Below are 144,179 nucleotides of genomic sequence, written 5' to 3'. Positions count from 1 at the left end.
AAACACTTACGGGTCATGGTTAACCTGCCACTGGTTAACGAAAATGCAGGTATCCTTAGGAATGAAGAAACCATTGAGGGCGGTGTCTTTAGTGGTGCTGGAATGGAACAGAGACTTTGTCAGCTTATGTCATTTATGCCACGATTTAAAACAGGGGGTCGAAGCAAACCATTTTCAAACATTGTGCAACATCTTTGAAACACGGGCTGTTCTACAAAAACAATAAATGTGTGGAATGATCTGCCTTTAGCGTTCAGAGGATGGTGGAGAAACAAACTATTAAATAAACTATTTATGAATGAAGATGAAGAAGTTCCTTATCTGTGGCAACACGATTGCTTGAGCCCAACATGTTTGTGTTTCAATACATCAGCCCAGAGCAGGCCGGAGAGGGGTCTCGGTGGGGCCTAGCAGGTGCCCAGACATCGAATACACTCACCTGTGAGGGATGGTGAAGGGCAAAAAAGAGGAGTGACGAAAGATCTCCAGAATAAAGGCTTCCAGGTAAGGTAGGTTGGGTTTGTCAGATATCCTGGGACCAAGTTCCATGTCCACATTCTCATCTGGAGAGCAGGAAAGAATAGTGACCACAGGTTATTGTTCAATCAAAAGGCATAGGTGGAACAGGTGATAGTTTATATGCTTTCAATGAAATGGCTAAAAACAAAACCGCTCTGTCTTACCAAGTTCATTTTGGATCTTTTTCTGGATGTCAGGATGGACAACCAAGTACACAAGAGACCAGGAGAGGGCAGTGCTAATGGTGTCAAAGCCTGGGAGAAGAAGCAATAGACACAGCTTTGTTAAATCAGGGAAGTCCAAACAGCAGGTCTCACCATGACATTCCGATATACCAGTTCAATCACCATCTTGAGTTTCCATCTACTTTGTATGATTATGTAGCCTATGTATTACAGATAAGACACATGAATGCTGTAAGTATTTTACCAGAAAAAATAACATTTCAAAAACATTTGAAAGAATGAGCAAGGGTTGAATACCCCTGGACTGGATTGCTTATCCACGTACATTCCCTTCAATTAAATAATTCTACCAATAACTCACCAGCACCAAAGAGGTCGTTCACAATCCCAACAATTTTCTCATCAGAGACTTGAACATTGGCGTTCTCATCCACTTTTTTGTCCTGGCAGTGGTCAATCAGCGAGTCGGTGATGTCACGAATGTTGCTCTGGAAAATGGGGACAATTCTGAATAAGTTCTAGAGCATTTGGTTTAATCTCACCTCACTTGAGATGTCTCGGCACTTTACTGAAAATCCTTGTTAATTTGTAAAGTGGCATCAGAACAAGAGCAAAAAGATAACCACTTAATTGTTGTTATGTGAACAAAACAATATTTATTCTTGTTAAGACCCACGAACCAAGATGTGTGGTTTTTACTTACAAATTGCATCTCTGCACTCATCAACATTTCTGTTGTGCAACAATTACTGATTTTATTCAAGTGTCCTTAAAGTAAGCCCCCTCACCTTGTCGAAGGTGTTGTAATGCTCGTTGACAATCTTCTGCACGAAGGCGTTGAATCGGCTATTGATGTCTAGGAAGACACGCATTGTCCGGTTGGGCAGGAAGCGAAGGAAGGGGATGAAATCGGCCGGGTTGCCGCTGCCGACCACCCGCCCGAACTCGTCGCTCAGGTTGACCAGTTGCAGCAGCTCCTGGTGGTCATGGCTGTAACGGCGGCCGAAGCACATGCCGCAGATGACGTTGGCCACGGACACCACGACGTAGCGGAAGGGGTCGAAGCTGCCGCTGGTCTCCATCACCTTGCCAAGCTGCTGTACCAGGTAATCACCCTCTTTGCAGATGTGCTCCTCCAGGACACACGAGTAATTGGTGCTGCTGCTCTCGATCATGGAGAAGGAGCGCAGGGCGTTCATGGCCAGCTTGCGCCGGGCGCGCCACACCCCGGCCTGGTCTGTGCTGAAGGCCAGGCTCTTGCCGTCATTGATGAATTTGAAGCTGTAGAGGTCGGGCCTGCCGGAGAAGTCATCGCCTTGCTTGATGAGCGCCTGGCGCACTGTCTCCTGGCCACTCAATACCACTACCGGGCGCATCCCGATTTGGATCTGCATTACATCGCCATAGCTCTCGCTCATCTTCGTCAAGGTCAGATGGGGGTTTTCTAGCAGCTCCATCACATTGCCAATGATGGGGAGCGGTTTGGGGCCGGGGGGGCGGCGCAGCCCTGCGGGGATCTCTTTGCGCAGGAGGCGGAGGAACAGGTAGACCACGCAGAGCGTCACCATGGCGATCAGGCTCTCACTGACTGTGATCGGCCCCAACATGGGCAGACTGAGGAGGGCCATGCTGACTTCTTGGCAAACTGAACAATTACTTCTCTGGAATTACCTGGGAGAAGTAAAAATGAAAGTGGGTTTGAAATGTGCCTCAGCGGATGGGATCATGACAAATGCAAGGGTATTGGAAAATTGTTCCTGTCCTCTCAAACTTATTTTAACAGTCTAGTCCAGTGATTCCAGCTGTCCTGCTGGTTTTCGTTCCAGCCGAGATCTTAATTGCTTAATTGAATCCTTAACAGTGCAATATAAAGAACTCCACTATATCATTTGAAGCTTGACTGTAACAAAAAACAGCAGGACAGGGGGTACTCCAGGATCAGTTTGGGAATACCAGGTATAGTCTATAGCCTATTTGCGCTCCTTGTGTTTTCATTTTGGGATATTTGTATGTAGAGCTAACTAACCTCTATCCAAATAGTTTCATAAGCTCTCCGGGATAAGCTATGGAGGTTCAAAGCTAAGGGTATGAATTTTCTACTAGACACCTATTAATTGTAGACGTTATATTCAATAGAGACCCAACGTATTAGTACTTCTTTTTGCAGCTATAGCTCAGTTCCTTGCAGTGTACAATAGGCTATAGTGCTCTTTTATACGTCACTTACAGATACATTCTTGTTTCAGCATGAATGAAAAGAACATTAGAAATAATTCACTAATTTATATTTATGGAATATTGCCAACGATTGCAAAATAAATCCTGCAGGTAAGATTAGCTGGGAACAATGTAAAGAAAAAATAAAGTTACACAATACGGAATTATGGTGAGTGAAAATGCGGGCACTTTTTAAAAAAAGGTTAGAACTTCATGGAAATTGATTTTCAGAGCCTATTATTTCTTCATAGAGTTAAAAAGATTCTTTGCTGCGGTTTCTAAAAAAGTATTCAGGGAGCTTTCATCCTTCTGCAAGTCATTCCATACAATAATTTAATTAGGCCCACGGATTACACAGCAAAGTGGATAATTGACACAGGTAGATTATATTTTCCCATGCAAAACATATAATCCAAGAAACCGCTATAATACAAACAAATACAAACGCCAGTCACTTGTTCTATTGAGGAAAGTCAGGCCCGGGACGAGTAGGCTATATTCTGGTGTTAATGCCAAATAATCTCTACCCGGGGTTCATGGGGCAGAGACCCTTGACCTGTACCCGCCTCACTAACACACTTTACCCCAAAGCACCGACCAAAGACCGATCACCACTGGATCTGGACACCTGTCACTCACTTGCTGGCTCAATCTCGAGTAGTATGCAAAAACAAAAGTAGCGTACTCCCTTTATTGTGCCTCAGAAGTAGTTCACTCCCTCTGGCATTTGTAGCAATAGATATTTATTTTTGCAAGCGAGCTCTGCATCAGGTAATGCGATACGGTGGCGGAACCTTTACAAACAACTTCACAAGCCAGTGTGCACGATGCCCAAATGTGTGCCCATACCAAATCAAATATTTGACCAAATTTACCAACCGCAAATCACGATTCCCAATACTCGTCAGTAACTTATTTCCCTGACATACACGTTTATTCTGCTTAGTGTAAATCTGTCATCAGATAATGTCCGTAATTAGCGCTTGGCACGTGTTTCGTGGCAGTTCTGATTCATTATTCTTATTATTTTTTATTTCTTGGCATATACCTTGCCACATTAAAATGAGCACCGCCAAATTACTATAAACATTATACATATCTATATCCCTCCGTCGTTGCTAATCCAATCCTGATACATTTTGTATGAATTGAATTGATTCGTTTTATCAAGTTTTAATCGTGATGTTTTTAGACCAATGCAAAAAAAAAAAAAAAAATTAAGACTAGTAGGAAGACTAGTGTTAATTAAATATGCAGAGCCTATTTGCGTTACAGGTACAGTTGCGGGGACACTACTGCTTCTCAATCTGACTCGTCAAGAGCGAAAATGCATGCAAGTGCTGTGCTAACCGGTGCTCTGATTTACTGTTGAATACCTTAAGTGCAGCGCAGTTTTACGATTTGCCCTATGCGTATACAGTGCTGTGCTACATAACTATGCTATGTTTTCTGTCAAGTTGCTTGAACTTGCATGTTTCACTTTTCTCAAACTATTATTCAGATACTCTTTATTAAGCTTGTACGATCCTTAACATTCAGTCACACGCAGATCATACTAGCCCTAAATGGTCTGGGAATAAAACGAGTTCAATGGAAGAAGCCCAGGAAGCCAGCCTCAGTGCGCGCAGTTATCCGCTGTCTGGGTGACCTGTATGCTACATGCATGGACGTCTCAGTTTCATATGAACGTGTTTTTTTTTTCTTTCTTTCTGTCTTTTAACTAAAGCACCATCGCTCCCCTATTCTTTGTATGTCAAAAGTGCGTTGTATCGTTATAACAGTTTTTGAATAGGCTAAATGTGAAGTATTTTCTAAATTAGGTTGTGTTTTGCATGCCTGTACAACAGCATATTTCTGCAGCATTCAGGGGCTACACTACATCCATCTGTACTGAAGATGTAAACATAATGAATGATTTAAGTTTCACGATTCTGAAGATAAATGTTTCATAAAAATGCATTGCATTGCATCTAAGCTCTTAACTGGTACAAGTGTCAAATCATAATTACCTTGGCTATTGCCCCGCTGGCGTCTCAACTCTCTGGTGCAAAGCGGTATTAAAGTCGGAAGGTCTGCAGTCAATAGAGCGGTCTACAAAGGGATCTGTTGGAAAGCTTTGTATGTTTTTATTGTTTCTTCTCTCCTCTATTTGGTTGTGAAAATTTAGACGAGGATCAAGTCTTTTATAGAGCTCTGCTCATCCGGATTGGCTAGTCGGCTCATGACGTCACAGGCTGGCGTCTGCTGGAGCTTCAGTTTTCCAACTCCCTGCGGCACAGTTTTTGACTTGATGAACAGACTCATTAAAGGGCATCAAAGAGGAGATCAGTGCGAGAAAGACCGTCCTGATCGGGAGACAGCAGTGCTAATGTGCTATACATGATTACAATACGTCTTGCTCTACAGGAGCTTGGCTTTGACATGTTTCTCTTTGATTAGGTGCTGCTGGCATTGCTTCAAATCAACAATTAAAAGGAACTGCAAAAGCGAAATATTTTGGCTGTAGTTCATATGTAATGTTACCATAGTAAGAGATGTAGATAGGCTAATTTCAGAAAGGTGACGCGCTCCAATATGAGGCAAAACAATGCATGAAATATATATATATATTCTAGTTTCATCACATAACATGAAAAGTACTAGTTTAAAATAAAATGCATACGAATATGTCAAAGAGTTATACAAACGGAAGCAGTATTGATACATGCGCATTTTTATTTCGTTATATGAAAGTAATGTGAACTTCTTCCACTACACTATTTATTGTGCCATCGGATGAACAGGCTTATGAGCGCAGTTTCTGTGGGAGACATTCAGAATAAATCTAACACTTTCATCCACCCAGGTGAAGCTAATCTGTTGAGAACTTTTACTAGCTTGCTATGTATGAGACCTTCAGAACACTCCGTCTTATTTATTTATTTTCATATTGCTTTAAATGAATTACTTGAAATTCTTGTGAAATGTTCACCCACAATCCTAGGTTATTTATTTCCTCTTGGGAATAAAAATTGGATACGGATCCACTTCGAAGGAGTTATTATTGTTTGATGCGTTTATTAACCCAATACAAGTTGTACATATTTATACAGCGTTTATAAAACATTGCAAGGGTGTGATTCGGGTTAACAACAAGATGTTAATTTAAATTAACGAATATGATGCATATTCCTAAACTACCCAAGTTAAATATAACATTGTTTAACAAAACATATATATTACCATTATATTTAAAAAATCGCCTGTTTTTGTTTAAATAATTCAGACGTCGTTTCGATAACAGCATTTTTTACATTACATTACATTATTTGTCATTTAGCAGACGCTCTTATCCAGGGCGACTTACATTATATTAGATTACGCCTCACAAAACGTTCTTTTCATTCCTTTGTGCGTTTATGAACGAGTTATGGACGAAAAATGTAACTACAAATATGGAAAAAAAAAGTCTATTAAAGATGAAGATTGCATATGAACAAAATAAAATTCAGATTAAGACTAGAAAAGCGACTTAAATATGGTGTTTATCGTTAAAAGGGAGATACAAAGTTTTATTCCATTGAATAAAAGGAAATGTAACCAGTACATTATTTGAATGCAATATCTTAAGATAGTATAACCTACATACTGTGGTATTATTATTATTATTATTATTATTATTATTATTATTATTATTATTATTATTAATAATAATAATAATAATAATAATAATAATAATAATAATCGTAAGAGTTATATTTTCTAGATTATTACGTTTTTAAAGAAAAGGCAGGTTATTTTGTTATATTTCGTTTTCTTAATAATGTGTGTAATATAGTTTTATACATTTAACAATATTCGGTTTATAAAGGGCGATTGTAACATTTAATTTAAGTATGTGCGTTGTTCTGTCTTCAAATAAGTTACATTAGCGTTGTGTTTTTAACAAAAATGTGACTCTTATTAATACATTAATTTGAAGACTAATCTTTATTTAGTAGCAATTGACAAGCTTAATTTAAAATGTGAAATACCTAAAAAATAAATAAAGTTGTCTCCTATATTTTAACTACAAAAATAACGTATCAATGATTAGCAATTATCAATGATGTTGCGCCCTGTGTGGCTGAAGGTACTATACGCCTCAGTTATGAATCCCAATGTACCCAATGGGATACCCAGCCATTCCTGCTAATATCGCTTGTAAAATGTTAGTTTTAAAATAATCTTGTAGAAATTTGTATCCTTTACATGAGGCGGGAATCAGAAGGAAATAGTTCCACAAAGGGGCACAAAAATATAGACAAAACAGCTATGCAGACAAAATAGATCTAGGACGAAAAGGAAAAAATACAACGCTTGCTTGAGAACATCTCAGAAAGTTTTAAAGATACATCTTGGAGAAGGAGACATGATGAGGAGAGCTGCAATTCACAGACATCTGGTGAGAAATTGTCAGAGTTGCGCTGCGCCTATGCAGTGAAATACGAAGCTTGGAGTTGTTTTGCAGGAGCATGACCAGGAGATAACATAAGAAATGTGTATGTAAAATGTATATATAACGCAACAATATCATTACCATCATGCTAACCCCCCAGAGCAGTAATTTGTGCGAGGATGGTTTTCAACATGATAGCCTAATGATGATAGCCTAACGGTCAGACTGAACATCAGCAAAGATGAGCAGCTTTCCAACTGAACGTGCTGGCCTCCCCAGTTCCCTGACCCTAACCCTGTACAAATGCTATGGGATGAGCTAGATTAGACACTCAAAAAATAGACTCGATTCATGAAGTGTTAGGACTATGGGAACAATAGGTGGCGATATTCATTGTGAGGACAATGACATCAACACCGGTGCTTTTAATTAAGAAAACTTTTGTGATTGTTGTTGATTTTAATATAAAAGTGGCAGTGTCCCTGTAGATGTGCTTCTGCCGGAGTTCGTTGGCCAATCATTTGTCATTGTTTGTTTTGTAACAGGGTCTTATCAGACAAAAACAAACAATTTTCTAACATATTGATAGGCGACGCAATTTAAGCACCAGTTCTCAGGCCCGTTAAATAGGCTTGATATTTCTAAAGCAAGGGCACAACACTGGTAAAAATAACATGTTAAGAATACGCTTTAATTGAGGATTCACTAATTTGGACAATGACTGAAAAAGAAAGGCTCTGCTGGAGTTGAAACCCCCAGTGAGTGACAGATGACATTATTCTGATTGTACATATATTGTGTTTGTTCTCCAGAGGTTGCTTACATATAGTCGGCCTTTTCCCTTTTATTTGTATATTTACTTTCTATTAGTTTTTTTTTTTTAGCTGGCGTAGAATATATTACTTGAGTAACAAGCACCGTTTACAAAGGCTAAGATAACATTGTAAACAGAACCCAGATATATATTGATAAAAGTTGTATCCCCTTTAATATATTTCGAGGATGTCAGACATGTCTGTTAACTTAATTGATCTACTCTTGTGAGACGCCCTGGTTAAACATAAAACACATAGCGTGCAAAGGTATGTTCCGGAGGGAGGATTTAAGCCCCCAAGTGCTTTTGATCAAGGGATTCGCTTTTGACAGGTTGATAAATTTCTGTGACAAACAAATAAGATAAATCAGAGTTATCCGTTCTACGATAGAGCAAAAGTATGAATCGACTATTTGAAAATGATAAATGTCTAAAGTTTAAAGCCATCCACCCAGAGAGCTATCAATCTGACGCTTTATATGAAATATCCAAGCACACTGGAGGAAAGCAACTTCAAATTGTAGCACAGATGCACTTTGACAAACAATTTAACTAATTTGAAATAAAACCTTAGAAAAATTTGCTCTTTGATACAATCGTTGCAAAAGAAGCTCTACTTTCCGATTTCGGGAAAAGCAGGGGTAAAATTAAGTGTCAAACTAATACAGTGATAATGTATTTCTTTGTTTTTATTAGGACGCAAAATATTCACCTAAATTCACCAGGCTTTTTCCATTTTGCTAACAACATCGTGTTTTGAGATATACATATATATATATATATATATATATATATATATATATATATATATATATATATATATAAACTACACAATGCGATCGAGGATTTATATTGCAGAATAATTGCTTTGTTGGTCCTCAATTTGATAGCCTAAGTGAGTACCAAGCAAGGACGTCGAATATACATACACACAGAAATGCAAGTGCGTGTGGGATTTGAGTTTTAATTCATATTGTCATAGGCAGGATCAGCCAAGATCACCGCAGAACTCCGCTTCCCATCCCTGGGTAGACGCCCGCACTCATTGCGCAGCCGCTCTGCCTGGATGCGCCGCCCGCCGCGCCCGGTTCGCTCGGTCTGATTGTGCGCACCTGTCCGCCGCCGGGTTAAAGGTCGCCCGGCTTGCGTGAGAGCGCCGGCCGAGCCCCTCAGGATGGCGCGGAGGGGTGAGAGGCTAGACGAGTTCACTGCGTTATTTCCTTGCGTGAGAGAATCGTGGATTGCGTGAGAAGCAAAGAGACAGAGAGACAGCACATACAAATGTCACAGAAGAAATAATGTTTTATGAATCAAATAGCATTGCTGAGGAAGAGAAAAGTATAGTTTTGAAAATACTTCACTCCAGCAACTTTAATCAAATTAACTGTAGAATAGTATTCAATTGCTTAATTTAATTTCAATAATATATATATATATATATATATATATATATATATATATATATATATATATATATATATATTATTGCAAAACAGAAATGGTATGATGTTCTCGTTGAGATTGATGAAATTACAGATTGACAGCACTTCGGAAATGTCAGTTTGAGGTCAGCCTTGCACACGCACTGCGCTGTACTGCACTGCCAAAACAAACAAACATTAAACCTACATTAACTGTGATTTTTCTTCCATGTATCCATTTTCATTGTTAGAGTATTTTGCTGATATTCCTTATTCCTCCTTCCTTAGGAATAAAGATTCGTGAGTCTCAACGTCTGTTATCTTGATGGATCATTTAAATCGATGTCAACACAGTTCTGTGGAAAGTGGCAAAGTAGTTTGAAGTGTATATGCGAACCTGTATTGTTTACACACTGGAAACAATATATATATATATATATATATATATATATATATATATATATATATATATATATATATATATAGGCTTTAAAATTATACTCCAAGTTGAGTGCTGTTTAAATTAGAACATAGGAAGCAGGTTAGTACTTGAATCTGTTATTTATTCTACAAGAATATCAATAATATCGATACATTTTGGGTAACCTAGTGGACAGGATAGTCTCTCCTAAATATTTCCAAGCAGTTCTCGTATTTGTCCTTATAGTTCTCTGACACTTGCATGTGATAAAACGAGCATCAATGCGTTGTGCTTCTATTTAACTCAGCAGTGCATGAAAACGACATATTATCAGTTGTTTTCAACACATTTGTTCCAATCCTGAATTTGTGATTCCCGGGCGGATTTACAAATACTGTAGTTTTGAATTAGCCCGCATCCTATTGGTGTCGTTGACTGAACCACGTATATCTATGTCTGGATTTATGTGAAACGTTACAGTTTGTGTTCTCGAAACCGATCTTACATCAATATGAATGTGTGGTAAATGTTAACCATCGGAAATGTATCCTCAGCAAGGTACGCCTGCCTGCCTGTATGCAATGTATTTTTGGTCTATTATAATGATGATGATGACGAACTCCAGTTTACCAGCTATCCGAACAACAATCTATACAGTTCTGAACTCCAACATTTAGACTAATTTAAACCCAAAGCACCGATCCAACCCGCCGAGACCCACAGCTCAGAGGGGACCCCTTATTTGACCAATATGATTTTTCCAAAGCAGTTTTCCAAGCCTGTTTGATGTAACTTTATCACTTTGAATTGCATTTATAAAGAGGGAGAGCGTTAAATTACACGTTATATGGCATCCCTTAGCAATTAGATTATACGGCTAAATGACCCGAATACAGTTTTCGAATTGACTTTACAACCGAGGTCTTATCCGCAGACCGTTTCAGTGTGAACGCAAGAGTGAAAGTGTCCCGGCGCTGCGCTGCGCTGCGCTGCGCTGCGCTGCGCTGCCGTCTCTGGTCCTGCAGTTGCGTGAGAAAGCGGCGCTCTGCTCCAGAGGGGGGGCGGCTCCCTGTCCGGGACAATCCTGCATCTGCACAGCCAGTCACGCAAACACTAGCCGAGAGAGACCGGGTCTTAAGCCTGGAGAACAAAGCCTGGCTGGGCACGGAGGTGCAAAAAGTTACGTGATGGATGCGGGGATTGAGGGCTTTGCAGTCATGCGATCTGTCATTGCAACAGAAACAATCGTGGAGTGGTATGAGTGCTAAAGCAGGGGGTTTAATCCACAGTTGGTGCACGTCTGGTTATGCCAGCGATTGCAGGTATCTTGTGAGGGCATTGCAGATGAAAATAGATGCTTGTCTCCCTAAGGATGCCTAAGGATAACCTGTTTTGCCTATGCTGTTTATACTGAATACAACTATACAGGCTGTGCTTCACTATAGGTCCCATCACTTTAAATGCAAGTTTACAGTCGGATTATATTAAAAGTGTCAATCACCCGCCCCTTACTGGCAGGGTGCCACTGGGTTAAAGGCAGAAGCGAAATAACGGTCAAGTATTTGATTTAATTCAAGATTTAAAGTATAATTGAATGAATTATTGTAAGACAAGATAAAGAGATTGAATTCGATGCTGCAACGGCGAGAGAGTACAACAGGGTATATTTATTATTTATTAGTATGGGCATTAGCTTTCAGTTTTAAACAATCCCTGTCAGATAATGCATGGGAGATTACACTTGATGGGTCCCAAATCACCCTAAAAGTCTCACATCAGAAATATATATATATATATATATATATATATATATATATATATATATATATATATAGTGTTCATCTCACAAAACATCTCTTTTTTGTTTTTCTAAAAGACCTGTTACTTATTAACCATTGCATGCTTCATAGAGGCATACTCATTACTGGAGTATTACAGCTCTACAGGAAAGACCCACATCTGTGTTGAACTTCGAATTACCAGATAAACAATAATGATTAATAGATAACAGAAATATTAACTTTTGTCACTTTTTATAGATGCCATGCATGACAGAAAATGTGGAACAGTGTACCACTGAAATTCACAAAGTTGCGCCGAAGAGAGTTGATACAAATTACAATAAAATGGCAATATTCAGAAATCCACCTTTCACCGTGGAGTGCTTTTAAAATTACAAATTCAATTTCAATTTGTTCGTGCTATGTGGAGTCTGTTATATGTGTGCTGAGTGTACAATTGTGTTTTTCAAAGCTGGTACTGCAAAAGATAGCTGCTGGCACGCTTCCAAAACACGCACACAGCTTTTTATTATCTTGATTAACAAAATAAACCAGTAGCCTTCATCAAATAAATAAATCCATACACAAATAAAAGCAAGATAAAAAAAAATGTGCTGGCATTTTTGTTTTGTTTTTTTACTTTGGGGAGGTGAGGTGCCAGTGTACAGTGAAATAATCTAACATAGTGAACTGTTGAGACACTATGGGAAATTACAGAGCTAACCACTAACCGATGTGACATGGTTTGAGGTGGCAAATGTGTTTGGTTCATTATTATACCCTGCTAGAACAACAGAAGAAAAATCAGCTGTTTTCACCTTCCTTTAAGTACAATAATGTATACTATACCATTCTAACCATCAGCTATTTCACATAAAATACATCAGGTCCTTAAGGTATTAAAGCAGCCATGTCATAATATATAGTTATAATTTCTGATACCTGCATGCTAAATAAATGGGGATGTGAGGAGTCTTCACAATGTTTCCATGTTTATATATTATATTTCTATACATGCAAATACTAGACCAGATTGGCTTAAGTTTTCATTTTATAGGAAGCTGAAAGGGGTTAAGAAGAAATCCCAACGTTATTGCTTCTTTAATTGAAATGCTTCTTCAGCAAAGCTAAGTAAATAGGCTCCTCTGTCTTTTTGTAGATTTTTGAGAGGAGAAACAAGCTGATGAGGGGTTAGTGACAGCCTATACTTGAACATGTACAGCCCTGAACAGTGTGTGTGCTCACTCTACTACTACTACTACTACTACTACTACTACAAAGACATATGAGTTGGCTTCTTTGTTGTGTTTCATTAAACACCCACTGGACCACAAAAGTCTAGTACAGCTAGCTAATATCTTTCCTTCATTCATGGTTTCATCTGATAGCATTTCTACTCATGATTTAGTTATTGTGATGGGTGTCTGCAGTTGTACAGGTGTCTTTGTTGAATGGAGTGATGAGGGCATTTTTATTAAACAAGTTCAGACATTACCTTGAGAGAAAAACCTAAATGGAACAACAGAAATGCATAAACTCACTCTTGTTCAAGCTAACTGTACCTTCATGTCCTTATTTGCCAATTAAAGTTGATCTTACTAACTCTACTGATTACACTAAACACTCTGACTTCAAAGTGAATGTGTATCCTTTAATGAGAGACATTCACATGTGCCTCTGAAGAAAGAAAAACTCAGTAATAGACATGGAAATGAAGCCATGAATTGCTCCTGCAAAAAAGTCTCCGCGAATAAGAGAGAGTAGCATCTGAGCTGGGGAAAGAAAAGGGCAGATTGGAAAAAAAAAAAAGCTACTTTAAAGGAATTCTCATTTGCCCTTAGCACTGATCCAGAAAGGAATCCCCCTTGTCTCTTGTGAAAGATGAATGGAAGTCAAACGGCTGTGAAAATGAGCGGGGCCTCAGCACGCAATGGGGCAGCATCTGTCACACTCACCTGTGTGCTGAAGGGGGTGGGGGCAGTCTAGGGTTCGCATGCAGGATTCGAATTCCCCTTGCTATAGGGAGGGACCAAACATTCACTCGCCAATAAGAAAAAAACAAGCAAACACAGAACAGTGTGCTTCACTGACAACTAGCAAACTACCCTAAACATTTTTGTCTCTTTCTCTTCCTTTTAAACGGTCACTGAATAGAGGTCAGCCAGCATAACTGATGAATGAGTCTAATTAAACAGACCAACCACAAAGGATATCCAATCGACAATACTATGTGGCCTTCTAAATCAGCACTATCAGTCAAAAGTATCCTGAATGCAAAAGTTGGCAACAGTGATGATTGAGTATCAGTGGGGAGTGGGGTACATGAGAAATTGTATTTCATATTGTTTGTCTAGTTGAACAATACTCCCTTATTTTTTTGGATTACTTTCAGACTGATGAGCTTACTGAAAATATAAATGGCCTTAGCTGCCGATAAGCAGTACTACTGAGATTGACAGTGACAGGGAATGGAGATCATATTTAGCCAGAAGGAAGTTTTGATTGAATTTGAAGTGGATGTGTATGAAACCTATTGTTTATAGCATTACAATCAGAGGAGAGGTATAAGGCTGTATATAATATATTGTCAATGTTTGTGATGTCTACAAAATGTGTAGACTAGAAAAGGCAGACCAGATTGATTGATCCTCTGGACAAACAGGGTGAAACCAAATGTCGGGAACTTCCGATTTCTGCTCATAAACCAGGAATTTCAAATCCAGGGAAATGTTCTGGACTACATCTGAATATCAAGGAAGTACCTAGAACTATCTGTGCCAAATCAATGCCAGTCCGAGCCACAATATTAAAACTGACAGACAACACACAGAGGACAAATATATTTTTTGATAATGGAAAAGTCATATTCTCCATACTTGGGATATTTGTCCAATGTGTTCAGCCAGTCATAGCATCTTTTGCCCCAGTGTTTGATGGTTCTATTTCTACTACACAGTGTCATGTGGTATTTTATTTAGCCACCTGTATCACTTTCATGGGTGTGTGCAGGCTACTGTAAGTGACTGTGTCTTTCCTTTCAGCCCACAGAGGGAATGGCAATGATAATAACTGTAAGGACAGCAACAGTTTGTTTACCATTAGCTGGACTTTGGTACAGTTAAAAAGCAGTGGACCGAGATGAGACCCAGCTTGGTGAACCTGAGATGCTAATCCGAGACACTGGACTCATATTCCTTGGCCCTGAGTGGTTAACCTTTTGAGCCTTTGGCTGATGGTTCACTTTCTTTTTGGGCAGCCTAGTTCTCATGTGAATAACACTTAATTAACTCATGACTAGGTTTGCCTGGTGGGCCTTAAACCCCCTGAGATTTATTTTCTCATTTATTTTTGTTTTTCTCTCCTGCATGCCTAATATTTCACATCTATTGTACTTAATGTACATACTGACTTTTACATCAGGTCTCAATTGTCTTTCCAACACACTCTGGCAATTCCTTTGCAAAGGGCACTATATTAAATAAAGATTGATTGATTAAAAAAAATGTTTATTCAGAAATTGGGTAAAAGAAGTAACAACATAATATATATATAAAAAAAACATGGTCTCACACTTTAGCACTATGCTGTTTTGTTAGATTATTTTAAGGTCTTTGATTTCTTCATCACAGAGGTATCACAATTGCTTATCCACTCCTCACCACGTTTATTAAGGAAAACATCATCATCTCTCCACTCGTTCTGATGTTCTAGGTTCTAGGAGACAGAAATATACACGTATTCTACATCCACCATGAAGAGGCCAAAGAACAGGACAGAAAATCAGACTGCTAGTAAAAGTAAAGAATTAACTAGAACAGATGCACACCTTACAGTCACATTCTGCACCGATGATTCACCCAGTATCTAGGATGGTCTCCAATCTCTTTACAGCACTGGTGAGGAACCCCGGTCTTGGAGGGCAACAATACCCTGAGTTTTTTTTTTTCACCTCAACAATCAATTGCTTAATAAATCCACTTATTTGCTAATGTGAAGCAATTTAGCATTATTTCCAAGTTAGGAGCAGGTGGGGAAGTAGATAGATGTACAAAACATTCCCATGCAGCAGCATTATTCCCCACCACTGCTGTACAGACCCATTTAGCAATTCCGGTTACTCTCCATAGTTTAAGTCCTTGCTGAAAGGTGAAGTTCAACCCAGAGGCTTGTGGATAGTGCTGATCATATAATTTCATATCTATGGTACTTTATAAAGCAAGTTTATGATGAGATTTATCAACTGTTTTTTTCTTTTTCGATTTTCCTTACTATAAAAGGCTATACTTTTAAAATGATATTATTATATTATTAAGATGGCAGTTACTGAAGAGAGATTTATGTGGATGTGTCACATGTAATGAAATACAGTATTTGCCAGCATTAGTGGGTTATAGTACAGTATTTAAACTTGTTTTATAAATGACTCTCATAAAAATGCAAACAAACAGTTATTTGACTTCCTTTATTCAGCCAGCACACTAGCTCACAATGCTGTCATTTTTCCTGGTAACTTATTTGAACAATCAAAAACCACCCACCTCCCTTTCATACTGTAAAGGATAGGCTATTTTTAGTTTGGAAAACCAAACTGTAAATACCCAGTCACATTTCATTGACTGAACTTAAAAAGGAGGCTTAACAAGCTGTGTCTGATTTACAGAAACAATTATGAGTCAGGTAATTGTAGGATTTAACTGCAAAATCTGTTGTGAAACAAGAAAAAAATTGTATAACATCTGCACACTACTTATCCAGAAACATACAACAATATTGATACTCCTTTTAGCTAACACATAGTTTTAATCTGACAAAGAAGTAAACTGCAATTTAACCTTTCATTTTCTTGGTCATTTAACAAGAACACTAGAGATCCAACCATAAAACATACAAACAAAACAAAACAAAGGTCTAACAAGATGTACTGACCAACTGAGTCGGACCTTCATATTGTTTGCAAATTCCTTATTTTACACAGTAGGTGTAGGGGGTAAAACATTTTGTATTTTACAGTGTCGCCATATGTATAAGTAGCTGACAGCCAGGAGTTTTTATGTATGCATGTCATTATTCTTTCTTTATTTCGGTATTTGTTTAGTTCTCACTCACTTCAGTATAAAGTAAAGGACTCTGGTGTACCCTTCTACACTGACAGTAACTGGAACCTATTTCCTCAGGAGGAATTGGGGGGTGATTATAGCACCCCAATATTGCTCTCCCAGATCAAGAGGGCTGTATTATACAGGCTATGGCCTTTGCGTGTGCGCTCCTCTCAGGCCTGACTTAATATGATTAAGTGGGGCTCAAGGCTGAGCCAGAGACCAAAGCCCTCCAACAACGACCACACACAAACTCTTGAGGGAACCGAAATCCCTTGCACTGAGACACACACAGCCCAGGGGGGGAGAGAAACAAAAGACAGGGAGAGAGAAGCACAGATTGACTGGGACACATACAATAGACGATGGGGGCTTTACACAATGCACAGGTATCACTGCTTACTTTAACATTACTGCACACACAGTTGGTATATATAGATTTGTGGCGGGGGTAAGAGAGAAAAGCAGCCATAATTATATCCCAGAGACTGGGCGTAAGAGCAGGGACAAGGAAAGCATAGGAAACTGAGCATGCTCTGAAGAAACGGAGGTGGAAAGAACGACAGAATAGGCAAGCACAACACACCGCTGACTTTCTACTGATTTACGCCTGCGAGTAGCATTTAAAACCATGGGCCGAGATTGAAATTACAGAGTTATATACCAAACATGTAAAAGACACAGATTAGATGAACTATCCTATCAATAGTACATGCATAGCGCTTGTTATACTGCAACGTGCGTCCTGCACACATGCAAACAAACATCCTCACATAAAGTAAGTTGGCACACAAGCCGAAAAATGCCATTCGACTGGAGACAGGCTGATATAACACTGCCTGTAGTGCAATGGCTGCGGACCGGGCTGGCACTGCGGCTCTGCGCATTATGACGTGCCCCTTTCTGTTCCCTGCGAGCCTTTTTTTACCCGCTCTGTGTAAACAATGGTTGCGTGCGGACACGTCTATCTCAGCCATTCATCTTTCTGACACCTCCTGCTTTCGGACAAGAAGGAGCCAAACCTACTTTCTTTGACTGCAGTAACAAAAGTTTGAGAAAGAGTACGACGTGAAAGGGAGTCGCAAATCCACCTCTGACACGCTATACAAACACGCAGCGCTTTCTCTCTCGCCTGCGGACTGCCTCTCTCCGAGCAAACAAACAGTGAGCGCGTCCTTGAGGCTGGAGCTGCAGCGAGTTAATGATTTGCGCCGCAGTCCCAGCGTTGCGTGCAGACAGTGTTTGCTTGCTGTGTGCCAAGGGTCGGGAGGTTGTGTGTGAGGGAGAGGGGGCATTGGCCGGCACAGGAGGGTCGAAGGGTCGTGCATAAAGGAAAGGGGGCACTGGTCACCCCCTTATCAGACCAGCACGGCTGCGTTTTTAAGCACGCTACTGTGTAAATAGGGCAGCTGGCAAATCTGATACATTCAGCACAATATTCAACAATGTAATGGAGATCACGGCGTGTCAAACATGTCCCCCTCATAGAAAGGCGCTCTGTAAACTGTATTTATTTAGGGGAGCAAACAAACAACACCAAACTAAATACACTATACCAAAATGACCTCATTTTACACACAATGAAACGGAAATTCGAATGCATGCAAGGTTTATAATAATAATAATAATAATAATAATAATAATAATAATAATAATAATAATAATAATTGAATACTAAAGAGGTGTAAAAGTGGAATCAACTACATTCATATTTGTGTGGATATTGTTGAAATGTCTTTCTTGCACATTATTTAAAAAAATCAACACATTCCGTTTTTATGCAAATGTAAAATTGAGTCTTATGCTAACATACTTGGGTCATGTTTATAGTATTGAACGTAATCTCTTATCCATTTTTTTATGCATTATAATTTAAAGACTGCAGATAATGTGTCAGGTCCTCTGTAGCTCGCTTGCAATGCAAGGCGTATTAGGGAATGCATTTTCAGATTGGTTCTATTATGATTGGTTAAATCTGTACAATGATGATTAAAAATAAGAGTTTATGAACAAAAAGGTAAAATGATCAAAGATTTATGCCCGGCCCCCACCTCTGTCAGAAACACGCGCATGCCTGGAGGTGATGCCAGCAGCCAGCATAGTGGATCTACAGATAACAGGCTAGGATTGTATAATAACTACAATAATAATAACTATAGAAAACTACAAAACATTGTCGGCTTTATGTTATGTAAGACTCTCTCTTCTTCTCATAAATGTGACTGCAAGTACAAGTTTGTAGTTGTTAGCAGGTGGGTCAAAGTTTTAATTTAATGCAGCCCCAAGTCGGAGGAAGCAATACTACTATCATCTCAATGTATTTATTTTGGAACCCAATGCAGATTATACAACATGTAGCTTTTGAACACATTTTGGGGGCAGCCGTTAAAATCCATGTAGTTAATTGTGGAAGAAGGTTGCGAAACATGAGTTACACAGTGCCTAGGGTAAGCATAATGAATATATGACAGGTATGAGGCAAAGAAAAACACTTCATAATTGAATGAGTTCTTAAAAACAAAACAACTATTTAGATTAATCTTTTAAATGTATACTATACGATCTTTTTTATATATTATTAAGCAAATAGACGGTCAATAATTTCAATATAAATCCATTCTTAGGAGTTTTTTTACTTGTAAAAGCTTACAGTTGGCATTCCACCAAAGCAGAATAGACCAAATACATCATGTGACTGATTTGCTGGGGTAGCGCTATGTTTCCCCAAAGTCCAATGATTTACCTTTGCTTTAAATACACTCTCCATAACCCGCAAACCAACGCAATGTCACAGCAGGTAAACTCCATACCATTTTTCATACAGTGGACTAATACATTCAATAGCAGGCTAATTGTCTTACGCAACGCAGCACGTTCTAAACTGTGTATGTTATTGAATAGCACCATTGTTAGACTTTCTAGCCAGCTCTAATGTTTGCTGCCAGCTTGTTACATTGTAAAATCTTGCAATGTGTTTAAGCTGTAGGGTACAAAGTGTTTATTTAGGTCTACCAGTCACGCTAAATGACTTCTCTCGATTCACTGAAAAGTAAATGGAAGGAAAAACTGTGTAATATAGACTGTTCTGCTTCAATTACACAACACACAAGTTATATTGTCGTTTATTTTCAATAGTATTTCGATACCTATAATATCAGTAAGTATAATTTTTATACTAGTGTTCTCACTTGTTGTTCTCACAAATTGTTTTCCTATGAAGATAGGCTGTGAATTTAGGATTCTTGAAATCTACAGCATTACACAATGACTTGGCTTGTAGTAGTAGTAAGAAAAATATGAATAATCAAACCAGCCTTTACAAAGTTAAAATGTGTAATTACTGACAGACGAGTTAATTCATTAGAATGGGTTCCACAATAAGTACATAAATAATGCTTGTGGAGTTTTTGCTGATGTGAAGCTATATAAAAGTGAAAGACTTGGCAAGTGATTCTCTCCTTCATGTCAGTCTCATGGGTAACCCAATTTCCCCTGAGGTTCCTAGCCATTTTGTAATCCCAGGTGACGTTGCTGTGGTGAGAAAAGGTCTGAGCCTGTTTATAAGGCCGATTTGAAACTGCCTAAAAGACTTAAAACAAAATCAGCGCTTGTTTGTTCTTTTTATGTACAGCCAGTTTACACATCAAGTTGCGACTTGAACCAACCTCAGTCTTGTAAGAAGGGTTGGCCTTCTGTGAACTATGAGTCTCATTGGCCTTCTGCTTCACGTTCCAGCTGGCTCAAATGACAGAATAAAACTCTTGCTGAACTGGACCACTGTAAAATTACCCTGTTTCCAAGCAGGGTGATATCTTAGAAAGGGTTAAAACTAAAACCTGGTGGACTACAGCTCTTGAAAACTGGAGCCGGTCACCACTGTTGTAACCAACCCAACTGTAAAAGCATTGTTTTGTTTATTCTTTTCTCCCAGAGGAGGAACAGATGTCCCAACTCAGTCCAGTGTCTGCTTTCCCAGACTTTACATTCAGACTCTGCCAGTGTACACATTGCCGCAGCACTGTCTCGCAAGGGGATTGTTCATTGCGTGACAATGAGTAGGGAAGCGGTTATACAAATACAGTAGCCTGGCATGGAAGAAGTGTAGCACAACATAGCTGTTCTCCAGCGGAAGACCCGAACACTAATTTTGCCAGCATGGTCTCATCGTTGGACAGTGTGACAGGACTCTGGGCTCTCTGCCTGGCAGTAGAGAACGTATTGTTAGGGAATGGCCTTTCACTGCTACTCTGAGTGTTTTTCTTGGACATAACAAAGGGCTTATCTCCAGGGTCTTGTTAAGTAATTTGCTGAACCTGGTTCAAACAAAACAAGCCTCTTCCTTCACCCGGATCAGACAGACAGGACGTCCCATGTGGTTGGCTTCTGCATTCACATTTGACACAGTAAAATCTATAAGTCAGTTCTGCCGTATTGCACACACTTTCCCAAACCCACGCGGTATTGTGTATTCAGCCTGCTTTACAATTTGCATCCCATGGGTTTTCCTTGCTCCAGCATTGCCCACACATTCAGTATTAGTTTCTGCTAAAGTGTCACATGGAAACAGATATTCAGATGTATTCTCACAAACATGCAACCATACATTATAACACAAACCCGCATATACATGTATTTGTAGTTTTAAAGAACATTCTGGGCTGTTGACTTTCTGTGGCCTCTTCCAGTGTCCCCCGCCATGCCGTAAGTCATAGGATTGATTTTTCTTGTTATTTTGCAGAATGTGTATCCCAGTACTTGGTGAGTACTTATGTTTTTGAGATTTTCACCAAGGTTCATCCAGCGTCTTAAAACAGTAATAGCTGGACCAGACTTCTTTATGTACGTTCCTGCTCAGCAGAGCTTACATCAAATTTGATTTGAAAAGTATCCATTTCAGTTTACAGAATCATGAAGTATCAGCTCTACCCTTTTTAATGACATGCTAATTTTCTTGTTCATGCTTTCATTTGCTTGCTCCTCAATATTTTTAATTTAAATTAAAAATAATCTTGATGATTTTTTTTCTATCTTATCAGCACTCTAATGTTTAGTTTTATTGTGCATATAATTATCTGCAAGAAAAGATGTGTAGATATTGGCTTTTATAGAAGACACAAAAAGCAGCTATAAGAACATAAACCTGACTATAAAAATCAGCCATTAGTTTCACATTCATTTAAGTTCTTATTATCTAAAGGACCATCTTTATTTATCTGTGCATAACCATAAAGGTTAATGATAAACACTACAGTTAATTATCTCTGGAGTTCAAAGAAGCGACTACAACCAAGTAGTTCTTCTGGCATTCATGTTTGGCTGATTGAGCAACCAATGAGGGAATGCAATTACTCACATTGTCATGCTGCTCAATCAACCAATGAGATCAATACAACAAACACAATATGTATAAATATAGATAGATGGATAGAGGAATATGAATAAATAAATAATAAAAAATGCCATTCAAGCAATGCCACATGGAAATTAATTTAAAAATGAATGCTTTTAATATGTTCAGTTGCAATTGTTTACATGCAATAAGTAATAACCCCCAAATGAAATGCAGACACAAATAACACCAATAATAACACCATCTATCCCTAACCTTGTCATTTGGAATTTTTTAATATGCTATGTTACAACTATTGGTTTTATAGATTGAGGGATTTGATCATTTAGTTTCATGTTAAAAATGTCACCTTGGGCAAATGTTTGGACACTCTTAATTGATAGAAACATGTTGCCGACAATATACTGACTCCCACCAACTACTAGCAAAATGCCAATAAGATTAATGCTTATGCAGTCTGGAAATAAGAGAAACGAATTGTAGACTACTTATGCACTAAAATATACATGGCCAATATGCTGAACTGGTATATATTAGTTATATTAACTAGCTGTTAGTCTTTCATGCCCAAAGGGATGTGTGCACACATGTTGTGTGCTGGTGGAAAAAAATAATAAAAGAAAACTAGATCCTTTACTAAACTCATCTGATTGGTCGGGGGGCAATCTATTCGATTAGGTGTGCTGTCTAAGATAACAAAAACTATCAATACTGGAGGGAAAGCAAGCCTTCCTCAAACAAGGAGCCCATAAAAAGGGCAGAAGAGATATGATAAAAAAAACACTTTCCACTGCTGAGATGCAGGTGTATGAGTGGGCAACATGCCATGGTCCACAGGCAGGAATCTGTGCTCTTAGTGAGCCACACAGCACTTTCAGCTGCTTTCGCATGAAACAGGGCGTTACCTGTCCTAGATAAGTTGCTGTCCCACTGAACAGGAATGCGTTCCCTCCTTCCACTCTGCCCTGTTCTGCACAGACACCTCAAGCAAACACATAAAGCAACGCCAAGTTTATTTTACGGTTCTATGAGAGCCTTGTTCTTGGCCTTTTCTCCTGCCCTACTACTATCCCTGGTCCTTAATTCTGCTCCACTGCAGTCCCTCACCTGAACTCACAAAGAGACCAAGGGCAGGATGAAATAAAAAACATTGACCTACCCACAAATTGCACAGTACATATCTGTCCCCTATCACGGTTTCATGTATTGTTAGAAGCCACTTTATATTATTTATAAATTGAAACACGATAGGGTACAATTTCTTAATTCACGGGTTTGGAAATGTGAACAAAGGAAAACATACATCCTCATTTGCTTTTCCTATCTGGTCTTAGCTGTTTTCCCACACACAAGTGTGGAGATTGTTTTGTGTAGGTTTATATAGGAAATAGGGGGAAATAATCAGTGTGTTTAATTTTGCTTTGTTTATGAATCCTTACTTTAAAAAAAACAAAAAAACAGTGGGATTCAATTACGTTTTATACAGTGCTATATACGTGAGCTATGTGGACAGTATTGCATTGTAGATAGCATCAAGCAGGGGGACATTCTCTGACATGCATCAATGAAAAGTCTCCATGCATTGCAATAGGATTGTTGATAGTACCTTAGATAGATACTGACAAAAATAAGATTTGCCCTGACATGGGATTGTTCCCCTAAGGTTTCCTGAACTTGCATGAACTGTACACTGTGCCAAGCAAATGGCAATTTACTATTAATAGCAAATAAAACAACAACAAAAATGCTGCTTTGTCTGCTGTGGCAATTGTTATAAAGAGGATGATACTGTGGGTTTTCTTTTCTTCTTATTTTGTAAAGCATGTAGAGCAAATCATATCTGTAATTTTATTCCCCTGAGATTTCTGGGCTCTACCCCTCACATGCCGGGAAATGCTCTCAGACACGTAGTTCTGTTAACTCCACCATGACAGCAGAGATCGTAGGTAAGATACTGGTACTTAACGCAAGACTAGCACGTACTCCTATCCCTGGTAGCTAAGGGATGCCAAGGCTCTTGACTTTGGGGTGGGACAGTTGATTGGCATAGTGAGGTAGTGAAACATTCTTGACACCACCGTTCAATGAGGCACCTAGACAGGGGGAGCTTCTACTTGGAAAGGATGTTGCATCTGTGAAGAACTGAGGTCCTCAGTGTGAGATTTCAGTTTCTGCTGACATAATTTCTGGCCAGAATACAATTTTTGCTGGTTCGAGCCAGTTCTGTCAGAATATATGCTTGGATTATTATGCAGTCAAGAGGGTTGCGTGAGGTTATATTATTAGCCAAAACAATATAGATGCATTTTATGAGGCGCCACTGTAAATGGTTGATTATGAGTCTTCTGGGGTCTAAGAATTCTAATTACATTGAGAGAGTTATTTCAAAGGTTACAAGGTTTTGTTGTAACAGGAGTTTCAAACTTGCACAAAACACATACGAAGAATGCCTTCAAATGGACACTTCAGGACACTCATGCATTCACTTTATAAAGGACATCTTCCTGCATTCAGTTCAATAAATGAATGATATTTTCTTTCAATAAATGTCTGTTAACAGTAGAATATCAGCATGTTTCAGTTTCCAGTTGAATTTTGTAGGTGGCATAAGTCAGTTTAGGATTTATGGATTGACATAATTAGTAAATGTTCCTTAGAGCATCAGAAAAGAGAGTGCAGAGGAAGAGACAAACACATTTACAGCAGTAGTGGGAAAGCCAATATTGTATACAATGCTTCTGCAACAAAAACACAATTCAATACAAAGGATTTTCTAAGCCAGTTCAGGAGTAAATGGTTTTAAATCCCTATGTTCTGTGGAAAATAGTCCCTGTACTTGATTCCTACTTATCTCCCCTCAGCTTATTGGGCTCACTCAGTTGTGATGTAGTTACTTTAGTGTACCATCTTAATCCTACCCCTGAACTGAAGATAATCTCTGAAGTATATCAGGAAAGGTGAAATACAGTTCTGTTCTTTCCATGTGTTTGTGTTACATTCTCAGTCTCAGATTACTTGAATATTTAGAGACATACATCACTGGGGGACAAACAAACGGATCAGAGATTGTTGACAGGTTTATGATGGTAGGAAGTGGTGTAGGGCACAGTGTTAAAATGGAAGTGGAAATGGATAAAGCAAATGCTCAGACCTTTCAGGGAGGGAGTCAACAGGTAACTTTCCTCTTGAAGAACGGTCAGATGAAGTGCAAGGAGTAGTTTTAATGTTCCAGCACAGCACTCCTGCAGGACATGCCAGTTGGATCTGTTGCACAATTGGAGGTAGACGTCAGGAAATTATCTTGAGAATCCTGAAAAAGTTTTGAGATTTTGCAAGACATATCAGGACAGTCCTTTACCTATCTGGAGAAACAGTCTTTACTGTACTCTTCATGAATACTGCTCACATCCACCCATGCTTCCCTTCGGCAAGGTTATCTGCTGCAATCCCAGCAGGGCTGTTGATAAGGAATGTATCTTCTGAGGATGTTCTGCTGACAATGTGCAAGCGAGTACAATTTTGTACCTTTACTGAAAGATATGCAAGGGCCCAGGTATTTCATTGCTTAAGACTCTAGATGTTTTGTTAAGGCCCCTCTCATTCTTGTGAATGTGTCAGCAAGTTAAAGGAAGTCAATGTCTGCATAGCTCCCTTTGATTTACACATCACATTTATCATGATATACAACTTGAAGATGAAATCCAAGTCAAGCGTGGTAATAATATACATCTACCAAGCCAACGTGAGGAGGTTAAGACACATATTGGAGAACTCTAAAGTGATCACAGAGTGCTAGAGTACTCTTATTTCTCCAGTAGTCATTATCTGAAAAAGGATGGGTTAATCAGATTGTCTGTGGACTATTACCTTCCTAATGCTGAATCTGGAAAAGACGTTGACCTCGTACCACTGTCTGGATGTTCTTGCTAGTGCTTCCCCATGTTTGATCTTGTAAGTGCATATAGGCATATTACTAGATAGATTTGCTCAGTACAAATGGAGTGGTCAAAGACATATTGGACTGGTGCAAAATATTTAAATGATGCTTTGTTGGAAAAGCCTAATGATACCAAAATGAAATGCCCATGCGGAACCTGTTGACATCCTAATGTCCAGAGACCCTGCCTGCTGCTGATGTTAATCTGTGTGCTCTCATCACAGACTGGCGATACCCACTTGGGTTCCAAGGAGCCTGGACAACGGCCGAGATCTTCATTGGCACGTGGTTCTGTAAGTCCAGAGCTCCAGGGACTTACTCCAACTTATTTTGCTAGTGAGTCAATTTCAATCGTTCTATCAGTGGTATGCAATCTGTACAAGTCACACCTCTCCTTGCACTCCCCAAGGTAATGTGCAATGTGAAAGACTCAGCTTGAACTTAGTTGATCTCCTTTGCCCTCTCTCTCTGAAAAGAAAGCAGAGAATGGTAGCCATGATGGCACCCATAATTAGGATATCTGATTTAAATTCATATTACACATCTTTTCATGGTAACATGCTTGAATTTAAACAGTGGATTTATGTTTTATTTTTATGGAATAGCAACTATCCGCAATTGATTATGTCCAAATGCAATCTACATTTCTATTGACATTTGAAAGATCATAGTTGGGTTGTAGATATAAATAGTTTTTGTCTCAGAACAATTTGTAATCAGCTAAGAAATGGAACATTTTGTTATGGATCTTTTACATTTTTTTAACAACTAATTATTTCGCTTTGTGTTCTACATTCCTAGTATCCAAGGTGATAACTATCTACCCTGTTAACAAAGAAGATAGAACCTCAAACACTTTTTGCTTCAGTAATGTAGACCTGAATATATGTGTGTATTTACATCTGGTTGTGCAATGGTTACTAGGGAAATGTCCTGATAAACATTCTCTTGATGGTGTCTGGAAGGCAAGCCACTGTTGTTACTGCAAAAAGACAATGTCCCTTGCTGATCATAAACTGCAGAAAACACGATCAGAATTATGAATGGCATAAATGGGCGGCGAACTTTTAAAAGCATCCTCATAAGAAGTCAGTCTCGTTCTTATTTATGTCAATTGTCTATTTGTGAATGTACATTGTGCTGAGTAAATTGTCAGACATGCCAAGCAGTGTGTAAATTCCTGGTGCGTGAATAATGTATAAAACAGGTTAAAGTAATCAGGTTAAACACTGCTTTGTACATTTGCAAAAAATGCTTAGCCGAAACCTAACCTGGGGCCAGAAAAAGAAAAAAAAAGAAAGAGGGATTGAAACACAATAAAAAGCAAAAACAACAGTTGCACCATGAAGGTAATATATATCCTTCTGATTGGTATATCATATTTAGGTGCATACTAGACTCCTAGAATTACTCTACAAAAGGGATAATTTAATGTTTTCTGGCTCTGTCACTACTTTTCAAAATATTACTTTTGGGAACTCTGGTTAAAACTGACAAAATATTACAGTCTGAATACTGCCAATAATACAGAGTGTAATCATAGAAAAAAATAATACAAATGGCAATACAAGTGCCTTTATTCACAGAATGTGCTTAATGTGTCGACCATTGTTCCTGATACCCAGTTAGCCAGCACATGGTGAATGATGACAGGAATAATGGTGTTAAATATGACAATTATTTCCCCCTATGATTCCAGAGTTATGGGACACCCTGAACATCTGCAGAGAAAGGCACAGTAATTTACTAAATTATTGCATTTCCACCAATGGGTATAAAATTCTTAGGACATTTTGTGAGATTCCAGTCTGAGAGCAGCTCCTCAATTGCTGCTTTGAAGACAATGTTCTACAGAAATGGCCTGAAGATGGATGAAAAGTGTTTTTAGAAACCTAACAGGAATTTCAGATTTGGACACCATAATCCCCTGATCTTAATTTGTATGCTATCCATTTAGGAAATTGAAAGAAAATGTATTACTTGTTTGACTAGATATCTGCACTGAATCAAATTCTTAGCTCTGAATCAACTAGTAACATTTAAGGAATCTTTATACCATCTTCTGTGCTAGAGCAAACAGTGGCCACAGTGCATATTATCCACATATCTTTATAAAGAGGCCTGTAAGGATGTCAGTGCAGGGCTTTGCATTTATAACACACAGCAAGAAGTAGCAGCATGGAGGCAGGTGGGTTCAATACTCACTTCCACCACACAGAATATTTTCAACACACGTTTGCTTGCCACAATCAAGACCCATGTCTGATGCATGTCATGTCATCCTCACATCTCACCGCATGCTGAATATTATTCCAGTACAAACAGCCTCGTGTGATCTCTCTCTAAAGCAGTCTGTGTGAAAGAACACAAAGCCTGTCAAATTTAAATGCTAGAAGAGCAATTTCAGAGACAGACGGGGCTGATTACACAGTTCCCTGCTGAGAAATTGGGTGTCCTCACCTCTTCCTAAGTATGCTTCAGATGACATGATCTTCTTTTGGCTGAAGGAATGCTTGCTTAGTGAGCTGCAGGAGGACAAGGGGCTAAAGGGCAAGTGTTTCCGCCACACAGACATAACGTTATCCAGTTATCCAGAAACACAACTGTTTTACCAACAAGAGGATCAGCAATTTAGTATTAAAACAAAGAGCCATGGTACTTATAGCCCTTATTAAATCAGGAAATGCATAGAAAGTTTGAGGTTAATTCACAGCTACAGACTCCTAATGCCAACATTCCCAGAATATGACCAAGCATACAAACTCTGAATTTACTTTCCTCTTAGCACACAAAATTAACATTTGTTTTATCTAAATGGAAAACTTTACAAAGTACTGTAAAAACATAAATAAATAAATCATATTAAAATATGACTGCTCTGTGCAGGAATCAAGGGAAAAAAACATTTTTCAGAAAGCTTAACTAAAAACCTGATATGTGGATAAAATTGAACTCATCTTAAAGTAATTCATCTTCACAAATGTGTCTTTTTTGGATACACACAGCACCAAAGAGCTTTATGTAGCACAATACATCCGGGCACTTGAAAGAAATGATGGTACTTGTTTGTGTTTCTGTTGTTGTTTCTTAATGGTGGTATATTATTGCACTCCTTCCACATCCTGTCTTCCCCCTCTTTCCTCCCTCAAGTGAGGACGTTGGGTGCTGGCCTGCGTTAGGCCACAGCGTCAGTGGTTGGAATGTCAGATTGTGTTCGTGGTGCTACAGAACCTGCCCAGGGCTGTGTTATCTATGCCTTTATCTATGGCAGATTGCATGCGAAGAGGAGATGAGTTTCTCCACGGCACCTGAAGGCTCCAGTAAACTAGCCCCACCCAGCTCTTCTCCTGCGCAGAGCCACACGAAAGGAAGTGGCAGTCGTGAAAAAGTTTCTCTCTCTGTGTAAACAGCTTCTCACGCCACCACTCAGCACATCAATCACGGCAGACAGTGTGTGTGCCAGGGTGCGTGTAAGAGCACTCCGAGATAAACTTGCGGCTCGCCTTTTAAGTTACACTGTAACTTGAGACAACCACCTTTATTCAGGACACTGCAGGCTGCCTGTAGCTGGAATTCATTTTGTAAAACATACCTCAGACAAAATTTAGTTTTGCACACACATCAATGCTATTAAACAGCTTCCAATGGAAAGTACTTTTTGGTCTGCAAGTAGCTGTAAAGAAAGAGGGGTGACTGGAGTCTCTTGATAACCCCATTAAGTCCTCACAATACTGTCATTTTTTGGCTGTTTTAGTAATGAGGAGTCATCATGTATAGAATCCAGTACTGTCATTCATATTTTTTTGAAGAAATGCACAATGAGAGAAAGACTTAATCTCTTGAGTAACCCAATGAAAATCCTATGCATGAGTATGATTCACTGCCTATTATATAATTGTACTGTATGTACACAATAGGAAGTTTAACCTATGTATGGAATGCATAGGGAATGTGGAATTAAAACAATTAAAGTAAACTCTGCCTAAACCAGAACAGAATGAAATGAAAATAGCAATGGCAGAGAGTGATTTTTTCTTTGAAGCAGTTTTTCAAAAACATTGTTTATTAATCCAACTGAGAGTTTCCCTTTGGATGATTAAATCTGTATCATAGAATGTAAGATGTGGGTCTCTGGGTATGTTGAAATGGGTAACCTGCAATGGCTGATCTCCAAATGCTTGTTTCAGTTTTGTGTCACCACCGCTAAGAGATACTCAGCTTGGTAACTGTGATATCTCCCGTCTTACGTAGGCATTTGGTTTCACCGTGGAAATTCCCTTAAGACAGGAACATCAGCAATAAGAATTCCTGTAAAAGTCTGACAGTCATGGGAAGCTGATCAATTTGCCAATTACGAAAAAAGGCAGCACTCTCCCAGCTGTGTCTAAGGTTCTGGATAGTGTGATAGGTTAGTGGCACGCAGAACATTTGGGGCCTAGTAGATTCCTACATCTGTTTTTTATTCCCAAAGTATTCCACCCTAACCACAGAGGTAAAAATAAATACTATAAATTGTATGGTACAGCCACCACTGCGCCTTTACTGGTCCCATCTTCGTAAATGGCTTTTAGAACACATTGGGATCTGTTCAGATAGCAGTGCCTGTGGAGTCTCAAGGAGGGAAGGAAAGTCAACGGGCTGGACTGCACACTCACAGGTGTCCTTTAGAAAAAAAAAGACTTTGCATTGATAAAGGTATTCCAGTCAGGCATCTGTCCAAATCTGTAAGATGAATTCCGTGTGTATTTTCTAGAAGGACAGGATAGCTTTGTCCCGGTATAAGTAGACATGCAATCTGTGCCTTTTTGTTAGTGAACCACAGAAAAAAAAAAAAAAAAACATACAGAAGTACAACACAGATGAGAGGCATCTATTAATTTTTGGGCAAGAGAAAATGTTTCTGTTATTAGAACATTTTAACAGGTATCACAGGAATATTTCAAAAATTAATGGTACATCATGAAATTGTGTTTGTAATGGATAATTTCCACGACCTTTTTAATGGTAACTGCTGAGCTGCTGTTTTGAAGTTGGATATGATCACTGTATCTCTGAGATGCACACAATACCTCTATAACTACTACCAGCACTATTGCTCGGCTCTAGCTACGTGCTTTCATCTGCATATCATTAAACCATCCAGTTGTGACTTAACAAATCGTGTTTTCTGTACTCTACTAGCCTCTGTTCCAGTATACCAGGAGGCCATATCAGAGCACAGGTCAGACAAGTGTGTTATGACAGCTTTGCAGGAGAATGTTTTAGCTTTGTTGGCCCTTACAGTCACTTAAAGCATTGTTTTTCTACTCTAATGTGTCTCCTGGGGGTGCAATTGTGAATGAATTATGCAAATGTCAACTAACATTGTTACTGAGAGATGTCAGTAAAACACTCCAGATTGATTCTCTTCCGGCCTGCTTTGCAAATATAAATTGTGTGCCATTCAGGAAGTTTCACTCTGGCACTCACTCAGGGAATTAAAACTACTGCAGTAATGACACTGTATGTTTTAACGATGCAGAGAATTTGACATGCAAAGGAATGATATTTTCACTTTGACTCGGTGTCATCTGCAAATTATTACAAAGAATAGATGTTCTAGTTTCATTAAGGGCGAGAGAAGCAAAAAAGCTTTTAAAAGGAAATGGCACATGAATGTCACCAGCTTTGAAATAAACTTCCACGATAAGTTATAATGAATGTTGCCAGCTTTAAACAAAATAGATAACCTTTCATGTGATGCGACTAATTCGGTTTTCCGCACTGTGATCCTTCTGGTTTCTACTGGACAGTCAGTGCTCAAACCCTTCAGCAGCACTGTGTTTATTAAGCAGGTCAGCTGCCTGTATTTAGTGTTTTATGGCAACTAGGTGATTAGACAACATGTTCTCAAGTGGTATACGCTCTGGCATCTAGATACATACAAACTACATAAAGGACTGAGTAATGCAAGAGTGTATTGTGTATTATATAAGAATGCATAATAATAGAAATGGTTTACCTCAGTCACTCCCATACAAATATTTTCTCTTAGAAGAGTAAATTCTGAGTCACCATGGTTCAAAATAAGAAGTTCAAATGTCATCATCTTATATCTTCATAAGAAAAGTATTTGATTTAGAGACCACTAGCAACTGATACAGATTGCTGGTAGCTATGCAAAACAATCATGGCCAGAGAATGTCTCTCAGCACATGTTCTGAAGGGGAGGGTTGATGTTTACTGTTTACTGTCAAAATGTAATTCTGCCGATACACAAATTGCAGATATAGTAACTGCACAATATTCAACATTAGGTATCTCCAGCTTAACCCCACTGAATAGAGTAATATTCTGATGAGAAATACCACATCAAACAACAACCATCTTTCATTTTCAATCTAGTAATTGAATGTTTAGTTGAAATACATTATTCGTATTTGTCTTCTTTATTTGACATTACTACTCCACATTTTGTCATTGAAATAGAAGAATGAAAAGAAAAGTAGACTTGTACCTGTTAGCTTCAGGACCCTGAAGAATTGTTATAGTTGTTTATTCATGCATATGTGGTATTTGACACTTCGATTGCAATACACACTTAATTTGAAGTTCTGCCACCTTACAGTGCTGTTTATACAAAGTGACATGGTAGATGCCTGCGGCTCAGCAGTCAGTAATAATTCGATTATGTTGTGCTGGCAGTGAGGCAGGGGTTATGCTGTAACTGCTCAGCAATGCAGACACAGCGGCAGGGGGGATGCCAAACAGTTCACCTCTAATACGCACTGTTACACTGTGGGTGAGCTTTTGCAGGCCCCAGTCATGACCCTCACACCAGGTAGGGTGGAGGCCATCTCATACATGAAGCTGCCAGCTCTCAGTGCACAACCCAAGATACAGGAGCGTGAGAGACAACTGAAGGAAATTAAGGGCAGATCATCAGGATAGAACTGGGACGAGAAGCCACAGGGGGAGAGGGGGGATCAAAAAGCAGGGCAGCATGTATACTTAAGTGACAGCTGGATAGGGAAACGCACACATTGATACCTTGGAGGAGCAGTCAGAGAGGCAGCAAGGGATCTAGATGAGAACAGAGACTGAAACTGTCCAGCAAAAACTAAAGGAGGGGAGAATGGAGCCATCCAGGATATCAGTCAAGGAGAATTTAGATTAACAAAGACTGATGGAGCACCACCAGACAGCAATTTAAAAACTTGATATCCACCTCTATTTTTTTAACAAATAATGTGTCATTTATTCTCCACTACAAGATTCAATTATTTATTAACACAATTTCAGAAGTACGTATTTGGGAAGAATGGGTATCCAATGCTTCCCTGTGATTAATCACTGTAAGCCTCAGTGTACATGTATTCCGTGTCTTTCAGAATGATTTCATACCCAGTGTATAATCACTTGACACTTTTTCGGGTGGTTCATGGCTCATGGCTCACAACTCATCAGAGGTGTGCCCACACTGACACGCACACTTCCCTAATATAGTGCTTAATTATGACATTGTTAATAGGAAGGAAACATAAGACCAATCGTGAGAAGAAACTTTTTTTTTTAGTAATGGATTACAAAACAGTTGCAACAGAGTTGTGAAACTACTCACACCTGGAGAGCTATAATGTACTTTCTGTCTTCATGTCTTTAAAAAAAAAAATCTAATTAATATCTCAGTAACTACGTGTGGATAAATCAAGTGTCTGTTTGCGTGACTTGGGTGAAATTGCTTCACCAGCTATTCAGATGTTCCTGTTTTACCTTGTTTAAATGGAAAGCCCGGGGGATTTCCAAGTGGATCTTGCTCCAAGCACATCTTTGCCTATGAGCTCGTACCCACGTGCGTAAGCCCAATTCTGATTAAACATTCCTTTTAACAGTTGCCGTTTTCATTTCTCTGACTGCAAATTGAACATTTCTGACATTCTACTCCTGATTGAGGGACAATCAAATGTTCAGCTTCAACAAGGCTGGTCTTGATTTGATCTTCTCTGATTATTCATTTTCACACACCAGACCTTAAGCATGTGATATTGTTTTCTATATGCCATGGAACTAAGAGTCGGTCCTATTTCTTGAGGATCAGTACCAGGACAATGTGAGGAACTGTAGTGTTTATATATATGGCCAAGGTACGGTTTACAAAAACAATACACATTCCGAGCTGTACAGTAAGAACCTCCTTTACGTAAATGTATACCATAGGATGGCTGTGTTCATAAGACCTTTGTAAAAGCATAAACAAAAACAAGTGTCCATCAATCTTCTAGAGAGACCCCTCAATCATTAAAAAAGTTCAAGTGGCTCCATAAGCCACAAAGAAATGCTTGAAAAAATGACTGTTTCCTAGATTTGAGATAACACCAGAGATCTGGTTCAGAGGAAAATATAAGGTTGCACTCGGGTCACTGTCTTTCTCCGGGTTGTGCATCTAATCACGCCCTCTCTAAGTGTGTTCCTCTCTAACCTTGAAGTCAAAGGAAACCATTCCAATTAATCCTAATGCAGCTTGTGTAAGATCAGCCAGACTTGCTTATATTGTGGTGTGGGACTTCCTGCCATAGTCTTGTTTTGAGGGTCACGAAGGGGTCCGGCAGGGCTCAGCAGTGATGCACCAGTAGGGGATTAGAGATGCTTGATTGGCAACCCCCCGACGCTGTGTCTGCATTGTTGAGCAGTTACAGCACTGGCCTCCCTCGACTGTTTTACTCAGCACTGCTGGCGTTTCATGGGAGCTGTTTCATAACCTTCGCCTGTGTGTGATTGCCTGTGCAGTTTAATTGAATTATCAAAGAGTGCTGGGCTGTGGCCATTCACAAGTGTCCTGTTTATCAAATACTACTATGTGGCATTGTTACAAGGCCCAGCATGCTCCGTGGACATGCAGACTGGAGCCTTCATCCCACTGAAGTGTTTAGTATTTTATCTTCAAGTATTAATGTGCAGTTCTGCAAGCAATATGAATCTCCTTTGACCTACAGTACTTTAGGCGATATTAGAATACTCTTTGACCACCACTACTTTGTACATAACAATTTCAGACAAGGTGGCGCACTTAGAAGTAGAAGTAAGTCAAAATGGACGTAAAACTTCAGAATACATTTTCAAGACAAAAACGTTTTTGTTCACATGAGTGAAGATATGCTGATTTTCTAAATGCTCTTATCTTGATGGTGGGGGGTGAAAACAATCTTTTGGATTATGTGGTGAAACTGTGAATCCACGGCTTGATATTGAAATCTATCTAATAGATCTAGATTAGCAGCAGAGGTGGAATAGGGAGGTGGAGGTGACTGGAAATACCACAAGCTGTCATGAGAGAGGTGAGTTAAAGCATCACTTCCTTGCTATTAATTGAGGGTTTGTTTGTTTTTGTTTTTATGAATGGTTACATTATGTGGAGTTATATATAGTAAACTAGCCTAATGTGCTCTGAATATGCCTGATTGTTCTTTTTTTAGTATTTGGTGGGTTTCAAGTTATTTCTCAACCTACACCATTGCATTGCTTGATTACCTCTCACTGAAAGAAGATTATGCCCACAATGGAAACTATTTAGCAGCTATAGTGCAACAATTACAGGCTGTGGAAAGAAGACATAATGGAATAGATTAGAATTTGTTTTCCACATCCCTGATAGGAAGACATGAGGAAGTTAAATCAGAGCTGGCTATAGATATCCTGATGGCCTGAGAAAAAATGTATTTCTGGCACAGAAATTCTGAAAAAGACTCCCCCACCCTTCATCCTCTTATATGGCATGCTAATCCATCTCACTGGAAAGTGTGTTCATCCAAATCTTTTTTTGGTGGCGTCGCTATAATTTAGAAGACCACTCTATCATTTATACAGGATCTGAATCCCTATTCTTGTTTTCTGTACAATCATTGGATTTTCTATGGGGTAGCTCACAAGGAAAGCATGTGTCTTTGATCACGGATTTCAAAATTATTTGCCTGGACAATTTTTGTATGATTTAAGTTCAGATTCACTGCGGAAAACAAACACATTGCAACATGCATTCTGGTCGCATGCATTTCTGCACCGCTTGAAGTGATTGCTGTTTATTTATCTCCAGCTGCCCACCCTGTCGTGAGAAGAGCGCCCCCTCCGGGACAGCTGCAGAAGAGATGAACAGATTGCCGGGCCCGCACGCAAGCCTCGCAGGAGCGGCGCTGGAGGCTGTGCGCTGGGCCTGAGCTGACAGCTCCCCCGACCCGTCCGTCCGGTTCCGGGCTTGTTCTGTGCATGCGAGCCACTTGTAAATGATGGAGGAAGCCTAGGTGCAGACACAATGCGCCCTGGGCCAGGGGAGTTTACATAAGCGACGAGTATTAATCCGCCTGTCGGATTTTTTTTATCCTTCCTCACACAACAGAAAAGCGCAACTATTCAAGTGACAAACATTCAGTTTTGGCAGCGCTCCTCTGTTTTGAACCTGAGAAAGGCGAGTTTTACGTGTAACAAAGAAGATTCCCATCACATCTTGTTCGGCTGTATTTCTATCCGCAGTATGGAGGCACATCAGTGATTATTGTAGGGGGGTAGGACCTATACATGTGTGTGAGTGCATGTGAGTTCATGTGTGTGTTTGCGTTTTTGTTTTGTTTTAACAGTTGTTTTTAACTATAAACGTGTTTATATAATATTAGAACTGTATCATTGTTTAATCAGGTACAGTTATATCATAAGCTGTGCCAACACAAATAAGTAGTTGTATAGTGACACAGCTGCTGTGTCAAAATATCTAGGTGGTTATTTACCGAGTTATGTTCTGTGTCAAACATATCCAGATGCTAATACAGCTCCTGCTGACATGGAAATGGCAATTCGGTAGCCTTCTTAGTGCTTTTCAATCGACACTGGTCTTTGCACCCTAATGGTAATGCATTGGATTTCACCTGGTGCAGAAATACAGTAACAAACCCTCAATCTGTATACGTTATACATGGCTGACTGGCGTTACATTCCTGAACCGAGATATTTGTGCTTCATGGCTGTGATAACATGCTGTAATTTATATAAACAGCTCAGGGATAGCAGTAAGACTCCCATTACATTCAGTTGATTCGATTTCTACATTGTTTCCTGCACAATGTAAAGCAGACAAGCAACATGTTACAAAGCTGTCTATATGGTATATGAAGTGTTTCTACCCGGGACCAAATGGGAGAGTTCAACCTCCAAACCCACCCCAACCTTAGCAGTGTCCCATTAATAACAACACTGCCGCTACACCACAGGGACTGACAAATCCAGCTTCCAACCATCGATATCTGGAATAGAGGTCCCAGCCTGCTCTCCAAGTGGAGGTGTTTATGAGATGAGCTACTTGGGAGCCCTTTGCACAGCTGGTTTACATCATGTAGAATGTTATATTAGAGTAAAATTGCAGACTCAATCTAAACATTAATAAATTAATGGTTGGTTTTCCATATTTCAAATTAAAATACTGTACACTTAGCATTCTTATTGAATTCCACATTAAGAAACAGGAAATATCAAGCTGAAAGGGATTGTTGTCCTCTGGTGAACATTTATAAGAGAAAATGGTTTCTCAACTCCAACAACAAAGTTCTGATGCTCATGGAAGGGTGGAGCAAGCAAGTCCAAGGAAGAAGCTGGAGGTTAACCCTAAATAAACAAACACAAAGGAAATAAGCACTGGCCTTTAAAGACATCACACATTTAAACAATATAAAGCACAAGAGCTCACAATAAAAACAAACTGCTAACCAACAGCTCTCTATTGAGTTCAACACCACACTAGGAGAAGAGAAAAAAAAGGCCATACCTCAGCTTTTTGTGTGACTGAAGGCATCTTCCTGGCTGTCTGATTGGCTGATGGACCGTGCAATGAGAATGCGCGGCACAACTGCATTCTACTGCTGGTCAATCAGTCAAACGGATACCTGCAATCCAGCCCATCAACTAGTAAAGGGCAGGGCAGCTATCTGCCCTGCAACAGTGCTGCCGTGAAGGATGAACACCAGGGCATTGTTCTTTGTCATCGTGCTGTGCGTGATAAAGTTCAAAACAATAAACATAACCTTCTTTTGAATCATTCCGTAGAGACCAAGCTTGAGCACCATGCTTCTCTGCATTGTTTTACAGATGTTTAAGGAACATTATTCCCCCCCTCTAGAAAACACCCAGACAACATTTGTGTTGTTAAACGGGTAAACTCTGTCTTTGGTATATGATTTATTTATTATTTCCCAAATCCCTGTAATTAATAATGACACAGCTGTAACAAGCCAAGTTGGAACATAAAGACTGTATTAAAAAAACAAAAAATCTTCTGGAAGAAGTTAAAAGGCACTCCAGAGAGGCAAACCACACCTCGCCCAATGCATGAAAACACAATTCATGAGAAAAGACATCTTGTCATGGAGTGAGACAGAATTCGACCTCTTCATGTCCGACTTAAAGTTGCCAGAAAGCAAACATACATTCATGAGCTATTTAGTTTTTTTACCATCCTGCAGCTTGCTATCTGAAACAAATCCAAATGAGGCTCATTCATCAGTTTTTCAACCACCCATTGATATTTCCAACATGCCTGGAGGCAAATTGCTCGGCATTGGTTAAACACATTTAGGGTTTTATCAACTAAAACACATTTTAATATGCAAGCTTGCATATATGACAGTGAGGCATGGGGACTTGACTTCCATACCTCCACGGGGGTCAGGTCTTTCTCAAGTCTTCTGGCCAGAGCTCTGCACGTGCACAGGACAGCTGCACAGAGCGGTGCTGGGGGAGGGGCACTGGAAAGGGCTGGTCCAACAAGCCAATTATCTTCAAAGAGGCTGTGGATGAAGATGAGAGGGGGAGGAGCCGGTGCTGGAATTTAAGAATGAGTTGGCGTGTCAAGCTGTACTAGCTGAAGACCCACCCTGTCAGGTGTTTTGTGGCATGTATGTGCCGTGCATGGTCAAAAATTTGCCTGCCGAAGAGCTCACGCCTGCTCTCTCACTAACACAATCACTCATCTCCCAGCATGCAGCGCATAGCCTGCACTGATAGAAACTCAGATTAGGTTGAGCCCTGTATCTTGAGCCTAACCTTGGTTACCTCTAAATATTTATGCTGTGGTGGCACGCAGGACTTCGGTGTTCATTCTCAGCAACACCTGTGCACAGTCCTGTTATGTAAACAAAGCAGGAAAGAAGATCTCAGGCTCTAATGTAAACTTCTAAAGCTTTGGCAGGCGAACTGGCTGCACCGTGCTAGGAAGACATTGAAATTCCATTCATCTTTAAAGCTTCTTGAAATGTTTCTCTTGTTTGGAAATGTTTTCTTTACTCTTTAAACTGATAGGTGGTCCTGTTTAGAGAAGGTCTGCTATGCGCTACAGGAAGTGCTAGAGCAGAGGTATCCAGTTGTTTTATGAACATGTTTTTCTCTTCTCCTCATATATTTAGTCATGACAACTGAGGGTCAAATACTTATAATCAAACTGGCACCTTAATAGAGAACATTTAAATCACACGCCCCGGACTCCACCTTCTCTTTATATGTTAGATTTTTTAAACAGTTCACTTTGAGAATTTTAGAAATAGCCCAAGGGCCGAATGTTCACATAGCTGCATTCATACCTACAAAGACAACTCATCTGACAGAATTCAACATTTAAAGAAGCCAGTTATTATATTCAACCTCTCTTCCCACCACCTCACCGCCTCCCCATGCACGTAGCAAAATGGGACAAGAGTTCACACAAGAGAGGGTTGTGCAATGATATTGGACTGTGCCTCCTGCTCCAAGTACGGCAGGTTAAGCATCAATCAGAGGACAGAGCAAGATTTCAAACTCTCTCTCACTGCCCAGTCCTAAAAGGCCACTATTGGGCTCACTGTTGCTTATTTAGCATCACCTCCGCTCCTGTGCTCCATCCCTCTCTTCTGACGGAGAATTTAGCTCTGCTACTGGGGACTGCTGACTAAATGGGGCAGATTTCCACCTTTCTTGAACTCCTGCAGCAACTAGTTTGTAGATGGTGCCATATTCCTGCAGCACTGCCACCTACAGAACACAAAGAGCATGACATGCCGCCTGCAGGCAAGGGAACAGGTAAGTGGAGATGGGGGAACAGTTGAACTAAGTTCATCTCTCTCTTTCTCTCGCTCGCTCACTCTCTTGTTTTGGCACACTCCTTAATTATTTCTTTGAACTTTAAGGCTTTTCCTGGTTGCTCGTTTCCAAGCAACCACTCAACACTAGAAACTAGCTGCACGAAAAGCTGCTTCTCAGGCGAAACAGGAAGCGCCTGTCAAAATTCACAAAGCCCAACAGTGTTATTACAAGGCAAAAAAAAAAAAGCAAAACACCTGTTCACATAACAACAAGACCAAAATCAAATGACACTATGAAACTAACAAATACCCACATCATTTTAATATTTTCACTATCAGCATGTATGTATGTGATCAACTTGTAAAAAAAAAATACATTTTAGAACATGATTGTGGCATTAGAGAGGCACCCTCACTGCCTATGTTAAAGCAAAAAAAATCCATATTTTTACACAATGACTGGTTTTGAACACTGCTGCTGATTTTACCTTTTTATATTTTATTGTACTCTGTATTTTACTATTTGTATGCATTTTATTCTCAATACATTTAAAAATATTTTAAATATTCCATTAATTTTATTTTCTTGTACAGCACTTTAAGCTACTTTTAGTATGAACAGCACTATATACACACAGTTTTATTATTATGAACCGTCTTGAGGAAAAGCTTTCATGCTTTTGGCCAAATATTTATTTTTATTTTTGCTTGATAATGTGAATTGTGATCAAAACCAGTCACCTTCTAAACAAACAATCCAAAAATCGAACATCCTGCTGCATAATTTCATTTCTAGCTCTGGTACCTTGCATATCAGCTAGCATTGCAGACATTCTGTACCTTATTTATCATGAACATTTATTATTTATTAGTATGGGCATTAGCTTTCAGTTTTAAACAATCCCTGTCAGAGAATGCATGGGAGATTACACTTGATGGGTCCCAAATCACCCTAAAAGTCTCACATCAGAAATATATATATATATATATATATATATATATATATATATATATAAGTGTGTGTGTTTTAAAGTGTTTAAACATGGATTTTCTCCCCCTTTCCAGAGTTACTGCCACCCCAGCATGTTGCAGTGTGGTGAACAGCACCTTCCAAAGGACCAGTCGTGTACTGCCGTGTAAAGCTTTTCAGATCTGGTTGTAATTGGTCTCCTCTGACCTCCCTTTGGAAAGTCAGGTGGAAAGAGAGGAGGACAGCTTCAAGATCCTGAGCATTTACAGGGAGAACACAGGCTGAACTGCCATGGGCCCAAAGAACAAAAACTGAACTACAAAACCAGGCGAAACAGCTGGTCTTCAACTGACTGTTTATCTAGGGTATTTTACATTCCTGACATTTATTCATTTATTAGCGACCCATTATTGCTGATTAGCAGGTGCATTGCGGTCCAGGAACATCTTGGATCTGTTAAGAGTAAAACATGAAGGGGAAAATAAAAAAATATTCTAGAAATAATGCAAATCTATACAATGCCTGTGGAAAATAAATGGAAGACATCAAACCAAATAAGACATCCCATACACCTGTACTTTACGTAAGGCCATAATGTTATTAAACAAATGCATCTTGTTAATAATGGGAATTATAGCAATATAACATACAGTACTTGAGATGGTGGTTGAAAAAAGGTTCCATTGATCCTGATTAGGGGAAATGAAACTAGGCAACTGAAATCAAGATTAGCCCTTGAATTTCGCCAATGGATATTTCTTAGTTTGGCAACTTTCATTTAGATTGCAATTCCATGAGGAGACAAGATTTGAGATCAACAACTTTGTTAGCAGTTTACTGTTGATAAATGCATCCATTTCACCAGTAAAATGCCAAAGTGAGATTTGACCAATTTTAAAAAGTATGAAAAATGTATAATTAGCAGCTGGAAAACAAACCACATATTCAGCACATTGTGTCTCAGAAAGATTATATTGTTCCCCCTTATATTCTTAATCACCCATTTTGTTTTCCTCAAAAATTACTTCAATTTGGAGTTAAATGCAATATTATATTAACACAGCACACATTTGTCCTCAACCCCCATCTTCCACGCCAGCTGCTGTGTGAAGAAACAAGGGCCACTGGTGGGAAATCTCATACAATGACTGCTCTTTGATTCCTGGCCAAAGCTGAACATGAAATGTATTGTCTGAGAATAATTAAGATGATTTTTTAAAACAGACTCCTATGTGTCTGGTTAGTTGTGCGCTTTAGACGGATGAGAATAGCAATGTTTAAAAGCATTCCTGGACATTGAGTCCTGATCGTTTTTTTAACAGCGAAAAAAGTACTTTAGACGCTCCATCTGGCAGAGTATCTTGAGGTGGGTCTGGTGGGACAAGTGGTTCAGCTCAACACTGAGTCTTAGGTGCCGAGGAAAAACAAACGAACGCATCTTTTGGCAAAGGAAGTCCTATTCAGAAAATAAGACAAACACTGTACTTCAGTAAATCAGTCTTTCATTCTGCTCGTATGTGGAGTTTGCATTAATCTGAGTTTAGTCTGTGGTGTTATATGTTAGAAGCAAATCTCCTTACTGCAACATCCTTAAGTGACCGCTGTTTGCCATAAAAACCACACAGGAGAGATTAAGAAGGCAATATGGTTGAGTTAATGAAACTGGTTTTGCTGTGAGTCTCTCTGGCAGGATTTGTCTAGGGAGCACTGCCTTGATAGTCTAGCACTCAGGTGTTGAGTGACAACATATCTAGACCTGATCCCCACTCGCTGAACTCCTCTTCATTGTAGGAAGGAGGTGCTGACTCCAGTGTGATGCCCCTCTTCTTCCCAAACACCCTCTGCTGCAGCTCGATGATGTCATTGCGGATGTCCGCCATCATCAGTAGGAGGAAATCAAAGGAGCCTGGAGGACCCTGGAAGACCATGATGTGGAAAAATGAAATCAGCACGATGGTGGAGAAGTCAGAAGTGTTTTGATGAACACTAAATTAGTGATATTTATACAGTATGTCATTTGTACTATAGGACAAAAGTCATTTCTGAAGGTCTGACTTTGACAACATTGAACACTTTGTCTGTTGATGGAATTTCAGTGTTTAATTATTGCTATTATTATTTATTTAATACTTTGATTCTTCTATACAAATGGTATATATACAAATAATAGATCTAGCACCCATGTTAACTCAGGCAAGATCAAACTGTCATGCTAGATTACAGTAAATGTTTACATGTTTAAATGTGTTCATGACTGTGAGAGGGTGCTCGGTTCAGTCCTTCAATCTTCAGCAGGAAAACAGGGTGAGGAGTTGGGGGTGGGCAGTGACAATTAATGAAAAATCATAATAATGAACATCTAAGACTCACTGCAGGGCCTCTTGGTCCAGGTAAGCCCCTTTCACCCTGCAACCCACAAACAAACAGGACCCATTAGGACACATGGCAAAGAGTCTCACTGAACCTCTGTAAGTCAATTGAAATAATCACCAGGGTACCATGTAGCTCTCAACGTAGCAAAACTGGTGGCATGTCCTTGCAGGTGGATGATGGACTCCAAAGAGACATAGGATTAAATTGCTGCATCACCCTGATCACACCCTGGCATATTTGAATTCAGTTAAGGGTGCCTTTCCATCGTTTCCACTCTTTAGCTCAAGGCTAAATTGCTTTCAACCAATAACAAACGTACAGATTGTCCAAGCAGTTTGGTATATTGAAAGTGTCAAATATGTTCAATACCGCATGCACACTGAAAAAATATTTTAAACATCCTTTAGCAGTGTGTATACTAGACTCTAGGTTGGTAACAAGATCAGAGGACACCACAATGCCTTCCTCATCACCGGAAATAAAGGACATGGTGATTTTACCTTCTGGCCATGTCTTCCAGGTGCTCCTGGTGGACCCTTAGGAGAGAGGAAGACATATTTCAATAGCTCTTACAAGCAGGAGGTAAAATATTTGTTTCAGCATTCCCCCTTCTGGTCTTTTCCCATTTTCCACCTGACAGCAACTGAACTGCTAGTGCAATGTCAGGTGAGCAGGGTGCCTGCCAGATTGTGTGCTCACAAACTGCTTCCAGGAAAGTGAAGAACAGACTCTACTTGAACTCCAGATTCTTCAAATGAGCAGATAGTAACTCAGCCTAAAAAACATAGTTGGGTAGCAAGCTGGGTGGCAAGAGTGCTCTACAACAGCCAAAACTATCTGCCTGGAACTGCGACTTTTTGAGGTAGGCTCTCTGCATGTCCCTTTTTAAGTCTGCAACAATTATTTGCGATTACTTTTATAGTTTACCTGCCAAAATAATTATGTATGCTGCTTTACCTAATTGTCCAATACACATATTTCAGAAAATATCATTATTATGTTGAATGAAAAGCCCTTTACTCACACATCCCCTTTCTGAAGGTATTGCATAATGCTGAAGGACAATGAGTTTGTTACCTCATTTAAGTACTTAGTTATTATTTTTAATTTCCTGAATTGTGTGTTAAGAAGGAATTGGTTGAAATACTCTCTCAAAACATGAATTCCTTCTGCAGTGAGTGGTCTGTGAGAATGTGGAGTTGACGGACTCTCACCATGGGTCCCCTTCGCCCCCTCTTGATGTGGTCCAGGTCAGGGGCAGGTCCCATGGGGCCCATGTCCCCACGAGGCCCCTGAGGGCCAGGCAGCCCCCTGGCTCCAGCCTCCCCTTTATGCCCTGGATCTCCTTGGACTCCTGGCACCGAGAAAGAGAGGGCAGAAGGGAAAAGGTAGATGAGACTGAATCAGCTGCCCGGAATAAACAGGTGAACGCCACAATCTCCTTTGTAAAGCGATATTGGACTTTGTTTCTCTTCTGCCTGACAGCTGGGGCAAATGCTTCCTCATGACATACCTGGGATGCCTGGGGAGCCAGGAGGACCAGGAGGGCCAGGCAGGGCTGGGATATCAGGCCCTTTCCCACCCCACACATTGGAGGGCTTGTCACTGTCATTGGCCAGACTGAGGGACAGCATCTGTACAAGACAAACAGCACTGACAGTCAAGGTAAAGTAATCCCCAATTCCTGTTTACCGTAGTATCATTCCATTTCAATTAGAAGTGACCAGCCACTAGTAATTAAATAAAAGTATTACAGGTACTGGTGGAAGTTATTTGCAATGACAATTTTGAATGAAACAGGCCTATCCCTCAGCAATACCCGTCATACCTGTCCCGAACTGTGAATACTGCTCACCCTCTGCTTCAGCTGCAGAAGGCTCTGCTTCATGCTGCTGAAGTCCTGGCAGGTGAGGGAACAGGTGCCCGCACTCATCAGGGTGTCCGACTTGCCAGTGGAGCTGACTGAACCCCAGAGACAGACACGAGGAGAAAAGAGGGGAAATCAGTACGTGCTTTGTAGGGTTGGCTTTTGCTGGTATTCCTCAATAGTGTCGGGATATTACTGGGGTTCCATCGCAGGTAAAGAACCATCTGCGTAATGCTGAATCAGAATTGACCAATTTATATCATTCTTTTGTCTCTCGGATTGTTCATTGTTAATAAACTCTGCACTACCTAGGTGAAAAAGAGATGTAACACACATAGTGGAGCTTAGCGTGTTTCTGCTTTCCATGAAGTTATGACACAAGCTGAAACCCTGAAAGAGCACACAACAGTCTTTTGACATCTGCTATTATTTGGCGAGTATTACATTTACCCCTACACCTTACTTATTCATTACTAGCAACACATACAGATGCATAAAACCATAATTTTAAGAACTGTGCTAGTTCCCCTTTAAGTGTGTCAGAAGACTGTACTCAGCAATACTCAGCCAACAACATTCTGTCCTGTCCTGAAGGTGTTCTCCCAATATATATCCTGAACTGGGAACTAACAAGCTTGGATTTGGACTCATCCTGCACTTGGCAGAAACTTTAACTGGATGAAAACAATGAAGAACTAATCCTCTTCTGACCTCTTAACACAGTCATGATAAACGACACTTGAATATGCAACTTGAAATGGATTATACAGCACTATGCGCTTGCATTCCCTGCCCGTTTTTGGAATAATATCTTACTTATGTCAGTGTGGCTATTAAAATACATTTCATATGCTCTGGGCCTTTGGACTGCAGGAAAGACACCTATAATAATTTAAAATGGATGGACTGAATGAGGAGGGGCATGTGCCGGTCAACTTACGGTTGTGTAGAGGGGAGCAGGATCTCCGGTCGGTGTTAAGGATGTGTCCGCTGCGGCAGTGACACAGGTAGCTGCCCACGGTGTTCTCACAGTCCTGCTCACAGACTGTGCCATTGGAGTCCGCACACTCGTCCACGTCTGCCACGCAAGCGCGGAACAGGCAAGAAGAGAATCGTACAAAGATACAAAAAAGATGGATTTGGGGAAAGAAACTGATTTTTAGGAATTGCACTGGATGTGGAATAGATAGATGACAAATAAACAAATTACAGATGTGCCCCTGTTTATGGGTTCTGTTCATCAACATACAACACTGACTGTGAATGAGTGTGAATGAAATATTAAAGCCATTTGAAATACACAGATAAGTATTTACATTATTCAAGTTTCACATTCATGCACAATAAATTAAAACATACAATTGGTATACCAATCTGCACTGTAATTTATATATGGAGAAACTGAAGAAAATTGTCTAAAAGCAGGATTTTAGGTAGCTTTGACCTTTAACAATGTATTCCTGTATTTGTGTTAACAAATTGCAGTGTCAAACTATCAGGCTGCACACCCCTGGCCCCCTGGCAGCAGAGACTGACCGATGCAGTATGGGTGCTGGTGGTTACGATGACGTTCCCTGTCGAAACGATATCCCGGGTAACAGGTACATACCACCCTGCCAAAGTTATCAGTGCACTGCTGTTCACACGGAGAGCCAGCACACACGTCCACACCTACGGGACAGACACACAGATCAGAGCAGGCCTGCCACACAACACAACTGTGAATCAACACTTTACAAGACAAGAAAGTAGAGAATTGAAAGGGTTAAAAAAGCAAGGTTTCCAAAAATAAGGCATTATATCACCCATACAAATATACCATGGTGTACAATGCTCAGATTGTTGCCAGTTACTTAGCGAGTCTTTAGTACACAACTGCATGGGGATCTTTCAATGCAGGCCTCATTTTCACGTTGTTGTTCCACATGCATACCTACATACCACTCATGTGAAGCCCTGATTATAACATGTACATAGGTGGACTATGGACACCTATGATGCAATGACATGGGAACACAAATGGTACATACTATAATATTAAATTGTATACAAAGTGGATACATTTGAGATTCTATTAAATAAAAGAAAAGGGTTTTTTGGTTAACAATGTTAATATGAATGAACATGACAAGTATAGTATATTCTACATTTGTTAATAGGATTTCCTCAACAAACACTTCATTACCATACCATACAGGCTGGAATAAGCTGGGCTGTATTGAAGGTAATGAACACATAAAATAAAGAAAACTCTGGTAATCTCTGTGCCACCCATTGTAGTATTGTTTGTTTATCGTTGTTAACTTAATTAACATAGTGAATGTAAAGGCAAAGAAAAATAAATGCAAATCAAACTTTAGAAATTCCACTGTACAGCAAGTACACTTCATTAAGTGCTGCAAAAAGGCCTCGTACATTGTACAATTAAGGTGGCTTATGGCATAACATAATGATCACGCAGTATGTTGGGGCCCTCTAGTGGCAACTGTGTGTTTCCTAATTGTTAGGTCATACACTAAAACTTTCTTCAGTGTCTTGTTAGACTTGATTTGATTGGTATGACGAAAAGGTAATTATTACCAGGTCATGTGAATTACCTACTTTCTGGAATGCACTGGCCCATCACAAACCTGTACCCTTCACAGCATCTCCTCCTGCCAAAGACAGACAACACAGACTGTCAGGTGGCTCGCTTGCCAATTGCCAAGAAGCAGCCCAAACATCAACTGTTAACCAAAATGATAGAACCGTAGTGCAAGGGTCATGACAGCTTATTTCTTTTTATTAGTAAAGCCAAAGGATTTAATGGCCAGGGTAAATATATATTACAATGAAATAAGGATCAGAATACACACAAAAACATGTAATGCTAAAAACATTTCATATGACAGTGGAGTATGACAAATGAGTGAGACTTTGAACCAGATCCCATGCCTATTTTTCTATTCACTGCTAATGAATAAGTCCTGTGATATCATGTTTGATTACTTCTCTTGTGGTTCCAGTTTGATTGATTTGGTAACGACTGCTGAAGTGGTCAGATGAAGTAAAGGATTTTCTTATCTATGTCACTGATACCACAATTGTCCCTTGCTCTCATGATTAATCTTGGATTTGGAAATCACCCCCTATCTTTGCTCTTGTTACCCTGGGGGAGGCTCACCGACAAGACAGTCATACACAGTTTGGTATGTGTGGTTTCCAAGTAGCCCAGCAAAAGGAAAATGCTTCCAGCACACATCCGGTCTTTATGGTAAGCCTTAGCTATCTCCTGATGTGTTCTGATGCAAAACAGCTGCAGGATTTCCATAAGGAAATTCAAAACATAAAACACTGGTCATCCAGACAGAACGTGAGCATTGGAGCAGGGCGCCAGCAGGTGGCAGAGTTTTCCCTGAGAAATCATTTAGACTGCGTACTGGCGCAGTGCTGCTGATGTCACAGAGCGAAATCCCTAAGGAATCACCAGCAGTGATGGACTGGCCCATCAGGAGTTCTGGAATTTTCCTGATGGGCCAGTGGGCCAGTGGGCCAGTGAGTTGGAGTGCGGGGCCCCGCTGACGGTACAACGTAAGGCCACTGCCTACTTCCCCCAAACTGGCAAAAGGGGAAACAAAATATTTTATTAACATGGGAATGAGTTGGATGGGGGCAGGGCGTGTGCTCCTGCTTCAAATCCTTGCCCTGGACTAGTTTTCTGAGCCAGTTCGTTACTGATCAGCAGTGTCTCCAGCAGTCTCCTTTTACTTTATGGCACCCCTGGTGCAGGAGAGTCCCAATGCAGAATGTTTTATAGCTCACTGTAAATCATCAATTTATAAAGGACTGAACTGTGATCAGTTAAGCTACTGTCTTGGTAAACTCAGTACTTAAACAAACACCTGAGTGTCTGTCTTTCAATCCTCAAGGGCCACAGTTCCCAGTCTTTTGAAACTGGTGGATTAAGGCGACTTCTAAAACAAACTGAATTGAATTTCGGCATCATGTCTGGAAATCACAGCTTTATGTATCTGATGCCATCCTCATTGACATATTTCTGAATTAGTGTAAGAATTAGCAAGAGAACCGAACTGGAATCACAGCACACTCCGAAGAACATGTGCATGTGTGCAACAGGGTAAACAGGGCTTAACTTCTCTGAAACATTTTATTGCATTTAGCTTTGTGTAGTCATCTAAGCATTATTTTCCTTTTAGTGGAACAGTTTATTAGGCTGAAATCAAAGCAAAAATGCCAAAACAAGGAATCATGTTGCAAAAGACATTACTAATAGGAAAGTGGGGAAGATAGGAGCTTTTGCTTCATCTTAGTCAGGACTGTAATTACAGCTTTTTCTAGTACAATACATATTTGTGTTGCAATTTAACCCTTTGTGGCTGGCATGTGGTTTGACCATAGTAAATGTTGTCTTTTGCACATCCTGTGGTGTCCCTAATTCCAACAATAATCACCAAATGGATATACTGGCTCTAGCAGGAAGAGGGAACCAGTATGTATGGCTTGGGGAATATATATATACAGCTATGGAAGAAATAAAGAGACCACTGCAAAATTATCAGTTTCTCTGGTTTTACTATTTATAAGTATGTGTTTGGGTAAAATGAACATTTGTGTTTTATTCTATAAACTACTGACAACATTTCTCCCAAATTCCAAATAACAATATGAATGGAATGGCTGCCATAAATGTAGAGATGCTGATTTAAGAAAAATCTGCAGTGGTCTTATTTTGTTTCCAGAGCTGTATATAATATATATACACCGATCAGCCATAACATTATGACCACTGACAGGTGAAGTGAATAACACTGATAATCTCGTTATCATGGCACCTGTCAGTGGGTGGGATATATTAGGCAGCAAGTGAACAATGTGTCCTCAAAGTTGATGTGTTAGAAGCAGGAAAAATGGGCAAGCGTAAGGATCTGAGCGACTTTGACAAGGGCCAAATTGTGATGGCTAGACGACTGGGTCAGAGCATCTCCAAAACTGCAGCTCTTGTGGGGTGTTCCCGGTCTGCAGTGGTCAGTACCACGACAGGGTCATGGGCGGCCAAGGCTCATTGATGCACATGGGAAGCGAAGGCTGGCCCGTGTGGTCCGATCCAACAGACGAGCTACTGTAGCTCAAATTGCTGAAAAAGTGAATGCTGGTTCTGATTGAAAGGTGTCAGAACACACAGTGCATTGCAGTTTGTTGCATATGGGGCATATATATTGTAACGGGTTGGGGGGCCCGTCACAAGAAAGGGCTGTATGTAGGGTCTGGTCTTGAAACACACAGGAGGGAGGCAGGCAGAGGGTACAAAACAGGCTTGCTGTTGTTTTATTGCTTCCCTTAATAGCAGGCACAGTGTCAAAAAGCAAAACAAAACCTAGCTCTGTCCGAGCACTAACTAAACGTAAACAATCCCTAACTACAAAACAAACACTAAAAATAACAGTAAATGCCCGGGTCGGTAGAGCCGAACACCGGGCAGACAGAAGCACAAAGGGATAAGGCAGATTCGTAGTCACAGTCCGTAATCAAAGTTCGTTACCGGTGGGAGGTTGTCTGACAAGAGGGAGAATGGTCCAGGTCCAGAAAAAGGGTCATAAGCCAGTGAATCCGTCAACTGTGAGCTTTACCCTTCTTTCTCCTGCTCTTCCACGCTCTCGCTCTCACTCTCACTCTATATATATATTAACTGTACGGTTCACACACTGATTAAAACAGTCCCAAATCACAAATGCAACTCCACATTTTAATTCCAGGGTGTATTCCAGAGAAACATGCGTAGTGTATGAAAAAAAATAACTAAATTGGACTTGAGAGAGTCCAACAAACCTAATCAGTAAAAATGAAGACGCAAGTTACAAAAGAGGTGGTGGTGGTGGTGGAGGGGAGGGGGGGTTCACCCAAGTTATCTTGACAAAGCATGAGCATTAGCTGTTTGCATTTTGTAGATGATGAGCCACAGTGAGAAAACCACATTCCCAGTATCCTCAGATGGATTAGAGGTCCCTTAGACAGAGATCTTATACACCAGCAAATACTAGAAATTAAGCTTTGCAAAGCTTTGTCTGGGAACATAACATATTTGAGTTTCAGGAAACCACACAGCGTGTAAGAGGGTTTTGAAAAGTAACCACAGAGAGAAAATTATGGGAAAAGCACCCATAATGATGAGAAATGTACAGGAAAAAAACAGCAAGGACCTCAGAAGCTTTTTGAAATATCTTTGGAAAACTTATCTATTTTACCAAGCTTTTACTACTATGACTTGTTTTATTTTTCTTAAGCAATATTTGAAGTATTTTGCAATAACTCCCAAAGACTTGGAAGAAGGATTCCTATAACTTTTTATTTTGAAAAATATTTTCTTCTAAATCTCGGCTTTGGCATCCCCACAACCCTCACCAGGATAAGCGGTTTTGAAGATGGATGGATGGATGGATGGATTTTCTTCTAAAACACTGACAGCTACTTAATACTCACTACCAGATCCAGTATTGTCATCTCGACATACAATCTTATGTGAAGGTGCTGGGTCAACTTCAGTGAAAACTCAGATCACTAGTCTATATAGAGAGTAAACAGACTCCAGATCTCAGCACTTGATGCTCACTGGCTCAGTGTTTCAGTGAGAGCTAAAGGATCTATCACAATCAAACAGGCCCCTTTCTTGCCATCACATGGCCTGCAGTACTACAGTTCAATAGAGGCCGTATTTGTCCTTTGGCACACATTTAAGTTCGTGCTTTCTTTCCTGATTACAGTGGGAAAAAAGGTGCCTGGCCAAGCTTGCTAATTAACTGTGTGCCAGGTCAGATAGCAAACTCCAGCTATTGGGAGTAAATATTTCCAAAATAAGTATTCTTAAATATATGGCACAACATCTTTGGTTAGCTTCTCACACCTTCAGAAAGTCACAAATACATGACCCAGTTTAAATGTACTCTTGTTTTCAATTTTAAGAAATCTAGTATGCTATAGCTTATTGTTACATGTGTCTGAATATGCATGACCACCTGACAAATATTTTGCCATACTGCCCAAGTGTAGCTACATTTGTGTTGGTGCCTGTAATTGTGGAAGAAACTGCATTAGAGTTATAGCTTACATATTTAAAACTTCACGATATGTTAACAGGGAAAATCTAAATGACAGACACACTGCTTTTACAGGTAAAGCAATCCATGGTGATATATTCTGAATCTCTATGTATCAAAGCAATATATAGTCTTTACCTCAGAGGTAAGAGTATGTTTATAATTTATTTTACTTCTTTTAATGCCAAGCACTGCACATCAATAAAAGAGCAATCAGTAACTCTAATAACTGATAGCAGACAGAAACTCCACAGCTTTTCTCCCTGTGGATAAAACCTTTGATCTTTTAAGGGTCTGTATAATTCAGGGAATTCTTTGCCAGATTACCGAATTATGCTCCATTCCAACAGCATATAGGGAGTAGAGCAGCAAGATTTAACATGAACTGAAGACCTCTGGAGTCTGATGTTCAATTGAGGATACAACCCCTATTTAATAACAGCTTGTTAATGTCACCGAACAAGTTCTGAATCATTAGTGGCATAGTGATCCATGAAATCTGAAAGCTAGTAAACCTGCCTTTCATGGCACGATAAAGCACTGGGGGAGGCCCCAAGAGAGTGGATAATCGGGAAAGGCTGACCAGCATCTCTTGCACAGCCACTGCTCCGCACTGTGCAAAGCAATGAATTATCCTACTGAGGTGCACTTTCTTTTGGAGTAGTTGTCTAATATTTAACCTATTCATTGTGATTAAAGGAGCAAAGACCCTATATGAGAGAAGCTCACGATCCATTTTGTGCTCTTTATGAAACATAAAATGGAAGAACTCTGAATATATATGTTTAAGTATAATTCAGTCAAGACAGCTCTATTTTCTCTCTAGTGTTGAATCACCAGCATCAGAAAAATCAACTATGAAAAATTTGGATTGATGGATGTCACCCACCATCCAGAACCTCTACTGAACTCATATTGAGCTCAGAAGGACCACATCATACATCTGTGGAAACCTAATCTCTATGGTTCATTGTGGCCTGGAGTTGTGAACCAACACCCAGCAGTTCTGCCATCCCAACCTGCTAAAAGTCCATGGATACTCGGCCAAGACCAACATTTTTGTCTAGACCAAGACACAAACCAGAGACTCTCCAGTCTTATGACTCATCTCACAATATCTATGGTACATATGCACAAGCTACTCCCTGGGGACCTATGTAAGTTTAGCTTTACTTTAATCACCCAAGCATGATTAATATGTACATTGCAGAAAAGGAATACATTAACAATGTCTTTAATTAAAATCTCATTGAACCTTTAATGGTGTACAAACCCAACACCAACAGGAGATCTTGGAAGTATAAAGGTGCTTTATGGAAACAAATGCAAAGAATCTGTGAGGTTCTAAAACAGATTCATAAAACAGGTGTATTCCCACTTGGTGCTGCAAATGTGAATGTAACTTGCCGGTAATAGGTCTCTTATCCTGGAAAGTTAAAAACACTAGAAAGAATTGCTTAAAATGGTGGTTCAAATTCAATGGATTTGTGCCTAATTTTGCTATAGTTCATGTCCCCTAATCAGTACCCAAAATCCACACAAACCACACTGAAGAAGACCAATCAAAATCTCTCTAGAAATCTAGTTTTGCCCTATTTATTTCACAACTGACCGGGGATATGAAAGTATGCATTGTATTAGATGTTGTGATTTCTGTCTTGACTCCAAGCACGCTAAACACGAAGTCTTAACAAGGTTAAAATAAACATTCAGTTAGGTATCAAAGAAAGGCAAACCTTTATGAGAAATTAAGGCTGAAATTACACTACTGTGCAAATATCCTGGATAAATAGAAGGCAGCAGACCAGGCCAGTGTGGAGTCATCAGCCCACAATAAGAGATTGTAATAGTCTGATGTTGGTCTGTAGAAAAAAGTCAGTTGCAGATTTTGGTTTAACTCTATTTTGGTTAAAATTCTATCTGGTGCCTTCTCTCTCTGTCACTCTCTTTCGCTCCCTCTCTCTCTGTCTCTCTCCCCCTTTCACTTTCTCTCTAGTGACCCTTGTTTTGTGAACTCGGCTGTGCAGTAAGAGCCAGGGGAAGTAGACCGCAGAGAAGGTCAATGACCTCCAGCACTCACAGTCAAGGGACAGACGATATCTTCCCACTGATACATGGGTGAATGTCTATGTGTACACAACCTTAAAATGAAACACACAATTGATACCTTCACTAACCCCCCCAATAAAGATTAATAGGGGCTACTGGGAGGATGGAATAAATGACAGGCCAATTTTGAAATTAAAAATGGGTCCAGTTTAGTTGAAAATGGCTTCAACAGATACAAAATTTGAACTTTCTGTATAAAATGAATTCTGTTTTTTATTCAGGAATGTTAATCCCACCAAGATATATTCATTATGCTGTTTGTACCCATTTCATCTGTGTATCTTTATAAAAAATGTAAACCTGCAAGCCATGCTAGAAAGGAGACAGGTGTGGGGTGTGGCATCGGGGAAAATATCAATTGACTGATTGAACTTCTGTCTACTTGAGGGTTTAAAAGACTAGATACTGATCTCTATGTCTGGACCAGATTAAGTGGAATTGTTGTTAGATTTTCATCTGAGGTAGAAAAGGATGACGTCATCCAAATCTATAATTTAACAACAAACCTTATAAATCTAGAAGAGGCTAGATGTTAACAATATTTTTTCCCCCAGTTCCTGTTTAGAAAATAAATATTCTACCTGCCATTGATTCTTTCTGTTATCTATGGCAATAAAAAAAAGGACAACATCATCTATCTTCAGTTGTGGAAAGTGTGCACACATTAGCAGAACTTAAAAAAGTGCAAATCCCACTTCACAGACCTCTTAATTAATCCTGTTAACTATCAAAAAATAAGCAAACTGGCAACTCAGGAGTTAACTGCATGTTGAATGCAAAGCATTTAGTAGCTGTGTCAGTTTTCTTTTGTGTCCAAGTGGAGACATTATCTGAGTTACAAGCAAACCTTGGCACCTCATGTTTATTTACATTGTTATATGACTTCCAACACAGAGATCCCCTGGGAAGATATCAGGGCAATGTATGTTATTTCTCTAAGAGAGATCACTTTCAAAGAACACCAATCCAGACGAAAAATGAAGTAGCAGCTCGAAAGGAAAAGCACTTAAAACTGTCCTGAAGTATAGTAAACAAAGGGAGCAAGGCCTGGCTTGAGACCTGGGGTAATATACTTAGCTTATACAGGCAACCGTATGCGTATAATAAACACCATGTCTCCTTTCTTCACCATAAACCAATGTTCAGCTAATATATTCTTTGTTGCGTCAATGAAAGTCAGTCCCAGTTTTGAAAGACATGCTGTTGATCATCGTGAACTAAATCTGATTTCTCATTTACTGATGACAACACCACTTCAAAGAACATAACTGCAAACAACAGGAGCAACAAATCTGGAATGAAGTAGGGGGCATTTCTAGGAAACCATTCAAATTTGGAAGTTTTGGGAAATCTGAAAATCTACACAAAATATTCATTACTTCCAGTTTGCTTATTCAGGACTTTAAACATTATGCAATCCAAAGAAAACTAACAGGATCTAGCTCCACCAGTAGCTCAACTGCAGTCTACAAGAGACGTATGAAGTGCAGTCTGGCTCATCCCTAACTATTCCACAGTAAAGAGGAAGAAATGTAAACAGTGCTTCCAAGTTTGAATAAGGCTCTGCAAAAACAACACTACAGTTTATGCATTCTTGGGTCCAAATCTGAATTGCAGATATCAATTATTACATTTTACAAACAAGCTATGTAGCAGATCACTGTTAGAGTTCCAACTGAGGCCATCAAATTGAAAACATTTTTTTACAATGTGCGGTACGGTGCACGAAGTTCAGATTCATTTTCCTTCCAAAACATAGTCCAAATCTCATCAGTACCATTTACACTTCAAAACACACAGTGGTGTGTGTTATGAGTAACATAAACTGAACAGTATAGAGCTAGTCAGCATTTTTCAGCTTTGGCTAGCCTTGCCTGGGTGTACTAAATTCTCCTGGAACAGACTGAAGCCCACAAGCCAGATGAATCTCTGTTAGTGCTCCGTTCTTTTCTCAAACAATCCAGCCTAACTGCACCCCAGACAGATACTATATAACAAAACAGAATCAGATACATATGGGCCAGATAACCAGCAATCCACAAAACTAAATCAAAGTATTGTTTCCCATTATTATTTTCTGGCTTCCTGTACTTATATGTTTATATGTTTTATATGTTTTTAGCCTCCACTTGTATTCCAGTGGAAATATTTAATGCATACATGAGACTATTTTTATATCGTTTTTGCTTTCTTCCCTCAAAACACCAAATACCCTAGTAAGCTAAAGGGCGGAATTAAAAAGGAGTCAATAAGGGCACTGGAGCTGCTAAGGGCAGGAAGAGAGTTCAGTCACCATTTGCCCTTGTTATGTGCTGGTAACAAAAAAAATCCTGAGGCATTGAATGCAAATGCTGGTGTCAGATGGGTTGGTTATTATTATATTTGTTATATTTATAACCAGCACGGAAATACTTCTCTCTCAGCAGGAAAAAACAGTGGTGGCTTAGTATGATGCTAAAAGTTTTCTGAATATGGGCAAAAAATAACACATTTTTGGTTCAGATATTTAAAATCCCATTTTTGGTATGAAACCTGCATGTTTTGTAATATGCTGCATCTTGTCTCTCGTTACCTCCTTTATTTTTAATTCCTAAACCTGGCTAGAGGAGAGCATTCCTCACAGGTTCCTCAGCCTTATGTATCCACAGAGCTGCTGTCGGGGCCAGAATTTCAAGAAAGTCTGAATCGCAGCAGCCAGCCAGCCAGCCTTCAATCTGTCTGCCAGACAACACAGAGGGTAGCTTGAAGGACAAACTACTTGTATTACACGTGCTATTGGCATATAATACAAACTAGAGAATAAAATTAAGGAACTTGAACTTTAAGCTATTGTTCCAGTTTTACCTGTGCAGATGGCCGTAACAAACTGTGAATCAAGATTAACATATAAAGGTCGACATCTAAATATACAGAACAGATGTTTCCATTCCTACTCAGAATAACCTACTCAACCAAATCATCATTTCAACCAGCTCCCTCTGTCTTAAGAGTTCACTGCGAGCGCCCAGTCAGAGTCCTAGTGAAAAGCTGGTGAAAACAAGGCCGAGGAGAAACCCAGCATTTGTAAACCGCAGCTTGTAAACCCACTTCACTCCTTAACTCCCTTCCACTCTTTATTTGGTGCATGTCACTACCCAGTTTACAGCCTTGCTCTGTGCCAGGAACTGCCGACATAGGGGGTGGGTTGCGGGGCTGTTTTTTCCAGAGAAGCCAAATTCAAAAACAGAGAAAGGGGGCTCCCAACGCACTCCATACACAGCTCTGTCTCGGCTCCTCCAGAACAACCCTGTTTCCCATTAACAACATTGGGGAGCTTCCTCAAGCCCCCCCCGCCGGCTCACCACGGACAGCTGCAATGCATAAACAACGCACACCGTCTGTCGAGGCTTGGAAACAAGCGCTCTGGGTCATATTTTCGCAGCCTTTTTCTTCTCTTTTTGGAGCAACATTTCTGTATCAGTAACACCAATAAATGGCCCAAACAAAATAAACAGACATTAGAATCGCAATAATTGGAAGATTGGTTTTATTAGGGTGCCTAATAGGGATGAGGATTGTTTAACAGCTGTGAGTCTACACAGTACAAAGTGCCTCAGGGGGACCACATAAGAAACTTGCTAAGATATGCTACATCATGCTGGGTGGAGTGACCCCCGAAGCACATATTTACAGCAAAGCAGAGGGAGCTCGAAGCAGTGTGGTCAAATGATCAATGCTGAGGGACTGAGACAGAGTCTGTGTGGTCTTCTTATTAGCAGTGACAGACTTGGAAGCCATGTGTTTTAGTGCTACGGGCTGAGGGATGGGACACAGTATGACCTAATGAGTTTTCCTGCTGGAATGGAAGATGAGGTAGTCATAATGGGGCAAGATTGCAGGACCTAGGAAGCAGTTGGAAAAGGGGTTATTGGCTCAAAAATAGCTCATACATTTAAATATTTCCTTTCCTTTGTTCCACCTGAGAAGAAAGGGTGAGAGAATCCCACTGTTCCTACTATTTCCTCGTTACGAAGGAACACAAAACCATTGAGTGTGATGTAGGCAGCCGCCGGGGATGGCTGGATTTCAAGTTGTGTTTATTAGTATACAGTACTGTGCTGTAAAAGACTGTGTTGATGTGATGGGTTATAGATCAGGGCTTCCAAACCTTTTAGTCATCGTGATCCCCTTTAAATATTGGCAGATTGTCCTCTCACCCCGACATGAGTGACATGTTTTTCCTCATAAATATTGCATTACAAGGCACATTAATGCTGTTTTTATACTATCAATTGAAGGCATTTCAAAATAAAATCACCCTGAATTTGTAACCCCAATTGTTTATGGGGGGACTCCAGGGCTAGGATCCACTGCTCTCGCAGTTTAGGACCAGCTTACACCCTTTAACCCAAGTCCTTTATCCCAAAAAATAAAACAATGCGTCCCTATAATTGAGAAGAAATAGATGTGTCAATACCAGCTAGGCTCCAGAAACCAAGAAATAGTTCCTTCTATTGCAACAACTGTGTCTTGTAACTCCAACAACAAGTCAGCAAGTTGTTTTTAAACAGTTCTCATTTGGCTTAAAAAACAAACACAAAAAAACACATAGCCAACTTATTACAATCCTCCAAAGAGGTTTCTTTTCATTTCCACAAAGCAAAAACACTGCAGATGACTCTGAACACAGCTGAAACTACTTACTCAATAAAACCAGAAGACTGGTAAACAATGTCCATTTTCTTCCCTCGTTTTTCTGGATGTCAGGCATTGGCGTCGCACATCAAAACAGAATAAAAACACAGTAAACTCCAAGAGGCATATGGTCAGTTTGGCATTTGTACATAAAAAACTATTTTCTGTCATAGGATAACCCCCAACGGTTAGAGCCCTAGCCAGAAACTGTTTATCATTTTGGTTAAAAAACCACAGTCGATTTCCTGCTACTTAAAAATAGCCGCAATGTAATTTCTTCCTCACCAACCAACGGTAGAAGAAACTGTGCGTTGAGCAATTAGTTGTGTTTTGGTAAAATGTACTGTAATAACTGTATGGTCAACTTCCAGTAATGTATGCTAGTGTGTGAGTCTCTCTCTGTATATATGTTTTTAGAAAGTAAATCTTGGACTTCGCCCAGCCACGCAAACAAGCAGGATTCAGAAGAGGTTATAACACGATACATCATATTCAAGATGTCCGAGAAGTATTAGAAAGAAGAAGAGAATGCGAGCTTCCCCTGTGCCTGGGCTTCATCGGACTATGAAAAAGCATTTGATTCTATCTATACCAGTTCAGTCATCAGTGCTCTAGAAATCAACACAAACCTTATTAGTTCGACAACAATCCCCCATCAACAAGACAGAGACAGAATCGCTCCAAAACAACACTCGACAACAACACTCAAAGAAGTGTTCAAGACTCTGGACTTGGAAGAAAAAGGAATCAATCAATCTGAACAACATAAATTGGGAACAAGAAATCAGAAGCTTTGCTGGTGTGAAGTGGAAATATCTTGAGGAGGCCTAACCCAGCAGTGGATTGAAAAAGGCTGATTATGATATATACACACACGCAAACACATACATATACATATACAGTGGTCTCCAAATTGCATACTCTTGATTTACACATGTATACCCTTGATTAACTGCCACAAAAAGACAATTCAACAGAAGCAAGCATTCAGTTATTCATTGTGACCTATGAAACCAAACTTAGAAATGGTATTGGGAAGTGATTTTCTATGGCTAAAAGTGTCTATTCATATTACTAAAATTATAAATGTAGTTTGGTTACTAACTGTGCAGCTCGTGTTCTCACTATCTACTGCACTCTTTTCTTTACAACCTTGCTACACATGTGCGGCCTACGTAACACACAGCCCTCTTCACTATTATGAGTACAGCTTTCTTTCTGATACACTTATCTACTTATGAACACTTAGGTTTCTTGAATATCTGAAACATATTGGGTTCGTACTTGAAGAATATTGGGATGATTGTATGACTGAGATGGTAATGTGTAGCAATGCAATGATCATAAAACAAATTAATTGTGTTTTATTTATACATTATTATTATCAATACAAAATAAAATAAATAATAATAAAGTACTACAGTTACACTACAAAAATATGTGTTGCAAATTACTTGTTAAAACAATTTCAATAGACAGACGTTTTGCAAAGAGAATCAGTCAGCATAAAGGCACTCATTTCATTTTTGGCCATGCTTTCCCAAAATACTTTTCCCTTAAAACTTTTTTCTCCTTTCATTCTCTCTGGAAAGCTTTTTAATTATGTATTCGTAGTAACTTGACATTTATTGTATAAATATTTCTACCCAGGATCTGTCCTGTATATTTAACCTTTCACATTGTACTAATTCTAACCAGGTTAGACATTGTAATAAACCAGTTGTGGGCCAGTGCTGGATTTGGTCCAGGCTTAATCCTGATCAGACAGCAAGTACTGACTGAATGTACATGCTCTGGTCGCAAGAGGGAGCCAAAGGAAACTGAGTGTTTAGCCTATATATATATATATATATATATATATATATATATATATATATATATATATATATATATATATTACAATTAAGGAGTTTCGTAATGATTTCAAAAAATACAGCAAACAGCAGAAAATATTTTCTCTTTGCTAGTCCCTTTCTCCATCACTTGCCCCCCTCCTATCTTCAACACCTTATCTCCGTGTAATCCTTCCCATTTTTCTTCTGGTCACTTAGGGGTCATGCCCCTCACTCTACTACCTTCTATATCTGCTAATTTTCCTCCGAATAGTGGAAGCACTTACCAGAGAATATGAGAGCTGCACCACATTTGACCACCATCCAGCACCTCCTCAAAACTCCCTTTTGTACACTTTCCCTTGTAGAGTTTGTGATTAATTTCTCTGCTGGGAGAACTTTGAACATTATCACGAGGCAGCAGTGCCTGTCGCTGCCCACTGTGGGTGATACAGTCGCCAGCAGCTTTAATTCCATTTTTAAGTGCTAACTGCTCACTGATTAACATGGACACTGAAGACATAGAACATTTTAATTCCATCAAGTGTTCACTTATGTAATGAAGAGCTCAGCAAGAATTAAAAGCTAGCACCAGGTCCACATCCCTACCACCAGGTTGGCGATGAATGACTCTTACCTGAGACAGGTGCTTTTCTCCCCCCCAGCTTTTGTACAAGGATACTCCATGGTCACAATCTTGTTTTCTGGGCATTCTTCTCTTCAAGTGACAAACAGTACAAAAAACAACAACAAAAAAACAGACTTGTTACTGTGTGAGTTTTGAGTTACTCATGTGGAGAGTGAGAGTGATGTAATGAGACATCATTCACTGATTCATCTTTTACTTTATATATCAGAGTATATCATGAAAAAAGGTTGTAACACTACACAGACCGAACAGTTTTACTGTCACCTCAGGCAGACCATTTAATAGTTTCTCAGTGGGGAATATGTTTGATTTAGATTAGTGGTTTCCAAGATAAATTTCTTGACAGCCAAAAAAAGTACAACAAGCAGTAAGTATAGGAGGCCATATTGCTATTTTTCTCAATAAAATATTTTATATTACTTGAATCCATGTTTCTGGCACAAACATTGTGCTGGTGGCCACATGAGTAATGCTTGACACAGGAAAATCTATTTTACACAGTAACTGGCATGAGTACACGCTTTCCTTGTTGCATGTAAAAGCCTGCTGAAGCAAGATCGTTGCTGTTGATGTTTTTGAACTCGTAAATATTTCACCCTTCGCTAATATTGTATACTGAATCCTGCACCTGCTTTAGAAGGCAGCCAAAAACATTTCTCCATCACAAAGACAGTAAAAATTTCTAAAGTGAAGACAAGTGAAGAGATGACTGTTATGGACTAACCCAAGTGCCCCTAGGACCTATACATTCTTTTAATAATATTATGGAATTGGAAACAACAGACAAATGTAAATAAGACAGATGTTTATAATGTAGCTAATATTGTAGAGGACCACCCTTGACATTCATGACTAGTTTCCACCTCCTCCTTACAAGACCAACACTGTCACTGCCTCAGTAGCACAATAATTCAGGCTGCAAGACTATTCAGTCCCTGCAGCCTTATTGTATGCCCGTTCCAGTTCACTCCAGATGTGCTCTATGGGCCCTGAGGTCTGCACTCTGGACAGACAATGAATCAAAGCAGTTTTGTAGCTGATGACGTACTCACTCCCCCAGTGAGCAGCAAATGGTGCAGCAGGACTCACACTCCACAGCATGCATATAGCCTGCTCTGAACCCTTCTTTGGGCTGAGAATTGGCACCGCTGCAGCTGTCTCTATACATTTACAGGTGTACTGGTTGGCTGGTGGGATATCGCCCTGTCATAAAATCCTTATGCATTTACCTACATGTTGTTGATGCACCTTTGTGGTTTTGGGATTTCCTGAGTGATGGCTGTAAGACTAGCAATGAGCTTTTCTTTACTACATATATTTTCACATCTTTGTTCCCTATCATCATTTTCAACCTGCCAGATTCACCTGGTGGAGACTGCGTTCTTGCTTGTCTCACATTTACCATTTCCCCAGAGTGAACTTCAGATTTACAAACAACACAGTTCTGTGGAGACTTGTCCCTGTCCATCTACAATTAAAACACCATCAGCTATGATCCACTTGCTACACTGCCAAGGGCTGGCGGAAAGTTACTTGTATTTAGTTTTATTTGTATGGATTACTGTACATACAAAGCTAATTACCTCTGGTACAACCCATTCACAGAAGGCAGCCCGGACCAATACTTTTCATAACACAGTGTATATAAGAGTTTCAATCGACACTTTGCTGAAAACAATGTGTGCTACTTGTATCCGTTTATAATTGACTCTGGGACAAAAACAATAGGATCGGGCAGTTGATACAATATATCAGACCTATTGACGACTACATATCCGTGCATCGTTGGCATTTGACAACAACCGCGAATAAAATTAACTTTCCAACACTATTCACTACAGACTGGAAATCTGATCACTCCCCAAACTGGGACCCACACAACCCCAGTCACAAACCCTGAAGGAACATTATCCACTGGAGAGCAGCACACCAGCCTCCACTAGCCCAGTCCCGCTTTATTCTCTCTAAGCGCTGTATTAAACAACAGCAGCTTGACTGAAGTCCAACACATAAAGTCCCACAGAACCCCTCGAACCAGTGTGTCTGAATGTTAAATAGTGCCTTATGGACCATTGGCAAATGCAGTATTCAACGGAGATGGTTCACTTACCCCTTACGGTCTGGGTCAGCAGCACTTTTAAAGGCACTCACCCTGGAATCCCAAAGAACCACGCAACAAATTACTATAAAAGGGGTGAATTTTGCACAAAACCTATCCATAACTTTTGGTCTCTCTTTCTTTGGGATCCGTGATGGTTGTGTATAAACCCAATCCACAAATGCGCTGAAGACACAGATGTTGTTTTTGTGTTTTGTTTTAAAAGCAATGCGCTGTTGCTTTCGCTTGCCAATAAAGCTTGTCAGGTCTTAGAAATAGGCAGAATTGTATCCCTTTTAAAAAGCGTTTTGGATCCCAAAGGTGAAACAGCGATGCGTATATTACTAGAGCCCGGCGCCGGGGACGTGCTGCACCGCATCTGATACCCTTTGCCAGACCTGGCTGTAGTTACTAACATGTGTCGTGATGAGTACAAGTCCGCTTTAATCCCCAGCGGATTTACATTCCTGTTTTAAAACTCACTTCTGAGGAAAAAAAGGCTTTTGGCTGACAGCGTACAATGCTCCCTCAACATCGTCCTCTTGTGGAGTAAATCCGCAGCGGCGCCCCTCGCCTCTGATCCGCCCGGCGTTGCTGTCAGCCGCAGAGGAAATCCCAGGGCTTTCATGTGGGATAAGCGACATTTGATTCCCAGCTCAGAACCAAGAAGCCGCTTAAAACTAACAGAAAGGAAGAAAACGCACGGATTGCGTCTCACTGTTACTATGGAATAAAACAAACTGACAACATTAGTACCATTCGACCCAGAAACAAGACGATTCACACTAACACTGGCAGAACCACAAACTGTGCATGTCCAATAAAGACAGGTGAATTGCCAGTTTGATTACCGATCCTTAATCAAAGCTGCTGTGTTGTGTGTATACAATTACAGAATCACATAAGCATGAGGACATGGACATTGAACCCCCTTGAGAATAGGGCTCCTCAACATCACTGGACTCAATTCATTAATAGATGAAAAACTGAAGCCTTCAATAGCAGAATAAACCAAAGCAGTGGGGATGCCAAGCGGCAGCATGGGTGGGGGTACAGAACAGTCACTAGACCTCAGGAAGATGGCAGGACTCAAAGTGTGCCATCTATTGTTCATTTTACCCCTTTAGTGCATGCAACATGTGCATTTGAACACATACATTACAGCACCAGGGAGCTGGTTGGAGGTTCAGAAAACCAAATCTCTAACTTGGTCTAGAAGATCCAAGTACCTCTAACAGCTTATGGCAATATTTCTTGCAGTTAGCTTTGCAAACTTTTTAATAATGGACTGCCCCCCACCCCCTTGCAGTTTAGAGAAATGTGTCCATTGATGAAAAGCAGGTGTAAATGTCAATTTAATCAGGGCACTAATTCACTATTTCTTTCACAACCAAAAATGAAAAGCTGTAAAGTTACTAGTACCGTTCTAGGCTATAAGATACATGTAATGTCTGCAAATGCATATCCTGACCTAAGAACTGATAATATATTTTATTCAGCATTATTATGTAGCTTATGTATGCATGTAATAATAATAATAATAATAATAATAATAATAATAATAATAATAATGGGAGTTAAAGTGTGGCGGGCCAGAAAGTGGGTGTCCTTTTGAATGAATGATTGTTTTTTTCAATGTGTCAGTTACAGTGGCAGTATGAAAGTGTGGCAGTGTGGCAGTGTGGCAGTATGGCAGTGTGGCAGTGTGGCAGTGTGGCAGTATGACAGTATGGCAGTGTGGCAGTATGGCAGTGTGACAGTGTGGCAGTATGACAGTATGACAGTGTGGCAGTATGGCAGTGTGGCAGTGTGGCAGTATGACAGTATGGCAGTGTGGCATTATGGCAGTGTGACAGTGTGGCAGTGTGGCAGTATGGCAGTGTGACAGTGTGGCAGTATGACAGTGTGGCAGTGTGGCAGTATGACAGTATGGCAGTGTGGTAGTATGGCAGTGTGGCAGTGTGGCAGTATGGCAGTATGACAGTGTGGCAGTGTGGCAGTATGACAGTATGGCAGTGTGGCAGTGAGGCAGTGTGAGAGTGTGGCAGTGTGGCAGTATGGCAGTGTGACAGTGTGGCAGTATGACAGTGTGGCAGTGTGGCAGTATGGCAGTGTGGCAGTGTGGCAGTATGACAGTGTGGCAGTATGGCAGTATGACAGTGTGGCAGTATGACAGTGTGGCAGTATGACAGTGTGGCAGTGAGGCAGTGTGAGAGTGTGGCAGTGTGGCAGTATGGCAGTGTGACAGTGTGGCAGTATGACAGTGTGGCAGTGTGGCAGTATGGCAGTGTGGCAGTATGACAGTGTGGCAGTATGGCAGTATGACAGTGTGGCAGTATGACAGTGTGGCAGTATGACAGTGTGGCAGTGAGGCAGTGTGAGAGTGCAGGGATAACGCCTGTGTGGACAGGAGACGCACCAGGCAGGGAAGTGACGGAAGACACCGCTGTCCGCAGCGCAGCCCACAGCTACAGGGTTTTGCGTGAACAGTGAACTGGGATTGCATTACATAATTACGGAAATATCGGAAACGGCAGCCGTGCATATTTCAATGAAACATTTCTTTCAAAGACCATTTCCACCTCATTCCAGCGTGGACACCAGTGAAACCAGTGATGAATTACCTTGGAGCGACGGAGCAGCCCGAGGCCTGATGACGCGCCGGCGAGGCGAGGCTGCTGCTGTTCACAGGTGCGTTTTGTTGGCGACAAGTCAGTCAGCAGATGTTTTTGTTCAACACACGGATGAATCATTTTAGACCCCCCCTCACCCCCGATTTACATAAAGTAACCGCTTACACTTTTCTAGAAAAAAGGGACATATGTATGTTTTTTTTGTTGTTGTTGTTTTTGAAACGCAAAATCCATCACTTTACTATAACGTTCCCACGTAATTAAATACAAATAATACAATATTATTTGTATTTAATTACGGGGGAACTTTATAATACATTATTATTATTATTATTATTATTATTATTATTATTAGTAGTAGTAGTAGTAGTAGTAGTAGTAGTATTATTATCAGACATCTAATAATTTCTGGAGTAGGCCTATGACATAGAATGGCAACATGTACTAGGAGTGGATTAGTCTAATGAATTAGACGCAGTTATCCTCCTACTTAAATAATAATTACAAAACCAATGTAATAGGTGACTAATTAGAAAACAATGTCTCCACGGATACTACCGACGTCTGTGGTGTTTGAGTTTGTCACGGAAACAGTACTTCATATCCACCGTGCCTGAGTTGTGAAAGTATTTACAAGAAAATTGGTTGTTTAATCACATATATACATATTTTAATACACCCACAATCCCCCATCCACCCTCTGCTTCCAACAAAAACAAACATTTAAAATCATGCCACAAGACAAACTGACATTTTGGCATTAACATAGAGTACACACATGACCGCTTGTGTTGCCTACCTGGCAAAATTGAACACTTTGAGAGTTTCAGCTAATTGCCTTTTGTTTTAGACTTTTAGACATCTGTATCTGTGGTCACTAAATCTTGTGGAGAGATGTTTCTTTGAAATGAAAAAGTTGTATTTATACGTCCAATCGTATTGATCGATTGTAATTTGAAACTGTAGTTGTCTGTGATGGGGAGGACTTTGTGTATGTAGAGGGAAACTCTTTGTCAGATATGTTTGAGGCCCTTTTTCCCCAGTAGACTTAATTTCGTTCCTCCTAATGTGGATATTTTGCTTCAGTAATTTGTATTTATTAACTTTGGAAAAAGGTCTGAACTTCCATTAACTGCCTTTGAGATTGATTGAGATCCTTCTGCTGGACTCCTTTGCCCAATTCTCCATCTTGTTCCAATTTATGGAATGCCAGAGGCTTTTAAGAGATTCCCAAACTCCCACTGGTGCACAAAGACAGCGCTGGTCAGAAGAAATAGCTATCATTGAAGATAACATGACTATCTATCTGGACACAGACAGGATCAACACATACATTTTTAAGCACAATGAGAAGTTACTGGTTCAGTATGTCTTAAACAGAAACAAATATATTTTCCACCCACTGGGAATATTGTTCAGATGAAATGTCATTGACAATATCCAGTGCACTTGGCACACTAGTTTAATGCCAAATAAATGGTTTTATAACCTAAAGGTGTGGTGTTCTTTCCTTTTTTGTAATGTTCTCATGAGCTCTTAGGCCTAATACAGATGGATGTTCTGCTCTGACTTGTATTTTCCAGAGTATCACTGCTCTGTCACCCGTTCCTGACTGTCTACATAAGTGATATTCCAGACATTTCTGTGTTGGATCTTACTCTCTGAGACAATACAGGCCAAACATATTTTTGTATATGTGGCTCAACAGAAACACATCTTGATTGTGGATTTGGAGGCAATCCCATGAAATAGTTTTAGCATTGCATTGCAAATTACAGTATTTTGAAAAGTGATTTGGGATATGGAAACACAAATGTAATAATCTCTACAGTGCAGCTATGAAACCTACATAATTCACACTTTAAATACATCTAGACAATTTCCAGGATAAAGGCTGCTGTGAACAGCTTTGGTTCCTTAGTTAGAGCAAATTGAAATATAGTATAAAGATCAATGTCTTACTATAGTAAGACGGTCTGATGTCAGCACTCATCAAATGTAATTGAAACTTAATCATATCAAACAGCAGAAGGAAGAAGTGTGTTAAACATTTCTTCAGAACAGTCTGTGAAGACAAATGCCAAAGTGTATGTGACTTTAGGTTCCCGTGATCCTGCCGTAAGTGAGATATGTTTCTCACATCATTCAATGCTAATGTGATCGCACCTTGTGTATAGCGGAAAGGGTTAATAAGTCTATGGCTCTAGCCATGTGAGGAATTCTGCCTGGTCTGTCCTGCCCTTCTGTTGCACTCACTGTGTTCAACTGCCAGGTCTGTAGTGGATTTGAGATAAGCCACTCTGTGTACCCTGGTTACTATGGTCACAGTCCTCAGCTCCACAATAACAACCACCAATGAGAATCAGAGAAATCCTGAGCAGTCCAGAGGGCTTTATAGTAGTCATTGCCGCAGGGGGACTGTGTAAAGGTAAGGGATACATTTTGGCCATGGAGCTATCTGTGTTTTGTTTTGCAGTTATACCAAGCAGTGGTGTGGCTTGCCTTGACATTTGTACCCTGTGTATGGTTAAGGTTTCATTTATGGTCAGATGCATGCATTCGTATTATAAGCAGAAATGTTACTCACCCCAAACCCAAGGGATCCTTTGTTTTACAAGGTATACTGTACTGCTGTGGCTTAGGGGATATTGTCAGACATGGCATTTGTGCGCTTCCAGGTTATACTGATGATCCCAAAGGTCTGTACAAAAGGCCTAATGGTTTGGTTTTCTAGGAAGAAGAAGGATAAAAAGCAGACAGACCAGATTGTGTCTTATAAAGACCTCTGTTTCCATATTGAGGACAACTGCATAATTGAGGCGTGTGCTGTCTGGCAAGTTTTTTGTCACAGAGCTTGAATTTCCTTCAGAATGTGAAAGAACACATATTTGTGTGTTTTCATACTCCAATAGCTCTATCAATTGATTTACCTACTATTATAATTTCCAGTATACAAAGATATTCCCTCACCCCTTAGAATTACGCTGGTTGGCATGGTGCCTTTTCACCTTGAGCACGTACTGATTACCTCTGTTTTGATGTCTTCTATTTCTAACCTCTTGCAGATTCCTAAATCCCAATTGATTTGAGTTCTTATGCCCCCTATCGATAACACTAGGAATACAAGCAGAAAAACTGTATCTTTTACAGGATTTCTGAAAAGTATCTTGTTTGTGGTAAGATCTGAGTGATACCAGCAGACAGATGTTGAAAGGTTTTCATATATAGAAAGGTGAGAGAGTGTTAATTGATGAATTATGTATTTGCATTTCCAGTTATGCATTCTATAGTATTTATTTTTTATTCAGTGAAAAAGACTCGTCAAAAATTTTTACTCCAAACAAATCTGTTAAATCTAAACAAAAAGGAAAAAGGTTGGCATAAATGTATATTGACTTGATGTGACTCCACCAGTAAAATTGTTGAATCACCACTAAAAGTAGTATTTTAGTTTCCTGCCACAATTGACTTTGGAGACAGTGGATGTCTATGGGAAGATTCAAACATCTTGTATTCCCAGTATGCATTAAAGATGATGGAAAGCATCTTTATGTATAAGAATAAGTGGCAAAATAATTTAGATTCGTACTTTTGTTGCCAAAAAAATGCCCCTCCCCAAAACAAAAAAATAATAATATCTGCTTTCTTTAAATAAAAAATAACCCACAACACATTTATGTTCTCTGGTGTACCATGAAATTAGATTTGGATCCCCCAGCAGGAACACACCCAGTAAAGGATCTAAGCAAGTTCTAGAATAATAGTTTGATGCAACTCTTAATAGTTTTGTATTCTGTTGTAGGGCGTGTGAATGTTTGCTGACATCGTGAGAATACTAGAATTATCCTGTCTCAGAGATCTGCTGGAAACTGTCCCTGTAAATTGATCGTCCTCTCTAGCCAGAGACAATTCCTCTGAGCCACGCAAAACCTTTCCATCGGCTGTCAAGTGACCCACTCCAGCACCAGTAGAGTCATGTCCCAGTTCAGAAGGAACCATGATGGGGGTTGGTACTTGTGGGATTACAGCAACAATGGCTGGGGGTCCCTGAGCTCAGAACTGTCCAGAACCCCACCAGGACACAGGAAGTCAGAGTCTCCAAGGACCAGGCCCTCTCTGCGATCCTCTAGCCCACTTTCCCTAAGCCTGCTAGAGTCTCCTGAGAGGCGGAGGTCTCCCATGAAGGCTCAGGTGAGTGAAGATGAGGCAGGAGCAATCATGTTGTTATTCTGTCTCATGTGTTTCATGTGTAACCCAACTGGTTTCAATTTTTTTCTTCTCTCTCTCCTCGTCTCTCACTCTCTCTGCAAATCGTGCTTACGGTAGTCCTCTAGACTATATCAGATGGTGGCACTGGTGTTGTCTGTATTTATTGCATGTGTGTCTCGGCGGAAACTGAATCTCTCAGACACCATGAAATAGTATGTAAGACTCACAAACACCCTGTCTTCGTGATTTTGTTTCTGTCAGGCCTCACACTGGTCAGCCAGCTCTGTTCCAGGTTTGGACTATCTGGAGACTACCCACAGAGGGCTGTACTCAACCTACAGGTCAGCAGCACCATGGCTGAATGATTTGACTTCACAAATGTTTTTCAAAATGTTTGCAAATGATAGGTTCTTCTTCTCTATTGTTAAAATAAGTATCTACATGGCTGAATCCATTTCTCACTTTCCCTTGGTTCCTAAGCTGTCAATTATTGAAACTTCCTCCTGAATATCATTTGAACCTCCACAATCAGAGTTATGCAAGCCTACTGTACATCAGGACATTTTGTTCATCATCGAAGATTTGTGGTTTATAATAGTGTGATGTGTTTTATTACAACTTTGTTGCTGGGATGACGTGTCTAATGTCCACCAAAGTAGCCAGGCAGCCTGGCAGCGTGTGGAAGCAATTTTGATGCACATGCTGTGGTTGGGATGCCAGGGAAGTGGAAGCACTTTAGCACTCCACCGGACTGTAAGATTGAACTACAGACTGAGAGATGCTTCTCCACTTCAAGCTGGGGAAGACAGTGCCACTATGGAAAGGGATCTCACAAAAAATATCCTTATGACATTCAACAGCCTTTGAGCAGTACATTCACATTCAAGGAAAAGCCAGAAACATTCCCTGCATTAGACAAGCAGAGCAGTAAGCACTTTATGAAAAGCAAACAGTGGTTGAAAAAAACAACTTCAACTTCAGTATAAATAGGCTCTGAGGCTGCATGTGCTTAGTGATTTCAATGTGCCTCTTTTACTGTGCTTAATTTTTCACTATTAACCCCTCACTGCAGTTCCTGTGGGAGTGAGGGGTGTGTGGATGATTTAGACAACCCTGGGCCAAAGAGATGGCACTCCCTCTCTCGTCTGGCCCCTGAGGGGGCTCCTCGTCCCCTCTCACCCCCTGGGCCTGAGCTGCGGACAGCCCTGGCGGAGAGCGGGGCGCGGAGGGCTGAGCTGGTCAGGCAGCTGAGGGAGGCTCACAGCCGGCTGGAAGAGCAGACCGAGCACCTCCGCTCGCGAGACAGCCAGCTGGAGGCCAGCCAGGCCGGGACAGAGCTGCTGAACCTCAAACACAAGGTAAGGGGACACAGCTGTGAGACCGGACAGATTAAGGTCTTGTAGCGGGATTTGTCACATTCTCAGTGTTCCAATCCCTTTCAGCTCAGGATTTTGGCCCATCTAGATTATTTTTTTATTAATAGAAGGTTTCAACTGTCTTTTCTGCATAGCACACAGTGTGTGCGCATGCCTGAGACTTTTAAAAGGGAGGGTGCAGCAGTTTTTCTTTAGTCCGTAGTGTCCAACCTTCAATAGCAGAGCGTAGAGACCTTGCAGGACTGTTTAAGGGGGTTCTGTGTGAAATGCTTGATATGAGATGCTCTCCATTTTAAAGAGACAATCTACAAAACAACAACTGTCTGATGGACTGACAAACACAATGAATATACACCAGTCAGTTTCAGTATGTCTGAAAACACTTTTGAGATTATGGATAAGGTATTTTACCTTTGGCAAGGGAATTCTTGACTTGTTTTTGCCCTGTAAAACTGCATGTTCCTGTAGGCCAGTGCAGCTGCAATTCAAGTGGAACTTGAAAACTAGCAGAGAGAAATCAACTGTGGTGTACTGCCTTTTTTTTTTTTTTAACAATAGTTTTTTATTTGTTTACCATAACAGGAAAATAAAACAATTGGACATAGTACACATGGATACAAACTAAGAATTGGGAGCTCTAAAACAAGTAAAAAAAAATAAAAAAAAAAATAATAATAATAATAAATTATAAATAAATAAAATAAAATAAGGGGGGGTAGGGGTTAGGGCCTAGGGCCTAATTAAAATAAGCTTCTGAGATAAGAAAAGGCATCTGTCCATGCCGTTACGGTTTTTGCACTGGCATGATGCAATCTAGCTGTACTTCTCTCCACCAAAACGTGTACTGCCTTTTGAGAGCAATTGTAACCTTGTATATTTTTTTTTCCAAGACTATTTCATTAAAGATGCTCTCTTGACATTTTCTCCATTCAGTCATTCATGTTGTCCTGCCTATGGGCCTCTAAGCTAACAAGCCTGTTACTCCCTTTCTGCTCTTGTTTTAAAGAGCCCTTCCTGTCATTAGTTCTCCATTAGGCAGCAACTTCCTATTTCAGCAAATTTTTTGTCCACTTCTTTCAAAGAGGTTATCGTCTCTGGAATACATTTGAAATTAATGTTTTGCACTAATTTCGACTTCACAAAATTGGTTCATCTATTTCCTTTTGGAAATGTGCAACCTGCATTAATCTGTGAACAGCTTCCACACTTCCATGGACTCCAAGTAGAGTATATGTATTGTCCCTGGCCCTGTGTGACTTGGTGTCTCTCTCACAGCAACTGGCTCTGGCAGTCAGTGCCCTGGAAGAGGAGAAGGCGACAGCAGAGCTGTGTCGTTTCGAGGAGAGTCGGCGCCGTGGGGAACTCCAGGACAAGTAAGTCCCTGAGGCAGCCCCAGCTGAGGAGTATATAGGAAGATATAGGAATTTTAATTGAGATGAGTTTTATACCTTGCTGTTCATAGTTTCACCTGAGATATCTTAATCAAAGTCATAGATCAGACTCTGAAACAGAAAGTACCACAGTCTCAAAAGAAAAGCATTCGATCAAAAGCCGTGAACATTATTTTTATAAATCATGTTTTTAAACTTGATCCATACTGTGTATATCTGAGCACATTTCTAAGGCCTGTATGTTTCTCTGCTCAGATGTCATACATGTTGCAGGAGCTAGGTTCACTTTTGAGTGAGTATGGCCTGGATGTCTGCCTGCTGGCGTCTGTAAGCCAGTCCAAACATTCTTGATAGGGTTCAGTTCAGCAGAACTCACTGACCTGGCAAATAGTACAGGCATACAACTAACAGCAATCCGATAAAGTGCACCATTGCCTCACTAAAAATTGTTATGTTGTGTTTAAAAATTTGGAATAGTGCCACTGGCGGTAACTGCCCTCACTCCTGCAAAAAAATGCTTTCAATGAAATGAACCTGGGAGCTTTGACTAACAGAGGTGTCTGGAGGCTCAGAAGAGGTTGCTATACAGAGACTGAGGGATAAAAGTAGCCCAAGGGATTGCGCCACTGTTAGAAAGGGAAAAGTTGTAATCACGTTTTGTCCACGTCTGCTCCTAATTATGCTTTTCCTTGATGTGTGTGTGTATGCAGGGTCCTGCAGCTGGAGTTTGACATGCTGAAGATGAGGTCTATGCTGGAGAGAGGCAGCACAAGGCCCATACCGACTCACAGCCAAGGGCACAACACTGTCACCCGCACCCCTCTGAGCAGCACTTTGCCCAGGACACACGAAGACTTCTATAAACAGGTACAGTGCTGTCCTCTCCTTAGATTGTATAATGAGAAACCTACCAAGAGATGTTTAGATATGCATTTTACAAAATTTCTTACTTGTATGTATATGTCTGTGGGATTTTCTGCTGTGAACCTTTTCATCATGAAATACCAACCATTTCAGTTACTAAATTCATGTCAAATCTTAATGTAAGGAATCAAGAACACATTCAATAGGCTCAAAAGGCTATGACAGCCCCCCATTCTTGCTCTTCCATTAGAAATCTTTTAAGGACATTGAATCATCAACCAACACATCAGATAACAATACAAGGAGAAACCCAGAACTAAAGTGCTATCTTTTGGAGAGTTGCAAGCCATAAGGTTGATGTTGAGCCAAGCGCTGAAACTGATAATATGTTTTGAACTGTCAGAAAAAAATCTTAACAATGGCTGTAAATGTGTATCTTTTGTTAGGATTGGTAGATTTAGAGTTTTATAAAACTGTCACTTTGATTTTGGGTTTGATGTGGAAAACATTATATGATGCTGATCTATCTGCTGTAAACCTTTTATAGTGGAATAAAGTGAGAGTATTAATGGTTGGCCGTATACCAAGATGTTGTCATGTTTTCTCATCTGATAATGCTGGCTATTGGTGATAACAGAACTGAATAGGTGACGTCCTCCACCCATTCCCTCTTCCCTGTCTCTCCCCTGTTTCTTCCTGGGCCTGTCTAGGCAGGCCTCACCCTCTCAGTCATCACAAAGGAGAGTTTCTGAGAAAGGGCGCTCCACAATAGGGCCTGCTGAGATTTGGATCAAGCTCTGTACTGTAAACACTGTCCTCCCCAAAGCCTGTACATGTGGTCCTGGCCTACACCAAAAGCTCACTCTCCCAGGCTAAAATGCTATTGTGCTCCGGTAACAAGACACAATTTTCAAATTAATTTCTCAGAAACATCAGTTCTCAATAAAATGAAGTGTGGTTGTAATGAATATTGTTTTATTGTTCCCCGACCTTGCCAAATTCAATTTGTAACTTGCTGTTTACTTGCGTTCACATGTCATGTCTGGTCAAAAGTGTATTTGATTGGTGTAACAGAAACAATACGAAAGATAGCATCACATCCTTTGTTAAAAACAGAAACATAACAAATATAAAATGAATGGATAAGTTACTTTTTATAACATAGTTATTTCTTAATATTTATTTAAGAGCACTTGTAAACACACAGGGAATAGGTCAGTTCTGCCGTCTAAATACAATTTGAAAAGCCACGCTTGTCTGCAAATTTGTATTTTGGGATCTTTCCAGGATGAACTTGTTTGATGAACTTGAAGGTTTTAGATGCCACTGACATCTCATGAGGTACTAGCTGCTCAAGTGGCCTCCTTCTGGTCTGTCTGTAACCTATGAAAATTGTGCACTGCTTGGAGCCTTCAGAGGTCTTTGTTTTAGTTTTTTTGCATTTACTCTCTCTTCCTCTCTCTCTGTCTCTCTCCCTCTCTCTTTATGTCGGGCTGCAGGGAAAGGAGCAGGCGGAGCGTGAGGCCCACGAGGCTAAAGAGGCGCTGAGAGACTGCCAGGAGAGAGTCGAGGCTCTCGAGGTCGAGAGAGACCAGGCCCTGCAGAAGCTTCGTGCCTCCAAAGAGGTCAGTGTGTCCCAGGCTTACCTGGTTACCCCCTTTATATTACAGCATAAACGCACTCAACCCTAAATTAATAATTAAGTAAGTAAATAAATAAATAAATACATAAATAAATAAAATACCAAAGATGTGATTTTTGTGAGATAAACATATGACCCGATATGCTTTTGGTTAACCTTTAAGAATCCAGTGTGACTGGGTTTTGCTTGTCACAAACGTATATCAGGTTTAATAAACATATTTTATCCTAATTTGCTAGGTCCCTCTATGTGACATATTTGTTAGAATGAATCCCAAGGGTTAACTACTTCATTCATTTGAGTGAAGACAAAGACTGGGACTGAGGCCTATGTCATTTTAGCGCATCAAATATTTGTTTGTAGTTGTAATCTTGCTATGCACGAAGTCACACCTTATATGGGAGACCAGTCTTCTCGAGTCTCAAGTCTTAACAGAATCTGGTAACTGAAATAAGTGAAAACAACTGAGAATAATATAGAACATTCAGCTATATTTATCATTAGTCAAATTCCACTAAGACTAGAGTCAAAAGTGCCAAATGTTTTAATCTGACAACAGTTTTCTAACTCAGAATTTACACAGCTGTCTGCTGAGGGGAATCTGATGGAAATATCTGTGAACTGGTCTCTGGTGGCACCTCAGGGTTAGAAGTCACACATAGATAATTCACAACAGTGTGTAACTGTATCCACTTTATCAAGATCTACCTACCGCATTGGAGCTAGCAGCACCAGCTCTTAGGAGGCTTAAAAAAACAGAAAATAAAAGCTGAGAACTAGGAGTCTCTGTTTTCAGCCACCTCCACATACATAAGTAGTCCCCCATTTACTTCAGTAGGGGCTTTGATGTTCAGGAGTAGTAATCCCAAAAGATGTGACCAGCAAATCTTGTGAACCAAAAGTGATTTTAGGCAGCAAACTGGCCCTGCCAAAGATAGGGAGTTGGTTTTGAGTGTTGACGCTTTTTTCAACATTTCAAGTTTTTCCATCACAGAGCAGCTCGTCAGAGTCTGAAGAATGCAACATGTAATTCCCTATCAACATTGAACATAAACTTGGTGAAACATAGAGGGCCCGAAACATATCTGTGCATCAGACATACAAATGGGAAACTGCAAATACAGTGGGTCTTGAACAATATAATGGAAAATCATGAAGCACGATACAAATAACAGTGGTCAACCTGAAATACTGTAAAACTACTGTAATCATTATTGTAATTATAATTATAATTATTATATATTCTCTTAAAATGTTCAGCTACTGTAAAGGTCATCTGGAGAAAAAAAAGTTAAATATTTTCATTTACAAATTACTGATGTTAACGTTCAGTAAGTTCAGATGGAGCTTTAGTTTTCTAGTACTTGACAAATGGCACACGCAATGCTTTCAGACAGCAGTTAGTTAAGCAATTGTGAATATTTTTCAGTCATGGCAAAGTTGCAGTTTGGCAGCATGCTATCAAATCACAGCCGGAAGGCAGAGGTTAACAGCAGAACCATTTCCACTTTACATTATTCTATGTTCTCTGTGATTAATAATCCTAGATGAGCATTAGATAGAAATGTTCAATACGATCACTAACATATCAGCAATTCAGTTATACCTAATTCCCATGTACTTGTGTTCATATACCAGAAGGTAGTTGATATATCAATCTCCTGTGTGAATGCTATAGGTTCTAATGCTTGAACTGCGCCATGTACATTTCTTATTTATACAATATAAATAAATGAGCAAACAAACACAAGTACATGGAAATTAGGCATACCGGAACAGCTGGTATGTTAGTAATCGGATTGAACATTTCTATGAAAGGTAAACCTATAAGAAGGATTATTAATCACAGAATAATGTAAAAGTGGAAATGAATCTGCTTTTAACCTCTGCCTTTGGATGCTGCCAAATAGCAACTCTGCACACTCATCCTTAATTCAAATCCTTTGTGTTTACAGTATGAAGCTCAGCCTTCCTTGCCCACAGCTTGGGCCCCGAGTCATAATGCACTAATCACCTCATTACCGGCATTTAATTAAATACACACAGATGTGAAACAGGTGGCTTCCTCCCTAAAACTGATTTCAATTGAGTGCTGTCCGTTCTGAGATAAAAAGGCCTTCTTTACTGGAGTGACTCAAACCTAATTCTTCTGCTTCTTATGAATTGATTACCAGACACCCTTATCCAGATCGACTTACAGTTTACACAAGAAACATTTCAAAACATAACAAAGTGCAGTAATACAATAAATACAAAAAACGATAAGCATACATCGTAGTACAATGAGCTAACAAGTGCAAAAATAATACAGTTAAAGGGAACAGGAGGCATAAGAGAATAATACATTAATCTCTCACGACGAAGACGATCCCAAGAAACATGAGCTTCCATTTCAGTTCATCTGAAGGCATTTGATAACAAAGGAATCTGTTTCTCTTTCTGTCTATAGAGCAGGAACAGCATGGGTGGTGTATACCTCCTCTAACTGTCGAATGGGTCCTGGGTTAGATAGCAGAAATCAGGCTTTGAAAGGGATTTGTCAAAGTAAATACTATTTAAAGCCAATCTTTGTTTTTGTCTTAGTGTCTGTGTCAAAGTAAACCCCTGTTTAGATTTACTCCAACAGACCTAGAGGTGGATTAAATCAAAGTGCAATTGGTCTTCTTTCCTGTGCTGTATAATAGACAGCACTGACTGATCCTTTGGATTGATTTACACCAGGTGTGCTTTTACTGAGCACGGCTGCAGGCTGATTAATAAATATTGCAAACCACAGTGAACCTCAGTGCTTCCTCACTCAAAGTCTTCTCGCTCCCTTCATGGTCCGTTCCTCCACACAGGGTCAGCTAGCCGTCCTGAGCCAAACCAATGAGACCAACCAGAGGCTAACCGACTCTATCAGGGCTCAGAGTGACCTGCAGGACGAGCTGAATGATCTTCGCAGCCACCTCAGCCAGGCCACGCTGGTGAGTCGCTCCAAAATCCACAAACCTTGCCCCTCAGCTCTTAATGCTGCATCTGCCTATATGAGTTCCTCAGCTCTCAAGACTGTAGCTCCAGAGAGCACTTAAATTCTCTGTCCTTCCCATATCACCAGCTAATGCACAGGGTCCTCCTGCTCTCTTTTGTCCCTAGACTGCACAACCTTCTTGCATTAACCTGCTGTTTGCAGGAATCCAGCATAGAGGTAGCTAGTACATCTTGCTCATCTGTTGACTCCAACCAGCGGGCCACATTCCCTCCCCATTACTCAGGCATTAAGCACTGTTGTGACTGTAAAATCCTTCCCTTTCCCCTCATTTGTTCTTCCAGGAAAAGGACCTCCTGTCTTCCAAAGTGATGAGGCTGGAAGAAAAGCTGGAAGACCTGAAGGCAAAGCTGTCTTGTTCTGCGGCCGACAGGGATCGCTTTCTGCAGGCGAGTTGCTGATTTAACTGGAAACAGGGATGCCTGTCTTTTACAAACACCGTATATGGAAATAAATGACACGGGAAAGGGGGTTAATAGGGGTTGGCTGCTTTACATAAACTGTGGGATAAATGAATAACAAGCAGAAGCAGAATGAGTCACTGTGCAGTTCATTTGGGACACGGATGATAAAAAACCCATTGTGGATACAGACTCAGAAAACACTGATTTGTTTAATAAATGTGCTCTGAATACAAACTGAGTCATTATTTACCGGATTACAGTGTATCATTGAAACATTATATAGTAACATTCAAACCTAGCTTTAATCATGATAGATTTCTTTCTCTAGACTAGTAGGTATGTTAACTGACTTAAGTACAAATTAGTGGCTTAGGGTAATCAAACATGCGTAGATCATACACACCCTTATATTTAGAAATATCAGCCGTGACTCTTACTGCTTTAGGCGACAATTTGTTCCCATAAAACGACAGGGAGCCTGCTGGCTGAATGTCCATCCCCATTCAAATTCAAAATACTGTTTGGAAAATTGCAATGAATTGCCTGGACAAATGTGTGCCACATGCGACCTGGAGTCTGTGCACAGCAGGATCCTTTTTCAAAGAACTATCTGGCTGTGCATTGTTGGAAATAACAGTCGCCTGGCCGTTGTGTACTAGTAAACATGGTGTTCAGGAAATGGACTCACATGGGGTCAGCATTTGAGAATGGGGCCCTGTGCATTTGTCTCTGTGTTTGTCTGTGCATGTGTGTCTCTTGTGTTTGTATACAATGTGTGTGTGCGTGCATGTGTGTGTGTGTGTGTGTGTGTGTGTGTGTGTAGGTGTGCAGAACGTGCCCACATGTTTTGTTTTGTCCTGTGTGACTGCAGGAGAAGGCAGGGCTGAACCAGCGTGTCCAGAGCCTGGAGCTGGAGCTGGAGCGCGCTCAGAGGGGCCGCGAGGGCTTCACGGACCAGGTGTCGGAGCTGCACATGGAACTGGTGGGGGTCAAGACCCAGGCCAACAGACAGGACCAGGAGAAAGTGCTCATGAAGGAGGAGCTGCTCACTGTCAAACAGGTGAGCTGGGTCGGGTGTCTCAGGACTGCTGGTTAGCACTCTTCTCTGTGTCAGAAACTCAGAATTAATCACATTCACTTATTGGTTTATTGCGGTTGAACTGTGCTGTGATTTGTATCTGCAGTTAATATCTGGCCATGGTGTTCTTCAAATGTGTACCCTTTTGTCTGCCAATATATAAATAATAATAATAATAATAATAATAATAATAATAATAATAATAATAATAATAATCAATTATTCCTTTTAATTCCTTTAGGATATCAAAAATATAAGGGCAAACTTGCAGTATTTTACAGTGCTATTCACTGTTTCCTTCCTTAGTCTATATTGATAATGTAGTGTTTTGTTTTTCCTTTTCCTGGGGAATCCAGAATTAAATTAATTAACAATGAATTGGCAGAACAAACAACAACACTGGAATGCAGCCTGAAGGAAATTGTGTTTTTTTTCCCCCTGCAATGACTAGAAGACATTAAATGTGTTGTGTTTTGATCTTAATAATGAACCTGGCTCACCCTGAGCGCTCTCCTCTACATGGCCTGCAGGTGAACCAGAGACTGTCCTCAGACCTGGCTGACCTGAAGCAGAAGCTGGAAACAGCCCTCAGGCAGCTGCATGAGCTGGAGGCAGAGAAGATGATCCACACCAATCAGATCGCAGCTCTGGAGACCGAGCGCTCACAGCTGATTGGAGAGAGGGAAGTGCTGATGCGTGGTCAGGGGCTGGGGAGCCAGGAGGAGCTTCAGGAGCTCAGAGAGACCTGCCAAGCCCTGAGGTAAGAGTTGAGAGTAGAGGGAAAGGGTTGGCAAGCAAAGGGGGGCATATTTACAGATGGAGGCTGATGTCCAACTGTTTATGGGTACTGGTAGACAACAGATGCAACAGGGTTTAAGAGAAGACTATTAAATCTCTCTGCTCATATCTTAAATCTTAAAATGGCGACAGGGGTCACTCCTTGGCAAGTGGAAGTGGTTCCAATTGAAGTAATTTGACCTGGGTTTCACAGTAGCAATTGTATTCCAGGCTTAAATGATCAGGAAAGGCTGCTTTATGAAACACAGGATTTTTTCTGGAAATGGCCAATTTCTAGCCTTTGGTCATTGAAAGGCTTCGTAAGTAAGGAATTTGCAAAAGCACAATACACACAATCTCACAATACAAGTTACTTCAGGACACGTACTGCGTGCAGGCTTGTGCAGGCGTGCTGTGAACCAGGCATGTTCTTGGCAGAAGTCAATTAAGTCCAGCAATGAAACAGGGAGAATAGAATATCTGTTCATCATATGCGCTGCTAAAAAAAACATGCCTAATAATTACATTGTCACATAATCATATGATCTTCATTACCTCCCAGTTTCTTTCTCTTGGCCTGAGAAGAAAGCATGGGAATAGAGTGAAGCAATAAAGAAAGTACTCCAAGAGGGATAGTCAGCGTTTTCATGGGTTAGTGATCAAAATAAGGCCTTTTAGTTGCCTGTGTTTAGAGAAAGTGAAGGATTTCCTTTTTTGAAACTCTGTCAGAGCTTCATCTATTCAGATTACTTTTCCCCACTGCACAATTTGTTTTCTGTGACAACAAAAACTGCTTCAGTCAAGTACGGTTGTAATTAATCTATACTGCAGCGTCGTTTGAGTCTCAGTGCTCTTTGTCTTTGAGTCTGACAGAGTGCATCTTTTAAGCTCATTGCCTGTTACTTGTTTTGACTGTAAATATTTAGTGAAAGAGTAGATACAATCTAACCCTCCATTTGCTTAGTTTTGTATTGTTTAAATTCCGTATTGTGTGTGGTCTGTGCACTTTGCTGTTGTTGTTTTCTTGCATTTGTTATTTGGCCTGTTGACTGCCTGTCCAAGAAAAACATAGCCTCTAAAATGATCTCTCAAGGTTTGGTTAATATGTTATACAACATCATTCTGCCTGATGACTCACTTAACCCTGACTGTTAGATATATAATTGAGCAAGGATTTTAAGGTTGTTTTGTTACAATTATGTTCATAACTACTGTTACGTTTCACCTAACATTGGTCAGCCACCCACATGTAAAATCCCACATGTCCCACAGCAGCCATGCTGAATTGGCGTGATATGAGACCATTAAAATAAATAAATACATTTGCACAGGGATTCCCAGAATGCCCTGCAATCAGGCAATGAAGAACTGCAGAGTCGATGCCAGATGCTGGAGGCGGGGCTTCGAGCTAAGGAAGTGGATCTACAACAGAAAGAGGAGGAGCAGGCAGAGAGGGAGGCAGGATTAGTGCGCCAGAAGGAGGAGATGCAGAGAGTGGTGGCACACTGGAAGGAGAGATGGCAGGGGGCAGCAGTGGCACTACGGTCCAGAGAGGAGGAGTTGGAGGAGGCGCGGGGGCGCTTGCAGGAGCCTTCGGACACGGTACCCTATCCTCTCACTGCAGGCACAAGCTAGTTTCTCACCCTGATGTTCTAGTTATTTACACGTGTTAACATGTTACACGTGTCAACATGTTACTGTAAAACATAAAACCACAATAGAAATTAAATAAGAAATTACAAGTTGCTATTCATAGCGTACATCAACCTTTGGTGACAGCCTGGCCTGAAAAGAATCAGACGGAAACAAAAAAAGCATTGGAATGAGTTGGAATGAGAGAGAGAGAGAGAGAGAGAGAGAGAGAGAGAGAGAGAGAGAGAGAGAGAGAGACCAAAGGGTGAGGGCTGCCAGGGATGGAAGAAGAAAAGGTTCTAACACAACTGTTTCTGTTTCAGTCCTGGCAGAAAGAAGAGGCATTAGAGCTGGGACAGGAACTGGAGAGACTTCAGAGAATAGTGCAGAGTAACCAGTGAGTGTCATAGCTGCACTAAGAATGATTATAATTATGAATCCAAATTAAAGGAAAGCAATTAATTATTGCATTATTTAATTTACAGCTGCTCTGCAAGTGATGCTGTGTCTTGTCCCATTTGATCATTTAACAGCTTCTACACTGCTGTGTATTTCAAAGAAAAGATCTTGGACTGAAACATTTGCTTTTCCCCCACAAGATAAACAGATTTGCCGTATACAGTGTGTGAGATTTATATTTAGCAAATGCAAAAGAGTCACTTTTAAGGGCAGTAACAACTCATGTGACAAAATAAAGCCCCAATAAATGTGTCACTGCTCTTTTCTCAGGGAGGAAATCCAAAGGCTTGTGCAGCAGAGAGACAATGCAGAAGCCGAACTGAAGAGAATCAAGGTAAAGTGGCCCCTCCTTGCACTGCCTGTTCGGTCATTAAACCATTTAGATTAAACCTGGAAGCCATCTTGATGTTCTCCGACTCCTTCGTTGTGTTATCTGTATTGTGTTGATCCATTTTGTATAGTTATATTGTTAGTAAATGTGTTTGTAAATCCATGTAAGTCACCTTGGCATCCGCTTAATAATAATAATAATAATAATAATAATAATAATAATAATAATAACAATAATAAATCACAATAGTAATAATAATTGTCTGCATGGTGATACTGTGCTGGAGAAAAGCCAAGCCCTGCAGCACAGACTCAGCTTTGGCCCCATATGTATTGCTCTATACACACTCGCTTATTCACAGCTACAATCTGGTTACGCGTATGCTTATACACCCTGGAATGGAAGCGTTAACCCGATTTTATGTATCAACTCAACGGACAGCCATTAAGTTTTGTGTGGGCGATGTTGCGACAGACAGGCCAGTGAAATTGTTTATTCATAGCAGGCAAGAGTTCATGTAGTTTATGTACTCCTGAAACAAAACTACACTGCTATTTTTTTGTTTTGGTTTTGTTTTGGTTTTGTTTTGGCTTGTTTCTGTTGCAATTCCCTGCTGCACAATTAAGGAATCAGCCCAGAACATGTAGCCCAAATATCACTCTTGTTTATCCCTGCATTCACAGCATGACATAACATTAAAAAAGCCTACAGCATAATTAACGGGTTTTACAGTGTGCTAATAGAGCTTCAGAGCCGACTCAAAGAAAACCGCACCTCTTAAAGGCATGATGGGATTTTGTGGCCTTTCGAGAAAAGAAACGAAATCGTCTTATTTGGAGCAATAGCTAATGAGCTCTTAACAAAACAGGGCTGTTTATAGGAAACCGATGCTTAATTTGCACATGGTCCTACCAAACAACAAACAGAGCACAGAAATAACAGTCAGTCTAGATTTCTCCCCTGTCCTTAAAACTCCCCTAAAGTACATTCAATATTGAACAGTTACAGAACTACATATTCATTATTTATGTAAGTATTTATGAATACATTTTTGTTACATTTCTTCTCCTCACTGTATGGTATTGACATTATCTTGTGCACTTGGACCACATATTTTTGTTAAGCCCTTTTCTGGACAAGCCGAAAACAAGGGGTCTTGGACACAGTCAACAGAAAAAGTTATTTTTCTCTCACTCCATTGACTGCAGGGAAAACTGACCAGCCAGCCAGAGAAGCTGCATGAGAAACACAACAGGTCTCAAAGGTCAGTGACAGGAATGTGTCGTCTCTGAATGGCTGAAATGTACAGTGTTTCTTATTCATGGGTTTATTTAATTGTTTGTTGATGTATGTTTCACAGTTGTAATATTTGTAAGTGAAGTCTGCATACTTTTAGAAATTTCAAGTGCTTCGGACTTTTGATTGATTCAGTTATATTTGGAAATGTTCCAACAGAGGAACTTTGGTAGTATCTGATGGAACTGAAATGTAAAATAAATCCTGTGAAAGAATCCTCTTAAGCAAACCATAAACTCTGCCCCGAAGCATCTGGTGATTTTTTTTCCTTTAGATTACTTGCCGTTGTTTAGGAAGGTTGTTATATCCCCTTGTATGTGACTAGTGCAATTTGGATGACTGCCCATCCTGTTCCCATAAGTGTGAGGAAATTGGAGGGGAATATTTCTCAGTGTTGCCCAGGCTTCAGTGCCCAGCTGCATATCAGTTTCTGTCTCCTTCACATTTCCCTGCTAATGCTTCTCAGAGAAATAATAGCACAATAAAAGGGCATTGCAGGTGATAAAATCTACTTCAGCAGAATGACTTCTCTTCTCTGTCTCTCTCTCTGTGTTTCAGTGAAAGAGGTTCTGCTTCATTGGAGGGAAACGAGCAGCTGAGAAATCATGGTAACTTTCCTTGTAGCCTGAGGCCTTCGCTCCCTGGTGTCAGCTGTCTTTTTTGATGATCTCTGAGTTTTGCTTTCTGGAGACACAGTCTGCCTGGTACTGGAGCAGAGCTTCCCTGTAGGGCTGTAGTTTATGGGATTAAGGGAAACTGAAAGCCATTCACAAAAATTGTTTTGAGTTTTTTACGGTGTCTCTTATTCCTGCTTGGATAGACTAGCATTCAGCATTTTTTTTAAATCATTTTATTTTGTTGGAATGTATTACAAATGTCTGCTTTAATGAGCTAAAGTAAAATATGAATTACGCAATGACATGAATGACATTTTCTGCTCGTGCTAGGCTGTTCACATTTACAAACACATTAATCATGCTTTCAAAGCTCTTATAAAGGAAATTAATTGCAGCTATCTCTTGAAATTGAAGTTAATTGCTGAATGTTTCAGTCCAAGAATGTCCACTTGAAGCTTTGCTGAGCACCAGATGTGGGAATTCACCACGTATGGCAGAAATCGAGGTCTTTAAATTGAATGCAGCAAAAATTATTCCAGTTGCTACATTAAATTAATATTACATTACTGTAATCAAAAACACTTGTTTATGTATTAAAAGAATGTCAAGGAACTGATTTTTGTAAAAAAAAATAGTTGTTTTACAGGCATTCACTTTGAAGTAAAAAAACATTCATTTGTGAAGTTGAAAAGTTCTACACATGATTTACACAGAGAGTAGTGAACCAGGGGTTGTATTCCTGAGGGGTACAGGGCACTCTGATTTTAATACTCCCATGGCTCATGACCTTTACATGTCTTTAATAAATATAAGGTAAAAATATGTTTTGACATTTTGAATTCAACCATAGAATGATGTAGTATATGAAATATAAAATAAGCTGCCATATGCAAAATAGTTACCTCATCTGAAGACCAGCAATCAACAATGTATAAAATCAGCATCAAAAAGCATTGTCAGAAATTGCTGCACCTTTTCTGTGACAAACGAAATCGGAGGTCAGGGGTAAGTGGCTAACTTGAGTGTCTGTATCAAAACCTAAAACCTTGACGCTCTATGACTTCTGAACAAGCTGCAATGTGTAATTTTAAGTTCTCATTTAAACAGGCATGGAGATCTGTTAAACTCCCAGATGGTGATGTATTGTGGTATAAAGTATATATATATAAAATGTATACAGTGCACTGCTATCTTTATTTGGGAGATTAGTTCAAATCTGATTTTCCCTAATGATAATAAACTAAATTTTTTTGCATGCGCTCCCGTTTAGCTACTTCAGGTATCAGTGTGATTTATCCATGCCACTGCCATGGAGTTATTGCAGAATGCATTTAATCTGCTTCATGCAAATTGTGTTATACCACTGTTTGACAGGAGGTGGCATTCCTGTAACTATTTCCATAGCTCATGCAAAGGTCTCTGAATACAGATAGGTCTACACAATATCATTTAACATAAAAACTATTTGTATTCTTATTCTTATTCTTATTCTTATCAGCAATTACAATAACAACAACAACAACAATAACAACAACAACAATAATAATAATAATAATAATAATAATAATAATAATAATAATAATAATAATAATAATAATAATAATTTAAAAATGCAGATATATTTGCAAATTGCAATCAGTGACCATGATAGCTGCTGATGATTGGCTAAACCTGTGAGAGCTCATAAGAACTGACCACAGGAAAGTTAAGTATGTTTTAAAATAATATAAGCTTAGAGTTACAGATTGCTAAAGGAGTAGTCAGCACACTAGGTTGATAAGCAAGGCTTTGAGCAGACTAAGGGTTAGACCAAATCAAAACTTTGACTTACCTGTGAAAGTACAAATCTGTACCATATAATTATTTAATTTCTTGTTAAAAGCCTAAAAAGCCATGCCTTACTTATCAACACCTGATCTGACTACTCCTTTAGCAATCTGTAACTCTGTAAATTAACAATTACTTAACTTTCCTCTAGTCAATTATTATGGTCCCTCCCAATTTTAGCCAATTATTGTCCATCTTGTTTTTAAGATACTGGAATTTAGTCATTATGCCCTTGTTTATCTCTTCCAATAGATGTGAAACATGTGGATAGCTAATGTTTAGAGCACAGTTTTTTATTTTCTTTCATTATTATTCCAAAGCTTCTCTTTTTACAATAAAACCAATGTTAGTCAAGTGACTAACATTAAGAGGCAACATGGCTTAAATTAAGGAACACAGAGATCAAAGTTATCATGGGAAGAAATTAAAAGGTGGTCTGTTTTGATGTGAGAGCAAGAAGGAGATCTATATTAACTTCATATCTTCATTAAGTCACAAATTAATTCCAGAACTGACACTGTAAATTCTGTAGAGAGAAATCTGCAAAGTACCTTAAGCGATTTTGCTTGGCCACATATTGAGATATTAACCTTCTTCACTTTTTAGTAAAGGATTCTTTGTAATATTGTTCTAATTGTACAGTTTCTTTCTTTTTCTTTCTTGTTTTTAGAAACCCAATGGATGGATTTGCCAAAACAGGACAAAGGCACGATTACAGAGTAAGTAAAGTCTGTTCAGATTTAAATCACCTCTGTGGAAGCTGAGGTGCATAAGCTGGCATTCCTGATGTTTGGCTCTTTAGTAAAAACTAGACAGCACACCAGGGTTGGGACAAATAAGGTATAAACCCCATCATTGCCCTCGATATTGAGCATGTTTCAGTTGTCAAGTTATATTGCCTGTGATTTAGTGTGTGCTTGCGGTTTGCATGTGTTGGGGGTACTGCATATGTTTCACATTTGTGTGTTTGTTCGTGTGAGGGTGAGTGGCTGGCATGTTTTGCAGTTTCTACATGTGTTCTGAGTATGTGTGTGTGTGAGTGGTTTGTTCTGTTTGCGTATTGTGAAAGTTCAAACTGCATTCAAGCAGATAATGTTTGGGGGTGTAGGTGTGTTTAGTTTGATCTGATTAAAGGTGTTTTTTTCCATTATTGTGTATGTGAATGTGGGTTTAGTACAGGAGTGTATTTACAAAATCAGGAATAGTTTAATAATGTTTCTTGCCCACTTTGCTTTCTCAAGGAATCTTTATGTGTTCTTGTTTTATCGGTTCAGTGAGCGCTGCAGAGCTCCTATGTGTAAGATATTTTTCTAGTTAGGAACTAGTAATGCAGTGCAACTCAAGTTATATACTTGGTATATTACTGTGGTTGATGGTAGCCTATTGAGTCAATCTGTCTTGGAACTGCATTGCTGAATGTGGATTTAATTTTCCCTGTCTATGGTCACTGAAAGGCCAAGTAACTGTGTGACAATGTGTGACAGAAAACAAACAAGAATTATATTGTTACATGTCCCTGCTGATCTCAGTTGCCCAGTGAAATCATGTTATTTACAGCAGAGTACAATATCAAGGCAGTTACATTTATAAAAGCAAATGCCAAAACAAAACAAAAAACATTTGTCTATTTGTATATTTATTTTGAGATGTCTGTTGAATTTCCATTCACTTCAAGTTTCCATTATGGTATATTTAACAGTTTCTCCAGTGTAGACAGTTACACAGACTTGTTTGTCTTGACCAGATATGAGACAGGTTTCTGTAGTATTCGAAATGTAGCGGAGCTAAAGCTGAGCTACAGCAGAAACAGTTACACATGAAGAGTACCAGTTCCAGTACAGCCATATCTCTCTACAACAGCTATGTCTGAATATCTTTCTGTCTCTGCAGGTCTTTGGGTCTCTCACTGGAGGAGCTGAAGGCTGAAGTCTCCGACCTTCAGAAGCAGTTAGAAGATTCAAACTCCACGCACCAGAAACAGCAGGATATCATACAATCCCAGACTGCGGTGAGCGGTCATATGCACCCTATCCTTATCAAATACATCATTCTGCCCCTGTGCGGTATTCAGTAGTACATACCCTTAGGATGTATAGAATAGGATTTGCAGAAACCCTGTCCCCTGGTACTGGTACTGGTACTCTTCATGTGTCTTGTTTCCCTTATGTGACAAATCCTCACAATATGTGTACTGGTTCTTTATATGTTTGTTGGAATGCTTAAGTCTTGCCTCCCCTAACCATCACAAACTGTAACTAAATACAAACTTTGATTTGGACATTGGATGTTGACCCCTGAACTCCTATTCCTCATAAGAGGCAGTGGCATCAGTGTGGAGTAGTGCTTAGGGCTCTGGACTCATAACTGGAAAGTTGTGGGTTTAAATCCGGGCTAGGTCAGTGCTGTTGTACCCTTGAGCAAGGTACTTCACTTAGATTGCTCCAGTAAATGCCCCGCTGTATAAATGGGTACAAATGTAAGTCACCCTGGATAAGAGTGTCTGCTAAATGACAAATAATGTAATGATCTGTCCACATACAGCCAGTACAGTGAGCTTGCTGTTGCTGTTGCTGTTGCTGTTGCTGTTGCTGTTGCTGTTGCTGTTGCTGTTGCTGTTGTTGTTGTTTTGTTTCTCTTTTTGCAAAGAATGTTTTTAACTCAGTTTCCAGTAATGGACAGAGATCACTCAGTGCTAGAGATCCTTCAGATATTGCCTAAGCTTTCATTTATTCCATCTGCTAGGGTTTTTGTAGTAATTATTATAGGACAAAGCTTTCACCATTACGTTCCCTTTGACAACCACAGAACAGCCTGATTTTTGTTTTTCTTGAGCAAGACATCATTAAAAAAAACTCATAGCAAATCAAAAAGTGGGAATAAAATGTAAACTCTGACAAATTACATTTCTAAACCGCCCGTGGGATGAAAGATGTGAGAGCTCAGTAACCCAAAGGAACCCAGCATGACATATAAGTCACATACAGAGGCCGGGTAAATGGTGATGTGTTTATGTTAAACCAGTGTTAAAAACAATTAAATTAATAGTGTTTGGATGTTTCAGGCTTTAGTGTGTGACTCAGGACATTTGAAGGTACATCGTGCTAGCTTTAAGATGGACCCAGGCAGGCACTGATGTGTAAGACTCCACGGGGTGATAAGATGAGTGGGTAGCAGCTCTGGTTAGTCACCAATACTGGCAGGCGGTAGGCGTCCCTTGTGTTAACTGACACCGCAATTGTTAAAATCTTTCCAAAAGTTCAAAACCCATCAGAGTGTGTGTGTCAGGTTGGCGTCAAAGAGGCACTCTGTACATTCTGCTGTCAGGCTATCTTTGTTGTTCCTTGTACATTTGTCACGCAGCTGTGTGTGTGTGTGTGTGTGTGTGTGTGTGTGTGTGTGTGTGTGTGTGTGTGTTGTGTGTGTGCGCGTGTGTATGTGAATTGGTTTAGATAAAGGTGTTAATAGGGTAAAGATGTTCTCTGGAGTGACTTTCCAAAGTTTACAGCCCCTGTCTTAACTCAGTTCATCTGGGATCCTGAATGTTTTCTCAGGTTCAGATAAACTCTGAAAAGAGTCACATGCAAGCAGATAGCGTGACCTTCTGGAGAGGACTGTTATATAGGTTCACAGATTAGCAACTCATGGAGAGTGGTGCAGGACGTGCAGTCTAATGGGAATCACAGAACTATTGATCGGCAGTGGGGAAGAGATACCAGATCAATCTCCCAGTGTCCTAGGGAGCTTCTGGTCTTTCACGACATTCTGCACTCTATAACGAGGGGGACATGTCGCTTCTCCGTCAGATAATGGGAACTGAGCTGTCATCGATTGAAATGGACAACCAATTACTTTTCACTGGTTTAAATGAATGACTCGTGAAATGGGGGGATATGCATTTGATCTCAATGCTTCAAGGCATCTATACAGCTTCAGAACTATTGATGCCTCAGTGGCCAGGCAAAGCTTTTTCATTGTAGCCTTTGCTGCTACTAACTACGTCTGGTATGTCTGGTAAGATGTCCGTGTGGAATAATGAAAAATTAGAAGAAGTCTTTACTCTGGATATTTTCTTTGTGACTGGCAGCAGCACTATTTGATTCAGAAGTCTGGATACCTCACCAGCATGGCTTCTAATTGAAGAAGACACACTACAGTAATCGTGGGGTTATTCTCATTAAAGACTTTAGCTATTGGGATGCCACTCTGTTGTGCTGTGAAGGTGTAACACTTTCTGTTATTCTAAATCAGTTTGGCCTGATTCATATAAATACAGTGTTTATTGAAAGCCGACATTGTGTGTGTGTGTTGCAGGAGCTGAAGGAGCTGAAATCAAAGCAGTCGGGAGACATCAAGGTGAGAAGCAGGTGTTCTGAGCGTTCGAGTAGACTTTCACAATCACACCACTAGTAGCCATAACCAGAGCCCCAAAGGTATCTGCCTTAGGTTGACATCAGCTCATCTGTACACTTAAACCTTTATGGGCATTACATTTTTTTAAAACATTAAAATAAACATAGAGTAGTTTTGAACAGTCATATGGTGGTTGAAGCAGATCATGTGGGAACTAGTAAGAGACATGATCATTTGGATCCTGGTAATTGCTTCCCAATATATGTAGAGATGGACCTTGTACCTTTATATCTGTTTGGGAAACTCATACACTGGTGCAGCCTTTGAGGGCCGGTGGTAGTGTGTGGCTCCTGGTGTGTCTGTGTGAAGATTATGTGAAGGTCATTGTGTGCCTGTGCTAGGCCTCTCTGGAGGAAGTGGACGGCGACCTGCTGCAGATGAGGGCAGAGCTCCAGAAGGTGTGGGATGTCCTGAAGACCAGAGACTCTGAGCTGGAAGAGCAGCACCAGGAACTGGAGTCAGCACGAGGACAGGTGGGACTCTCTGCCCCAACTCTGCTCCTGTGGATCAGCTGTATACAGAAGCGTGACAGGGTTGAGGATGTTTTTTTTCAAAAGAGAACACAAACTGTGGCTTAAAATGGGGCAGCAAATCTACAGAGCGGTGGGGGCAAAAGGGTTGGAAACAGTCTACCATCTTGGCCGGTCTTCTTCAGGGTCTTGTTATTTCTATCAAGAGAATGAGCATTGGATGAATGAAAAGTAAAGTGCTCTTTAAGCAAGAAGTTTGTATATTTCCTACGGAAGTTTTGACGACAGAAACATTCTGTACAGGACAACCAACGCCATCTTACACAAGTACAGATAGGAACTATCTAAGCTAATATAAATGAAATCAACTTAGGCGAGTATCCAGGCAGAGAATTCAGAGTTCCACAATAAATGTAGAATGTGCCGTGTCAGTGTCAAATGTTTTGGTGTCTTAGAAAAGTTTTAGTCATCAAAGCAAAAGGCTTTTAACAAAACAGAAATACTGAAGAGCACTATTTAAATTATTGATTTCTGTCCAAGCCAGCTAGATGGTGTTGAGTGGTTCACACTTCATCTGGCACTCACTATGACTCCCCCACCACCCCTCTCTTCCCTGGCAGGTGTCTGAGTGCAGCAGTGAGATGAGGAGGTTGGAGAAAGAGCTGGCAGAGCAGGCACAGGAGCTGGCAAAGAAGTAAGTCCGGACCAGCTCCCTTGACCTCTGACTCAGAGCATTAAAAATGGCCTGTGTCGTTACCTCTGAGAATGCTGGGTAATCTTGTGTGCCACTAATCTTTTGCCTTGACAGTCTTGACATGTTGATTTTTTTGTCTGCGTTATTTGTAAAACTGCATGTTGGCAGTAATCTTTCTCCAATTGTAATTCATTTGTTCTGACTCTGGTTGGAGCCTCGTTCATCTCAGACGTCTCTGACTCATTCCTTTTTGAATCTTAAAAAGGCAGTTTGGACATAGTTTAGCTGCATCTGTTTGCTGATCTTCAGCTTGATTTCTTGCTTTCTTCATGTGTGCAGAATGGCTTTCATTGAGCTGGAAGGGCCACATAAAAATTAGACCAGTGATTCAGAGTTTTTATGTTCAATTTGACCTTTTGTTTCTCCTACTGAGGTTGCATCACCTTTTCAATTAGGAAAACACCCAGATACACAGCAGGATTGTGTTTAGGTCTGGATGTCAGGAGTGTGCGTGTCTGGGAATGTGTATGTATGAACTGGAATAGCGAGACTTTTCCTCTGCCTTTTCAACAGCAAAGCGAGGGGCTGCGTCTGTAGGAAATGTGATGATTACACTTGATAATGGGAACTGATATTATTCCTGATGAAAGGATAAGATTAATGTACATCTGGTTAACAGACGTCTGAGTGCGGACTTACACAACTGCCGGACAGTTCCTGGCACACGCAGGTGGGCAAGTTTTTGGAAAGGAAACAGACCTCAATGTTCTTGCTGTAATGACAATCTGAGTGGGATTACTGTCTACATCTGCATTCCCTTGTGACAGGAATTAGTATCCCTTTCCAACCCAATCAGGGTGAAATTTACAGTAATGTGTTCTTTAAGCTGGAGCCCCCTGGGGAAAAACGACACTGTTTAGGTGAATTTGTCTCTGCCCTACCCTGTGTCCAATCTCGGCTGTCGGCCTGTCACCCCGCAGCTTCTGCAAAACATCACAAAGGCAATACCTTAAGCCTAGCATACACAAGGAGACATTTTTAGGATATTGCTATTCCTCGTATGTGCTGGGCTGTGCTTCGTTTGGAACAAAACACGTTTCACGGATTTGGTTCTTTTTTGAGAATCAATTTCAGGAAGCATTTAAGCTTTGGCCACTGTATGCAAGGCTTTGATTACTGCTGCTACGGCCATTTTACTGAAATGCAGACAGATTGGCAAGGTTATTTAATCTTTTGTTTTTAAATAATGTTGTGAATTGAATATCTTTTCCATACTGTATGTAGGTATGTATGTAATTACTTCAAATTAAATCTTGATTACATTATTGTAGGCCATGTATGTATTCTAAAACCTATTGTACATCTTCATATTTTGTTGTATTCCCAGCAGAGCTCTTTAAGGATTTCAAAGTCTCGTATAGCTGACACTTTTAATACGTTTTGCCGTCTGACAGGGATCAAGCTCTGAGGCGGCTAGAGAGACTGAGGGAGACAGAGAAAACTGAGATGGAGATAAAACTTTCCTCTCTTGAACTAAAGGTGGTAATTTCCTCTAAGGTCAATATTTTCTTTTAGTTTAATTTTAAGGGGAATGATAAGGCAGCTCCATATGTGTTGCTATAAAGTAGTATCACTTTGTATCATTCCAAGGGTTCACCATGAAAATTGGATTGATTGATTTTTTCCACTATGAAATCCTGCTTCCTCCAAAAGCTACATACAGTCCATAGTCAAATTGGAAGCTTTGAAATGGGAGCTCAAATCCACATAATTTTGGAGACTATCTCAGTTATAATGTCTTAATCTTTGCATTGCACACAGTTCTGTTGAGGGAAATTTAAATAAAGCAAATAGCAGATTAATTCAGATGCCGTGTAGGCACAATTCTTTGCATTATAATGCACATGAACCTGACCTTGATTTTTTGCTGTGTAGCTGGCAGAGCAGAGGGAGCTGGAGGAGGGACAAACCTACAGGAGTGACAGCACTAAGTGTTCCCGCTGTGCAGCCCTAGAAGAACCAGTGGCACGGCTGGAAGGTAAGGACATATAGATATACACTCACCTAAAGGATTATTAGGAACACCTGTTCAATTTCTCATTAATGCAATTATCTAATCAACCAATCACATGGCAGTTGCTTCAATGCATTTAGGGGTGTGGTCCTGGTCAAGACAATCTCCTGAACTCCAAACTGAATGTCTGAATGGGAAAGAAAGGTGATTTAAGCAATTTTGAGCGTGGCATGGTCGTTGGTGCCAGACGGACCGGTCTGAGTATTTCACAATCTGCTCAGTTACTGGGATTTTCACGCACAACCATTTCTAGGGTTTACAAAGAATGGTGTGAAAAGGGAAAAACATCCAGTATGCGGCAGTCCTGTGGGCGAAAATGCCTTGTTGATGCTAGAGGTCAGAGGAGAATGGGCCGACTGATTCAAGCTGATAGAAGAGCAACTTTGACTGAAATAACCACTCGTTACAACCGAGGTATGCAGCAAAGCATTTGTGAAGCCACAACACGTACAACCTTGAGGCGGATGGGCTACAACAGCAGAAGACCCCACCGGGTACCACTCATCTACACTACAAATAGGAAAAAGAGGCTACAATTTGCACAAGCTCACCAAAATTGGACAGTTGAAGACTGGAAAAATGTTGCCTGGTCTGATGAGTCTCGATTTCTGTTGAGACATTCAGATGGTAGAGTCAGAATTTGGCGTAAACAGAATGAGAACATGGATCCATCATGCCTTGTTACCACTGTGCAGGCTGGTGGTGGTGGTGTAATGGTGTGGGGGATGTTTTCTTGGCACACTTTAGGCCCCTTAGTGCCAATTGGGCATCGTTTAAATGCCACGGCCTACCTGAGCATTGTTTCTGACCATGTCCATCCCTTTATGACCACCATGTACCCATCCTCTGATGGCTACTTCCAGCAGGATAATGCACCATGTCACAAAGGTCGGATCATTTCAAATTGGTTTCTTGAACATGACAATGAGTTCACTGTACTAAACTGGCCCCCACAGTCACCAGATCTCAACCCAATAGAGCATCTTTGGGATGTGGTGGAACGGGAGCTTCGTGCCCTGGATGTGCATCCCACAAATCTCCATCAACTGCAAGATGCTATCCTATCAATATGGGCCAACATTTCTAAAGAATGCTTTCAGCACCTTGTTGAATCAATGCCACGTAGAATTAAGGCAGTTCTGAAGGCCAAAGGGGGTCAAACACAGTATTAGTATGGTGTTCCTAATAATCCTTTAGGTGAGTGTATATATATAAGGAAGACAATGTGACAACCCCAGAACCTCATAGTTCAAAAAGAAAGCATTGCAAGTTTGGCACATTGGGATGCCTTTGCACTTACGAGCCAGACCTTTATCTAAAGTACAGTATGTATTTGTTCAGGGCTGCAGGAATACAGGCAATCCAGGGACGAGGGGGAAGCAATTTGAACGATGCGGTCCCTGCATCGCAACCACTGGTTTACAGTTTGAGTGTGTTTGTTGTCCCAGAGTGCCAGAGGAGGTGTGTTCAGCTGCAACAGGAGAAAGACCAGGCAGTGCAGGATCTGCAGGAGACCCAACAGGTATTTTGCCCCCTGATCCATACAGAGAGCTCATCTTAGCAGCAGCAGAGTCACCAAATGCACAGTTCACGGATGTTGTGCTTCTCCACTATACTCTCTTATCATCCCCTTCGAGGAGCTATTGTGGATTATGTCCGGCTTCTACTGGAGAACATAAAATGGACCCAGAATGGGTTTCCCCATTGACACTGACGTAATTATCCTGCCGTGCTGTGTCTTTATAACAGCTTCTGATAGTGAGTGCATTCAGTTTTGTGTTTACCACATTCACTGCAACATCTATGTACTTATTACAATCCATCCATACATACATTTTCAGTAACCGCTTGTCAGTACAGGCTCACTGTTTGTGGCTTGTCTTTCCGCAGGGTCCAGCAAAGATAAAGGGTCCCGGGATAAAAAAAGAGATTCGTCCAGAGAACACGGACCATGAGAGACAAAGGAAGCTAGTGACTGAGCAGGTACAGGCCTGTCCATCTATGGCTCCAATCATGCACAGCACAGAAAGTTAAACATCTGACTTTATATTACAGAAACACTTTGGAAATGTGACAGGCATACAGTGGATACTGACCCCTAGACACCTCATGAGGTATTATGTAATAATTTGCCAACAGCCAGCCGTGGGTGTGTAATGTGACATGGTGCAATATCCATGAGAGAATATGAGAGAATATTCCTATTGGTTGTAAATATGTGTGTGTCTGTTCAGCCAGTTGCTCTTGATTAAGTGAGTCAGCCGTGATGTGTTACCCAAGTGCACATTGTGTAACATGTGCAGGCCTGTAGCTTTCACTGACTTTGTTACCCCGCGGGGACATTGTTCTTCTTCACACAACAACCCATGCGCCAGCAGACACACATTATTCGTCACAGAGAATTAACTAGAGGCTGAGGTTAAATTGCCTTTGATGTCTTGGCATCGTGCTAGACAGAAGACGTCAACTGCTGTTACAGAGCAAGTCAAGCACGATGATTTAGATTCAGCCTCACCTATATTTATTAATGAGAATAGCCCAGTCTGGTATGGGCACATGTGGGAAATAACACAGAGATGGTTTTGCCTCCAGTTGAAGAGTCTATTTAAAGAGCGAGAGCAGCTGGGCAAGGCCTATGACAAGCTACCTGGAGCTCGGAGAGGAGAGAGCTCACTGCAGGAGTGGGCTCCTAAATCACAGGTCATCAAGGTGAGCAGTTATTGTACGACTACATACAGCAGATCACTTAAAATGAATTCCTACTACATTAACTCCCAGCAGTGATTTGTCCTGTGAATTGTCCAGGACAGTGGTGTTCGACGGAGCAGGTTGAGGATGTTTGGCTGCCAGGGACAGGGACTCCTTATATTCTTTGAGAGACCAGGAAGAAGCTGTGTATAGCTGGGGATCATGCTGGACTAAAAACATATAGCAATGCTTAATTTCTACCCCCAAAGGCGATGGCTCCTTCCAGGGGAACAATGCCATCAGCCATTGATGAAGACAAACCTTCAGCACCTGGCTGCACTTCGGCCTAGACCCAATCAGAACTTTGACCTGCCCACGAAGCGCAATACAAACTTGTTTCTTGTCAAGTTGTGATGTATCAATAATATAAAGTGGCTTCTGACAATAAATGAACCTGGAAAGGTACAGCTTTGTTTTTTGTGGACCAGCCCTTCAGTGTATGTTAGATGATGCTACTATGAAGCTCTTCTAACTTTTAATTGAATTCACATATTCCCACCCTCCTCCAGAATGCACTGGACACGCTCAGCAGTCAGGAGAGGAGTCGGTGGGGGCTGGAGGTGGAGAGAGAGCGTCTGCAGGGGGCACCAGAGTACAGGGAGTTTCAGGGGCTCCAGGAGCAGGTGAACAGGCTCAGAGAGGAGCTGCGCTGCAAAACGGACAAGGTGCCTGCACACACCTGCACCTGTACTCATGAGGCATTTTTATCCTCCCTCTCTTTCCTTTGATATGAAAACTATAAGCTAAACTTACCATTTTTCAATCACAAACTAAAACTAAAACAACCTCCTTGGTTAACACCAACTTTTTATCATTCTGTGTCATTCTGTGACACTTCTTCCCTTCCCCCTCCTTTCTGGTAACTGCTTTTTTTAGCATTACTTATCCATTGTATTTTTCCAGGAGTTTTTGATTAATCAGGACTAGGTTTGTTTAGAGAAAGATATAATTTAAACATTGTGGTCCTTAATCTGCTGATGGTAACAAAAGGACAAAATAAAAACACAATGTAGGGAGACTGGCTGTCATGGGAAATAGAAGGTTTCTGGGACAGATATGGTCAGTGGGTTTTTACATTACAGCAATTCCATGTTTATTTCCACCCAGCTGGGTTCAGCAGATCAATTCAAAGCATGAATTCAATAGCTCAGTTAAAGGATTACTTAAGTAACTAAGAGCTCAGCCAAAACAAAAGCCCTATTTGCACAACTCGATGTGCCCCCAGAAAAAAACTGGGTTAAACTTAAATTTCAATAGAACTGTGGTAACAACTAAACAAGTTAATATTATCTTGCTGTAACATGTAAATTCTATATCTGTGGACTTGGTGTACAAAACATACTGTCCCATGGGATAGAGAGCCCTGCACAGAGTACTTATGTTTCGCAAATAAAAACAGGGATGGAAAAAAATACTAAAACCAGGTCAGGGAGAACCGCTTGCAAACAGAGCAGGGTTCAGACTATTATTCTCTGCATTGCGATCCCTGGATTCACTCCTCAATTTGACATTTATTTAGATTTACTTAGATGTGTGGAAAAAAACCAGTAGTAAAACACTGACCTTTAAAAAAACATAAGGAGTCTTTCTACAGTTGTTCGTTTAAAGCTGTAAAGTCAGCATGAGAGATGTATGTAATGGAATAAAACTGACCAAAGGTTATTGCAATGACCATTATGCTCAGTACGGCTGACACATTCAGCATGCTGTCTTGATCCTGTAGGCAGCAGATATACCATAAACATGCAGCTTGACGGGATACGTCATTACAAAAGCCATCTGGCACATTGTACATGGAAATAATATTCACACATCTGATCAACAGATTTATTGTAGCACAGTTGTCTTTGTAATCCGCTTCAGGGGACTAGGTCAAAAACAAATCCAACATGCTCAGCCAATAAAGGGTGTGCCAGGAATTTGCAACATTTAGATTCAGATACCGACTGGCCAAAGTGGGAATTGTTCCCAAAACCAGATTGTGACAAATGGAACTGAGACGCATGTTCCGGTGAAATCACATGACTACAGCAGCTACTTCGCTTCTCACTCCATAGCTCCCAAACCTTGAGGACTGTTATGATCTGGTTTGATTTATAGTTTAATAAAACTGGTGTGGGTAGAACTTAAGACAGATGCATAGAAAAAAATGCATGCTTTTAGATTGATCCAGTACATTTTCTAAATTAGAATATGGTTAAAATATACAATTTAGAATGAGGAATTATTTGAATGGAAGATCCATCCAAGGTTTAAGATTATAGCAGCTCAGCACCATTGACCATTAAAGTTTGGGCTCCTCCCCTCTTCTCTCCTAGATGACTTCCATGAACACCGAAATGGAAAACCTTAAAGAAAGAAATGAAAATCTCCTGAAAGGTAAGGATAGTACATTGGGTGCACATTGAAGTGCAGTCTGTTTGATTGGTAGTCAGCCATTGGAGGGAAAGGCTTTCTGATCGGACCTCCCCGGGACCCAAACTACTTCAGTTGTCCTAAATAAAGGAACAAAGCTTATGTTCACCAAGCAAAAATAGCAGCAACTACTCCATTGAGCTGAATATAGTCTTCACATTTGAATACTGGCACTGGGGTAGAGATTCAGAATGATTGTATTGAAATGCATCCCACAGCTTATTCATTTAAAATGAAAAGAACCACCTAAATCACATAAGCTTTTTTCCCCACAACCCTCAAAATATTTATGTATAATCCTGTGCATATATGTGGACCTTGTTAAGAGCCATGATAGTCTGGAAGTTCATGTGGAGATTTCTCATTTTTAAATCTCACCAATCCTTTAGTAAATATTAAAGGCATAATAAAAAGAAACCGCTAAAGCACTTCAATGGCATTGCATATCCTCCTTGAGCTCAGAGCTCAGAACTAAAAGAGCATTCTTTAGCTCAGCTTTTTCAAAGTTTGAAGGCATCACTCTTTCTAATTGGCTGATTGCCCATGCAATGACAATGAGGAATTGGGTTGCATTCTCATTCCAGTCAACTAATTAAATGCAGGACACAGAGCCACAAAGCCTCAACAGCTGCATCTTCTGCAAATTGTTTAATATATATATATATGTATATATATATATATATATATATATAATACAGTAGATTTTTGTGTTGTTATGAACTCAGTGTGACATACACGTACAAATCATTTAACAGTGTTGACAAAAATATATGATCGCCATTTATCAACCCATATGTAACAATTATATATATTTTAATATGTGGTAGATGATGGTATGATTGTTATATCTTTCATATACCTAAATTATTCCCTTTTGTATGTTAAAAATATTTTTTACAGATATAATATAGATTTATTTGATTTAAATCCATGTATTTATTGAAATGTCTGAAAATATATGGGGATTAACTTCTATCATATATTTCTATCATATAAAATAAATGTATGGCTTACAGACTAAAATATATTTTAAAGCAGTTTTTGCCAATTTTGGCATCTGACAAATATAAGGATCATACACCATGTATGTTTTGTAAAGGAATCTCTGCTATATGAAAGACATGCTGGGTTCCTAAGGGTTAATATATTAGTAACAAATGAATAGTTATAAAAACCTGTAGCTGAATAGAAGAACATTTAAGAGATCCCTTTCCATCCATTAAAATGTACAGCCAAGCTGAGGTTCCAGCAGCAGATCCAGGGCCTGCGTGCATCTGGACCACAAACCAGAGAGAAGGGATCAGGGCAGGAAGTGCCCCACCTGTCCCAGGCAACTGGGGAGGGAGGCCTCCTGGGCAGGGGTGTCTCTGCATCCCCTAGCAACGACGGGACCTTCCTGGCCAGGCAGGTGGAGGTGCTCGATGTCCCCGGAGAGGAGGCAGAGGAGCACGGGCCTATTGGGGACTCCTGGAGCTCAGGACCCCCCACCCCACTGTCTTCTGTCACCCTATCCCAAACTTCAAACATCCTCAACCTTCCCACCAGCCAGAAGCACTTCAAGCTCTCCCCTGACCTTTCACCCCTGACACCCCGAAGCTGGGCAGGTTCCCAAGAGTCCCTGACAGACAAGAGCCCCCTACTGCTGTCCCCGCAGCCCTACCGTGCACAGACCCCCAAGAATAGCTTCAGGTTTGGGGAGAAATAGGGAAGCCCACCACAAGTGAAATGCACCTCACCTAGACATTATCCTGCTTCTGTGGTCTGTAACTTGAATGTGAACCAAGTGCCTCTACAGAATGAGTAAAGCATTGCATTAGCTTTGGAAAAAATGCTATCTATATATATATATATATATATATATATATATATATATATATATATATATAATAATAATACATAATTAGTTCCTTGCAAATTGTTCAAAATGAAATTAGCCTACAGTAGCGACAAATAATTGACAAATAATAATGTCTTAATCCTAAAGTAACACTCACTGAAAAAATCTTGTCTGCACAGGTGTTGTGGTGAAATATGTGACATACTTCTTGCACAGACACAATACAACCATCAGCTTTGCAAGCTCCTTGGAAAACACGGGTATTAATTTCTGTCAGAAGGTTTATTTAAATTTAAATTTATTTAAATACTCATATATATGATTTTTTAAGTTATAATAATAAAAAAATATTATTTGTAATTATCTTTTAGTTTGTCTGAATCTAATCTAAGGGTTATTCTTATTAATGATGAATATCATTGGTGTTGAAATGCATATTATAATCTCTGTCCTGACTGCAGAAATTTTGAAATACATTTTATTTTTTATGACTAAGTTTCTTTATTTTTTTACAATTATTGTATTTTCCATGCTTTTTCATTTAACACTAAATACAAGTATGCTTTATTTTGTACAAATCCGATAATATATGTATTTATAATAAAAGGACATAAAATTTTATGTTTGTATTTTTTACGTGAATAAATGAATGGAGAAAAAATACAGTGTCTGCACTATTTAATTTGGCATGCTTAAAGAATAAAAAACAGCTTGTTTGATTAAAAACCTTTAAGTTTGAAAAGCAAGGGAATTTATATTGCAAGTCTTTAGTTTACATTTGAATCATTCATTTTAATATTTTCAATAAACAACTCCTTCATAAACTCAGTCAAAAGACATATTGCAGTATCTTACTGTGTTCCTGAGATGCATGCTGGAAGAATAATTCTGTTAGTGTCTTTACCCGTTTTCTAACAAATGTGTCTGTGCCATTATTATGTGGTCCAGTCACAATGACAGCAGTTTATACAATAAAGTCTGAGCTACATATTTAATGAGGATGTATTTCTTTCAATAACTGGATTGCACATTTCCTTTCCATGTTAAAACCTTCAATCCAGTTTAAATCTCTAGTCAAGAAACACAAAATTACATTCTGAGAAATTAAATTGAGCCAAACAATGAAACCCCACTCTAGAACGAAGTGTATAATCTACAGCACAAAGCTTTATTAAGTTACTGCCAGACAACAAATCACACACCCAACTGGGACAAAAATATAACATATACACATTCACAGTGCCTTAGAAAGCTTATTCCTTTCTGATACATGATCATAAAATCCTTACAAACAGGGCTTTTGAATTATCTCACAGTTTTCGGCATTACATTTTGACTTGAGTATCTGCTTTGAAAGCCAAAGTCTTGTATGATAAGGCCTAGTATTGAAAGTATACCAGCCTTATTTTTAATATAAATTAATTTCTATGTTAAAACAATTGGGTTATGCATTCACGTAAGGGCACTTTCATAAAAAATGAATAAGAAAAGGACCAGATAAAATACAGAAGTAATACATAAGAGAGCATGCATTTCATTTGAATAAGTTACATGATATGCATGAACAAACATCTCTTACAAAGCTCCATTTTATTACCACTGTATGATTGGAATAAAGCAGACTTACAGTGAGGGAAAAAAGTATTTGATCCCCTGCTGATTTTGTATGTTTGCCCACTGACAAAGAAATGATCAGCCTATAATTTTAATGGTAGGTGTATTTTAACAGTGAGAGACAGAATAACAACAAAAAGATCCAGAAAAATGCATTTCAAAAAAGTTATAAATTGATTTGCATGTTAATGAGTGAAATAAGTATTTGACCCCTATCAATCAGCAAGATTTCTGGCTCCCAGGTGTCTTTTATACAGGTAATGAGCTGAGATTAAGAGCACTCTCTTAAAGGGAGTGCTCCTAATCTCAGCTCGTTACCTGTATAAAAGACACCTGTCCAAAGAAGCAATCAATCAATCAGATTCCAAACTCTCCACCATGGCCAAGACCAAAGAGCTGTCCAAGGATGTCAGGGACAAGATTGTAGACCTACACAAGGCTGGAATGGGCTACAAGACCATCACCAAGCAGCTTGGTGAGAAGGTGACAACAGTTGGTGCGATTATTCGCAAATGGAAGAAACACAAAATAACTGTCAGTCTCCCTCGGTCTGGGGCTTCATGCAAGATCTCACCTCGTGGAATTTCAATGATCATGAGAACGGTGAGGAATCAGCCCAGAACTACACGGGAGGATCTTGTTAATGATCTCAAGGCAGCTGGGACCATAGTCACCAAGAAAACAACTGGTAACACTACGCCGTGAAGGACTGAAATCCTGCAGCGCCCGCAAGGTCCCCCTGCTCAAGAAAGCACATGTACAGGCCCGTCTGAAGTTTGCCAACATCTGAATGATTCAGAGGAGAACTGGGTGAAAGTGTTGTGGTCAGATGAGACCAAAATCGAGCTCTTTGGCATCAACTCAACTCGCCGTGTTTGGAGGAGGAAGAATGGCCCCAAGAACACCATCCCCACCGTCAAACATGGAGGTGGAAACATTATGCTTTGGGGGTGTTTTTCTGCTAAGGGGACAGGACAACTGCACCGCATCAAAGGGACGATGGACGGGGCCATGTACCGTCAAATCTTGGGTGAGAACCTCCTTCCCTCAGCCAGGGCATTGAAAATGGGTCGTGGATGGGTATTCCAGCATGACAATGACCCAAAACACACAGCCAAGGCAACAAAGGAGTGGCTCAAGAAGAAGCACATTAAGGTCCTGGAGTGGCCTAGCCAGTCTCCAGACCTTAATCCCATAGAAAATCTGTGGAGGGAGCTGAAGGTTCGAGTTGCCAAACGTCAGCCTCGAAACCTTAATGACTTGGAGAGGATCTGCAAAGAGGAGTGGGACAAAATCCCTCCTGAGATGTGTGCAAACCTGGTGGCCAACTACAAGAAACATCTGACCTCTGTGATTGCCAACAAGGGTTTTGCCACCAAGTACTAAATCGAAGGGGTCAAATACTTATTTCCCTCATTAACATGAAAATCAATTTATAACTTTTTTGAAATGCGTTTTTCTGGATTTTTTTGTTGTTATTCTGTCTCTCACTGTTAAAATACACCTACCATTAAAATTATAGACTGATCATTTCTTTGTCTGTGGGCAAACGTACAAAATCAGCAGGGGATCAAATACTTTTTTCCCTCACTGTACATGGGCACAAACTCAGGGTAAGACATCAAAAGCAACATCACAGTACTTTGGAAAGCAAATGCCTTCAAATACCATAATATCTACTACAGAAATACTGTCACTATTTTGAAAGCTAATCACATGTTCTGTCGACCAGTTTGTCTCAACAAAAGAGTAAAAGGTAGAAATGGCAGACAAATCTGGTAGCTTATACTATCTAAAATTCTTATAAACTATATGAATGGTCGGAAATGTAATTAAAAAAAAAGTGCACATTTTAGCACTGATTTTGTATTTTGATTCTGTTGTCTTACCACTTTATTTTCTCAGTTTAGGTGTCAATATTAGACTTTGATAAAAGCAGTATATAAATCAATAACTTAATATAAAAAGTCAGGCTTTCCATACATTTTCAGCTTCACAAACTGTTAGATAAGAATTATATCCCTGGGTCCCTGAATGAAAAAGAGGCCACCAACTCCCGATGTTTGTGCCAAAAAAAACAAGCATCTGAGGAGCAGGGCTACCAGGGAAACAACTGCTGTATCATGAAGGAGTGCTGGCTCTGAGGACACAGCCAATCAGTGATGCCGCTCTGAAGAGGGGCTTTAAGGTGCCTATGAGGCATCTGCACATGAGGGCTGCTCACATTTATGGCACAGTATTGGACATGGCCATGCCCCCCCTCCCGGGATACTGAAACCTGTACATGGTACCAAGTGGGGGGCTGAGACAACAGGTACCCAGCCAGGTACTCTTCCTTGAATGTTAAAATAGTTATGCCACCTGCTGTGAGGCTTCTCATACTCTATATAAGCAGTGGGGCATCTCCAGCATGGCCTGGGCAAATTGGTGACCTAAGGGGTGTCCAGGATTGAGGATGTATACACCTTAGAAAGTCCTTGCCACCAAATTAAATCACTCTTACCAGTGCATCTGAGATGAGCCCAGGCTCTGCTGGCCCTGAAGGACTGCTGGCTGACTATTCAAAAGGTGACTGGCCCGTGCCCCAGCATAGGTCTTCTTCAGGAGTCTTCCAGGGTCCAAGCAAGTTAGGGCACATCAAATCCTTTAAGAATCCTGTGAATATGATGGTTAGAACCACTGCCTCAGCACCTTGCATGCAGGTGAACACATCGGATAAGAGCTCGGGATGGATGACAGATGGGTCCAAAATGTGGAGACCTGGGAATGCCAGAAGGCTCCTGGATCATGGAATGGAGTTGGCCACAGTATAGAAGAGAGACCAATGTGGATCCCTACTCCTTTGGCCAGTGCACTTCCTGGTGGTGGGATGCATGCCCCAAGAGGGAGTCGGGGAGGATAGGTGGGTCAGACCCGACAAACTCAGAGGCAGTTTCCAAAAGATTAATGGGGGGAGTACTCCTCTTCCAGACAGTTCTTTAGGGGGCTGTACACCTGCAAAGCATTGTCTGGGAAATCAGGCAGCCACTAGCTTCCAGTAGCTTTCATGGTAAAAGGTAAAGAACACAAAAACTCAGAATCTCTGGCTCTCTAAACAAAAATGGAGACGACCCATGAGAATTCTCTCCTGTCTCCAGTGGATGTCATTTTTCTGGAGGGAGGTGGACCCCTTGTCATCTGTGACTAAGAGTGGTCTTCTGGTAGCTTTTAAAGAGAAATGCAGTGCTTGTGTTGGTGGCCACTATTGCATCCACAAATATTCTCTTTTTCCTGCTAGGCACAAATAATAGAAAACCACACCCCAGTTGACTGGAAGGAAAGAGGGCCATATGTGGGGATGTAATGATACCTGATAATTAAGTGGTTTCTATAGCCTGTAAAGTTTGTATTTTCCATTTTGTAATTTGGAATATAAACTACATTGTATTTATTTATTTTTTAAGATATAGGTGAAAATCATTTACAGCACCACTACGTAAGGAGAAAAGTAGCCATGATTGTACACAGGTGGAAGGTTGTCAGATCTGGGTACATTCTCTATAGCACATACATAATTCATATGTACACCAATGCACAGTCCCAAAGAATAATAAAATAATACATATACAAGGATTCACATATGGCCAAGAATGGGGCTGACCAGAACTACTGATATTCAAACATGCTGTGAGTCATCCAATTTAAGCTGCTTAATAAATATGGCAGAAAACCAGCATTGCATCCTATCAGTAGTTCTCGATTAATGACCCATCTTTCATTTTTAATTTGTGTAGAAATCCTACATCAGCTGCACCCAAGCTATTTTTTTTACATACCATGGCTCAAACTTATTCCCTCTAAAGTATGACTGGTTTCCTTTATTTCTGGTCCCTTCTAGTCCCTGCTATGGTGTTCATCCAGACCATAGCTGGCTTTGAACTTTCCAAATACACCTTGTGAGGAGCATGTTCTAGAAACAGGATCCAAAACGAAGGATCACGCGATTATGGGCCAGGTGAGGTTACAGACATACACAGTCACTCATGCCCCCCTGTTATTGTCAGTCTCCCTGATCTCCACTGCTCTGGGAGTGGATAACAGGCAGCCTGCTCCAGTGGGATGGGGTGGTCCGCGTCCTTGAAAAGCAGCGAGCCCCCGGTGAACCCTAAAGACAGTCGGGTTGGATGGCGTGCCAGCGGGCTGACTCCACCTGCCCCCTACAGCACATATCTTTCCAGTGGCCTTGTCCTGCTTCTGGAGCGTCATGGCCAATCAGCACACGGCCCAGAATGCTGCTTTTTGTGTAGATTCGCCCCTATTGAGAAAGAATACACATTGCAGTGTCAAGTAGCTATGGAAACTAACCAGCAGTAAAAATGTGGGCTGAAATGTTTCATTAGTCAACATATTTGCAATATTTTATAGTAGTATAAGTGATGTACAGTATAGAACTAATTCCAGGGGGTTTTCATTCCCTCAGTTACTTCACCTGGTTATTTTATTATCTCAACATTTACAAAAAAATTTTAGGGTATTTAACAGTTTGTGGCTTAAAAGTTTATTTTGATTTAAGTTACACCACCTGTAACATCATTTGCAGTTTGTAGCTGTAACAGGGTTCCTACTGTGTGTGGAATGAGTCTGTAATAGTGACATCTTTCACTCTGGACTTAATGGAGTCCCCCACATTAGTGAATGACTGATTTTGGGTAGGGTTTTTTTCAGGGATGTGCAAATCAGATTCTCAACCAACTTGACTGGAGTCTGACTGCACACGCTACATCGAGAAATCTTCATCAAGCAAATTGAGCGAATCTGACCAATACAGTAAGCAGAGTTGAGCTTGAGCACTCTGATGCAGTGGATAATTCAGAGTGTAAAACAGAGATCACTCCCTACCTGCATGACAATGAATTCCAGAGAGACGGGCAGCTGCTGGATCTCCCCAGGGGGCATGTCGAAGAGGAATGGGGCGTTCCACACCGCGTTGCACCCACTCGCCATCTTTGTTTCCTTAGAGCCAATCACCATGCCATCCTGCCGCAGGTTAATCACCACATAGTGGTCTAGGGGCACAAACAAGCAAATCCGTTCAGTGAATAACAGCTCGTTATGCAAAACCTTGTATAACAGACATGAAATCCCCATTGATTATCCCCATGTTATAATAATCGATTGGTTCCAGAGACCCAAAAATGTCCTCTTCAACACCCAAAATTCCCTTAATAAAGAACAGAATGGTATGTAAATATGAAAATCACTGAAATTCTGTATCAATTATGGGAGGAATTAGCCTAAAGTTATTAAGTAAATGACAAATAAATTATCTCTTGTGGTATGAGTCAGGGCTGACAGTTTTCTTTCATGCGCTTATCACAGTGTTAGAAAATGTATGTTATAATAAATATGAATTAAGTTGTAAAAACGCTAACAATAAATAACGCACAGATATGAAGAAAATGAAAACAGAATATTAAATATTAAACAGAAATAAAAAAGCACTACATAAGAAGAAATCACAGAAGAGAAAAGGTTGTTACAACAGGTGATGACAAATCTTTAACTGACAAACAATGTCTTAATCCTAACGTAATAAAACTTGCCAAAACAGTCATGTCTGTGCAGGCATTGTGGTGTAATGTGTGACGTACTTCTGGTGCAGATGATATACGATCTGACATTCTGTGAGCTCCTTTCTTGTAAGAGCAAAAATATGCTTGTTTAATGGAAAACAGATATGACAAAGCTTACTTATTTCTAGATTCCTTTTGCAGTACTGTGTCTCAGTTAGCAAACAACAGCAAGAACACAAACCTGTCCTGTCGTTATTTAGCATTTAAAGCTTGGTCAGATTCATTCAAGTTTTTCTTAAATTCTAAATTTTTTGGAAACAAAAACAAGGTCTTGCAGAAAAAGTGAAAAGAGGCTGCTGTACCACCACAGTATTTATTCAAATATAAGAACATAAGAAAGTTTATAAATGAGAGGAGGCCATGTGCCCCAACATGCTCATTTGGTGTCCATTAATAACTAAGTGATCCAAGGATCCTATCCAATCTATTTTTGAATGTTCCCAAATTGTTGCTTCAACCACATCGCTGGGGAGTTTGTTCCAATTTCCATTTGTGTCCCCGGGTCCATGTGTCCCTGCAGATCTGGAAAAGCTCCTCTGGTTTGATGTGGTTGATGTCTTTCATGATTTTGAAGACTTGAATCAAGTCCCCACGTAGTCTCCTCTGTTCCAGGGTGAAAAGGATAAGTTCCTCAGTCTCTCAGTAGGACATTCCCTTCAGACCTGGAATAAGTCTGGTTGCTCTCCTCTGAACTGCCTCTAGAGCAGCAATATTTTTCTTGAAGTGTGAAGCCCAGAACTGTCCACAGTATCCAGATGAGCTCTAACTAGTGCAATGTACAGTCTGAACATTACTGCCCTTGTTTTAAATTCGACACTTTTGACAATATACCCTAGAATTTTATTTGCCTTTTTTATTGCTTCCCCACATTGTTTGGATGGAGAAAGTGAGGAGTCCACATAACCTCCCAGGTCTTTCTCATGCATTATGTCTTCTAGTTCTATTCCTCCCATAGTGTAATTATAGTGGACATTTGTATTACCTGCATATAATACCTTTCATCTGCCAGGTTTCGGCCCACAACTGAATATTATCCAAGTCCCTTTGAATAGCCTGTGCTGCCGAGATTGTATCTGCTGAGCCACCTATTTTAGTATCATCTGCAAATTTGACAAGTTTGCTAACTATCCCAGAGTCCAGATCATTAATATAGATTAGAAAAAGCAAAGGCCCTAGTACTGATCCCTGTGGAACTCCACTAACAACCTCACTCCAGTTAGAAGCAACTCCTCTAATTGACACCCTGATATGATATGTATAGATCCTGAAACTATGAATTCCATTTTCTGCCTTTCCTGTACACATTTATATATTATAGTTTTTTTGTGTTTTGTAAATATGGAGCCATATATTATACAGTGAGGGAAAAAAGTATTTGATCCCCTGCTGATTTTGTACGTTTGCCCACTGACAAAGAAATGATCAGTCTATAATTTTAATGGTAGGTGTAATTTAACAGTGAGAGACAGAATAACAACAAAACAATCCAGAAAATCGCATTTCAAAAAAGTTATAAATTGATTTGCATGTTAATGAGGGAAATAAGTATTTGACCCCTTCGACTTAGTACTTGGTGGCAAAACCCTTGTTGGCAATCACAGAGGTCAGACGTTTCTTGTGGTTGGCCACCAGGTTTGCACACATCTCAGGAGGGATTTTGTCCCACTCCTCTTTGCAGATCAAGTCATTAAGGTTTCGAGGCTGACGTTTGGCAACTCGAACCTTCAGCTCCCTCCACAGATTTTCTATGGGATTAAGGTCTGGAGACTGGCTAGGCCACTCCAGGACCTTAATGTGCTTCTTCTTGAGCCACTCCTTTGTTGCCTTGGCTGTGTGTTTTGGGTCATTGTCATGCTGGAATACCCATCCACAACCCATTTTCAATGCCCTGGCTGAGGGAAGGAGGTTCTCACCCAAGATTTGACGGTACATGGCCCCGTCCATCGTCCCTTTGATGCGGTGCAGTTGTCCTGTCCCCTTAGCAGAAAAACACCCCCAAAGCATAATGTTTCCACCTCCATGTTTGACGGTGGGGATGGTGTTCTTGGGGTCATTCCTCCTCCTCCAAACACGGCGAGTTGAGTTGATGCCAAAGAGCTCGATTTTGGTCTCATCTGACCACAACACTTTCACCCAGTTCTCCTCTGAATCATTCAGATGTTGGCAAACTTCAGACGGGCCTGTACATGTGCTTTCTTGAGCAGGGGGACCTTGCGGGCGCTGCAGGATTTCAGTCCTTCACGGTGTAGTGTGTTACCAGTTGTTTTCTTGGTGACTATGGTCCCAGCTGCCTTGAGATCATTAACAAGATCCTCCCGTGTAGTTCTGGGCTGATTCCTCACCGTTCTCATGATCATTGAAACTCCACGAGGTGAGATCTTGCATGAAGCCCCAGACCGAGGGAGACTGACAGTTATTTTGTGTTTCTTCCTAAACTAAACTAAGCTAAACTACAGGGCCAGAACCCAAGGTATCCCTAGCAGACTCAAGCGCCTCAAAACCTGGCAGTGTTTAGCCCATTGCATGCTGTCCTAAGCAGAAACCAGTCCAGATTTGACCCAGCAAAACCGAAACATTTTATCCCTTACCCATGCAAACACAACTATTACCTAATTGATCGTATTTACACTGGGGTGGATGGTATTACTGGTTTTTCATCCAATTTCCTCAAAATGACTTCTCTCCCTTGGCTGCCCATTCAGTAAATGAGTAAATCTCTGTGATTGTGCCGAATCAGTTGAAAGCTGCTCAGTCTGTCTGAGATGGGAGCAGGAAGCAGAAATTGTGAGTAGAGATGGCTCCAAATCAGCCAGAGGATTAGGAACAGTGAGACATTAAAATAAGAAGATATTAAAACAGGTGATCCTCTTTAGTCCCCAGAGTCTGTGAACTGCCTTTAAATCCTCCTGCTTTATAGCTTAGTTAAAATAGATGCTTAGTTTTAGTCCCTGAGCAAAACGAGATATGAGTCAAATGCAGGATTTATATGAAGTCACAATTTCACTTCACAGCTCATACAACTCTGTTCTGTAATGATCAATTCTGCTGGAATCCAGAGCCCTCACTAATGGCATTCAACCCAAATATGCTCTAATCCTGCAGGCTGGCAATCCAAGCACTGATCTACACAAAACACCTCCTTCCGCCCACCCTGCTGCCCTGCACTGTGAACCCCGGCCTACCGAAACAGTCTGCCACTGAAAACTCAGCCTTCCTCTCTGAATTCCAGCAATTACACTCCTCTTTTCACTCTCTGATCCCCCAATCCACTGCTTTCCACACGTCAGCCTGGTTGCATGCAAGCTATACAGTTTTTCAGAGACAGACCGTGGGGGAGGAATCGAAGAGGCTGTGGTACCTGGTGCCCCTGGCATGCGGGTGAGCTTCACCAGGTTCTCGGCCTTGCGGACCATCACTTTGATCCTGTGCGCCAGCGTTTGGTACTGCAGCAGGATAAAGAGCTGGCCGAGGGGCCTGGCGCTGGACATGGAGGTCCGCCTGTTGTATGCTTCCTGGGAACTCTGACTCTGAAATACAGGGGTCAATGGAGACTCATTTCAGCTGTCATTTTTCCATGGTCAGGATTCACAAAGTCAGTCAGAAATTAGTTTACCAGTATTTATCTATTTACCAGTAGTCATCCCAACTTTCATGGACGCCCCACTATAGTGATCAATACTACATAATCCTCTCTTACATTTATCTCCCTAAGCTACTATTTTGGTCAACAGCTGAATACACCTTTACAGCCACTTTACAGTTATTATTATGTCTCTATTATGTGCCACATATTCTGTTGATTTGACTCTGAAGACTAAGACAAAATGACTGCATACAGACGGGTGACAAATTAAAGGAAAAACCTGAATAAATGAGTGGCTGAAGTCAACACCTTGAACTCGTGATTCATCAGACCAGGCCACCTTCTTCCATTGCTCCATGGTCCAGTTCTGATGCTCACGTGCCCATTGTAGGCGCTTTCGGCTGTGGACAGGGGTCAGCATGGGCACCCTGACTGGTCTGCGGCTACGCAGCCTCATACGCAACAAACTGTGATGCACTGTGTGTTCTGACACCTTTATATCAGAACCAGCATTAACTTTTTCAGTAATTTGAGATACAGTAACTCGACTGCATACAGACGGGTGAAAATTAAAGGAAAAACCTGAATAAATGAGTGGCTGAACATAACGAATGCAGATGCCTCCAAACAGGTGTGATGCATGATACAATTAAGCATTTAACATCCTATCATGCTCTGTGGCATGTATAAAACTGCTAAGCAGGCCCAGTTGACCTCGATTTTGGATCAAGATGGAAAGGATCTAAGTGTCTTTGAAAGAGGGGTCATTATTGGGGAACGAATGGCAGGAGCTTCAGTCACACAGAAGCTCAACTGGACAAGTGTACGTGTTCTGGACAAGTGTACGAGTGCATGTGTGGCGACACCAAGAGAACGGTACAGGCCTGACTGCTTCACCCCTAGAGTGAGGGGGTCTGGGGGCTCTGTTCCTGGCATGGTTTGGGTCCACTTGTCTCCTTAGAGGAAAGGGTCACTGCAAATCATTACAAAGTTACTCTGAGGGATCACCTTTATCCTATGGTGAAACATTTCTATCCTGATGGGAGTGGTCTCTCCCAGGATGACAATACCCCCCTCCACAGGGCATGAGGGCTCACTGAATGGTTTGATGAGTATGAAAATATTGTGAATCATATGCTATGGCCTTCGCAGTCACCAGATCTCAACCCACTTGAACACCTATTGTAGATTTTGGGCCAACGTGTTAGACAGCGCTCTCCACCACCATCATCAAAACATCAAATGAAGGAATATCTTTTGGATGAATGGTGTTCCATCCCTCCAGTAGAGTCCAGAGACTCGCAGAATCTGTGCCAAGAGCATTGAAGCTGTTCTGGTGGCTCGTGGTGGCCAACACCTTAATGAGACACTTTATGTTGGTTTTTCCTTTAATTTGTCCCCTGTCTGTAGCTACATGTGATAAAATGCTTGACTATGCATGAATATAAATGTAATGTTGAGAGTATCAGAATCTGAAAGCACTGGCATTTAATTCAGAAAAAACTTTAACAGCATTAACAGCGCAGCTTTAACTTAACCTGCATCTCCAGCTTTGACAGATTACAAATCCAATTGGCATCACAGTATGTAGCAATCAAGTAAAGCAGTGCACATATTTTTCAGATGTATTATTGTATCTGCTTCCATAGTCAGCATTTAGCTTCTTTATTTGACTAAATGCTATTTTAATGACCTTTTCCAGGAACAGGCAGTCAGTTAAATGAATAATGTTTATTAAATGACTACCCAATTCTCTTCCAGCTCACAGATGTGCCTCTCAGTCACAAACAGAACCTCTGCAAGGACTGTGCGATCCCTCCCCCAGAATTTGTCACTCCATGCTTGGCAGGGTTTGAAATGCCTCTGTCAGAACTGTTAGCAGATATTTCTCACAGATTCCTGCGCTAAACTGCATTATGGCATTTACAGTCTCCACTGTCAGCACCTCTCAGTGTTTTCATTTGGCCTTGGACTTTCTAGAACAGCTTGTTAAAAGGATGTCTGCACAGAATTTCCCTTCGAGAAAAAATATTTTGAGAACGATTTAAGCGTTTCTTGTTCTATAACAAGTGAGCTGATGTACAGTCTATGATTATGTCATTGAATACTCACAATGTTGTGTCCACTAAAAATAAAGTATATTACATAAAGCTCAATGAAATTATTTCGCCTGCATACACAATATTTCACATCCATGCATAACTTTAGCATTCTTTGATGTAATTATGTTACCTTTTAATAAATCAGCCTAAAAGCTCTTTTTATTAAACAACTTGCAGAAGACCCATTAGGAAATGATACACAATTATACAGTCCTTGGTAAGTAATAAAATGGCAGTGAGGCATGATGACAATCATGATGACAGTGCCAACAACACTAAAAACAAAGATTATGTTATATGGAGTACATCAATCATCATTAGATCATTGTCTTTCATAATCAGGATGTCTCATTTGTACGATTTATTGCAAATATATTCTCATATATGTGTTCAAGAGCCCATAGGTACTTTAATGCATGGGTTTTATAAAGCGCGTGGTTCACTGCAGGACACAATGCATTTGGAATCAATACAGGAATGGAAAAGTTAAACAGCTGAGATGATAACAAGAACCTTGGATGCTGATGTGTCTGTTTAAATTAAATGTAGGAACTAAAGCCTGGGGAAAATGTGTTTTTTCTTCACTTACCTTTTTCAGTTTGCCTTTGGAGAGAACAAGTTCCCGGTTGAAGGTCATGGGCATGTTGGACTCCCACTCTACCTCTCTACAAGCCAGCATCACCTCCCCCAGATGAGTGTCCCGCAGGCTGGGGAAGTCCTTGGCGAAGACATTCAGGTGGAGACAGCACTCTTTCAGCTCTTCCACCGAGCCCACTTCGAACAGGAAGTTCTCACGGAATTCGGGGCTCAGGCTTCGGCGGCGCACCGAGGTCTGCTGGCGGTTAGGGCAGTGGGGCAGCAGACTGAGGCGCACATAGACCCCCCCCAACTTGCGGCGGGCGCTGACCAGGCTGATCACCGTCACTGTGAGGGTGCCCTGTGCTGGCGAGTACAGCAGGCTGAAGTGGAGGCAGGGGGGTGGCTTGGGGCTCATCTCAGACAGCTCCTCGGGGAGGGTGCGGGACTGACGGACATTTTGGGGGGGGAATAGCCGGGTGCCCGAACCGGTGAGCTTAGAGCGTTCGCTGTAGATGAATCCATCCCCCGTGACAGTGCAGCGCCTCTCCAGGGCCCGTTTGGTCTTAGAGACCAGGCTGAGCTTGGGGATGGATGGTAGGGAGGCCCTGCCATGGAGACAGGGCTGGTAAGGGGGGCTGGGCTCATTAGAGGGGCTGCTTAGCTGCTGTAATGGGAATCTAGACCCAAGCTCTGAAGAGGATCTGGGGCGCGGGCTGGGAGGCGGCACACCGAAGTCTTGCTCCGATGGCGCCGAGCAGCTATAGGCGGACGGGAATGGATAGTCCAAGACATCACCCTCCAGCTCCTCATACTGTTGCTTGATGGGAGTGGTGCTCGCTGCGGCGCTGGAGCAGGGAGAGAGGTTGGCACTCAAGTCCAGTACCACTTGCTCAGTGGTGGGTGGAGAAGCTTTTTCTTCTTCGGAGTGGGACTTCCTGCGCCGCCAACAGATGATGCATCCAAGGATGAGGCAAAAGCAGAAGACAGCTAGACCGACGCCCAGCAGGACCTGTAAGTGCACTGTGCAGGAAAACAGGAAAAGACCCAATTAGGCGGCACACACTGGCCATTGAATCATTTTCAACACATTTTGCCTAGTGTATAATTTATTCCTGGATAAATGTGATGGAAAAGTGAAATCTGAATGAGGTCTCCTTCTATTTCAAATCAAATCAGCTCTCGGGGACTGAAAACAGTTGGGACTAAAGACACTTTCACACATGGTTTGTCTAATTATTCAAATCTTTATTTGGTTTTGTTTAAATTGTTTAAGTTCTTAAAAAGTCAGGCACGCTGTGTACCATAAACATAGTCCAGCACATACTGATCCTGTTAATAAGGAAACCACAGAAGTGATGTTATAAAGAATGATGAAATATTCATCATTCCTACTGTGGTGAGGTGTTACTAATAAACTGGACAATTTATTATATTTTGGTCTTATATTTTTCTCATATTTATCTTTTGTTTTGCAGTTCCGATGCTTTGTAGTTCTTCATTTTAATGCTTTATTGGATTATACAGGAAACATGAATGGTAACTTATCAAGACTAATTGACTCTTGGAAAAGCTGCTTTCACTACCAGAATCTGATATAAAACAGATTGTCATAGCAAACATTTTGTTAAACACACATATGTAGAAAGTTATACATTTCCATACAGGAGACATTTTTTTTTTGCAGTCACACAAGAGAAAATGGCCCAACCACAAATTAAATGCATGTTGTTTTGAATCTGAGGTAAGTAACAGTTCCCTTCCTATAGTCCCTATTGAATTGAGGTATGTAAAAAGAAAATATGACAAACTTTTAAACTTTAATACCTTATTCAAAATTATTAAGGTTATAAGGATTGGAACATGGAACATAAAGAACATTGAGATTTTTTGGTCTACCTTGCTAGTTTGTTTGTTAGTAGCTAGAATTCAGAATTGAATCCAGGATTTTACTGAAGGACACCAGACAGTTAGTATCATGCATGCAGGACCTTTTTTAGATTTCCATTCTTATTGTCTCTAATACATTTAAGTTTTTAACTGTAATGTGTGCATGATTTCCCCCCCCAGGGATATTATTAGTCTGGTCACGTTGTGTATATGCAGAACGTTGTATGCTGTATGCATCAAGTGGTGGCACCAATCTGAGAACAGTCAAAGTCACATTTTGGGTTTGAGGAAACAATGGGAAACGCAGACTGCAATGCAAGAAAATACATCAGTGGATATAGAAAAACATATAATACTGGATGCAGAACTTTCTTGCAATTAGTATAAGGCATTTTCGAGGTAAGAAGACAGTGGGAGGAGAACAACAGTATAGTGTGGAGGAGTGGGCAAGCCTGGTAATGAGGCAGTGAAGGGGAGAGAGAGAAAGTTCACTCAGGTCAGTTAGGATCCTGTCCATTAGCACAATTCTACCCCCACTTCAGACTGTGACTTTGACATGAGACCTCTGTTGACTTCTGTCATTTCAGCTGGAGCTTAATCAGAAGAAAATGGATGATGTTTAATAAATGTGTCTTATTCAGATAAATGTAAATTCTTGAGCCGCTGGTCTTGCACAAAATTAAACAAAACAAAAACAAGAAATGAATAGCCTTCAACCAAAGAAAGTGGGCCGACATTTGAAAAGGACAGTCACCAAACTTCCTTATAATCACTCAAATCACCTATAACAATGCATACCTGCCTGGGACACCCTGAATGGCTATTTTAAAGCAGCGTAAACAGAACCCTCATACTCATTTAAAATGGACACCTTTTTAAACATAATGAGTTCATATGGAGTCACAAGAGAGAGGCCTAACTGGCAGATGTATTGTGGTGTGGGGTTGCTTCAGCTCAGGAACTGAAAGCCTTTACCTGACTGAAGGAAATTAAAGCCAGACTGAGATGCTATCTAATGCGTATCAGCTGTTGCTTGGTATTTCAGAACACAGACAAAGACAGAATTTTGAAAAAACAAGACCAGAAACAAAGTTCTGGAATATGCATGAAATCACCTGGACTCTATCCAACAGAAAAGTTATAGGTGAAATAAATCTAATTGTCTTCATTCATCATGGTGGGGGAAATGTGTTGTAGGAAATGAATAATATTTCCGCTAATTTATTTAAGGGATTTCACATCACCAGACAACATCACGGTATTCTTCCCGTCACTGAAATAAAACATGCATTTGATTTTACTTAAGTGCAATTTCCAACAGGATTTGGAAGGTTTTCAAGTCTATTGCATTAAGCACTGATCAATAAAGCAATTTTGTTCCAGCAAAGATTCAACGCTAAAAGATACTCACTGTCGTTTCACTTTTTTTATTTTTTAACCTTGACTGCTATACCATGGTTATGCTGACAACACAGCAGTGGAGGTAGGTTACAAGATAAGGTGTGTGAAAAAGTGGACTGTATTGTAGTCAGAAATGGTCTTGAGGTTGAGAAGACTGGAGAATTCGAGCCAACCAAAATATCAGAGCCAAAGGAAGAGTGATTGATCAAAACACAACAAAAACACAATTAACAAAAAGGCAAAATGAGCAGGCCTTGCCAAGATTTCATTGGCCTCACTGAGTTACCTGAGGTAAAAAAGCAATTGATCTGAGTTTTATATAGCTGCAGCCATCTACTTTGGTGTCTGATTGGCTGATTGACTGATTGATTGAATGTAAACTACATCTATATTCTCATGTCAGTCATTGGATGGACAGGTCCAATAGATGGTAATAATTGTTGACAAAAAAATAAAGGTGCCAATACACATTTTTACACCCAGGGCTAGACAAAACATATTTTGACCTACCCGTAAATTGGAAAGTAGTGTCTTACTGCAGTTTCATTTTTTTTATAAGCCACTTTCTACTACAAAACACGATACATTTCAGACTTGTACCCTATCATTTTTTGAAGTTTTGATTCAGTCTAGGCCCTAGTCTACAAATCTTGTTTGACACCTGCAAGGAGACAGCACCCAGCACATTAACTAATCTTCCCACATTATGACTTCATACTCAAAACTGACATTGAGATCAGAGGGATCAAAATATATTAAGTACATTAAGGTCTGAGAACATCTAGTTTCCATTACAAAACAATCTAACTATATTTTGGATATTGTGTGATTACTGTTTTTGTTTTCTTTATTGATTTTGGTAAACATAAATAAAGGTCTCTGAAGGACACTTTGTGTTTGACTGAGGATTTTTGTTTTCTAACTACTGTCAAAACCACCTGCAAGCACTGGAATTATTCGTGGGAGGCCCTGGAATTAATTTATATTTTTTTCCTTCAGTATAACTGAAGGAACTTTATCAATGTTTCATTCAGAATTAACAAACATTGTAATAGGAAATAGATAAGAATGCACTTATGTCACAGTTCTGGCAATACAAACCACACATATCAGGAAACACGCAATCTTGATAGATACTCTAATCTAATGTTTTTGTTGCAAAGTTTCCGTCAACAGTGCAATCCTGCCAAAACAATGGCCTCTTCACCAAGTGCTGATTACTGTACATCAAGCATGCATTCCTCAAATGTTCAAGAACACCGTGACTGTCAGAAAGATGTAGCGAACTTCATAAACCTAATGCATATTGTCTGTTGACTTCAAAGCCTTCTACATTTCTTGAACAGATTGACACAGCCACACAATTCGGCATAGGTAATAGACCTTGGTAAATAATAATAAAAATAAAATAAATACGACAAAAACACAGTTTGAGCTGTGATAAATAAATCAATAAATAAATACTAAATAGATTATTGTTATTATTATAATTATAAAACATATAGCAGCAAATAAAATGGAAAAAAAATCTGGATTAACCCTAGATCCAACAATAAAAACAACGTGGCACATTATACCAACGTCTTCAGCCAACTAGCAAGTATAAAACAACAGGCACCATTTCAAGATTATAGTCTATATAACGCAGGATGGAGGTCCTCAAATGCCTTTATCCTGGACCTCTTATCAAAACCTAGAAAAACTAAAAACAAATTAGAAATTAGTTGTAAAGTAATTTCCATGTTTGTTCCAATGCTTGTACTTCATTTGGATCACAAAACTCTTCAAAGGGTTTATAAAAACTGTAGCTTATCTCATGTCCACTTTCTGCACCTCTTACAATGGAAATTAAGTGATTCAATTACAGGCCATGAATTAGGCTTTAAAAATGAGTTTGCACCCTTTTGGAAGTCATGTTGTCCACGTTCTACTGTCTGTGAAGCGATGATAGTTTCCTTTCTCAGAGAATGGAAACAATTTGAAGGATGACCTGTCCCATTACCTTAATAACATGCTAATGATTACATTTAAACTTTGTATTAATTTAAAAAAGTGCCTGGGATACACTGCAGTAGACAATCAATGTAGTCAGCAAATCTGTATTTCTTGGCAGGATACACCATTTCAGGGGGGACCAATAAAGCCTTCGTTCTGCTCAATCTATACAAGATGGGCAAATAAATAATTATGTTAGAGCTGTGGCTTACATTTTGAGAGAAAGCTCATTTTAGAGTCGAAGACGACATTCAAATATCCTCATGAAATCATCTAAGTAGGCTACAACATAGCAGTACTTCAATATGCAAGTACCCTATTCGTAAAGGAGCACAGTGAGTCCCCATTCATGCACCTTCCCCAGCACACTGCCCTGCAGTAAGAAGTCCTGACTTCTAGTATATTTGGAGCATTACTAAAGCAAAGATCAGAGCAATAACCAACAAACAATATAGATAGTGATATCTGACAATATGAATGTTCAAGTATTGTACACATCCCTTTTCCTCATGGAAATTAAAATAATAATACAAAAGTTTAGATGGAGTTGGATTATTAAATTAAACACACCATATCCCTACACGACATATGTAGTGATGAATGCGAGAAAGCAGATGATTCTTACCTTCCAACGCAAACTGAGGCATTTTTTCTTTCATAATTGGGTCTCGAGTCTCTACTGTATCCATCCCACTTTAACCAGATGCGGTTGCACTGGGCTGAAGGGAAACCCCATCCTCTGCCTGCATTGCAGGGCTTCCCTGTGTGAGTGAGTGTGTTAAGTGCGCAGGAGCTCGCAGGCAGACACTCTGACAGGCGTCCAGCCAATAAGAGCGCAGCTGATGGACCAGCAGCCGCACAGCACAGGCAGGCGGCAGGTAGTCCAGTCCCTTAAACCCACACTAGGATTTGTGGTTTGTGTCTGTTGTTTTGCATCAAAGATAAATCGTATATTATTATAGATTACAAGTATATTTGTTAAAGATCTTGAAATATGAATGTATAACAATTTGGGGAGTCGCTTAATTCAATTAACTACATAAAGCATTAATGTAAGTTTTAGTTTCAAAGTAAATGTAAGAAAATTGTACAGAGAAATCTCCTGAATGCATATCGAGGTATTATTGTTGTATGTTTTGAACTAAATGTATACATTTAAAGTACAATGTAGTGATTTTGTATATATTTATTAAACGCCTATAATAAATTTGGAGCTACCCCTGGCGATAATTCATAAAGTCTCAATGATATATGCTGGACTGTACACTTTTACACTGATTACATTAGGAAAAAGAGATGACACTGCTCTGTAGGCAAAAATGAAACTGACCAGTGCTGCAAGTCTCTGCAGGCAATCTGGCGCAGCTCTTTAAAGTTAAGGGAATGGAAAGAATATGCCAGAGGTCACATTGCATAGAAATTACAAATCCATAATTTTATGAAATCCACGTCACCTTTTTAGGGTTTAAGACATCACTTTTTTAATGTCTGAACATTACTCATATTATTTATTTATTTATTTATTTATTTATTTATTGGCAGATGCCCTTATCCAGGGAAACTGGCAGTTTACACAAGAAGCATTTTGTAGATCCTCATGTATTGGATTCTAAGCATAATCCAATTAATAGCCAACAAAGACCCAACAACCTGCAACCTGTCAGACAAAGACTGCAATGGTGTTCTTCACAGGATTTCCTATAGTTGGTTTGACTGTGTTTTTACACTGCAACTACCTGATGGACTGAATAGTTTTACCCCTTGTCCAGAACATTATCAGATCCTTACTAAGCTCTTTTCTCGCTCTGTAAACAGCACATATCAGTTGCTTTGTGCCAATAAATTACACCCTACAAGGTGGATAAGTATGCTTTCATTCCTTTACCATAGTGTGATTTGAACAGCCAAGATCTGATAAAATAAACTAAGTGCAAACAGAAGTCTTTTCCTGAGGTATGTGACTACATAAAGGCTGACACAGCAGCTTTCAGTAAACCTCTATGTGACTTACAAAATTTGATATTATAATATATATATATAATAGATTGGTAATGAACACTGTTTTCTTTTTGCATGATAAACAAGTATGTGCTACAGGAGTGCACATGTTTACAGTAGTAATGGAGGCAGTGATGGTTCTAGAGAGGTATATAGGGATAAAATTAATAATAATAATACAAAAATCCGGCTTCCCCAAGACATGTTTTACAACCTCAGGGTTTTTCTTGAGACCTCATCTAGTGCACATCAGTCCCCCAGTCTTGGTGCAGCATGTGCAATCAGACACTTGTCTTAGTCAAACTGTCATCTCCAGCACACCTGTCCAACTAGGCCCAAAAGGTCACCAAAGCTTCTACTCTTCATCAAAAGACCTTAGAAGGCTAGAAGAGTGGTGACCTTTCATCGGCCTTATGAACACAATCAATCCTATGAAATCAGCTCCCCAGACGTTGATATCTGGAGACTTATCTGAGGATAGAAAGGATATTTAAGAAGCAGGGTTGGAGGCATAGACTCTCTTCTCCTAAACACAGTGACAGATGTGTGCTACTCATTTGAATCTGGGTTCCATCAGAGACCTGGCAAAAACACAACAGAATCAACTTAAAACACTGTAAGAGGAAGAGGTTTAGTATTTAGTTCTGTTTTCAATGAGTTCAGACTCCATTCCTTCATAATCTCCAGATTGATGCAAAACAAATCCCCTCTCCTGTGCACAAATGATTTCTCTTTCAAAGCATGTGGTCAACTTCAAATTGACTTCAATAATGTAATCAACCTAATTACCGAATCTGGTTTTCTGTGCCCCTCGATTAGCCTTCTGTTAACATGACTACATGCTCATGCTTTTAATCAGCCTGACAATTTGAAGGGGAGATTTCATAACTCAATATGTATTTCGCATGGAATGTAGCTTTCCATTCTTGTTGCATTCTGACAGAAAATATAAATTTACAAAATCAATTTACTGTGCATTCAGCAGAGGAGATTTCTCAACCACCATGTAAGTGGCTGTTGCTCTTCCTTTGGCTCTAAGTACAGTCTTGTGTGAGATCTTGTTGTTTTTTGGTTTTCTTTTCCTCTTAACAAAGAAAGACATACATTGAACTACCAGACAACATAATTATCTCAATCGAAAGAGCATTTTTGATTCGGAACATCTGCTCTCATGATATTTCTCTGCTGTAGGTTGATTTCAAGGCAACGCTCTGGCAACCTTAGTAGCATTTATGTAGAAAGGCACATATGTGGGGCTTTTTCTTGTATACCAACAACATGTATTACTTCTTATTAAGATAAATGTTTCTCAAGTAACTGGCAAGCAATTGCATTTTGCTCATACAGCTCTGAAAGCAAAGAAATCCATGAGCCGCAAAGTGAAATAAGTAGATAACAACACCTATAATGGTACACCTTATAATCTATGTAAGCCATCTCAGAGGCTGGCATGCTTAAACACACCATATCTGTGACTCGGTGAGAGATACAAGAGCACTCAATGCATGTCAAAGCTGAGAATAGTTCCATTAAATGACAAATATACCTTACCTTGCAAATGTATTAGAATATAAACAAGTAAAAACACTACAGCAAAAAAACATTTATGCATTTTACAATTTGTAGCATTGAAGTCCTTCTTATTGTATTACATTAGAAGCGCGTGTACTATATTAGATTAATCAGAAGTATTTGATCATAAATCATTTGTATAGCTTCAGCTATAGAGTCTGCATTTCATACACACAATAAATAAAAACCGCAGAATCAACTTGAGTGGTAGTACATGTATGTACAATTCAGTTAGGTATTCAAATCACAGGATGTCTTGATTAATGTGCTAAAAGGTTTTCTAGTTTTTAGATCCAACGCAGTAAAATTTTAAAGCATCTGCCAACCTTTACAAAGCAACAGAAGAACTATACAATAACTATACAATAATCTGAATTTCTGCAAATGGATATTTAGTATCCCATGTATGTTACTACAAGAGGGAAGGTAGAGAAATCAGTTTAGAACACAAAGCCAAGCCAACTGAGATCATGAAGTCTGGATGAGAGGAGAACTCATCGAGTCAATAGTTACAGCATTTGTCCTTTGTTTGCATCCAAAATATCTAGGCTTTGTCCCCTTTGCCCCACAATTTGACCCTCACCAATTGAAAGACTCTTTGAAAGGCCAAGCTCTGAAAGCTGTCGACTGGCTTTTCTCAATCTTTAATTGTTTATTAAAAGGCACAAGCCTGCTGCCCACACAGCACCCATTATGGCGATGCCTGTCACTTCCCATTATCAGCATCATCCCACACACAGCCTCACACTCACAGCGCATGAGGGGATATTCTTGTCAAGCTGCTCACTGGTTTGCAGGAAATTAATCTCCCAGAATGCTGTCACTTGGCAAAGATTAGGCACCTATTTGTTATGCAATTACCCAATCCTTGTACTCTTCAAAACTACTGGAATGACTTCCCTCATTTCATGCTTAGACCTCATTCTCTAGGGTTTCAATAGATACTCCTTGTGTGTCGCTTTTTTTTTATTTTTTCCACCTGTACTCAGATGCTTTAAGTTCCTGGAATTATTAGTTCTGAAAAGTAAAAAATACCCATATCCCTCTGTAACCTTTTTTCATTTTCTTCTTTACTCAGTTATGAGCTTTTGCGTTGGTTAAGAAGACTTTGTGTTTAATATCAGATTAGCTGTAGGTCAGTGGAGCCCTTTTCGGAGGTCCTATGTGACCCTGCATAATAAATAGGAATCAAATCAGTATTTTAATCTTGCTTGTTTGTGTAACTTAGATTGAAGAAGAATGCTTAATCTCACCTAATATCCTACCTGTGTATTGTAATTTTAAATATAATGGCTTCTGGTGAAATTACATGTCATTCAAAGGAGAGCTGCAGGGAAGAACGAATTTGTATGCACCCATCAAGCATGCATTATTGTCTAGTGATGTGCTTGCTTGAAACAACTGATATCTGGATGACTAATCCTTGCAAGTGTATTCCTCTATCCCCTCACCCCATATGAGGCCTTGCTTGAATGATATTGCTTTATATAATAACACTTATGTAATGACAGAGGTTTGAAATGATTATTTCCAGTGGTAAACAAGATTCTCCTTTTGTTGTTTGTGCAACCAAAGATTGAAAAATGCCATCATGAGGAAATGCTATTCTCACTTGTCCTCACTTTCGAGGGAATCTACACATACAGCAGCCATTTTAACATTTCCTCACTCAAATGCCCCAGTTAATGACACCCCTTTGGTATCCTCCACTTGAACATTTTCATCTTTGAAAACACAATTTAGTAATTGATTAGACCACCTGAACATTAATCTAAATATATCCCTTTAAAAACTACTGTCTTGTCGAGCAAAGAATACTATCTAAAATGAGATGAGAGAGTTTAAGTAATTCAGATTGTCAGAAGATATTTTTTCATAAGCATGTATTGGTACTAAACAATATTTCTCGCACACTGTACAAAGGTAATCAGACTTGTATTCTGCAGCAAAAAGGGAACATCTTTAATAAAACCCTGCCTATAAAGAAAATATCTCAATAATATAAATGTATTTATTATTCAGAAAAGTATTTTAACCCCCCCACCAGTCCTCACTGGTTAAAAAACTGTAAAGCGTTCAAATCCTATACACAGAAGTCATCAAAGTGTATTGTGTCCTGTACTGACTATGAATATTTGATGATTTTCTGCTTGTCAGATTTTGTTTACAAAGTTTACAAATTTCACACACACCCACAGCAGTTTCCTTTACTTCTTGCTCATACAGACACCAGTACTCCAACTCATTAGTACCAAACTTCATAAGAAAGTCCTTTATAGGAAATTAAAGGACTGAGACAAGAAACAATTATGAAAAGCTGGGAAAATTCCTACTTTTTTAATAAGACATTTAAAAGATGGAAAGGTGACTTACCATGGGTCAAAGAACACATATGTCACCATAGTTGTGTATCCACAATTACTCTTTGAAAGGAAATCTTTCTCTGAAGGAAATCCAAGACTGAATGTTTGAATGGAATAAAGGCCACAAACAACAGACGCAGAAGAAATGGTAGATATGCAAAAACAAGGTGGTCAAGGCAGAAGAATGAAAATTAAAATTAGATAAAAATACAGACAGTTAAGTCCAAGATTCATCCTAGAATTGTTTGCAAACTAGAGCTCATATTGCTGCTTATATGGCATTTTATTTGCAGATCGGATCTCTGCAAACCAAAGAAAAGGGGACAGAGAAGACAATTAGGAATTAAATTGCAGTCTCATAGCGGTCAATCAGGACCTCCAAGGAAGCTGTCCTGCATGCCTTCAAGTATCTTTTTATATACATTAGCATATATATTTTTTAACAGTACTAGCATAATCTAACTTTGTTTTGCCTTCCTCATTCTTCATTAACTATGCAAGAATTTACAGTGGCAGAAATATCCAAGTCATATTTATAATAAATGTTTGTGTGCGAGTGTGTGTGAGTGTGTGTGTATATACTGTAGCATGCAAATGTTTATGTGACTTTGATCCATATCCGACCTGACACATTGATCCTTATTCTTTTTTAACAATACCTTAGTCAGCTTTGCCATATGCTTCATTTGAAATTATAGTCTAGACCAGATTAAAGCTTTGTCCCAGCTCCAATCATGAATTGCAAACCTGTACCCCTCATTATAAGTAGTACAAAGTGGCATCTGATCAAATAAACTGGGTCAGAGTACAGGCTTGTAATTTGCGATGTGCAGGTAGGTAAAATTTTTGATTTGGTCTAGGTTTATCTCTGAAAATGTCAAAGAGCTAAAACATGACACATCATTCTGAATCTGCATCTTAGGCTTTTAACTTTACCATAACACAAAATTGCAAAACTTAAAAATTCTACACGAATGCTGTTGACCAATACCTGACTATCAAGGCTATTAAAACATCCTGTTTAAAAGGTGAAATTGAATGCCTTTAATACCTGTCTCAAATAAAACCTTTAAAAATAATCTAAAAACATGTAAAAGTGATTGCAAAGGATACAAAGAAAGCAATGTTGTATTTTTGTCAGGAACAGCAACCATTCACAGAGAATTCCCAAAAATTTTGGGAAACATACGTATTAAAGATCTCATTCAAGAGAAAAATAAAGTCGTCACACAAACACAAGAGATATGCTCAGTAAGAAATATTCTCAGTAAAACATTAATCCTTCACTTCTATGACTGGTGCACTTTTCTAAGACTGGATTTAAAAATAAAATAAAAGCTTTTCTTCAGAAAGACATAGTTCAGAAAGGGGATATCCCTCATTGGCAACTAGACCTCCATCATCAAAGCACTCCAGTAAGTGAACAATTCCACAGTGTGTTCTGGGGTAAACTCGGGTTCGAACAGGAATTCGGGTTAACATCGAGGTGGACTTGCAAAGCTATTGAAAAAAACAACACTGCCCTGCAAACAACAGTAAACCTTAGGTGGACTAAAACAACACTAAAACAGCATACAGAGAAGGGATTAAAATGCCATACCTTCTAGATGTTTGTTGAGTAGAACCTGAATGAGCAGCCAGATGAAGAGGAGGACAATGATGCCCTCTATCATGCCCTTGCAGCAGAAGAGCAAGACTGACTGCCACAGTGGCTGCCCAGGGTACTCTGCATCCCAGTAAGGCATCCTCCAGCCTGGCACACAGCAATTATTCACTCTTGAAGGTGTCCCGCTATAGGCATACTATAGCTCACTGCTCCTGGTGTAAACACCTTGGCTCCCTTTGTATTGTCTTCTCCTTCCTAACACCTATGACTGAACATCTCAGCCTCTTCTATTGCAGGCAACAGATATTTTTCCCGACCCACCCACTGTTCTTCTTCCCTGGCCTCTGTCTTCTGTTTTGGGTTTGACCTCTTTCTACTCCTCCCCTCACCCTCTTCCCCTCTAATTCTTCTGCTTCTGTTTTCCTCCTCCCCTTCTCTCGTCGCTTCCGCCTTTTTCCCCGTTGTCTCTCTGAGTTGCCTGCTCCCAAGATGCCTTTGAAACTCTTCTTCAGTGATGTAGCTCTCTTTGGAAGTCTCCCCTGCCTTATACTGCCTTCATCTTCTCCCCGGCACACTACACAAGCAGATCATATTCTGCTGCTGCATAATTCAGTTGTTTGTTGGGTAGCTTTGCTTCACCCTCCTAATTCACCTGACAGGTAGAAACACTGGCACATCAGAAAACCTACAGTCTCCCAGGTCCACAAGGAGTTTCACTCTATTAAACAGATTGAGGAAATGTTCAGGAAAACTCAGGAGCTGCTTCTGTGTAGAATCAAATATCTCTATTGCAGCGAAAATCAGTAACTCTTTCAATGCAGTCTGACAGTCCTTGTCCTTAGAGGCTGGGTAAATCTCTCTCGGCCATATTGCCGATGATCCAGATTCCCTCTTTTCTGCCTAGTCTGTCTTGCAAATCTCAGCATCCCGAACCTTGGCTTTTTACCAAAACTCCCCCCCCGCTTATCCTACTTTTAGATTTCATGATCTGAGGAGTAGGTGTACCTTTCAATGGGAAGGTTATTGAGTTGTGTCTTCTCGAGTTGCCCAGTCAGGATCCTGTCTGCTGTCTCTGTCTCTGGGCTGGCAGCCCCTCTTTCTTGCGGAGAGGGAGAAAGCCCGGCAGACTGCTGGTTGGAAAATGAGTGTGCCTGCAGTTTTCAGGATCCCGCAGCTCCAGTCTCAGATCACTGTAGTCCCCCCTCACCTCCCTCCTCCCCCTGCAGCGCTTTCCCTCACTGAGCTGCAGCTGTCGCTTCGATTTGCAGGTTCCCTATCAGCCAGGCCCACCAGAGGGCTTTACTCACACTGCAAGAAAGCAAGAGCAGCTCCTGTGCGGGACAAACTGCACTGAAAGGCTAGAGACGGGGTGAATAGATTCCAGTGCTGCTGTGGAAACATCGAAGAAACTCAGTGTTTTTGAATAACTTTTGACCCCTTTCATTCCTAGACTGGATCACAAACAACAAAACAATTCCAAATCTGTTAAACCCTCTACAATTGTATTGTTTCTCAACAGGACTTTCTCTTCCAAGTAATGTGTGATGTGATGTGAACATCACTCATCTTCAAGAACAAAAGAAAGAAAAAACTATATTATTAAGAAACATTTATATAACTTTTATTCACCCAGTTTTGCTTCTTTATTACTAACCATTAAGGTGCATTTTCAATTTAATCAATTTAATCTGCATTAAACTTGTGCTGTTAAAATATGGCTTTTATGTATGGCATATATATAGTCTAAATAGATTGAATTGGCAAGTTTCCTCATTCAGTGTCTTTGGCTGAAGCGGCAGTTTCAGTGTCTCTGCGAATATGAACTGCCCATTTTCTTCCAACACTTGTATGTGTTCTTTATCCCATTAGAAATCACCATCTATCCTTAAATGGAAAGTTGGTCATTAGGGCTGCAGCATTCAAAGAGCTACAGTTTTCTGTCGATAAAAGGCAGCTACAATAGATGTAAAAAAATCTAGTTAAAACTGGAAAAATACATTGGAATTGTAAACCAAGATAGTATTATTAAAGTCTAGTAATGCATCCCATAATATTATTTTGCAGGTTTATTAAAAACTCTTAATTTTGATGTTCTTTCCAATCATTTGTTTTCTAAATTCCAACAATGGACTAATGGCAGAACATTTCTTCTGTGCACCTCTAATACTTCCACTAGTATTTGGCATAGTTATTTAGGAAGCTTGATTCGGTTAAAAATAAGGTGATGTTAAGTTGATGTGATGCAGAACAATTGTATTTCATAGTGTGTGTGAGTGTGTGTCTGTGTGAGGGTGAGGGTGTATGTGACACATCACATCACATCCACAAAATCCCCATCCTATAAGACATGCTCCACAGAAAGATTAAAACAATCATTTGATTTCTCATGGCAGTTTTTGAATTTGAATCTGAGGTCTTTTACCACAGCTTTAAGGCACCATCTAGTGGTAACATGTAAACAGACAAGTGTTTCCCAAGACCCACTGCCTGTGGGTTTTCATTGCTTCTGGGCTCTTGATCACTCTCAAGATTTCCTTGATAAGACCTTTTTTAAAATTTAATTTAATTATCTTACAATATAATTTAGTATTAGAAAATAGCCTGTTTTCACGTTCGGGGCTAAATAAATAATCCTAATGGTTATGACACCTTTGTCAAGTTCATTAAACATGTCACACACACAGCATATCAATATATTACCACAGCTTTGTGTGACATTCCAGAGTTGAGAGCTAAACATAGTTTTAATTAAAATATGCATTCTGTCAACAACATCCTGTGTTGTCCATGGTTCTGAGAAGATCCATAGAAGCAACAACCATAGCAGAAAGCTTATAAAGGCAGACAGTGTGAAAACATGTTCAGTTCATTAATCCTTTTATACTTATTTTATAAGATGCCTATATTGCAGATTCAGTAGTACAGCAAGATAATATATCACCTGACTATGAGGGGAGGGCCTAACTTGGCTATACATGGTTTTAAGACCAGGTAGGAGAGGGGGAATGTGAAGCTCTGCAGAAACTCTGTAATTTTTAACCTAGAATACTGTATATACAGTTAGGTCCATAAATATTTGGACAGTGACACAATTGTCATAATTTTGGCTCTGTATGCCACCTCTATGGATTTGAAAGGAAACATCAAGATGTGCTTTAAGTGTAGACTTTCATCTTTAATTTGAGGGTAGTTACATCCAAATTGGGTGAACAGTGTAGGAATTTCACTAATTTGTATATGTGGTCCCTTAAATGGTTTGTGGTTTGTCTAAATACATTTGAGCCCCTAAAATTGGGGGGACCAAATACAAAGAGGTGTAATTCCTACACCGTTCACCCAATTTGGATGTAACTATGCTCAAATTAAAGATGAAAGTCTACACTTAAAGCACATATTGATTGTTTCCTTTCAAATCCATTGTGGTGGTGTACAGAGCCAAAATGTAAGCCCTATTAAGACATAGGCAACAGTGTGGAGTAGTGGTTAGGGCTCTGGGGGTTCAAATCCTGGGTGGGGCAATGCTGTTGTACCCTTGAGCAACGTATGAACTCCAGTTGGGTACAAGGGTGTTAGCTAAGTATCTGAATTATTATTAAAGAGTAAGGCATCTAGTTATATTAGAAGTGGTGCACTAAAACAGTCTAATTCGCAGAGGAGAAGAGGAAAGTCCCGTTGTAGGAACCATCTCTTGACCTGGGGAACCTCTACACCCAAGACTCACAGCTGTAATTGCTGCCAAAGGTGGCCAAACCCGATCAAAACGTCACTCTATCAAAGCTGCCATTGGCCCCTGCGCGCATCACTCAGAACAGGTCCCTTCCCACTTCCTGTTCTTTAAAACGTGACGTCAACACGGGTTCGTCCTCTTTTGCCATTTCACTGGACTCGAGAACGTAAGCTCTCTGTGTCTGTGTTTGTAATAAACATTCAAACTGCGTATTTTGGCTGGCTGGCTCAATTCATAATGTTGTTCACCACCGTTTTCGCTACACATCGTCTCTGTCGTGTGTGTGTTTAGTTATTATTGATAGCTAATCCTGATTCTGTCCCGTCCGCGCACCGGAGGTCTGACTACGCTTTTGGTTTCAGTTTCATTCACAAGAAGAGCCTTTTAAAAATAGTAGTCGTGTTTACATATTGCTATATATATTCCGACTGCTTGCTGTGTTGGTATTTTGTCCACAGGACCTTTTCCTCCACAGCAGGAGCGCTAGCAACAGCAGTAAAATCCGAGGCCTGCCCGGCCTAAGCCTCGGTGTGTTTTAAGAGATCTCGCCCGTGTGTGATGCTCCTCCGCTGGCTTGCGCCCACACTACAGCCTGCAACTGTGGCTGTAGGAGATCTTGCTCTCTCAGTTCGCTGAGAACGAGCACTGCTAGCTCTCCCGGTCCGTGCATGCAGGCCTCGGTTTTAGATCCCGCTACGGCTGGTGGTCTACTACCCTCGGCCCCCTCAGACCCCGGACTCCGCGTCACCCGGTGTCCCCGGAAACCCCGGCACACACGGTGTGGTTAAGTCTACAGACCTACGTGGTGCTTGTATCAAGCACCTGGTGCTTGGTATACACAGTGTTCAGTCCGACAACAGCAAGGTTGTGTGTGGTTGGTGTTGCAGCGCCCCCGTGTATATAAACATTGCCGGGCAGAGACGCACTTACAGTGGCGGGCCCGCTAGGAGCTCCACTTGTTGCAGAGGCGTTCCAGTTGTTGTGAGCCCCCAGTGCAAACACTGACCAGCGCCTCTGCTGCATGTTTCCCTGTGCGTGCCTATGTGCGCTCGGCGCTCGACAATGAGTTCCTCTCACCCCCGCCACTGTGCTGCTTGTGGCCAGGGCACCTTGCCCGCCTGGAGTGGGGAAGTCTTATGCCCCGTCTGTCTGGGCACTGACAGCGGGTGGAATTTGTCTGCGACTTCCGGATCCGCTACGGCACGCCCGGAGATCCGCCATTCCACCGGGCGCCGCCACACTCGCCACTGCGCCCGAAGATCCCCCACTCCGGCGAGTGACAGGGGGGCCTCGTCGGAGCGACACCCACATGCTCCCTCCCCCTCTTCTGAGTCATCGTTAGTATCCTCCATGCCATGCCATCGGTGACGGAGAACCGGCTTCACAGACAGAGGCAGAGATGAGGCCATCCTTGCCCTGAATATCAGGATGGACCACATCTGCGCCCTTCTGACTGCACAGGCAGCGCAAACAGCAGCCCAGACCCTGACCCTCCCCACATCTCGAGTCTCCACTGCCAGCCCATGTACCACAGGATTCTGAGGGGAGCCTCTCTGCCCTGTCTATGGACAAGGACATCAGACAGGTAATCTGGGAGGAGGATCGCGTATTACTCAGCCGGCACATGGGTTTGAAGTCAGAGGCAGAGCTCATGGAGGGGGAACTGGCATCGTCCCCCCCCACTACACTGCAACAACACTTCCCCTGTTCCTGTAAGTCAGGACCGTGAGTTTTGGGCGGTGATCCAGAGGGCCGTGGACTGCTTGCAGATCCCCTGGCCCTCTGACCCCCCCCGCCCCCATGATACAGGTTCGAGAGGGAGCACCGGCTGCAGCAGCTCACACAGGCCCTCCCACTGCTACCGGACCTCCTGGATGACCTGAGAGCCACCTGGTACCATCTGGCAATGGCCCCCGCCCAGGCTCAGGCGGTGGAGGCCTATGCCAGAACCCAGGGTGAACTCCACCTTTGCTGCGCTGGTCTCCTTAACCCCGCTTTCCGCAGAGTCACTTGACTTGGCCTGTCCTGATGGGCAATGTCATGTGGCGGCGACCCTGCTCCGGAGGGCCTAGGAGGCTGGAGCCCAAGCAGCTCGCCTGCGTAACACCAAAAGCCTGCTGGCCCTTTACCTGGCCCAGCTGGCTGAGGCCCCAGACCCAGTCACTGCATCACAGGCCCCACCCCTTATCAGAGAGGTCAATGTGATGCTTCATGACGCAAAGACAACTGGACTGCCTAGTTCCCAAGGAAAGTGGCGGTTTCCGCCCCATCTTGGATTGGAGACGCCTGAACCACCACCTCAGTCAGGGTGTTGCGTTTCAGCACGCTCAACCTGCGAACCATGTCCCAGGCCGTCAGGCCCGGCGACTGGTTCATTTCAGTGGATCTGAAACTTGCTCAGTTGGTGGCGAAGCCCTCACAATTTGACCCTCGGTGTGCCCCTGGGGCCAGTCTACCACCGAGCAGTTATGAAGACAGACGCCCCCAAGCAGGGTTGGGGAGCAGTCTGGGATGGACGTGGAGTGGATGGAGCCAGCACGGGCCCTCCATATCAACGTCCTGGAGTTACAAGCAGTACTCCTTGGACTGTCTCATTTCCTGCCAGTCCTGCGGGACAGATATGTGCTGATTCGGACGGACAACACAGCGGTGGTCGCCTATATCAACAGGCAAGGAGGTCTCTGGTCGTGCATACTGTACTGTCTAGTGTGCCGTCTGCTTCTGTGGGCGCAGCCACAGTTCCACTCCATCAGAGCAGTTCACCTCACAGGCCTAGCCAACACGGCAGCGGACCTCCTCTCTCGGGGAGGCCCCCCAGTCTTGGAATGGTACAGCAACTGTGGAGCCAGTCTATATATATATATATATATATACAGTAAAAGACTGAATTTGTTTGCTGTGAATTCTGTCCGAGATCCAATGTACCAAGCATTTGTTTTTTTGTGGTATATAGAAGCAGATGGGGCAGATGAAGGCAGACATGCAGCTCCAAATTGAGGACAGACAGAAAGACGTGAAGGAGCTGAAACAAGCTAGAGAGTCTCTTCTGGTGAGTTGAAGTATAATTACCTTGTGAAAGTCAAAGAGGCGTAGAGAATTTAAATCAGCACACATTGTAGAGAGGAAGGAGTTTAAAGGCTAACAAGGCAAACACTTCTTAATGGATTAGCAGGTCCAATTTAATTAGATACCAACAGTTATCTTTCTTGCAAAACCTGTCAGAACAAATACAAATATTGTATTAAAATACAATAAAGGTTTGTGCGAAATTGCACGTTCTCCTGTGTCTTTATCATCACTGTTGCTCAGACACATTTAAAAATAATAATGTAAAAATCCAGAGTGGAACCAATCTTATACAGCTGTGTTTTAATCCTGCTTCCATCATGTCTTCAGCTTATAATAATAATAATAATAATAATAATAATAATAATAATAATAATAATAATAATAGTAATACAAATATAAAATATTTAGTTACAATAAAATACTTGTAAAATAATTGTTTTAGCAACTCAGAGCAGGCAAGAAAATCAAAATCTTACATGATTATTATTATTATTTTTATTATTATTTTTATTTCTTGGCAGATGCCATTATCCAGGGCGACTTACAACATAAGTGCAAAACAAAGCGTAAAAATACAGTTCATATGATCATTGGAAAGGGAAAAGTCACAGCAACAGAAGCAGTCCCTATGGTTCTCTCAATCCCCCAGCAGATGTCTCTGCAGAATCATTTATGTGACCCAAAGTATACCATTCAGCTTTTTTGCAATACAGGGTGGAACTGAGTTATAAAGTATGTATTCAGAGATTCTCAGAGATTCTGAGACGCCATTATCTATTGAGTTGGACTGGCTTTGTGTTAGAAAATAGTTTTGGAAGGCAATTATGGAGATACTTGACTGCACAGGTCATTACTTACATTACAAATAAGTTGCTCTGTACTGCATAACATTTGTGAACAAAGAAAACATGCCTTTGTAAACAGCTGTGGCAACCATTCAAATGTAATAAAAACATACATCCAATGTGGGCATCATATTCACTTAACCGTGTATTTTACCACTGGGGTTGTATGCTTCGTAATCTCTATATAAAAAGCTTGTAAGTAAAATACATTACTGATTGTGTGGATGTTGAACCATAGGATTTCAAACGGCAACTTATTGTCTTATTTCTCACTATCCAAATGTAAAGGTACTTTTGAGGACAATATATATAGAGGATAGATGAATAATCTTGTTATAGTACCAGTCTCCCCTGGTTATGCACAATAATAATACAAAAAACTAGGGCTGTCAAAATTAACACGTTAATAACGCATTAACGCAAATTAATTTTAATGACACTAATTTTATTAACGCGCGATGAATGCAGCGCACATTTTGACACATAGCCTAGCCCGTAGTTGGAGACATGGAGATGCAGCCACAGCGAGCCATAATACAGGAAAGGATGCAGCAGCAAAAAGAAATGGAGAAAGAAAAGTTGTTCTGAACGGAAAATTCATATACAAAACGATGTCTGATGGTCCTGTCGACAAGACAAAAGTTGTCTGCATTTATTGTCGATGTAAATTAAGTTATCACCGCAGCACGTCGAGTTTAAAATATCACTTGATGGCAAAGCATACTGATGCAGAGAGCTGTCCTCCCCCTCGCCAAAGGCAGAGCACACTAGATCATTTGCAGTGGAGACGGATGGACAAGTCCACAAGCAATAGACTCACCACAGCGATAACTAAATGGGTGGCTAAATAACTAAATGTAAACAGGCCTGTGTAAGTGAATTGCTCAGTGCAAAGAAAGAGAAGTAATGAGAACCTGGTATTTCTGTTATTTTTTTCATGTGTCTAATAGACATGAACAGGTTCTTTGAAAAACATCTATGACCTTTGAAACATGTCTAGTCTTCATGCTCTATGTTGAGTATGGTTTCACTAATAATAACATAGATTTGCATAAAGCATCAATATTTGTCCATGCCCATGTTGATTAGAGTATTAAAAACTTGAAAAGTAATAATTTAAGGTACATTTAAAACAGATAAAAATGTGCGATTAAATTGCGATTAATCATGAGTAAACTCATGACAATCATGTGATTAATCACGATTAAATATTTTAATTGATTGACAGCCCTAATATATACAGTGAGGGAAAAAAATATTTGATCCCCTGCTGCCCACTGACAAAGAAATGATCCGTCTATAATTTTAATGGTAGGTGTATTTTAGCAGTGAGAGACAGAATAACAACAAAAAAATCCAGAAAAACGCATTTCAAAAAAGTTATAAATTGATTTGCATGTTAATGAGGGAAATAAGTATTTGACCCCTTCGACTTAGTACTTGGTGGCAAAACCCTTGTTGGCAATCACAGAGGTCAGACGTTTCTTGTAGTTGGCCACCAGTTCGAACCTTCAGCTCCCTCCACAGATTTTCTATGGGATTAAGGTCTGGAGACTGGCTAGGCCACTCCAGGACCTTAACGTGCTTCTTCTTGAGCCACTCCTTTGTTGCCTTGGCTGTGTGTTTTGGGTCATTGTCATGCTGGAATACCCATCCACAACCCATTTTCAATGCCCTGGCTGAGGGAAGGAGGTTCTCACCCAAGATTTGACGGTACATGGCCCTGTCCATTGTCCCTTTGATGCGGTGCAGTTGTCCTGTCCCCTTAGCAGAAAAACACCCCCAAAGCATAATGTTTCCACCTCCATGTTTGACAGTGGGGATGGTCTTCTTGGGGTCATTCCTCCTCCTCCAAACACGGCGAGTTGAGTTGATGCCAAAGAGCTCGATTTTGGTCTCATCTGACCACAACACTTTCACCCAGTTCTCCTCTGAATCATTCAGATGTTCATTGGCAAACTTCAGACGGGCCTGTACATGTGCTTTCTTAAGCAGGGGGACCTTGCGGGTGCTGCAGGATTTCAGTCCTTCACGGCGTAGTGTGTTACCAATTGTTTTCTTGGTGACTATGGTCCCAGCTGCTTTGAGATCATTAACAAGATCCTCCCGTGTAGTTCTGGGCTGATTCCTCACCGTTCTCATGATCATTGAAACTCCACGAGGTGAGATCTTGCATGGAGCCCCAGACCGAGGGAGACTGACAGTTATTTGTGTTTCTTCCATTTGCGAATAATCACACCAACTGTTGTCACCTTCTCACCAAGCAGCTTGGCGATGGTCTTGTAGCCCATTCCAGCCTTGTGTAGGTCTACAATCTTGTCCCTGACATCCTTGGACAGCTCTTTGGTCTTGGCCATGGTGGAGAGTTTGGAATCTGATTGATTGATTGCTTCTGTGGACATGTGTCTTTTATACAGGTAACGAGCTGAGATTAGGAGCACTCTATTAAAGGGACCATTGCTTATCTCTGTGCATTAATTTCTATGTATGTGCAAAGGTACACTGTCCCATTGTTGGTTGCTTTGCAGGCATTTGTAACTGCCACATTTGACCCCTAATGACCTCTGTTAGGGTGAAAAAGATCTTGGAGCAGCAACCAGCTTCTTCATACTGGGGCAAGATACGAGTTTCTAGTTTAAGCCATGAACAAGTTGAAGTACATCAGGTGGAATTTCCACAGACAGACACTCCATATAAAACTGTGTAACATTTTAATTGGTTGCCATTTGCTTCTGCATTACTGCTTACTTTAATAAGAATGGAGAGGACAATCCTAGCGATATGTCCCTTCTGGTGGGTAATATATCTGCGGTCCTAACCAGACACAGGGTCTCAGTGTGAATGCAAATTAAGCTGATTGATGAAACTCCTGTCCCAAGAATTCTTTCCAACAAACAGTAATGCAAACTATTTCACTAACATCATACAGTCACAGATATAGGTCACAAACTGTATAATGTGCATGCTGGTATTGTTATAAGTATGTGTGAAGAACCCAGAAGTATTATTACAAATACTATTTAGGTGTTAAGCTATACTCTGTGTATTGTCTATGTAATTTTCCATGCTTGTACGGGGGAGTTAAATGTAGTATTATCAGCCTTTCTTCCTTTCTTTTACTTTCTATCTCTGAAGTTACAAAGTGTCCTACCTGGCATTCTGTTGATCAAGTTTTCTGTCCTTCAGAATATTGCACAATCTGCACAACCACAGTCTGCTATCCTATCCTTAATTCTTTGCTGATATGCTAATTTCTTAAGATAACTGTGACAGGGGGGATTAATATCATATTAGGTAGGTAACACTCCAGGTAACACTTTTACTCCACGAAAATATAACATCGCAATAAATGCTCCTCCGCTGATAATGTCCATGAATCATTATTTTGCGTGCAATGTGCTGCGCTATTGCACTTTTTACTGCAGTATCATCGCGTATTGATCAGTGGAGTAAAAGCACTCGTGCCATTTGGACCTGGCGTTTCACTCGCGATGTGTTCACAGCACTGGCACAAACCCACGAATGATCTGTCATTGCCAGTACCACTGATGACCCTGAATCAGTCATGTTCATATACACACATGTCCACAACGAGCTCTCTTCAATCTCTGATTCCAATCCATGTTTATTTGCTGGTCATCACTGTATCAGCTCAATCTGAGCTCAAACCAGCAAGTGGAAATGTCACAGCCTCCCTATAGTGCACTGATTCAAAATCTACTGATCACAGGGCAGCTGCATTAACCACGGTATCTGAACCAGCTATTCTGGACAAATTTATATTTAATGAATTACTCAGATATTCAAACACAATATGTAATTATTGTTGTTAATAGTTGTATGAAATGCTTTACGTGGGACTTATAATAGGCAATTTTGTTACACTTCTCTCTTCTACTTTTTCTAATTTTACATTTTGGTGTTTTCATGTGCCAACATGCAATTTCTGATTGATTGGTACAGCTATTCTGGACAGACATTTGGCGTTTTATAACTATAACCTGCATTCTTTCAAATGTATAATTAATTAATAACACAGATATTCACACACAATATGTAATTATTAATAGTTAACATGAATAGAAAACATGCTTTCTATGATCGGCTATTTGTTGCACTTCTCTCTTCTACTTGAAATGTATTCTTGTCAATGTTGCATAGGAAAATGCTTTCTTTTCAACATGTATTTGTTGCAGTTCTCTCTATTGCTTTATGTAATAATACACTGTATGTTATTTTCATGTGCCAACAATGCATTGATTGGTATCTGTAGGACTTCTTGAATGATTTCAAATAATAAATCCGCAAGCAGCCTAAATATCCATGTGTAGAGTCAAATTGATTTTAGCAAACAATTATCCGGAACCTATGAGGTCTCATTTGAACAAATCTGGCCCACTACCTAATACAAGTTTCCCAGCAGGCAAAATACATTAGAAACAACGTTGTTTCAACATTCAAAATACATTGAAAATTGATTGGATTTGCAAATGGAATCAATGTTGAATTGTCAACATTCCTTCAACATCAATTTAATCAGCAAATGCACATATTGTGTAGAAAATAATACAAAATGTGTCATAGAACTATTAACACATTTGTTGTGTAGAATTTGTGTAGAGTGTATATTAAACCACCTGAAAAACAGATTTTAAAAATGCTATCAATCTTTTTAAAACTAGTTCCATGCAAGTTATGGTTAGAGAGCACTTGTATACACACCCACAGTTTTTCCAATATGTTTTATACAGGTGTCCAGTTGAATTAAAGTTGAAGTAAAAAAAACAACAACCACAAAAAAACAAAAACAAAAACAAAAAAACGATGCACATTTTTCAATACTGATAGTATATTTTAATTGTAGTCACTATTTTGATAATACATTTGATTAATGCACACATAGTACAATTTTGTTATTCTGCATTGAAATATTTTGCTAGTTAAACTAGTTAATTAAGGAATTCTCAGAAATATTTTTCCTTAAGAGGAATGTGCTTAAATTCTAATTATATACCTTCATCAATTTCTACAGTATATAGCAGTTAAACATTCAAGCAGCAAAGACCCTTTCAACAGCCTGTTTTATACAGGTCTCCAGTTCAATTAAAGTTGAAGTAAAAAAAAAACAACCACAAAATAAAAAATAAAAACCTGATGCACTCTCTGATTCGTCGGCTAAGCTGTTTATCATAGAGTAGTATTATATATATATATATATATATACATACACACACATACATACATACATACATACATACATACATACACGTGTGTATTTATGGATATATATATATACACTCACCTAAAGGATTATTAGGACCACCTGTTCAATTTCTCATTAATGCAATTATCTAACCAACCAATCACATGGCAGTTGCTTCAATGCATTTAGGGGTGTGGTCCTGGTCAAGACAATCTCCTGAACTCCAAACTGAATGTCTGAATGGGAAAGAAAGGTGATTTAAGCAATTTTGAGCGTGGCATGGTTGTTGGTGCCAGACGGGCCGGTCTGAGTATTTCACAATCTGCTCAGTTACTGGGATTTTCACGCACAACCATTTCTAGGGTTTACAAAGAATGGTGTGAAAAGGGAAAAACATCCAGTATGCGGCAGTCCTGTGGGCGAAAATGCCTTGTTGATGCTAGAGGTCAGAGGAGAATGGGCCGACTGATTCAAGCTGATAGAAGAGCAACTTTGACTGAAATAACCACTCGTTACAACCGAGTTATGCAGCAAAGCTTGAGGCGGATGGGCTACAACAGCAGAAGACCCCACCGGGTACCACTCATCTCCACTACAAATAGGAAAAAGAGGCTACAATTTGCACAAGCTCACCAAAATTGGACAGTTGAAGACTGGAAAAATGTTGCCTGGTCTGATGAGTCTCGATTTCTGTTGAGACATTCAGATGGTAGAGTCAGAATTTGGCGTAAACAGAATGAGAACATGGATCCATCATGCCTTGTTACCATTGTGCAGGCTGCTGGTGGTGGTGTAATGGTGTGGGGGATGTTTTCTTGGCACACTTTAGGCCCCTTAGTGCCAATTGGGCATCGTTTAAATGCCACGGCCTACCTGAGCATTGTTTCTGACCATGTCCATCCCTTTATGACCACCATGTACCCATCCTCTGATGGCTACTTCCAGCAGGATAATGCACCATGTCACAAAGGTCGAATCATTTCAAATTGGTTTCTTGAACATGACAATGAGTTCACTGTACTAAACTGGCCCCCACAGTCACCAGATCTCAACCCAATAGAGCATCTTTGGGATGTGGTGGAACGGGAGCTTCGTGCCCTGGATGTGCATCCCACGAATCTCCATCAACTGAAAGATGCTATCCTATCAATATGGGCCAACATTTCTAAAGAATGCTTTCAGCACCTTGTTGAATCAATGCCACGTAGAATTAAGGCAGTTCTGAAGGCGAAAGGGGTTTAAACACAGTATTAGTATGGTGTTCCTAATAATCCTTTAGGTGAGTGTATATATATATATTATATATGTCTGCTGTTTATATATATATATAATCTTTGTTTTATTTTTAAAGGGGAATTTTGCAAAATGTTTTACCATGTCACTCAAAATACACCCATGAAAGAAGTACTGACTGGGGAAATACATTTGTTTGCGAGGATATTGTGTTTGTTAGATTGTTTTGACTGTCAAAGTGTATTCAACCTGAAAGTAAAGTATATTTCGACGTTGATGAATTGTTGCCAAAACCACATTGAATAGCAGTTGTATTCTTGTTGATCCACGTCGCACGTGCCTGCTGGGTTTGACACCCCTGCTCTAAAGATTCCTCTCTCCACTTCGACTTCTGTTTATTATGATAAGAGGATCACCCAACAGATTAATAGCCCACAGTTGCCAGTTTGCTTAGTGTCTGTTTGTAGAAACAACTTTTTCCAGATAGGCTGAAGATGTCGTATCATAATGCTTGACTGACAGCTGTTAATGATGACTGTGGCACCGGACTTCTCGGAGTACATCAAAGGAAGCCATTTGGTTTCTAGATCCTACACCTCCTCACGGGAAGACAGACTATGAACATTCCAAAGCTACACTTCTTGGGAAGTGACTGGACTCTGCCTTATAAATGTTGTTACATTTTGTTGCTGGGAGAGACTCCGCTGAGGTTGGGAGCTTCCATGTCGGGGGCCTTCCAGGCCGGGCATGTTAAATAAATATATTAATTCTCTGTGCTTCAAAGACTTAAATTCTTTACTGGGTTCTAAACTCACTCAACTAGGATTGGCACTGCAGCCATATCCCAACATGTAATTTTGATTGTAGAATCTTTTTTTTTTTTTTTAATTATTGTGAAAGTATGTATGCTGTGTTTGTTTTTCTTCTCAAACTGACTGGCTCCAATCCAAACCTTCACCTTAAACCAGATGAGTCACTTTAGAGCTACGTTTCAGTTTTGTTTCTTGCTGCAGGAGCTGTGTCCTTCTCCGATTCTGACCATGGCTGAAATAAAACTGGAACTCATTTCTGAGACTCTGCTAAAGGACCCAGACACTCTCGCCTGTGGGCACAGCTTCTGCATTGGCTTGGAAACAAGAAGTTAAGTTCGAAGTTCGAAGTGCAGAGTTGAGAATGCGAGTGAAAAACAATAAAGTCACCTTAAACATGCTCCTGCCCTCAGTTATTTTCTAACTGCACTACAAATTGGCGACGAGATGGCCGTGTCTAGTGCTCCTTTACCACTGACTTACCTGCAATGTCCGGGAGAACCTGCAATACCATTTGATACGTGGATGAAGATGTCAGGGCTGGCCTTAGCCTTTTGGGGGCCGTAGGCAAGATTTGATTGTGGGGCCCCCCACCTCGCTGAAAAACATTTTAGTGATGTCCATCTTTATGGCAGAGAGAAAATGTTTAGGTAAAACTAAAAGAGACACATACATTTAAAGAGTGCACATCACAGAACATTTATTGAACATTCACATACACTACAAATACTTCACTGTGTATATTGAAATAACAGCAATAACTAATAAACTGTTTAAGTAAAATAATATCCACACCAAAAATAATCAGTACTGAAAGTACTATAGTGCATATTAAAAACCAAAATTCAATAATACAATACTATCAAAAATCATTAGCTG

General features: G+C 40.3%; 4 protein-coding genes and 1 long non-coding RNA gene across 7 annotated transcripts in view; 2 read left to right on the top strand and 3 right to left on the bottom strand.

Moving 5' to 3' along the window:
* The window catches only part of cyp1a (cytochrome P450, family 1, subfamily A), a 6,703-nt gene extending 1,608 nt beyond the window's left edge, over nt 1–5,095 (bottom strand). Inside the window, exons 1-6 of the mRNA XM_066702023.1 lie at nt 4,931–5,095; nt 1,493–2,375; nt 1,066–1,192; nt 684–773; nt 440–563; nt 11–97 (exon numbers count right to left, since the gene is read on the bottom strand). Coding sequence (XP_066558120.1) covers nt 11–97; nt 440–563; nt 684–773; nt 1,066–1,192; nt 1,493–2,332 — 1,268 coding nt within the window. The 5' untranslated portion in view covers nt 2,333–2,375; nt 4,931–5,095. The remainder of the gene's footprint in view (nt 1–10; nt 98–439; nt 564–683; nt 774–1,065; nt 1,193–1,492; nt 2,376–4,930) is intronic.
* Nucleotides 5,096–40,531: 35,436 nt separating this feature from the next.
* LOC136748348 (collagen and calcium-binding EGF domain-containing protein 1) lies at nt 40,532–64,381 on the bottom strand. 2 transcript variants are annotated; one of them, XM_066702021.1, is made up of 11 exons: nt 63,903–64,381; nt 61,781–61,861; nt 48,039–48,091; nt 46,974–47,108; nt 46,378–46,515; nt 45,399–45,532; nt 45,084–45,204; nt 44,785–44,924; nt 44,071–44,106; nt 43,568–43,603; nt 40,532–43,113 (listed from the first exon to the last, which is right to left on the bottom strand). In XM_066702021.1, exons 1-11 carry the CDS (start codon nt 64,010–64,012, stop codon nt 42,925–42,927), a joined length of 1,173 nt encoding a protein of 390 aa, XP_066558118.1. In that variant the 5' UTR covers nt 64,013–64,381; the 3' UTR covers nt 40,532–42,924. The 2 variants fall into 2 exon arrangements, with proteins under 2 accessions (XP_066558118.1, XP_066558119.1); XM_066702022.1 differs by having other exon boundaries at nt 45,426–45,532.
* A 4,526-nt stretch (nt 64,382–68,907) lies between these two features.
* On the top strand, nt 68,908–102,087 carry LOC136748347 (myosin-7B). The gene is made up of 29 exons (XM_066702020.1): nt 68,908–68,951; nt 70,326–70,714; nt 70,994–71,073; nt 71,805–72,090; nt 73,384–73,481; nt 74,210–74,366; nt 75,863–75,988; nt 78,846–78,971; nt 79,318–79,422; nt 80,309–80,497; nt 81,046–81,275; nt 82,624–82,894; nt 83,248–83,321; nt 83,654–83,717; nt 84,923–84,978; nt 85,569–85,618; nt 88,125–88,173; nt 89,345–89,462; nt 91,766–91,807; nt 92,206–92,337; nt 92,955–93,028; nt 94,483–94,567; nt 94,964–95,066; nt 96,551–96,624; nt 96,993–97,085; nt 97,695–97,811; nt 98,360–98,515; nt 100,169–100,229; nt 101,498–102,087. Exons 2-29 carry the CDS (start codon nt 70,499–70,501, stop codon nt 101,968–101,970), a joined length of 3,705 nt encoding a protein of 1,234 aa, XP_066558117.1. The 5' UTR covers nt 68,908–68,951; nt 70,326–70,498; the 3' UTR covers nt 101,971–102,087.
* Nucleotides 102,088–104,264: 2,177 nt separating this feature from the next.
* Nucleotides 104,265–129,605, bottom strand: LOC136748346 (synaptotagmin-4). 2 transcript variants are annotated; one of them, XM_066702018.1, is made up of 5 exons: nt 128,409–129,605; nt 115,603–116,612; nt 112,687–112,855; nt 108,595–108,761; nt 104,265–108,010 (listed from the first exon to the last, which is right to left on the bottom strand). In XM_066702018.1, exons 1-5 carry the CDS (start codon nt 128,551–128,553, stop codon nt 107,861–107,863), a joined length of 1,641 nt encoding a protein of 546 aa, XP_066558115.1. In that variant the 5' UTR covers nt 128,554–129,605; the 3' UTR covers nt 104,265–107,860. The 2 variants fall into 2 exon arrangements, with proteins under 2 accessions (XP_066558115.1, XP_066558116.1); XM_066702019.1 differs by lacking the exon at nt 128,409–129,605 and adding an exon at nt 121,501–121,626.
* Nucleotides 129,606–132,260: 2,655 nt separating this feature from the next.
* Nucleotides 132,261–143,700, top strand: LOC136748345 (uncharacterized). The gene is made up of 3 exons (XR_010816581.1): nt 132,261–132,307; nt 135,095–135,190; nt 143,505–143,700. It is a non-coding gene; the product is annotated as an uncharacterized LOC136748345 (long non-coding RNA).
* The last annotated feature ends 479 nt before the right edge of the window (nt 143,701–144,179 follow it).

The sequence above is a fragment of the Amia ocellicauda genome, chromosome 4 (genome assembly GCF_036373705.1).
Source record: "Amia ocellicauda isolate fAmiCal2 chromosome 4, fAmiCal2.hap1, whole genome shotgun sequence".
In the NCBI taxonomy this organism is placed as follows: Eukaryota; Metazoa; Chordata; class Actinopteri; order Amiiformes; family Amiidae; genus Amia; species Amia ocellicauda.
This window is presented reverse-complemented; position numbering and strand designations above follow the sequence as displayed.

Excerpts from the sequence above, each read along its gene's own strand:
- LOC136748348 (XM_066702021.1), bottom strand. The coding sequence starts at position 64,012 with ATGGATAGGTTTTGTGCAAAATTCACCCCTTTTATAGTAATTTGTTGC. Across the intron at positions 48,092-61,780 it reads GAGAAAAGCACCTGTCTCAG|GAGGAGATGCTGTGAAGGGT; the intron begins GTAAGAGTCATT and ends TGTCTTTGGCAG. Across the intron at positions 43,604-44,070 it reads CTGGAAGACATGGCCAGAAG|GGTGAAAGGGGCTTACCTGG; the intron begins GTAAAATCACCA and ends TGTGGGTTGCAG.
- LOC136748347 (XM_066702020.1), top strand. The coding sequence starts at position 70,499 with ATGTCCCAGTTCAGAAGGAACCATGATGGGGGTTGGTACTTGTGGGAT. Across the intron at positions 80,498-81,045 it reads AGCTGCTCACTGTCAAACAG|GTGAACCAGAGACTGTCCTC; the intron begins GTGAGCTGGGTC and ends CATGGCCTGCAG. Across the intron at positions 88,174-89,344 it reads GACAAAGGCACGATTACAGA|GTCTTTGGGTCTCTCACTGG; the intron begins GTAAGTAAAGTC and ends CTGTCTCTGCAG.
- LOC136748346 (XM_066702018.1), bottom strand. The coding sequence starts at position 128,553 with ATGCCTTACTGGGATGCAGAGTACCCTGGGCAGCCACTGTGGCAGTCA. Across the intron at positions 116,613-128,408 it reads ACTCAACAAACATCTAGAAG|TGCACTTACAGGTCCTGCTG; the intron begins GTATGGCATTTT and ends TTTCCTGCACAG. Across the intron at positions 108,011-108,594 it reads TGGAATTCATTGTCATGCAG|GGGCGAATCTACACAAAAAG; the intron begins GTAGGGAGTGAT and ends CTTTCTCAATAG.